General features: G+C 43.7%; 1 protein-coding gene and 1 long non-coding RNA gene across 3 annotated transcripts; one reads left to right on the forward strand and one right to left on the reverse strand.

Annotated features, from left to right (window-relative positions):
• Nucleotides 1-17,678: 17,678 nt before the first annotated feature.
• On the forward strand, nucleotides 17,679-121,527 carry TGFA (transforming growth factor alpha). Of its 2 annotated transcripts, none has more exons than XM_032291820.1 (6): nucleotides 17,679-18,003; nucleotides 54,444-54,497; nucleotides 104,971-105,091; nucleotides 113,267-113,416; nucleotides 115,549-115,658; nucleotides 117,944-121,527. In XM_032291820.1, exons 1-6 carry the CDS (start codon nucleotides 17,964-17,966, stop codon nucleotides 117,949-117,951), a joined length of 483 nt encoding a protein of 160 aa, XP_032147711.1. In that variant the 5' UTR covers nucleotides 17,679-17,963; the 3' UTR covers nucleotides 117,952-121,527. The 2 variants fall into 2 exon arrangements, with proteins under 2 accessions (XP_032147711.1, XP_032147712.1); XM_032291821.1 differs by having other exon boundaries at nucleotides 17,682-18,003; nucleotides 104,974-105,091.
• LOC116560464 lies at nucleotides 30,683-33,073 on the reverse strand. The gene is made up of 3 exons (XR_004272976.1): nucleotides 32,787-33,073; nucleotides 32,075-32,077; nucleotides 30,683-30,776 (listed from the first exon to the last, which is right to left on the reverse strand). It is a non-coding gene; the product is annotated as an uncharacterized LOC116560464 (long non-coding RNA).
• Nucleotides 121,528-135,180: the final 13,653 nt, after the last annotated feature.

Genomic DNA, 135,180 nt, shown 5'->3' on the forward strand with positions numbered 1-135,180 from the left:
GGCCAGAAAGGAGAGAGATGACGCAGCCCAGAGCAAGGAAGCAGCAGGAGATTGTAAAGTGAGCATTGAGCCCAACAAACAGCTGCTGCCCCGAAGCATGAATCTCCACATCAATTACTAACTTTACTCACTCTGGTTTTCTGACAGTTTCTCAGAGCAGTCACTTCTGCTCTCAACATCACTCATCTGCCTGTGGGGGAATAAGTGCTTGTTTTCATTGGAACTCAGAAAATGGGATATATAAAGAAATGACTTAAGTTTAGGGAATTTTCTTCGTGTGATGTTGGCTATATCTTAAAATCTGTTGGCTCACAGTGGGTACTCAAATAATGTTTTCTTCACTGTCATTTTGTTATAACGTTGATGAGAAAAAAAATCAATTCCTGGCTGGGGCTACTGTCTGAGTGGAGTCTGCACACTTTCTCCAGGCTCTCCAGTTCCTTCCCACATCCCAAAGACGTTCATGTCAGGTTCCTTGTTGTGTCTACAGGGCCTCAGTGGGTGAGTGCAGGTGTATGCATGAGCGCCTTACGGTGGCTGGGGTCCTGTCCAGGTCTGGTTCCCGCCTGGTGCTCTGAGCTGCCAGGATAGGTTCCAGCCACCCCTGCCCCACTGAACTAGAATAAGTGGGTAAATAATAATCTTACTTGTTTTTATTCATCTTTCTTAACTGTAAATATCGCTCACACTTATTTCAATGTTTAATACTAGAAGTGTTTTGGTCTTTATTCAGAAGTTTGGTGATGTTTTTGTAACCAGAAATATGCCGTGAGAACTTAACTCTTGTTTATATCAGTTAGCCTATGGTAAATTGGTTTTGTTATAAGTCATCTCTCTTAAGGTTGCAGTTTCCAAGAACCTATCAATGACATTAAATGAGAATCTACTACACTTCATCTTTCAGCATTCCTGCTGGCCAATAGAAACTTGGTATGAAAAGAAGTGGGAAGGCCCTGCCATGGTGCTTGTGATTCCATTCCTTGTGTCAGATCTTTGGAGATTCAGCTGTCAATAGCTTCCCCAAAAGGGCTGACTGAGTATATGACTCAAAGTTCTCCAGAGAAACAGAACAATAGGGGCTATGGAGATACCGAGAAAGAGATTAATTAGGAGGGCTTGGCTCCCACCATGACTGAGGCTAAGAAGTCCCAGATCTGCCATCCCAGCTAAGCCAGTGGTGTAGTTCCAGTCTAAGCCTTAAGTGCTGAGAACCAGGGAGCCACGGTTCAGTCTCAGTTCAAAGATCCAAGAACTGAGGGCCAATGGTATAAGCCCCCATTCATGTCTGGGGACCCAAGAACCAGGAATGCTATGTCCAACACCAGAAGAAGACAGATGTCTCAGCTCAATCAGAAGCAAATTTGCCCTCCCTCCACCTTTTAATATGATTCAGGCCTGTTGGGTAGGGTGATACTCACTTTTATTGATGAGGACAGATTTTTACTCTGTCTACCGATTCGAAGGCTAATCTCTTCCAGAAACACCCTCACAGATACACACAGCTACCTGGGCATCCCTTAGCCCCATCAAGTTGACATATAAGATTAACCGTCACACTGAGGAACCCTTAGGATCTGGGATACAACAAGCAAATGTCACTTTGGATATTTGCCCCGATGATGTTAGTAATGGGTTAGAGTTAACAGGGCAGAGGATGACAAAATGGATGAAAATTAGCAGGTTCCCCTTTCCCCTTTCTGTATCATTCATGTGCACATCACATCCCTGTCGGGGGCATCTCTCATCACAGATGTGCGTTCTCAGTCTCACAGTACTGGAAGAGAAGGGCAGATATGGAGTGCAGAAGCCCTTCCCCAAGATTTCCATATCCACTTCCTTTTTAATTACTGATAATATGGGAGTTACCCAACAATAAGCCAGTACCAGAAAATTATTGTCCTGGCAAACTACTTTTCTAGTCCTATACACACACCAGGTTAGCCCCATCTTCCTGGACTGGGCAAATGCTGTAACCGCCTATTCTGTGTGTGGTGACAACAGTTGCAAGTCGCAGCAGTGATGGCAGCCACTGTGCATCGAGGGGTTTGCATGTGCCAGGCTGACTTACACCGTTTCACACACATCATCACATTTGATCTTCATAATGACTCTGTGTGCTGGGTATTATCATATCCCCCATTTTACAGGTAAGGAAATTGGCAATCAGAAACGTTCAAAAAGTTGTTCTTAGCCATTAGTGCTGGAGCTAAGATTTGGGTCCAAACATCACAAAAGTCCACGCACTTTCCACCTTGCCACCGTGGTATTCAAGGTCTTATTTCCTATAGTCTCAGGCACAGTCTTTCAATGTGGGACCACCTACACTTTTATGATTCAAAGACCTCTATGTCTGATAAAAACCCCTATGCCTTGGCAGGTCTAATTGAGGCAGGTTTTGAATGAGCATCTAAAAAGAAATGAGTATTTTGAAGTGTGGGAGGTTGGATGAAAGAGAGGAAGAGTGTTTCCATAGTTATGTGAGTACTTCCAGCCTAGAATGAGCTTATTGCAAAAGATCAAAAGTCACTTGGCCCAGCTGACCAAGGAATTGGGAATGCCCCACTTCTTCAGAAATGAATGGACAATTCAGAGGCCCAGTCAGTCACTGCTACTTCTTAAGCTTTAAGCCATAAATCTAAAAAACATAGTAAACAAGGGAAGCTCTTTAAGACTCCTTCAGCAATCTAGTCTGATTGATTTTATTCATGGAAGATGCCAAAAAAAATCGCTGACTTACTACAACTTGTTTTTTTGTAAGAAACTGAAAAGAGGAAAACCTCAAATGTTGTTGCTGTCCTTCACTTCTAATCCAAAGTAAACAGGGGACTTCGGTCCTTTGTGTTGGACAGTGGAATACACAGGGCCCTTGTTCCAGGAATGAGCAGTATCGGCCCATCACAGGCCCGGTTCACACTGAGGCGCCTGTGTTCAGGCAGTGAGATTGGCCCAGACAGCCTCTGATTCCAGCCTGCCCTGGTGCAGCCGTGCAAACAGTTGATGTTCATACTTCACTCTCCACGACCCCCTCATCATCTCTACCCACAAAGGAAGAGAAACTCTCCTAACTCTTATTCCCTATAGCTCTGTAACCAACCAAACCATTCTCACTGCCTTTCCTTCTGAAGGAAATTAATGTTTCTTATTACAAAAGTGAAATATATTCATTGTGGATAATTTAAATTAAAAAAAGCTCTGCTGACAAGTGGTGGTGTAAAAAAAGAAAAGAAAAGCAGAGAAGAATAGACAAAGAATCACCGTAGTATTGAAACATTTTGCTGTATCTGTAGCTTTCTGTCTGTTTCTCTATGTATGTAAATAACATATTTATGGGAGAGGGACAAAAATTGTACATTTTTAGGAATATATTATAAATAGTCATCAAAATAAATTTCTATTGAATTAAAGAGCTAAAAATGTAAAATGTAAATATCCTAGAATAAGTATAGATGAATACTTACTGCAGATGTTATTAACCTGGGATGCATCATAAACTTCGGAGAGTCTTTAACACTTATAATAATATGTGCAATTTGGTATAGAGGGACATGGATATAAATATAAATATATATGGGAGTAGCAGGCAAAACAGTTCATAGTTTTCATCAGATTCTGAAGGTGTAGGTAACCCAAACAATCAATAATTCCTATTAACTTGGCTTGAGTGTTGGGGGAGAATGCCCAGTGTTGGAAACAGCCTACCACATAGCTAGTAGAAATGATTTTTTAATTTATTTTATTGCGTTTTAGGTTTTGGGGTACATGTGAAGAACATGCAAGATTGTTGCATAGATACATACATGGCAATGTGGTTTGCTGTGTCCAGCCCCATTACCTATATCTGGCATTTCTCCCCATGTTATCCCTCCCCAACTCCCCACCCCCCACTGTCCCTTCCCTAGTTCCCCCCACCCACAGACCTCAGTATGTGATGCTTCCATCCTGTGTCCATGTGTTCTCATTGTTCAACACCCACCTATGAGTGAGAACATGCAGTGTTTGATTTTCTGTTCTTATGTCAGTTTGCTGAGAATGATGGTTTCCAGGTTCATCCATGTCCCTACAAAGGACACAAACTCATCATTTTTGATGGCTGCATAGTATTCCATGGTGTATATGTGTCACATTTTCCCTGTCCAGTCTATCATCAATGGGCATTTGGGTTGGTTCCAAGTCTTTGCTATTGTAAACAGTGCTGCAGTGAACATTCATGTGCACATGTCCTTATAATAGACATAATCCTTTGGATATATACCCAGTAATGGGATTGCTGGGTCAAATGGAATTTCTATTTCTATGTCCTTGAGGAATCGCCACACTGTCTTCCACAATGGTTGAACTAATTTACACTCCCACCAACAGTGTAAAATTGTTCCTATTTCTCCACATCCTCTCCAGCATCTGTTGTCTCCAGATTTTTTAATGATTGCCATTCTAACTGGCGTGAGATGGTATCTCAATGTTTTGATTTGCATTTCTTTAATGACCAGTGATGATGAGCATTTTTTCATATGTTTGTTGACCTCATGTATGTCTTCTTTTGTAAAGTGTCTATTCATATACTTTGCCCACTTTTGAATGGGCTTGTTTTTTTCTTGTAAATCTGTTTTAGTTCTTTGTAAATTCTGGATATCAGCCCTTGTCAGATGGGTAGATTGCAAACATTTTTTCCCATTCTGTTGGTTGCCGATTCACTCTAATGACTGTTTCTTTTGCTGTGCAGAAGCTGTGGAGTTTGATTAGGTCCCATTTGTTTATTTTGGCTTTTGTTGCCAATGCTTTCGGTGTTTTGGTCATGAAGTCCTTGCCTGTGCCTATGTCCTGAATGATTTTGCCTAGATTTTCTTCTAGAGTTTTTATGGTGCTGGATCTTAGGTTTAAGTCTTTAATCCATCTGGAGTTAATTTTAGTGTAAGGTGTCAGGAAGGGGTCCAGTTTCTGCTTTCTGCACATGGCTAGCCAGTTTTCCCAACACCATTTATTAAACAGGGAATCCTTTCCCCATTGCTTGTTTTTGTGAGGTTTGTCAAAGATCAGATGGTTGTAGATGTGTGGCATTGCCTCTGAGGCCTCTGTTCTGTTCCATTGGTCTATATATCTGTTTTGGTCCCAGTACCATGCTGTTTTGATTACTGTAGCCTTGTAGTATAGTTTGAAGTCAGGTAGTGTGATGTCTCCAGCTTTGTTCTTTTTGCTTAGAATTAACTTGGCTATGCGGGCTCTCTTTTGGTTCCATATGAAGTTTAGGGTGTTATTTTCCAGTTCTGTGAAGAAGGTCATTGGTAGCTTGATGGGGATAGCATTGAATCTATAAATTACTTTGGGCAGTATGGCCATTTTCACCATATTGATTCTTTCTAACCATGAACATGGAATGTTTCTCTATCTGTTTGTGTCCTCTCTTATTTCATTGAGCAGTGGTTTGTAGTTCTCTTTGAAGAGGTCCTTTACATTCTTTGTTAGTTGTATTCCTAGGTATTTTATTCTCTTTGTAGCAATTGTGAATGGCAGTTTGTTCTTGATTTGGCTCTCTTTAAGTCTGTTATTGGTGTATAGGAATGCTTGTAATTTTTGCGCATTGATTTTGTATCCTGAGACTTTGCTGAAGTTGCTCACCAGCTTGAGGAGATTTTAGGCTGAGACGATGGGGTCTTCTAAATATACAATCATGTCATCTGCAAATAGAGACAATTCAACTTCCTCTTTCCTAATTGAATACCCTTTATTTCTGTTTCTTGCCTGATTGCTCTGGCTAGAACTTCTAATACTATATTGAATAGGAGTGGTGAGAGAGGGTATCCTTGTCTAGTGCCGGATTTCAAAGGGAATGCTTCCAGTTTTTGCCCATTCAGTATGATATTGGCTGTGAGTTTGTCTAAAATCACTTTTATTATTTTGAGATACATTCTGTCAATACCTAGTTTACTGACAGTTTTTAGCATAAAGAGCTGTTGAATTTTGTCTAAGGCCTTCTCTGCATCTATTGAGATGATCATGTGGCTTTTGTCTTTGGTTCTGTTTTTGTGGTGGATTACGTTTATAGACTTGTGTATGTTGAACCAGCCTTGCATCCCTGGAATGAAGCCTACTTGATCATGATGGATAAGCTTTTTGATGTGCTGTTGCAGTCGGTTTGCCAGTATTTTATTGAAGATTTTTGCATGTATGCTCATCGTGGATATTGGCCTGAAGTTTTCTTTTCTTGTTGAGACTCTGCCAGGTTTTGGTAATGTTAATTGGTAAAACTTTTCTGTAGGGAAGTGTGTGTTTGTGTGTGTGTGTGTGTGTGTGTGTGTGTGTGATAAAATAGCCATAAGAACACATTATAAAGTTAAACTAATGCAAAACAGTGTGAAGTAGTACGAGGGAGCAGAGATAGACAAATAATTAATACAGAATATAAATCCTGGGAGGGTGTAACCAAGAATATTAAAGAATTTGCCATATGCTAAAAGTCTTCTTTCAAATAATACCTTATTTGAAGGGGGGAAAGAATGGATAAAGGTACTCAGTATCAAGAAACCTTAAGATTCTTCACCACCAAATCAAATTGTATGGAAAATGTAGTATTATTTAAATAAAAGAAATAATCTATTTCTGGTTAACAAAGACGTTTTCTAGCCACTTAAAATTACATTTTAAGATGTAATTATTTATATTAATGAAACCTATCTGAATTACTAGAACAAACTACTTGGTTATAGTGTATTGTTTTTAATAACATTTTAGTTTTGATTTGCTAGCATTTTATTTACCTTTTTTCATCTAAGAGTTTAAGTCAGATCAGTCTTTTGTTTTCTTTTTTGCTTTTTGTTTTTGCTAATTTAGTTAGTTTGGGGTATCAGGATTACTTTAGTTTCAAAAACTGAATTGGAACCATTTTCATTCTTTTTTAATGTTCTGGAATATTTTAAACAGCAAGAATATTAAATTTCTTGAGGGAAAAGAAATCCATGGTATAATTCTATGGAACAGGCCTTTTTTTATAGAGAAATTATTTAACAACATTTCCCTTTCTTCTTTGATTATTAGTCTTTTCAAGTTTTCTAGTTCTTGAGTCAATTTAGCAATTATATTTTCCTGGAAAATTTATTAATTTTAATAAAATTTTGAAATTCATTAACATAAAATTATACATTTTCTTATAACTAAAATATCTTTTCTATGCCACTTCCCATTCCCAGCACTGCACATTTTAAATGTTCTCACTACTTTTCATTAGTCGTGTCAGGGTTTTATTATTTTCAAAATGCTTTTGCATTTCTTTTCCAATTTTTAAATTCACTCATGTATGCTTTAATTGTATCCCCATATTTTTGCCTTCCTTAAATTTACATTATTGCTTTTTCCTTCCCATTTCAGTTACACTGTTACTTTAGTGGTTCTGTTTCTTGATAGTAAAAGAAAATTTGTATCTACAAATGTCTCTTTGCATATAACTGAATCCCAAATGTCTTAATTTTGCTTTCATAACCATTTTGTAGCATAAATTTTCTCTTTGATCCAATAAAAAAATTTTATTTCCAATTGATTGAATCTTTAAGTTGTCCTTTTGTTATTAAGTTCTAATTTAATTGTATTATAGTCAATGGCTATAACCTAAAAAGTGTTTTCTTAGAATTACTTAAGATTCTGAGGGTTGGCATATGATCTATTTTTTTTTCTTTTTTTTTTCCCATTTATTTTATTGCATTTTAGGTTTTGGGGTACATGTGAAGAACATGCAAAATTGTTGCATAGGAACACACGTGGCAGTGTGATTTGCTGCCTTCCTCCCCATCACCTACATCTGGCATTTCTCCCCTTGCTATCTCTCCCCAGCTTCCCACCCCCCACCGTCCCTCCCCTATTTCCCCCCAACTGACCCCAGTGTGTAGTGCTCCCCTCCCTGTGTCCACGTGTTCTCATTATTCAACACCCGCCTATGAGTGAGAACATGCGGTGTTTGATCTTCTGCTCTTCTGTCAGTTTGCTGAGAATGATGGTTTCCAGGTTCATCCATGTCCCTACAAAGGACACAAACTCATCGTTTTTGATGGCTGCATAATATTCCATGGTGTATATGTGCCACATTTTCCCTATCCAGTCTATCGTCGATGGGCATTTGGGTTGGTTCCAGGTCTTTGCTATTGTAAACAGTGCTGCAATGAACATTCATGTGCACGTGTCCTTATAGTAGAACGATTTGTAATCCTTTGGATATATACCCAGTAATGGGATTGCTGGGTCAAATGGAATTTCTATTTCTAGGTCCTTGAGGAATCGCCACACTGTCTTCCACAATGGTTGAACTAATTTACACTTCCACCGACAGTGTAAAAGTGTTCCTATTTCTCCACATCCTCTCCAGCATCTGTTGTCTCCAGATTTTTTAATGATTGCCATTCTAACTGGCATGAGATGGTATCTCAATGTAGTTTTGATTTGCATTTCTCTGATGACGAGTGATGATGAGCATTTTTTCATATGTTTGTTGGCCTCACGTATGTCTTCTTTTGTAAAGTGTCTGTTCATATCCTTTGCCCACTTTTGAATGGGCTTGTTAGTTTTTTTCTTGTAAATCTGTTTTAGTTCTTTGTAAATTTTGGATATCAGCCCTTTGTCAGATGGGTAAACTGCAAAAATTTTTTCCCAATCTGTTGGTTGCCGATTCACTCTAATGATTGTTTCTTTTGCTGTGCAGAAGCTGTGGAGTTTGATTAGGTCCCATTTGTCTATTTTGGCTTTTGCTGTCAATGCTTTTGGTGTTTTAGTCATGAAGTCCTTGCCTACACCTATGTCCTGAATGGTTTTGCCTAGATTTTCTTCTAGAGTTTTTATGGTGTTAGGTCTTATGTTTAAGTCTTTAATCCATCTGGAGTTAATTTTAGTGTAAGGTGTCAGGAAGGGGTCCAGTTTCTGCTTTCTGCACATGGCTAGCCAGCTTTCCCAACACCATTTATTTTTTTTTTCTTTTGAGATGGAGTTTTGCTCTTGTTGCCCAAGCTGGAGTGCAATGACACGATCTCGGCTCACTGCAACCTCTGCCTCCTGGTTCAGGCAATTCTCATGCCTTAGCCTCCCAAGAAGCTGGGATTACAGGCATGCACCACCACGTTCAGCTAATTTTTTGTATTTTTAGTAGAGACTGGGTTTCACCATGCTGGCCAGGGTGGTCTCAAACTCCTGACCGCAGGTGATCCGCCCACCTCGGCCTCCCAAAGTGCTGAGATTACAGGCGTGAGCCACCATGCTGGCCAGATCATTTCTTAAAAAATCTTCTAAAGATACTTGAAAGGAATATTTATTTACAGAGAAGAAAATTTTGATTTTTATGTATTAGTTATATTGGACAAATTATTCAAATTAATAATAACTTCACTTAATTTCTTTTCTTTTGAGGAGGCACTGACAGAAAGAGATGCTCGGGTTTGACAAAGTGTAGTCAGTACTTACTGCTGCGTAACAAGCCCTGCTAAAATTTAGTGGCTTAAAACAATGGCATGTGATTATTTCTCACAATTCTGTGGGTTGACCAGGTTCACTGTTACAGCCAAAGTCAACTGGTAGGTGGGGTGGGGGCTGGGTTCGCTAATAGCGGCTGGTTTCTGCTCTATGCGGCCCCTCATCAGCCTCTAGTAGACTGGATTGGCAGCTGCTTATGATGCAGAAACATTCCAAGACCTCAAGCCCTAAGGCACAGGAGTTTATGAAGTCTCTGCATGCATCATTCTTTACCCACATCCCATCAACCAAAGTAAGTCACATGGCCAAACCCACAGTCCATGTGGGAGGGGACTACACAAGGACAGGGGTAACGGGAAGTTTGCTTCATTGGGAGCCATTAATGTTACAGTCTACCAATATAAAGGAATTATAATTTATCTTTTAGTTTTTCTTATATTTCTAATAGTTTTATTTTATTTTATTTATTTATTTATTTATTTATTTATTTATTTATTTATTTATTTATTTTGAGGCAGTCTCTCACTCTGTTGCCCAAGCTGGAATGCAATGGCATGACCTCGGCTCACCGAAACCTCTGCCTTCTGGGTCCATGTGATTCTCCTGCCTCAGCCTCCCAAGCAGCTGGGACCACAGGTGCATACCACCACGCCCAGCAAATTTTTGTATTTTTAGTAGAGATGGGTTTCACCATGTTGGCAAAGATGGTCTCGATCTCTTGACCTCGTGATCTGCCCGCCTAGGTCTCCCAAAGTGCTAGGATTACAGGCATGAACCACCTTGCCTGGCCATACTTCTAACAGTTTTGACGAAAATGATCCTGTGTGTATATTAATTTCTTTTTTGTTATAAATTTTAGTTTTCTTCTAATTGTATCACCTCCCCAGGTTTTATTTGGTTTGCATTTACTGAGCAATCGTTTTTGCTTAATAATGGTATAAAATCACTGTTGGATGTGTTTCTTATAAGCTTCTAGTCAGAATTTGTATTTTAAAGGAGGAATTAAACCTATACATGATTAATAGGAACACAGATATATTTGTGCTTGCTTCTACCATCTGATCATATTATATATGCTAACTGGCTTTTCTGTCTTGGGATTTTACTTGTTCTTTCTTCCTGCTACATTAATATTACACACAACCTCTCTTGCTCACTCTGTTTTTCTTTTAGAAATTTGGATAAATTCTGTTTTTATTCTATTGCTAGTTACCTTTAACTTTTAAAATAAATTTTAAATTTCTCTTTCAGAGGTTAGATTTCACAGTAGCTATCAATTCTCTTCAGTGAAAGATGAGCCTGGTATGGCGGCTTACACCTGTAATTTCAGCACTTTGGGAGTCTGAGGTGGGCAGATCACCTGAGGTCAGGAATTTGAGACCAGCCTAACCAACATAGTGAAACCCCAACTCTACCAAAAATAGAAAAATAAACCGGGCATGGTGGTTCATGCCTGTAATTTCAGCTACTTGGAAGGCTGAGGTGGGAGAATCACTTGAACTCACAAGGTGGAGGTTGCAGTGAGCCGAGATCACACCATTGAACTCCAGCCTGGGTGAGATAAAGCGAGACTCCATCTCAGAAAAAAAAGGAAGGAAAGAAAACAACGAGAACATTTTTACTTCCCTTCTATGCCACCCTGTCCTCCCAGTTTCTACAATAATAATAATGGACTTTAAATTTATTATGATTTAATCCCCACTCCTAATCCATGTGCATGTTTTATTTTAAAACTGTCTTCCACAGCTCAGACATTATGGATATGTAATTATCCCACATAGAAACGTGTGAAAGAAACAGGTCTAGGACGGTTCAGCAGCTAGCTCCTCAGTGTCAAGGTGGGCATCTCTCAGATTCCGTTGGCTTCCTCCTCAGAATCACAACATGGATGCCACACTCCAGATATTTCCTCTTTAGACAACCAACTTCGAGGCAGAACGTCAAGCTACCTTGCTGCCTGCCCAAAAGCCTAACGGGAGACTCCCCCTGACATTTCATTGGCTAGATTCAGTCATGTGCCTGCCCCCATCAGCAATGGCCAAGGGATTGTCTTACCTCCTCCTGTGGGCTGAGGCACACTGCTGACCAAACAAAATTGGAATTCTGTTAGCAGGAAGGAAAGGAAAATGTCCATCCTATTGACAACCTACAGTGAGCAGTACAACATATTAAAAATCAGGGGTTAGGTTCAGCATTAAATTTTACTGCTGTCATCATTCACTGACTTTTTTTATTTTTTACATCATTGAGTTTATTTGCTTGGCTGGAATATTTTCTGTGGATTCTTTTGTTTTCCTTTGGAGTGGTACATAAATGGTTTCCTTTTTAATAGATTGTCTGAAATATGTTGGCAAGAAACAGAGTTTTGGGTCACAATCATTTCCCTTAAAAAGTCCATGGATATTGCTTTGTTGACTTTGGCAATTATGTCAAATGTCAATGTCAATTACGATTTTTTTTAACTTTGGAGGTAACCTGGTTCTTTTGCTTGAGTAGCTTCACAAAACAGAAAACCCCTCACTTGTCCACTGTTGGGTACCTAGTGCCTAACCCAGTGCCTGGAACTTAACAGGCTTGCAATGGACACGTGGAATAAAGAGATGAAAGAAAACTGTTAAGAGCCAGTGGTGCTCTGTGGAGGCCCCCAAGAGAGCAGAGTTTCACCTTCATATTGAAGAGTTTCTTTTCCCCACATGTTGGAATATTTTCTGTGGATTCCTTTATATGTAGACACATAAAGCCAGCAAGGAGCTTGTGTGGCTGCCTTCACCACTACACCCACCCCCCACAACCCAGCAATGTTTTCTCTGTGCCAAGCACCAAATGTAGGCCCCTCAGTGGGATCCCTGCTCTGTATGCACCCCAGTACCTGGGCGCTTTCTAAATGTTTCAAGAGGTTGGAGATTTGCCCCACATGAGTTTTCTATGTTATTTTATTTGAGACAGAGTCATGTTCTGTTGCCCAGGCTGGAGTGCAGAGGCACAAGCTTGGCTCACCACAATGTCCACCTTCCAGGTTCAAGAGCTTCTCCTGCCTCAGCCTCCTGGTTAGGGATTACAAGCACCTACCACAACACCTGGGTAATTTTTTTTTAAGTTTTAGCAGAGTTGGGGTTTCATTGTGTTGGCCAGGCTGGTCTTGAACTCTGACCTCAGGTGATCCACCTGCCTCGACCTCCCAAAGTGCTGCAATTACAGGCATGAGTCACCACGCCCAGCCTCTGTGGTTTGTTTTTGCCTGCAGCTCTTGTCACTACCAACTTGGGAGCATTACTGTGTCTGGGGTTGGGGGCGGGGGTCCTTCCCTGGAGAGGCTTTTCTCTGAGGTGAATTGAAGGTTGTCAAATCCTTCTCTCAAACCAGTCTCATCTGCATTAAGTCTTACAGAAATTCCTTAAAACGTCTGGCATGTGGGTGGAATTCTTCTTTCCGTTTTGAACAATGACATAGATTTTCCCCTAACATTTTCTTTTGGTTCTTCAATGGGAGTTTGGAAGCGGGGGGCGGGGGGGGGGGATGAGAAGTTCAATGTGAGGGTTTGGATGTCTGTCACAGAATGGAAGTTTATCCTTGCACCTTTCATAGTCTCTTTAAACAAGATCCACTCCACCTTATAGACCTATGGGATACATAACGCCCTCTTCCCATCACTAGTCCCTCCTGTTGGGGGACACAAGAAGTTTCTCCTCTATCAGCTCTCTGCTTTCTTTCTGAGTGCTCCATTTGTATTTTGGATTTTCTCACTTTGTCTCATCCTTTGGCTCTCTCCATTTTTTTTCACCCTTTTCCTCTGAGCTTGGAGAGAATCTCTTGAGTTTATCAGGCAGTCAGGCAGACTGACCCATCACTGAAAAATAAACTATTAAGCCACCTTTTCAGCTCTCTATAGTTGATTTCTCTTTCCTCAGTTCTTCACGTTTTCTTCCTCCTATCCATCTTTTGCTTCTGTTGATCATCCCTACCCTGTTTCCATCAACATCACTAAGTGTATTTGCCTAAGGATTTCTGGGCGTTTGATTTAGGACTTTCCCAGGGGCACTCCTGAGGACCCTGGGGCAATCTTCCCAGCCTCTAGAAGGGTATGGCTGTTTGGCTGAGACTGCTGGGGACAGTAGCAAAAACAGGAGGACAGAATAGAATGCAGAGTTCTCCTGCCTCCAAGCATGTTTAACGGAATGGCTTCACAGCGGCTGTGCTGAATCCTGTGGGTACCGCTACTGCATCCTGTCGTCTGGGAAGTTCACAAACTATATAATGACTTTCGTGTGGCAGCCACCTGGTGACCCTGATTCCTAGAGTCTCTGACTAGTGCCTTGACAGTTTCAAGGAGCTGTGTGGACCACTAGTGGAACACCAACCTGCAGACTTCAATACTGGGCTTTAGAGCCATTCTGTGAAATCCCCTCTGGAAAGGAAAGATTCAAGCTTAATTTTCGACTTCAGTGTGCATTCCAAAGCTAGCCCTGAGAGCTGGGGGATGGAAGATGTTAAGCAGAAGGTCAGACCGGTCTTTGGACAATACTGGCAATGAAAATCACCCAGATAGCTGAAAACAAAGTAAATGCCTCTTATCTCGTCTTACCTTGCCCATTACACTGGTGATGAAAACTGTAAAAATGAGCCCAGCATAAGGTTTCCTACTTTTTCCTTTGGCAAGAGATAAGGAACACACTAATAGCTGAGTCCCCAGAGGGAGCTGATATTTAGACAATAGATTTCTTTTTCAAAATCCCTTAACACATTAAAATCTTCTCATTCTCCCTAAACACAGTTCTCCAGAGTCCTTAATAAAACTTCTCTCTCTCTCTTTCTCATATACAGATGACATCTTCTCCTTTGCCCTCCCACTGTACCATTCCCCCTTCCTGTTTTCCCTCTGAGCCCAGCTGTCTGCTGCTGTCACTCAGGAAGGTCCTGCAGCCACCTGAAGCCGGCCCCAGTCACTGCTCCCTGGGGCTTGACTGTAGAAATTGTAATTCCTTCAATGCTGGGCCCATGGCTGTGCTTCCTCTCAAGAATGTCTGGGCTGTTCACTCCCCAGTATCTTGGGTAACTGCTGATCTAAAACAGTAAGCTTGGCTGGCCTGAATCATTCAGGGAAGGCTCTGGTGCTCACAGCCCCACAATTACTTCCACAAATGAATCAGGAAGGAAGGGGAGGCTGATCACAGTGAAGAAGGGAGCTCTTTAAACATACCCTCTATAATAAGCATGTAGAAGAAAGGAAAGGGAAAACTGACAGGGGGTTTTATTGGCTCTCACTAGAACATAACACAGTTCTCTTGTTTGCACAGGGAGGAGAGGCTGTGATTGGCTTCTCACAGAAGAGATTATACAGAGCTCAAGGCCAGCTGCAGCAAGTGTGTGCAAAGGCAGTCCAGGCAGATTCTTAGTGGGAAGCCCACATAACCATCAGGCTCCACATGCAGAGAAACAGGAGCTGCAGTGGCCAAACAGGACAGGTGCAGTGTCTGTAGGTAAAGGAGCACACCTGAGTCTCCACACAGTTTCAAGGGGTTACAGCTGGAATTTCACTCGGCTCAGAGAGTGAGGTGGTCCAATACAAAATGTCACACCACCCTTTGGGAAAAATGATTGCTTTGCTCTAAATTGCATTCTGTCCATTTTTTTTTCTAATTTATTTCACACCATAGGCTGAAAAACAGCTTCATAGCTCCTGATTTACCTGTGAAAATATTTCCCATAGGAAGAGGTTTGCACGTGCATGTACACCCATAAGCTCAAACAAAGGAACTGATATGAAAATGATAACATAAAGATAGTGCTAAGGAACTAAGAGAAGGGAAAGGTGTGTCCACTGAGGGAGTTTTCTTTTAAATAACAGGTAGTTTTGTTGATGTCAAACATTGTACTAGGTATGTATTTAGTACTCATATCAACTCAATGAGTTAAGCATTAGCCTTATTAAAAATGTGGAAACTGAGGCAGCATAGCATAGAAGCCAGCACATGAGGCTTGGAACCAGCTCGTTCTGCTTTCAAAATCGAGCTCTGCCCCTTGTTGGCTGTGTAATTCTGGGTAAGTTACTATATTCACTCAGCCTTGATTGTTCTCTTGTAAAACAAGATCTATCTCATAAAGTTGTTGTGAGGATTAAATGAGATATATAAAATGCAAAAGCTGGAGCATCAGCAATTTAGGATATTAGGTTTCCTCCTTGTTCTATGACTAAATGTTCAAAAATCATTTCAATTCAGTTTAGCAAAAAATGATCTTTAAGTTAAAAAAAAAATACTCAAGCCCTGATTACCTGTTTGACTTGAATGAATTGGAAGTTATGAAACTGCAGATATGGACCAGCTTTTGAAAATCTTGGAGGGGGAATTAATGATTTTCAAGCATTAGAATGTACTTTAATTTGGATACTCTTTAGTTTGCAGGAAGGCAAATTATCTCTCTTTTTCTTTCTTTTTCTTTTTTTTGAGACAGAGTCTTGCTCTGTCACCCAGGCTGGAGTGCAGTGGCACAATCTTGGCTCACTGCAACCTCCAATTCCCAGGTTCAAGCGATTCTCGCGCCTCAGCCTCCCAAGTAGCTGGGACTACAGGCACATGCTCTATGTCTGACTAATTTTTTGTATTTTTAGTAGAGCTAGGGTTTCACCATGTTGCCCAGGCTGGTCTCTAACTCCTGAGCTCAAGCAATCTACCCATCTCAGCCTCCCACAGTGCTAGGATTACAGGTGTGAGCCACTGCACCTGGCCTGCAAGTTACCTCTTGATTTAAAATATTTTCCAATCATGAAGGAAACAAGCTCCTTGGCTTGATTCTGCTACTTTCCCCCACCTCTGACTTTGGGGCTGGGGGCAGAGAAGCAGAAACTGCTGAACATGACTCTCAGCCGGCTGGGCAGCCATCCCTCAGTCACAGTGAGCTTGATGTGCATGTTCCAGGAGGAAGCAAGGAGATAGATCCATTCTCCAGTCCTGGGGAACAGGAGAAGAGTCGGGGAACCCCTGATTCCTCCCCTTCTGTAGCCAAGGCAGGCTACTTTAGGGAGGAGACAGGGAAACCACCAGAGCAGTTCAAGATCAACCTGAAGGAAGTGGGAGTCAGGGACGACCTGCTGAAGGAAGTGCATGTTTGCTTTGTACCTGCGTGGTGTGGACCAAGGAAAAGGCTTACGCTAAAAGAACAAAGTATGCTCCGACAAATAAATTATTGAAGGTATGATTTACACTGGTGCTTCCTGCCCAAATGTTGAGCCTGGTGCTTCCTTCTTGAAACTAGGCTGCTCTACTTACATGAAACAAACTGGGCAAAAGTCAATCCTGAGTGTCTGAACCTCCTGCCAAGTAAACAGCAAGAGATTCCAGGCCCAACGCTCCCCACCCCCACCTCCAAGAAAAGTGGATCTACCCGGAGCAGCTAGGTCAGAGGAGGCAGGAGAAGAGGGTCAGTGCGTGAGCTCCAGGTACCTGGAGAATATGACTCTCCCGGGTGTACTGTCACTATGGATCTTCCACTCTTCACCCAGAATGTCTTCCCTCTATCCCCTCCACCTCCCCAAATTCGAGCACTAGGGGCCACCTCAGAACCACAAATCCTGAAAGGACCACCCAGGTGACTTGGGCCCACACACCCCTCTTTTGGGGTACACTTGGTGACACGCTAGCAGGCTCTTGGCCTCAGCTGGTGGTGCTGTATAACCAGATTCGACATCGACAGAGACCCATCTTTTTATCAGCCCCAGGTACGAAGCCTGACGTTAACGATGTGGCCTGCCTGGGAGGTAAGGCGGCAGCGCTGCCAGAACTGATGAGGATGGGGCACAGGTGGGAAACCTGGTTTAACAAATTCTTCATCGATTCGGGGGAGCACTTTCCATGACCCAAGTCGGCGAAACTCGCAGGTCCCTTTCCTGGCCGGCGAAACTCGCCCCTTGCCGGGAGCGGCCCCTCGGTGCAGGTAACGGGCGCCCGGGCGGCTCCGCTCCGCCGCCTAGAGCCTGGAAGCCGCCACTGCGGCCCAGGACGCTCCGGCCGCGCGGCTGGCGCCGACTCCGCACGCTGGGAGTCCGTGGCCGCACGGCGCTGGCAATCTGGGTGGTGTCTCAAGTCAGGCGCTTCCTGCCTTTTCCCGGGCCCGGGTGCCCGGCTCGCGCCGCCAAGCTCCGGGATCCCAGGTCGCCCCGCCCAGCCCCGCCGCCCGCGCCCAGCTCAGTGCGCTCGGCGTCCCCGCCCCTTTCCCCAAACCCCCACCCTCTGTGCCCTCAGGGGGGCACCCCCGTTGGGGCGGGAGGGGGTCAGCCGTGCCCCGGTCGCCGAGTGGCGAGGAGGTGACGGTAGCCGCCTCCCTATTTCCGCCCGGCGGGCAGCGCTGCAGGGCGAGTGCCAGCAGAGAGGCGCTCTCGGTCCTCCCTCCGCCCGCCCGCGCCGGGGGCAGGCCCTTCCTCGCCAGCGCCTTTTTCCCCCGCACCGCGGCGCCGCTCCGCCACTCGGGCACCCAGGTAGGGCAGGAGGCTGCAGCGCCTGCTGCCCGCCCGCCCGCCCGCACGTACAATGGTCCCCTCGGTTGGACAGCTCGCCCTGTTCGCGCTGGGTACGTACGCCACCTGCGGCGCCCCCTGCGCCCCGCGACACCCTGCTTCCCTCGGCTCCCCGAGTTCTCGTTTCCGGGGGTTTATGAGCCCGCCTGGGAGAGGGGAGAGAGGCGAATTGTCTCAATGGGTTGGCGCCTGGGAGGGAAGGGGAGTCATTAAGGATGACAAAGAGGAGACTGTCCGGACGAGCGCCCAGGCTTCCCGGGGAAAGTGGCTGCCTGGGCCGCGCGTGAGAACGCCTGGGAAGGGGAGGAAAGCGGAGTGTGAACCGGCTTGAACTTTAATCCGCCGCGGCTGTCTGCTCAGACAAATGCCCACACCTACCTGCTTACCTGGCCGCCTCCAAGCCCGGCTCCGCCGGCGTCGCTGGCGTGTAGACCGGGCTGCCTCGGAACCGGGGCAGGCGTCCGACCCTCTGGCGGGGTCTTGCCTGCGCCCCTGTGGCGCCCCCTTGCTCACCCCCTAAGCCCCAGCGACCAGCAGAGGAGATGTTCGCGATCCGCAAAGCCGCCCTCAATCTCCTTTCAGAGCTCTTGAGTTTTGGGGTAGGTTTTGGATTTTTGTGCGGATTAATGATTCTTTTAATTAATTTCCCTGGGAGAAGTGGTTTTGGTGTCAGCCGAGGGCAGGAGTGAAACCCTAGACCTTGCGCTGCCAGTTTCCTTTGAGTTTGTTCTTGGAAATGAAGGAGGGATGAAGAAGGGGAGGGGAAGTGAAACCCCTCTCCCGGGTCGGGCCTGCGGAGCGGTGCGTTCTCCAGCGGCGAAGTTGACAGATCTGTCTGGGCGCGATGAGGGCGCAGCGCCGCGCGCCTCCGGGCCAGCTCTTCCCCCTTGTGCTGCCGGGTCTCTCTGGTGTTGAGATAGCTGATTAACAGCGCAGGTGTCCCGGTTATTGCTACAGCTTTCCGTGAAGTGTTCGCTCGATATGCCCGGAGTTTAACCCTGGATAGCACGTGGCTCGCTACCGGGTGGTTAGATTTTGTGGAAAGCCATGGAACCCCTCCCCTGAAATGCCCAGAGCCGCAGCCTCACCCAGCTCCGTGTACAACTTCAGGGGGTTCGCGGCCCCGCCTGCAACCCTGCCTGTAACCCTGCCCTGGAAACGCTGATTAAAAACCGCAGCAGAAGGGGAGGCATCCTCTAAGAGAAATACAAGGCAGCTGTGGAACCGGATGCTCCCAGCTACACCCTTACCTGAAACTCACCAGCAGGTGTCATGGGTATGGGGATATGGGAAGCTTTTCCTTCACTATTTTGAAGAATTATACCTTTTCTGTTTCCATGTATTGACTGCTGCTCTGATTTCAATTTTAGAAAAAGCAATAAAATGTTACTAATACAATGGAAGCTTCCTGGATATAATTATCCGTTGCAATATTTTTGTAAATAATAGTAGTAAGTAGTAGTAATAACAACTGACGCTATTCAGCACTTTGTGTCAGACACAGTTCCAAGTGCTTTACATTTGCTAATTCATGCAGTTTTCACACCAACCTGAGAGAAGGTATTAATATTATCCTCATTATATAGCAGAAGAAAGTAAAGCACACAGGGTCCACCGTAAGTAGTTGGACCAGGATTGTCAAAGAATGTGGAAGGAATGTGAATGTGAAATGTTACCTAACTTGTGATCATTATAGTCCCATCTCTCGGTTCTGGGACTTTGCCTTAAAGAGAGATTATGTGGAATACCCTGGAACTTGGTGTTAAATTGGGTTTCCTTTTGAATTCCTGGGATCTCAAGGCGGTTATTCGGTAAAAATTAGAGGCAGGAAATGAGGAAGATAAGCACATTTGAGTAAGTGTTGGAAAGTTGTCCCTACACCCCACACTCCCATCACAGTATACTTGCCCACGAAGACTGCATTTATTTATCATGTAATTTTTCTCCTTTGCCTGAATGTTCTTTTCAGCTTGATATTTGTTTTCTTCCTTAAGAAGATGATGTATAAACTTTAAAAGATTGATCATTATGTAAAAGCTGGCTCGCACATTTCCAAAATGTGAGCAGTTGAAAACAGTGGAGAAAAAAAAGGCAGGAGTAATTTATACCAGTGAGGACTCCTTTTTATTTATATGTCTTTAAAAGAAAAATCAGAGCCTTGAGTTCTGTACATTTACTAGAACTGCTGCCTCCCACATACAGCTTTACTTTGCACGTTTCCTCCAAAGCTGCTTTCCCCTCTGATTTTTCTTAAATAGTTGAAGGCAGTTCCAGGAGAATTCACCAGCGTTCCATTGCTACCCAAGATCTAGGAAACCTTTGTTGGGGACACTCTGAGAAGGAACTGGCTGTTAGGAGTCTCAGTTAATGTTTGGTTACTTGGAACCTCAGCATTGATTAATGTTTCCAGTAAGCAAATGTGAAGACTGTTGCCCAAATGGCAACACTGGAAACATAACCCATGTTCTTGTGGTAGCTGCCCTCCCATGTCAGGTTTCCATCACTGGCAGGCAGACCACACAGGGGCTTGGCACTTCTAGTTGCATTTCCTCCTCTGTGTTCACCAAGCAACATGTGTGATCTTGGGCAAGTTACTTAGCTTTTCTGTGCCTTGTTTTCCTCACCTCCAAAATGGGGATATTAACAGGGTTGTTGAATATATTTAATGTATGCAGAAGAGTGCCTGGTATGAACAAGAGCTTAATCTTTTCAGCATCTCCATTGTTGTTACTTTGAGCACCATAGAATTTCAGACATCATTGCAGGTTATGTGAGTTGTATAACTGGGAGAGTTTGTAGGTTCTCATTTATTTCATCTCCATGCTATTTACCATTCCTTAGAAAAATATCACCCAACCTAGAAACCTACCTAGGTAATTTCTGATGAATACTATTTGGCTGATGACAAATTCAAGCAAATGTGGAGGTTCTTTTAGACATCATGAATGCTTTAATTTTTTATGCAAAGCATTTGTATCTCCTCTCTAATATTCAGTGATCAGTTGTTTGTTGAGGTTAGCACTAGGTTCCAGCTTTCTCATCTGTAAAGTGGGAATAATAAAACTGTGTTCAGCTCACAGGCTGCCGTAAGACTCAAATGAGACGGGAAATATGGGATCTATTTGTAAACTAAAAACAAGGACTGCACACAAAATGCAATTGATTTTATGATATGAAAATAGTTTTATAATCCAGAGATAAGCTTTATTATTTTTATTGCAACTCCCATAAGTAACGACTGAATGTGGACCTAAAGAAGGATGTCACAGGACCCGAAGTAGCATTAAGGATGGGCAGAGGTGAAATAGATCACCTTCCCTGTTTAAGCCAAGACTGAGGGACCAGTACAGGAACTGAAATAAGACTTTTTTTTCTCTATTACGTGAACATGATGTCTTTCAGAGTAGACGGTGGAGGTTTTCCTAGGACACATGTTTTCCGTATTGGGCAGCTGTAATTAGGGAGTGTTCGTTTAGAACGTGGCCTGTAAAGGTGTACATGGATGTCTTAGAGGCCAAGTTTTCCATATTTGCTTTTCCAAATTTTGAGTTCCTCAGGATAAAGTGATCTTTCTGTAAATACTCAATGTCCCCTGCAAAGGGGACTTTTCTTATAGGAATAAATGATGCTTCTTGTTACTGTTACTGTGGTAACATATGAAAAATAGATGCCTTTTCCATTAGGCCTATCTAAGGACCTTTTCAAAGTGTGTCTTGAACAAGGTACTACTCTTTGCATGGCCCTCTAAAAGGGATGGGCAATGGGAAGAGGAGATTTGGTTAAGGGAAATGAAAATGGCTTGTACATCCTGAATTAGGCATCTTGTGCTTGGTGTCACACTCAAAATCTCTGTAATATCTTCTACAGCTGGCCTTAAATCAGAATTATCTGGAGGGTTGTTTAAAATGGATTGCCAGGCCCCCTCCACTGCAATTGTGATTCTGTGGGTAGGAGGTTTGCATGTCTAACAAGCTCCCAGGTGTGGCTTATATTGCTGGTGGGAAGAGGGCAGAAGGGACCCTGGGAGAACCACTGCCCTTCAGTCAGTTGCTGTTAGGGAAACTTCTGGCTGAACCAATTGCATTTTACCTAAAGTACGTTCTGACGTTTGTAAATGCCACTGTGAATTTACAAGCTATGATTAAAGGAGCGTCTAAGGCCTGTCTTGCTGACCAGGACAGAGTTGGCACTCTTGCTGAGACCTTTTAATTGTAAGGGTTCTTGTTCTTTATCCATGGAAAATGTTAATGATCCCATGTTATTAAACTTAAGCTTACCAATGCTAATCATGTCACCTTTTCCTTTTTTCCCTTTGGATTGCCAAAAGCTGGCCATTGTTTTGCTGCCATTTCAAATATTTTTAATCACCTAATTAAAAAATATGAACATAGTTCTCTGCTGAAGAGCTATATGTTTAAGATTGCACCTAGATAGAGGAAGATTGGGAAACTTTTACGGTGGCTTTTGGTTTTGTTTAGCCTTTTCTTCTCCCTATGAAATGTCAACTATAAAAATCTTTCATAGACTCAAGCCAGAACTTTAGACTACCAAAACCATCTCTTAGAGGCACATTCCCCTCAGAAGAACACTAAAAATCCAGGTAAAAACTGGGTAAAATTGTAAATTCTGTTAAAAGATTTGTTGTACTGCGTATGACTTCAGGAATAAATAGTTGCTACCTGGGCCTAGAAAAAGTTGGAAGTTTATTGAGATGGAATTGAATGTATTTTGCTGGTGCTGTAAGTCAGAGGAAGCAGATTTGTTTCACATGGAGTTGCTCCCCTAGTCAGGTGAATTCTATCCGCAGCACTTTTGGCTTTAATTTTTATTGCTGCTGTTGTTATCCCATTACCGTGAAAGGCTTTCCGTTCTCTATGCCTTCATGTTTGTACCCTTGAAGTATTCGCTGCTGGTTAGGGTTTCCTCAAGACAGAACCCCTTTATGCAACAAGCAGGCTGCCATTGCTTTGCCTGTTTTCATCTCGGAATGTGTTAACTTTTCTGGCTGGGAACCCTGGTAGCAGTGCCCTGGACTTTCTATGTTCTGGTTTGGATTAATGTTGGTTGGTGCTGAACCTGGCTCCTCTACCAGCTTGAGGGCTTCTTCCTCTTCGTCTCTGTGTTTGGCACCTCTGAGCACAGGCCAAGCCTCAGCAGGGACCAGTAAGTATTTGATAACCTCTTGGGGACTCAGTGCAGGATACTCTGAGGTACTCAGTTGGCAAACACTTGGTGGTGTTAATGTTAATCCTGGAAAATTCTTTATTATGACAATCAAGGGTGGTTGCATATAAAGTCTTGCATCACTAATGCTGGTAGTCTTCAGAATGGTGTTTTATTGTTTTTTTAAAAAAATAGGTTATAACTTAATGTCTTCACAATTGCAAAAACATTGTTCGCTAAAACACTTGGAAAATTAAGACAAGTGTAAGAGAGTGTTGTACTGACCTATAATTCCACCTCTGAAAGATAGCTGATTAACATTTTGTTTTAGAATCTGATGGATCTATTCTTTATAGTATACTATTATATAGATAGTATATGTCTATTCTTTAAAAGCATATATGAATTCCAGTGGATTCACACTGTTTAATGTACTTATTTTTGTAACTTAATCATTCATAACAGTTTTTGTTTGTTTGTTTTTGAGCTGGAGTCTCACCCTGTTGCCCAGGCTAGAGTGCAGTAGCACCATCTCGGCTCACTGCAACCTCTGCCTCCCGGGTTCAATTTTTGTGTTGTCAGTAGAAACAGGGTTTCTTCATGTTGGCTAGGCTGGTCTTGAACTCCTGACCTCAGGTAATCCACCTGCCTCAGCCTCCCAAAGTGCTGGGATTACAGGCATGAGCCACCACGCCCAGCCAACAAACATTTTTTGTGTCATTAAACATTCATGTATAACATTACTAGTGGCTGGGAAATATTCCCTTGACTACATATATTATAACGAATTTTGAAGCACTTTGACCATATAGAGTTTTCCTATTTGTCACTGTTATGAATAATCCACATTGTTGTTGGGAATATTAGCTGATACAACTTTTTTAAAAGTCAGAATAGCTACAAATTTTAAGTGGGCATAACTTCTGAGTCATCAATTCCAGTTTTTTGTATATCCTCCATAAATACATGTTGACATGTGCAAAGAAATATGTAGAAGATGGTGACTGTTGAATTGTTTGTAAGAACAAGTTGCTAGTACCACACTCCTATAATTATTTAAGGAGATTTTTAAAATACATTATTTTTCTATGTCAGTACAATGATTTACTGTGTAGCTATTTAAAAGATTTGGCCATTAAAATGTTCTCTGGCTAGGCAAGGTGGCTCACACCTGTAATCCCAGCCCTTTGGGGAGGCTGAGGCAGGCAGATCACTTGAGCCCAGGAATTCAAGACCAGCCTGGGTAACATAGTGAGACTCTACCCCTGTGGCCAGATCAAAGATGGTAGAATAGGAACAGCTCCGGTCTGCAGCTCCCAACAAGAGACTTTCCTGATCTTTGCAAAAAAAAAAATAATAGTAATAATAATAATAATTAGCAGAGTGTGGTAGCACATGCCTGTAGTCCCAGCTACTCGGGAGGCTGAGGCGAGAGTATCAATGGAGAACTCACCTGTGACCTCCAGGAGGTTGAAGCTGCAGTGAGTCATGATTGAGTCACTGCATTCCAGCCTGGCCCTGTCTCAAAAAAAAAGTTTTCACTGGGATGGAGGGAGGGAGCAAGTGTTGAAAAAGTACCTATTGGGCACCATGCTTACTCTCTGGGTAACAATAAATCATACCCCAAACCTCAGAATCTCACAACATACCCATGTAACAAACCTGCACATGTACCCCTGAATCTAAAAATAAAGCTGAACTGACATTAAAAATAAAAGTAAAATAAAATAATGAAAGCTTTTCACAATACATTAAATTTAAAAGGGCAGGTTCCAGTAGTAGACTAGTGTAGTGTAGTGTCTTGCTCTGAATTGGTTAATTTTTTTATAAGAAGCATATATTAAATTTGTAGTGCCTAAAGTCAAGGAAGATAAGTAATACAACAGACATTCTTGTACATAAATGTTTTTCACATCTTTTAATATTTAGAATAAATTTCTAGAAATTGGCCTCTTTTCTCACTTTCTTGACTCTTCCCTAACGCTGTAAGTTAGATTTAACATTTGCCAAGTTGATTGGAGAAAAATAATCTCGGCTTAGTTTTCATATTTAGTATTTGTTAGGGTCAGTAAATTTGTTGGCCATTTGTCATTTTGCTATTTGCATCTTAATGTTCAAAACATTTTTCTTATTGATTGATTATCCTTTTCTTGGAGTTTTATAGTAACACTTTATATGAAAATAATAGTAATCCTTTTTCAGTCATACATTGCAAGTATTTTCCCCCATTTATTTTTTATCTTTTACTGTTTTGTTTATAGTATTTTAACATATCTAAGGTTTTTATTTTTATGTAGCAGAAACTATACATCTTTTCCCATTAGCTTTCTACCTTTACTTATATATTTAGGAAAACCTTTTCTTATTCCAAGATACAGCCAATATTTTCTTACTTTTTTTCTTATAATTCTTTAGTGGTCTCATGTGTTATGAGATATTAAAATATTTTTAATTTTTCTAGGGTATGTTGTGAGATGCAACTCATTTTCATTTTTTGAAACAGTCAACCAGTTAGTGGTCTCAAATGCTATTTATGGAATAATCTACTTTTCCCCCTGTGGTTTGAAATTCCATTTTCATCATATGATAAATTCTGGGTGTTTTTTTTTTTAAACAACTAAAATAGTTTCTTTGTAAAATGATAAGATCTGGGACATACTGTAGCATATGAACTAAGCACACAGGACTTGGAATCTCATCAACTCTGGATTCAAATCTCAGTTCTGCCCTACTAGAAGTTTAACATGAGACACACTATGCTTTCTTCTTCTTCTTTTTAAAAGTCTCCTTCTAACTTTTTAAAATAATTTTTAATTCTTATGGGTACGTAGTAGATATATAAATTTATAGGGTACATGAGATAGTTTGATACATAGGCATCCAAAAATGTGTAATAATCATATCAGGATAAATGGAGCATCTATGACCTCAAGCATTTATCCTCAAACAATCCAATTAGACTCTTTTAGCTATTTTAAAATGTAAAATTCAATTATTATTGACTAATAATAGGAGTCCCCTGTTCTCCTATCAAATACTAGATCTTATTCTTTCTACTTTTTGCACCTTTAACCACCTCCACTCCCCCACGCCTCCCACTACCCTTTCCAGCCTCTGGTAACCAGTAATTCTACTCTGTCTCCATGAGTTCAATTGTTTTAATTTTTAGCTGTCATGAATAAGTGAGAACATGTGAAGTTTGTCTTTCTGTGCCTGGTTTATTTTCATATGCTAAATTCTTAAGTATTAGAATCTGTTTATGGAATTTCAGCTTGGTTCCATTATATTGCATTTTTACCCTTATTATGAATGTATTCACTCATTTATTCTACAAATATTTATTAAGCACCTATTCTGTGCTGGGACCACTTCTAGATGCTGGGGATTCAGCCAAGAATGAGATAGAGTTTCAGTTCTAGTGGACTTCTGTTCTAGTGTGGGAGACATTTCCTCCTGCTATCTATTCTAATTGGTATATTGCTGGTATATAAAAGCTTTTTTTTTTCATACTTATGTCTTAATGAGTTTTGTTAACTCTAATAGTCCTTCAGTTGATCCTCTTAGGTTTTCTAGGTAGATGATCATTGAAGTTTGTATAACTTGCTTCCTTCCTTTTAATATTTTAATCTCTTATTAAAGGTTCTAATATATTATTAAATATTAAATTATTAATATTTTAATCTCATATTAAATATCTTAATTCCTTATTAAATATTAAATTATTAATATTTTAATCTCATATTAAATATCTTAATTCCTTATTAAATATTAAATTATTAATATTTTAATCTCTTATAGTGCAGACTAGAGCTTTAAGGGCATAGTTTCTTAAAAGGCAGTAGATGTTCTTGTATTTTTCATGGCTTTACGGATAATGTTTGTGCATTTAACAGTTAAGTATGAAGCTGAACTTTTTAAAATATATGTACATATACACATATATCCTTTATGATGTTAAAACATATTTTTCATCATAATTTACTAAAGGAGTTGGCATTTTTGTTTTGTTAGTTTTTTTAAGCAGGAGGCGATACTGTGTGGGGTTTTTTCCCCAAATGTTGTTACAGTAATGCCATTTCTGATTTCGAGAGTAAATGACATTGTAATTTGTAGCTGAGGCTGCTAAGCAGCATCTTGATGCTTCATTAAACTTTAAAAAACTTAAAAACCCCCAGATACACTATTGTGTCCGTTAGATGCACAACCAATGCTTATGTGAGAGAATTTATTGTTGATTGTTTTTTGTTTCTTTTCTGTTGTGTTGTTAAGACCAGTACGTCTGGGTTAAAATATTAGACTCTTACAGTGAGACCATATCTTCAGCTTGGGTTCCTTAGGGGCTTTAATCTGAGTTTGAATGAGGTCAGTAAAAATTCTCCTGGGCGCTCAGAGGATAGATGTACCTTTACTCTTTTGTGTCATCTCTGGCCAGGTCTGAGGCATTCTCTTTGTCATTACTTTACTTCCAAGGGGCATCGGAGATTAACTGGCTAAACAGTTCAGGTAACATGGTCACACAAAAGTGGCTGAAGCTGATAAACAAGAGGTTTGCAATTACACACTTTCCTCCCTTCCTTATGCCAGTTCTTAGCAACTAACAAGGAAAACTCATATTTATGATACTTTTTTTGGTTGACAGAGCTTAAGATCTGTAACTTCTGCCATGGTGGCAGCCTGAGGAATTGGCATATTAATTATGGTGGACACAACCTGTCTATCTTATTTGTCACTGAGCACAGTTGGAAATTTGGGCTGGAACCCTTCTCACCTTGGGTTGGTTTCTGGGTTTTAAGTTTTGCAATGGAGGAATGCATCATCAGGCCGGTCTGCGTGCTGTACACACTCCCTGCCAGCAAATTTAAACAATGACAGATGTTTTTTGCACATAGCAGACCTCGGGTGTTATAATTAGGGTTTCAGGGGATGAATCATAGGTCCCTGAACTGGAATGAAAGCAAGCCTGGGGCCTGAGCAGTTTTTAGGAATGTGAGGTAAACTCATAGATCACCCAGATGGAGAATCCTTCTGGATTTGGACTCTCTCTGAATCCCGTCAAGCGCTCTCCTCCCCCAACAAAAGAAATCTTCAAAACAAGCACACCCCTGTGCTGGCCACAGCACCAGCCACTTCTCATTCATAGAACACATGCATCCTCTGCTGCCATCTCCCTGGGTGTGCTCTTCACCACATGCTGCTTTTCCACCAGCCTCAGTTAAATACTGCACTTCGTTTTCCCAAAATGAAGCCGAAATCAGAATCTGCAAACAGGGTGTAAAAACACCCCCAAATTGACTCACCAGAGACATCCTCTTACTAGGTTTCACTAGCAGGTGTCCTACCAGCCTTCTTTCTGGGCAAGGATACAGATATTTATATAGTCACTTTTTTCCCTTCACAACTTTGCTAGACTCTGTTTTAAAATCTGCTTTTTGCTTACAGTATATGGGGAAAATATTTCTGTGGCAAACATATATCTGTATTAATTTTTTGTGGCTACAGTGTATTCTGTTATATAACTCTGCCACTTATTAATCCATCCCTTATTGATGGAGATATAGATTGCTTTAAACTTTTAAATATTCAAACCTGAAATGAAAATTCTTGCCGCTGAGTTAGTACCAGCATTTTAGAATTATTTTCTATGGATGAATCACCAGAAATTGACCACTAGGTCAAAAGTTTCCCAGTTTTTTTTTGTCTCTTAATATATTTGACAACCTGCTCTCCAGAAAAGCTGTACACATTTATAATTCTATTGTCTATGTGTGAATGCCTATTTATTGCCGAATTTGCTCATTGTGACTATTATAATTTTCTAGACTTTGCTAATGATCTTGGCAAAATGGTATCTCATTGTTTTAATTCGTATTTCTTTGGTTTTCAGAAGATTGAATCCTGCTACATGTTTGAGTATTTAAACTTATTTTCTTGTGAGTTGCCTGTTTGTGTCCTTAGGCCATGTTTTGTGTAGGTTAGTGATTTTGTTATGGAATTGTACGCAGTTTTTAAAAATACACACTGAAAGTATTTTGTCATCTTGCCATTTAAATTTATGAGAGTTGTATTTGGGCTTATTAAAAGTGTGATTTTGTTTTTAACCTTTATGGACTAAAAATATCTGTTCATAATTCCTTTATGATATTTACTTTTGTGTAATACTTAGTCTTGGGGTAGAAAGGATTTTTTGTGACTCTTTGATCTCTAATTTCCCCTCATACCTTTATGTAGTTACCTTCAAATCTAAATTTTAGTTATTTGGGTATGTATTTTGGTGTAAGGTGTAGGATAAACATCTAACAAATAATGACCCAGTTATTCTAACATCATTCATTGAACAGTGTATTCTCCACTCACTGATTTCAAATCCCACTTTGTCAGTTGATACATTCTTAGGAGCACTTGATCTCTCTGTCGAGTTTCTGTTCTGTCCCCTTGATCCGAGGATCATGGCTATAATGAACCACTCTTATGAGATGGAATGTGTTATTGTAGCAGAAAATTAAGGCAGAAAATATTCAGAACCAGGAAGATAAAAGTGCATTACAATGGATACCCATCATTTCTAACCCTCATGATGAGACCTTGACTTCCCTCCTTCCTAGGAGGTGCTGAAGAGGATTACTTACCACATTTCTCTCCCTGGAGAGAAAGGCTGGTGGTTTACCTCATTCCCTCACTTGCCCAGAGGCTGGTGGGCACTGGGTCTCACGGCACTGAAAGGCAGGGTAAACCTGCTTATCCTCTCTCCTGTTGTTTCTGGAACTTTGTGCTCTGCAAGAATTGGGCCAGGTTATGAGGCAGGCCTGCAATCCCCCACATTCTAGTGAACTTGGAGACTGTATTTTCGTGTCCCCTTCTCAAATGGGAGTACTAGTGTTGAGTACGCCATGGCATATGTGGAAACCACAGACCACACCTGGCATGGGAACAACTAGAGAATGAAAAAGGAACTTAACTGGCAAGTCATAACATTGTTTTCTATATTAAAACAAACTCAGATATGTTAATGAATAGAATGCAAGATCGAAATATCAAAGTTGTCTGGGTGCAGTGGCTAATGCCTGTAATCCCAGCACTTTGGGAGGCCGAGGTGGGCAGATCACTTGAGGTCAGGAGTTCAAGAGCAGCCTGGCCAATATGGTGAAACCCCAACTCTACTAAAAATATAAAAATTAGCTAGGCATGGTGGCAGGTGCCTGTAATCCCAGCTACCTGGAGGCTGAGACAGGAGAACTGCTTGAACCTGGGAGGCAGAGGTTGCAGGAAAAAAAAAAAAAGAAATATCAAAGAATTATCAAAGTTAATTTTTAGGATAAAAGATAAGACTTTATGTAAATTGTGATTTTTTTTTTCTTCCATTGGATTGCTTTAGGCTGTGTTCCCAAATTAGAGGGATTGGTATGAGTTCCCTCTCTTTGCCATTTTATGGAAGTTTTGATGGAAAAGTTTGAGAAGTATAGGCAGAGCTCAGAGATATTGCAGGCCCAAATCCAGGCCACCACAATAAAGCAGATATCAAAATAAAGTGAGTTACATTACCTTTTTGGTTTTCCAGTGCATATAAAAGTTATGTTACATTATACTGTGTTCCATTAAGTGTGCAGTAGCATTATGTCTCAACAAATTACATACCTTAATTAAAAATACTTTATTGTTAAAAATGCTAACAATTATCTAAGCCTTCAGCAAAGCATAATCTTTATTGGTGGAGGATGTTGTTGGCTGCTGACTGATCAGGGTGGTGGTTGCTGAAGGTTAGGGCAGCCGGGGCAATTTCTTAAAATAAAACAATGAAATGAGCCACATTAATTGACTCTTCCTTTCATGAAAGATTTTTCTGTGACATGTGATTCTGTTTGATAGCATTCTACTCATAGTAGAATTTTCAAATTGAAGTCAGTCCTCTCAAACCCTGCCACTGCCTTACCAACTAAGTTTATGGAATATTCTAGGTCCTGTGTTGTCATTTCCACAGTGTTCACAGCATCTTCTCCAGGAGTAGATTCCTGAGGTTCACCGCATTTTCACCAGGAGTAGATTCCATCTCAGGAAACTTCTTTCTTTGTTCATCCATAAGAAATAACTCTACATCCATTCACATTTTATTGAGATTACAGTAATTCAATCACATCTTCAGGCTTTACTTCCAATTCCAGTTTTCTTGCTACTCCTGCCACACCTGTAGTGACTTCCTCCACTGAAGTCTCAAACCCCTCAAAATCAGTCTTCAAGGTTGGAAATAACTTCTTCCAAACTCCTATTAATGCTGACATTTCTACCTACTCCCATGAATTACAAATGTTCTAATGACATCTAGAATGGTGAATCATTTCCAGAAAATTTTTAGTTTGCTTTACCCAGACCCATCAGAGGAATCACAAATCTGTAGCAGCTATAGCATTACAAAATGTAGGTCTTAAGACTTGAATTTCGAAATTGCTGTTGAATCTATGGGCTCACATAGTGAATGTTGTGTTAGCAGTCATTAAAACAACTTTAGTCTCCTTGTATAGCTCCATCAGAGCTCTTGGGTGACCCAGGTGCATTGTCAATGAGCAGTAACATTTTGAAAGAAGTTATTTTTTTCCTGAGCAGTGGGCTTAAAATATTCTATAAACCATACTGTAAAGAGATATGCTGTAAACAGGCTTTGTTTCATTTGTAGAGCACAGGCAGAGTAGATTTAGCATAAGGACTTTGGAACTTTGGAATGGCAAATGAATATTAGCTTCAACCAAAAGTCACCAGCTGCATCAGCCCCTAACAAGAGAATCAGCCTGTCCTTTGAAGATTTTAAGCCAGGCATTGACTTCTCCCTAGCTACAAAAGTCCTAGATAGCATCATCTTCTAATTGAAGGCTGTTCCATTGGCATTGAAAATTTGTTGTTCAGGGTAACCACCTTCATCAGTGGTCTTGGCTAGACCTTCTGGATAACTTGCTACAGCTCCTATGTCAGCACCTGCTGCTTCACTGTGCACTTTCATGTTATGGAAAGGGCATCTTTCCTTAAACTTCTTGAACCAACCTCTGTTAGCTTCCAACTTTCTTCTGCTGCTTCTTCACCTCTCTCGGAATCGAAGAACTAGGGACTTTCTCTGAATTAGGCTTTGGTTTAAGGGCAAGTTTTGGCTGGTTTCATCTTTCCAGACCACTAAAACTTTCTCCATGTCAACCATAAGGCTATTTTGCTCTCTTATCATTTGTGTGTTCACTGAAGCACTTTTAATTTTCTCCAAGAACTTTCCCTTGGCATTCACAGCTTGGCTAATTGTTTGAGGCAAAGGCCTAGATTTTGGCCTGTTTTCTGCTTACAACATGCATACTGCACTAAGTGCAATCGTTTCTAGCTTTTGATTTAAAGTGAGAGACATGCAACTCTTCTTTTCACTTCAAAACTGAGAGGCCACTGTAGGGTTATTGATTGGCCTAGTGCTGATATTATTGTGTCTCAGGGAATAGGGAGGCCTGAGGAGAAGGAGAGAGATGGAGAAATGATTGATAAATGTATTGTGTTTTGACTGCTCCAGTGATCAGCTAAGTTTGCCATCTTCTATGGGTGTGGTTCATGGCACCCTGAAACAATTACAATAGTACATCCAAGATCACTGAGCATAGGCCACCATAACAGGTATTATAATAATAATGAATTGTGAGAATTACCAAAATGTGACACAGAGACACAAAATGGGTGCTTGCTGTTGGAAAAGTGGTGCCAATAGATGCCACAAACTTCCAATTTGTAAAAAAGGAAAATGGATCATCTGTAAAATGAAATATACCTGTGCTATCCCAGGTGGATGACTCAGATAGCACAGAGCAAAACAGTAACTAAAATGAATAACTTCATCATTCTTCTGTTTACTTTGTACTTCATTTGCTCTTCTCTTTCTAGTTTCCTAAAGTAGAAGCTTAGAGTATTGATTTTAGATGCCTCTTCTTTGGAATATATTCAGTAAGTGCTATAAATTTTCCTCTAGGCACTGCTTTTGCTGCATCCCACACATTTTGATAAGTTGTATTTTTATTTTCATTTAGTTCAAAATATTTTTAACTGCTCTTGAGTTTCCTTTCTGACCCATGTGTTGTTTAGAAGTGTGTTGTTTCCTCTCCAGTACTGGGGAATTTTTCAGCTGTCTTTCTGTTATTGATTTCTAGTTTAATTACACTGTAGTCTGAGAGCATGCATTGTATGATTTCTATTCCTTTAAATGTGGTAAGGTATATTTTATGATCCAGAATGTAGTTTCTATTGGTGAATGTTCCACAGGAGCTTGAGAAGAATGTATATTCTGCTGTTGCCAGAGCTTAACTATGTCCTTACTGAATTCTGTCTGCCGGATCTAACCATTTCTGCTAGAGGGATATTGAAGTCGCTACCTATAATGGTGGATTCTTCTATTTCTCCTGGGTGTTCTATTAGTTTCTGTCTCACGGATTTTGACACTGTTAGGCCCACATATACATTAAGGATTGCTAAGTAACTTTGTCATTCTTTAATGATTCAGAAGCTATTTCTGTGTCTCTCAGTAAAGGTCTTCTCTAATAAACTCTTTGTGCTCATGTGGTACGTGTAGTTGACTTAGTCTCCCTCATCACTTGTGAATGAGAAGTTCCAGTGAGTTCAGTTTTATTCCTGACTTAAACAGAACTCTGCTCGATTTTAACGTTAATTGTGGAGGTGGAGGGAAAGCATTACTCCAATTTCCTGGACAAACGTTCTACTAGGGTCAAGATAATGGGATTTTCTTTTAATGAGGTCATAATTTCAAATAAATTCTTTTTTGAATCTTTTATGGGTTGTAGATGATTTTGGCTGACAGACTGGCTTTGCACCAGTGAACCACTTGAAAGTTAGGGATTTATACTTAGGAAAACAACATCAACTCACTATGTAACATGAGCTTACTTTCTTGTGAAGTTTCTCTTTCCCATACTGTGCAACAGAGGGGAAAATAAACAAAACAGTCTTTTCAACTAAATTGGATTTTTTGGACTTCAGATAAAAAGCAGGGCATTTTTTTTTCATAGAGCAGAAGCATGGGAATATCTCTGCTATCATCCCGTGCAGGATATATCTAAGTGATCACACAGTAGTTGTGATTTTTGTGAACTAGGCCTAACGCAGCATTTGGTGCTGAATTCACCTGAGGTAGCTACTTTCTTTACTTAATGCTGTGTTATAGAGGCAATGAAGTGAATGACAAAACTAAGATCAGCACAGAGTGGGAGATGCTATGTATCTACATATTTATTTTGGTGATTTATTTTGTGGATTGTTCACTTTAGTAAACATCTAACTGTATATCAGATAATCTGCTGGGTCTGGTGTTATTAATGCAAAGAGACCATGACCTAGCCCTTGCCCCCAGCTCCTGAATTTCTTATAGATTGCAGCAGGAGCAGACATAGTTCTTTTATAACATGATGCAGGGTACACAGTGGACACCTTGGACACCTTCTTGCTATGACAGGGCAATGGTGCTTTCTTCTAAAAGATAATGGCCAACAGTTATAAGGATGCCTGGCTCATAGTTCTTCAAGTACCTTACATGTTGTACAAACTCCTTTAACCCACCTAGCAATCTTATCAGATATGGTATCTCCGTTTTATAGATTTAAAAACTGAACTGAGGCACAAAATTGTTAGATGACTTGCCCAAGCTCCCTCTGCCAGCAAGTAGCAGAGTGAGGATTTGAGCCCAGCACCCTTGCCTGTCATCCTAGCCACCCCCTTCCATTCTGATTCTCCATGTCAGCCATGGAAGGCTATGGATGCTGAGGTACCTGGAGTTGTTTGTGTGTGTGAGAGCACCATCACGTAGCAGTCTTGGTCTAAATGCAGCCAGACTTTCAGACAGTCACTCTCCGACGCATTTACCAGGGTAAGAGTCACTCCCACATAGGTGGCTGTCATGCTGCTTAAAAAGAAATACTGCCCTTCCCAGTGCTAGGAAATACCATAAAGAAACAAGTGTGGTAGAGTGTTTTTGCCTTTCTTCAGTCAACAGTTCAGATGTTCGGATGACCACATGAGGCATGCTATTTAACATACTTTATTATGACCAAGGAACCTCTAATAATAAATTCATTAATGGGGGCCTGTTTGCTTTTCTACCATAAATTTTTTAAAAGGTGTTGGATTTGAAGAGTGATCTGTTGATGTAGGCAGTCTGTCCCCCAGTGAGTGACACACCTGGAAGTCATGGAGCTTGTGAGCTGCAGCCGCTGGGGTACTGGCTTCACCTCCTCCTCGCCCCCTTCTACACCTCCCAGTCAACATTTCCCCCAAACAATGGCGGAAGGCAGCAGAGTCTTTAACACTTTTACTTTAACACTTTTAGTTCTTCACAGTCTAACTAAAGATAGAGGACCTGCGTGAGCACAGTTGCTAATAGCTGGCTTGCTTTCAGACTTGTCCCCACCAACTTTAGCGATGACATGTACCTACAAAAAGCACAGGCATTTCCACTGACTTGATGGAATAGCAGATGAGAACAAAAATAGCATTCGCTCTTTTACTTGTATGTAAGAACTCCATTCAGCTGGCAGCATTTTTGGGTGGCCTTTTTACCTCCAAATAGACGGACACTTCAGTATCTGGTTTGGGTCTGGATCCCCAGGTGTTAGAGCAGGGCCACAGTGTATGCATTCTACAAATGTTTGTTAAAGGTGTATTTATTTTTTCCTGTAGATAAAGAGAGTTGTACACATTAGCAAACAGTGTATTGCTAACACAAAACAACAGCTAGTGAGACAGACTTCTTTGCAATGAATGAGCTTCTGGGAAAAAAAAAATGGGGGTTTTAAACATCTTTCTCTTATTTAAAGGAGCTTATGATCTTCTTTTAGGAGAATTTCCCTTAATTTGCTTGTAATTCCAAATCATTCACATCTCTGAATCACCTGAAGCAGGTTATATCTACTGCAGTGCCCACCCCCTCTTCAACAAAAGTTGACTACTTATTAACTGTGTAAAAGCCCATCCTGCTGGTCCATGGGGAAGCAAGTGTTGATGTTTTCAGAAGCCGAGAAACTATCTCCTGAGATTTAAACACACAGACATCAGCTTCTTCTAAAAATTCTGCTGCTTTCAGACCACCGGCCCTCGTTATCTTTTCTGCAGGTTTTGTCCACATTGCACTATAGGCTTCCTTGATCTTCATCTGGGTCAGCTAATCTTTGTGACCCATGACCTAAAATTTTTCTTCCTCATTTGATTGATGTGCTTCAGTTGTAACATTCAGCAGGTGTTGGGGGCGACTGAGGGGGAAAGGTTTAACCTTTTAGAACAGAGCAGTCCCTTTGGGTCAAAATTTCTTCATCTTTTCAGCTGGTACCTCAGGACACAAGGAGCCCAAATTCCACAGAGCTGGTGAGTGATAACAAGGGAAAAACAGTTTTCTAGCAGTAAAGAAAATAAACTGCTGAGTGTGGTGGCTCACACCTATAATCCCAGCACTTTGCAAGGCTTAGGTGGGTGGATCCCTTGAGCCCAGGAGTTCGAGACCAGGCAATATGGTGAAACCCTGTCTTTAAAAAAAAAAATACAAAAATTAGCTGGGCGTGGTTGTGTGCATCTGTCGCCCCAGCTACTCGGGAAGCTGAGGTGAGAGAATCACCTGAGCCCAGGGAGGTCGAGGCTGCAGTGAGCTGTGATTGTGCCACTGCACTCCAGCCTGGGCAACAGAGTGAGGCTCTGTTTCAAAAAAAAAAAAAAGAAAAGAAAAGAAACTTGCTTAATTATTCAGAGATGTGCTTCACCTGCAACCAGGGAACAGCACTTTTTGGCTGATTTTGGCTTCTCTGTGGGAAGAACCGCCTGAAGCAGGGAGAGGGTTCTGCTCTAGCGGTGACTGTTCACAGGCCAAGGATGGGGACAGGCTGAGAGGGGATGGACAGTTTATCTGAGTTCCCAGCCTTGAGAAATGAATCACAGACGTGGGAGGGTAGGGTATGTTTTTATCCCAGCAAATAAGATATGATATGCATCTTCCCTTGAATATACTTTAAACAAGGCAGGCACCAGCTGTGCTTGTAAATAAGGAAGAGGATGGGGTTGGAAAGGGAATCCCTATCCTTGTGTGCATGCTCCTCTTCCCTGAGGTTGCCGAGGCCCCAGAGGCTGCAGACACAGCCAAGCATGCCTGCCCTCTGAGGGCTGTGATGTTATCTGACTCCAAGCGGGGCAGAGCAAAAGTGGATGAATGGCCTCCCTGCTTGGCCTTGAAGATAACATCATTAACTTTGGGAAAACTCATGTTTAGGTTCCCAGCAAGATAATTAGAAAGCACAAATGAAATCTGGATCATTCTAAGCTCTCTAGCTATGTGCTGGTTTGGGTTTTCTCTATTTTAGCTTCTTCCATAAACGGTTCCATTGTTTTCACCTGGGCTGTTTGTCACCAGATGAGCTATTTTCAGAGGTTTCAGAGGCAGAACTTTTCTGAAAATCTGGAGCTTTGTTTATATAAAAACCATTTGCTTTAAGGAGGTAGATAGATCGGTATGAATAGCTGTTGATATTTTTGTGTACTGTCTCCCTTATACTGGAGGGGAAGAATCCACTGTCATTTTGTAGTCAATACCAACGGGTGTCTCTGGAGGACCTCTTGTTCCATTGCAATAATTTTGTGTGTGTATGTGAGGTTATGGGTGTGTTTCATGTAGAGGTTTCATTTCCTACTTCATGGACCTTTTATTTCACCTTTCCTCTTGCCCTTGTGTTCAACTTCTGCAGTGATATCCAAGGGTTGAACAATATGTTTTCATTGATGACAAATAATTTACCCTTGAGTCTCTCTTCACTTCCTCTTTTCTTCCTTCCCCCTACATCCTTGACATAGCAACAGCTATTGTTTGAGCATAAAAGGGAAATATTCCATCTTCTGTGACAACTGGGATCACTTGGAGGTGGCTGTTTAGAAGAACTTGGAAGTTGCATCTGAGTTCAGCAGGAAGTAGTGCTGTGATCAATTAGTAATGTCTGCTGTGGGTTCTGAATGGAGGTGGTAATACACGCACAGTGTATGTGCATTCTTGCTTGAGATGGTAGACTCTTTGCCATGAGAATATGGAAAATAGGTGTTTCTAAGAATTAGTTGAAGATATAACCACTTATGTTGCTTATATCTCATGCCTTTTAATTTTTTTTTAATATAGTACTTGGTGCTTTAAAAGGTGTTTCATAAATCTAATACCATAGCCATGGAGAAGCACTACTGAGTTCTGTTAGACAGGACTGGCATCCCAGCAAGGCAAGGAGCCCATGAGGGTGTGGACTGACTGGTATGTCTGTCATCCTTCAGGACACACTGGGGTATTTGCCTCCTCTCAAAGTAAGAGGCAGAAAATCGCAGCTAATGTGAATGATCACACTCTGTGTGGATGTTCAGGTCTGTCAACCTTGGGCCCTTATTAAGCTATCACAGGAGTGTTCTGTCTGGCTCCTAGTCAGAAGGAACACTGCCTTCCACCTTTTCTTAGAGGGGAGGACTCCTTTCCTTGGAGGATACAGGGCATGTCTCAGTGCTCCTGCCCGAGCAGCCATCTCAGCATCATGACGCCCGCTTCAGTAGGGGTGACTATCTCTGTTAAAATCTTTCCCATAGGCCCTGTGGGGAGATATGAAGGAAAGTGAGGATCTGGGGCCTCAGGGATTGCTGCAGAGGTGGTATATTGAGGACATAGAAACCTAGAGCAGAGCACAGTCTTGGGCTGGGCATTTGTAGGTTGCACATGCTCTGGTACCTGGTCAGCAGCAAGCCTGTTTGCTTTGCTCCTCGTGGGCCTTTCACCCCTGAGCTTGCGTTGCTGTTAGGCCTGCCTGCAGGTGGTATTGCTGAGGTCTGTGCTGAGCCAGACAAGATACTATGTGAGCTTCCAGAAAGCCTTGGGCATAGCTGTTATCATCTGGAGGTTAATTTCTCCTGGGTGTTTAATGCGTGTCTCATAAGTAAACCTGGGGTTACCTGAGACCAAGCTTGTCTAACCTATGGCCCATGGGTCGCCTGTGGCCCAGGAGAGCTTTGAATTTGGCCCAACACAAATTTGTAAATTTTCTTAAAACACTGAGTTTTTTGTGTGATTTTTAAAAAATCTCACCAGCTATTGTTAGTGTATTTTATGTGTCACCAAAGACAATTATTTTTCTTCCAATGTGGCCCAGGGAAGCCAAAATTTGGACACCCCTGCCTTAGATGGAGATCTCAAGGATTTGTCTGTGAATTACCAAGGACGAAGGCTTCATTTCAGGTGGCAGCACCCTGAAGTATTAATACTTCAGGGATGGTGGAAGGGAACCTGAAAGGGCTTTAGAGAAGTGTTAAACTATCCGGACCAAGATAAGATTTACTCATGTAGATCTGACTCTCACAGGAGCTGAGCCTGCTAATGGGTGTCTCTAAGATTGTGTTCCTACGTGTTCATGTATTTGCTTTTTAAATTTTTTTGAGGGAGACACAGTCCCTATCCGAGGTGGTCAGGAAATGTTCTTAAAGACATTGATACTTGAACTGATTTTGGAGATTGAACGTGGCCTAGGACGGAGAAGGAGAAGGCAGGGGATAGTGCAGGTAGAGGCAGAGGCAAGAACGAGGCCGAAGTGTACCGCCATGTTCAGTCCCTCAGGAAGTTCTGGTGGCTCTGTTTCTGTTATGTTCTACATCTGACAACTCTCATGTCCCAGCGGCCACCCCAGTGTGACCTTCGCCTGAACTTTTGCAGCAATCTCACCCCATTCTTCCAGTTCCCACTCGTGCCTCCTTAAGGCCTCTTCTCTCCCCAGGACCCTGAGTGTCTCTTCTGACACATGCATCAGATGTTGTTGCTCCTCTGCTCAAAGTCTTCCAGGGGCTGCCCAGCTTGGAATAAAGTCCAGGCCCCTAGCGCCCCCCTCGGAGGTGTCTGCCCCATTTCCCAGCATCTCTCCAGCCTCATTTCCCAGTGTGCCCTCCCCAAGCCCCAGCAGCCGCTTGTTCTTTTCTGGGACTGGTAGGGTTCACTCCTCAGGACCTTTGCACATGCTCTTCCTCCAGATATTTCCAAGTCTGGCTCCCTCATTTCATTCAGGCCTCTGTCAGATATCACCTGTGCAGAAAAGACATCCGTGATGACTATTTATTGATCGACGCACACCCGTGATGAAAAATGCTTCAGTGTCTGTGTTATTTGTTGGAGAACTGTCATCACAGAAAGGTTCAAATGGTGTCTCCTTATTCCACATGGAAGTTACCTAGATTCCACAAGGTCGTTATAAAGTGCTGCTTTTCAGATAGGAGTCCAAGTGTTGTCTCCTGTAGTTCATGCTCTCCCTGGATGACTCTGTGGAACTGCCTGGCAGGTCTGGCTTGAAAAGAAACAATTCATTCAGCAAGGATTTGTTGAGAGCTTGTCTGTGTGTCAGGCACTGTTCTGGGCAATGAGAATACGGTGAACCAAAAACATTCCCCTCCCCCTCACCCACCCCACTTCGTCCCAAGGAGACAGAAAATAAACAGACATACATACTGTAAGGTGTCAGGTTGTGACAGTGCTGGGAACAAAGATAAAGCCAGGGATGGCAGCGAGCTGCTTGCTTCACATTTTCACCAGAGGTGGACACTGGACAATTAAAAGCCGCCTCCTCCACCCAGTGCTCTCTTGCTCCTTTCTCTCCTGAAGTGTAGGAAGGAGCAGGAAGAGGGGGCTGGAAGGGGTCTCTGTAGCTGTAGCTTCATTTTGTGATAAAAACTGTGTCTGACACCCGCTTGGGAGCCCTTACATAGCTGGAGGATCAAGAAGTTGATTAAACCACCCGTCAGGCCTCTGTCAGCTGTCACCCATTCAGAAAAGACATCCATGGTGACTATCCACACACACACACACACACCCACACACCCATCCGTGATGAAAAATGCTCCAGTGTCTGTGTAGTAACTCTTGGGTTCTGCCCTCTTGGTCACAGAACTCACTAACAATAGATTTTTTTAAATTGTATGGATAATTTATTCCCCAGCTGAGAGCCAGTGCACCTAAGACACATCACCTTTTTGTGTGAAACTACACAAGCAAGGCTAGTTGCTCTGAAACCAGGATACTAGCTTTTCTTGTTTATTTCAAAGGCTGCTCAGATTCCTGACTGTGTGCCTGTCAATCTCTCTGCTAGATGACTGCTCTGGAAGACCCCCTCCCACATCATTCTACCCTTCCCTCCCCACTGCCCCCACCCCTGCCTTTTCCATGCTTATCTCCACAGGGATGATGGTTTTCCTCAGCCTCCTCTCATCTGACATGCTCCCAGTGCGGGAGTGAGGCTTGGGGTACAGGGCGGAACAGCCTGTTGAGATCAGCTACTGACCGAAGCTGGTCATTGCTTCTCCCTTGGAGCCTCTGTGAATACATGCTACTCTGCCCCTGTTATTAACATGTGGCATTGATGTAGTATGTTTGTTACAACAAATGAGCAATTGTTGTATGTTAGTTACATACAATTATAGTATCTTTGTTACAATATTAATGTATCTAAATATTGATACATTATTAACTAAAGTTAAGACTAGTTGATTAAAGTTATGTTACTGATGTTACTAAAGTTAGATGTCCAACACTTTTCACCATAGGTGAGACTTAAGCGTGCTCCTGCCCTCTCTGTTTTCAGCAGGGTAGAATTCCTAGTGATGGCAAAGGCTGGAAGTGAGCTTTGTCTTTCTTTGCAATCAGCCAAGCCAACAGGGCAGCAGATGAAGCTGAGAGCCACGGTGCTCTGTAGAAGGCGGCTGGTCCACGACTGAGCAGTGTCTTCTCTGCATTTCCAGAAATGTCCAACTCAAGCTGCTCCTGCCATGACCTCCTTAGGAGAAGGAGGTGTGTACTTGAACCTAGGGAAACAGTGTGACTAAACAATCCCGAGTCCAGAGTGAAGTAATCCAGCTTCACAGAGCTGTAACTGTCATCAGCTGGTAACAGAATATTTTTTGAGTGGCTTTAGGTTTATAGAAAAATTGAGCAGGAGGCTCAGAGAGCTTTACCCCGCTGCCCGTTTCACCTGTTAACTTCTTGCATTGGTGTGATATGTTTGTTACAACTGATAAGTCAATTTTGGTACATTATTAACTAAGGTTAATATTATTTAACTAAAGTTAGATATAAACTAAAGTCCCTCACTTACATTAGGGTTCACTCTTGTAATTGTACATTCTATGTGTTTGGACAGATTTATAATGACACATATCCACCATTATAGGATTGTACAGAGTTGTTTCACTGCCCTAAAAATTGCCTGTGCTTACACCTGTTCCTCCCTTTCTCCCCTCTCCCAAACCCCTGGCAACTACTGAGCTTTTCACTATCTCTACAGTTTTGCCTTTTTCAGACTGTCATATAGTTAGAACCATACAATATACAGCCTTTTCAGACTGTCTTCTTTCACTTAATAATATGCATTTAATCTTTCTCCATGTCTTCCAGTGGCTTGATGGCTCGTTTATTTTCATTGCTGTATGATATACCATTGTATGAATATACCACAATTTGTTTAACCATTCACCTACCGAAGGACATTTTGGTTGCTTCCAAGTTTTCACAGTTATGACTAAAGCTACTATAAACATCTGTGTGCAGATTTTTCTTTGAAGATAAGTTTTCCACGAATTTGGGTCAATACCAAGGAGCACTATTGCTGGATTGTATAAGGGTATGTTTGGTTTTAAGAAACTGCAAAACTGTCTTCTAAAGTGTCTGGACCACTTCATCACTGGTTTTGACTCTGAACCACTTTCATTTAGACAAGTCTAATTTTTCCAGGAAATACTTCAGAAATGCACTGACTATTAATAACCTGAAACCCTTTTCTCACTTGCACTCTTACATGGGACTTAAACATGAAATGCTGCCACCTTCATTCTTCTTTCTGTGGTCTTCTGCTCTTCTCTATTTTTACTAGAACCAAACCATCCTAGCAGAAAACTTCCTCTTTTCCCTCTCCCTCCCTTTTGCTTCTCATCACTGCCCCTTCCCCAACAAAAGTTAAAGGGGAAAATGGGCTAGAGCAGGGTTGGGAGGGGAGATAGCACTCCCATTTTCCCATAGAAGAGCTATTGCATTTTCTCCGGGATTTTTGTTTTCCTTTAAAATGCTTTAAATTGACGCTGCTAAAAGGTACGTGATGTCTCTGCCCCATAGCCCTGGGGATGGCATGCCTTGTTCCTTACTAGTTTGTCTCAAGTCAGTAAATGAGATTCTGCCCATACAACTAAGTGCATTTGGGGCATTAACTGAACAGCGCTGCTACACATTACCGTAAGAACATGTATTGACCTGAGGGAGATACATTAGGGGCCCTAAAATCTGGCAGTGGACCAAGAAAAAGTCAAATGCATCACCCCCATGTGTTTCTTCCCTCTTGGGGCTCCTGAGTCTCATTGGAACCCCACGACTATAAAATACCTGGAGTAGGTTTTATGACTTGTCAGTCTCGTTACTTTATAAATAGGTTTCATGATGTATAACCTGAATGCTTTGGGTTAATACAAGGAGACAAGACAGGCACAGGCCGATGACCTGGAGAATAGAGGGAAGAGCAGACAGGGAAGAGAGCATTCCAGGTAAATGGGGGGAAGGTTGGATCATCGTGGTTTCACTGTGACCATTTGCAAGGCTCTGTTGAGTGGCCCTGTCTGCTCGTGTAACTACCAGCTTGTTCCATTTCCCGAGTTTTGGGTACATCTACCGATATACAGTTGGAAACTAAGTAACCTGTAAGTTAAAGGGACTTTCTTTGTTGGGGTCCAGAATTTCCCAACAGAGTGCACTATCAATATCTTAAGCACAACAAGGTTCTGTGCATTACAGAAATCAGAAACTTAGCATCCCTGGCTCCACAGTAAGTACCAGAAGCACCCCTTAGTCCTTGTGACAGTGAGAAAGCACCTCCCTTCACAGGTTCTCAGATGCTCCCTAAGGGGCATCTGCTATCAGCAGTAAGACCCCTGGGCTAGTGGGTGGTGTGGTCAAGGTCTCCCAGTGAAAGCGAGTGAATCTGAGCACCACCGCCTCCACTCCTGCTCTTCAGCAACTGGAGCCTGCACGTGTTGCCCAGGCCTTTCTCCCCTACTTGCCTCTTCTCCCTCCTCCTGCCCCTTGCTTCTGGGGCCCAAGGAGAAGAACTTAGAGATTCTGCCAGTTTGCAGTGTGATGTGGGTTGAGAAATGTGGAGCTACAAGAAGTAAGTGTATTTACCCCTTAACTCTTGAAAATCTGTAGTTCTGGGGATTTGTTTCCTGGACGGAACTTGCTTCTTAATTAGCTGCCCTTATCAAGTCAAATGAGCATCCCTAAGGTGTGTCCTGTGTCCAGCCTCCAAGGTGGACGGTGCGGATTAGCGATGGGACAGCGTTGTTCCTGTCCTCCATCCCCTGCTTCCAGGCTGATGCTGCATGGATCTGAGATTCTGCCAAGTCACACTGATATTTATGCTGGCCCAAACCCAAAGCCTCACAGTGCTTTCTGCAGGGTGGTTCCGGGGTGTCCAGGGTGTCGTGCAGCAGAGGGCAGGGATGAGTTTGTCATCACCACACTATTCACATGGAGGAAATGGGACAGAGTTCAAGGATTGCTTATTTTTAACTCCTCCCTGCTCATACCCTACTTCCAAGCCACTCATGTGAATGATGCCCACACATGGCCTTCACTGAGCAGAGAGGATGGGCTTGGTTTGATTTCAGTCACCAAGAGTCTAACTTTGCTGGCCCGAGGTCTACACCAGCAGAACCACTGCTCACCTGGGCCCAGAGGATGGCAATTCTAAGACATCACAGGCCAGGGAAGCTGAGATGGGCCAGTGGGCCTTCACAGATAAGGAGGGACTTGTAACATCCCCATGGCTCCTTCCAGAGGTGGTGTTTGGTTCCTGTACTTTTTGGCAGCCAGGTGCCCTCTGCTCAGCTGGTCCACAGTCCAGAGGGCCCACGGGCCTGTGGATATAGCTACCACATTATCCCCAGCCTTATCCCTAGCCCACCGCCCTCAACCCCTTGTTCCTCCCTCCCGAACTCTAGGAAAATCAAGTGTCACCCTTGCCAGGGACACCTCAAGGCCTCAAGTCACGGTGCCAGTCACCTAGAACAGGTTTTCAGTGTGCCTCCGCTTGGCACGGCTTCTCTGCAACTTCAGAACTCAGCCCTGGTAGAGCCTGTTGGTGATTCAGCAGCTGGGGAACTCCAGCCAGCCCGAGACGGCTCTGTGATACTCGCCCTGCTGCCTTGCAATTCCAGGAATTTGGATGGGGACCCTCAGCCACCCAGTGTGCTAGCAGGCCTGGGGAAGAGGAAGGTTGACTCAGTACCCAGCCCCTGCTCTAGGTCTTTGATAAGGCTTTAACTCTGTAGAAGAGACAGTTGCTTCCTCCTGGCACAAAAGGGTGTGGCATAGATCTGCACAGGTGGGAGCGAGCACAGGGCCTTCCTCGCCTCTAGCCAAGTGCTCGCTGCATCCTGGTTAATTGATTGTTGGCTGAAGATGTTTTACCTGTCTGCTGTTTGCTTTGCTTTATGGGAAAGGGTTCTCTCAGACCACCAGATCAGTAGGCAGCCTTGGTCTCTAAGGCTCTGAAGTGGGTAAAATGTTGGGGAGAATAGAGGAAGATGTCTGTATGGCAATGTGGGTGTTGCATCATAATGGCCGGGCCTTAGAAACAAAAGTGTCTCAACGGGAAGCACCTGGCTCCCCCTGCAAGGGCCTCTGTGCCTTCTTTATTGAGTTGTTTATTTTTCTGCATGCTTTTCCAGATGTCAGGAAAAGCATTTCATCTCTAGTAACATAGCTGCAAAAGGTTATATAACAACTATGTTACTTCTGTGGTATCAGTTCTGGGCACTTGTTAGGGCATGGATTCTAAAGAGTTCAAAGCATCTTGCCAATATTCCCATTTGTCTCTTGAAGTAGGGAAAGATAGTGACCAGCTCTCCTAAGGTAGTAATGGTGGGAAATGAGGTCTGGCCTGAAAGAAGGAGGAACAGGAGATACTGGTCCATATGAGTGACCCGATCTTACACCCAGCCCAGTGCTGGTGGGTGTTAGGAGATGCAGGTAGAGAGTCCTGCTTGCCAGAGTGGTCAGGGGACATCGTGGAGGACTTGGGGATTGAGCTGGACCTGGAAGGCCAGGTAGAAATGACATCAGGCAGTGAGGAGACTTTTCTACTCAGAAGAGAAGGAGTTAGTGTACGTAGGAGACCCGGACCAGGTAGACACATTAGGGTGGAAGAAAGAGCTGGAATAGGGAGCATCAGAGATACAGGAACACCACTGAGTGTGTTTGCTTCAATCATCTGGATTGTAAACCCCTTGTGGCAAGTCCTGCCTTTGCTTGACGAGCCGCAGGACACACAGCATTCACAATGAACATTCACAATGAGCATTCGTTCCCTCTATCTTAGCCTCCTTGGGATATGGCCAGGCCTCTTTAGGTTCACTGGATGGAAGTCTTTGTGTTCTCATAAAAGTTTCAAGAAAAGCCAACAAAATGAATTAAGAGTGGGAAAATGAAACATTGCAGGGTTCATCTCATCAGGTGACCTAACAACTCAGGATCAACTTAACAGGCCACTTCAGCAGACTTAACTCCAGGCTTTGGATAAGGATGACAGCTCCTTCATTCCTCAACAATTTTTCTATATTCTAGTGGAACTATTTAACATCATCACTTAGATAGAAAAACACAGATTTAACTTACCACCCAACTGAAGAATGGCACAGCTATATAATGAATTCAATGGTTTTTCAGAATTGGAAGGATTCTTTCTCATAGGAAGGGACTTTTCGTTCATTGCTCTGTGCCTAGCACCTAGAACAATGTCCTGCTAATGGTGCAGCAGGGGTTCAGTGAGCACTTGAATGCATGAATGTCAAGATTCAAGTGCTCTGTGTAGCAAACCACCACGGCACACGTCTACCTATGTAACAAACTTGCACATCCTACACATGTACCCCTGAACTTAAAAGTTGGCTGTAATCCCAGCAGTTTGGGAGGCCAAGGAGGGCATATCACTTGAGGTCAAGAGCTCAAGACCAGCCTGGCCAACGTGGTGAAACCCCATCTCTACCAAAAATATAAAAAATTAGCCAGGTGTGGTGGCATGCACCTGTATTCCAACTACTCAGGAGGCTGAGGTAGGAGAATCATTTGAACCCAGGATGTGGAGGTTGCAGTGAGCCGAGATCATGCCACTGCACTCCAGCCTGGGCAACAGAGTAAGACTCCATCTCAACAAAATTAATAAATAAAAAATAAAAGTTGGAAGTAAAAATTAAGTGCTCCCCATCTCCGCTGAAATTAGAGTGAGAATCAAGACCCAGAGCTGTGGTACAGGGATCTAGAATAGAAGTAAGAAAGGAATTCCTGAGGATCCACAGGTTTTCCCATTCCCCATCCCCATCTGTATACCCTCAATACTCACTACCCAGCTCCTCATCCAAGTCTTTGATAAGACTTTAACTCTGTTTTCAAGCTGGTGACCTTTAGAGAAATTCAGTTCACATACATGTATTAAAATCCTATATAGGTGCATTAGGCCAGGTGTGAAGATAGAGATGAATTAGCCACCGCTCCTGACCACACTAGAGAGGAGAGATAGATAAACTGTAAAACCTTATGAACTGCAAGGCAGAATAAAGTCAAGATTCCTCTGAGGAAGAAATGATTATTTCTGACATTTGAGCAAGGCTTTGAGAGGCCAATTTGATTCCCATGGATAGGGGATGGGATATGCCGACTTGAGAGAGCAGCATGATATGAATGAAAACTATCAACAGTAGCACCTACCATTTGTTGCATGTTTATTGTGTGTCACTCAAGAGACCACATTTTTCTTATGGGTCCCTTTTTTAATCTCTAAACAACCCTGTGCAGGAGTTGGATCTCTTTATCTGCTTTTACAGTGAAGGAAACTGAGGCTCAGGCAGCTAAAGTCAGCAGCCGTAAGAAGTTGGGTCAGGATCCTAGTAGCATGAGCCCAAAGCACTAAGCTGGGAGTGCCAGCTTTTGTGCAGGGAAAAGGGGCAATACTGGGCAGCTGGGGTCAGAGGACCTGACAGGAGGGCATGGGTGGAGTTTCAGTGGAAATGGGGTCTTGGACCAGCTTATACATGCTAAATCTCCGCTCAGGACTTGGGGCTGGGTTCTGTCTCTGTGCTGGGTTCTGTGAGTGGTAAGGAGCCCATGGAGAGCTTAGAGAAAAGGAGTGATTTCATTCAGCAAGGTTAGTCTCACAGTAGGAGCAAAGATTTTTTTTTTAAGCTGTTGGCAAGAAAGCCAGTCTAACAACTATTGTGATAGTGCAAGGAGAGATGATGGGGCTGGAATTGGGGCAGTGGCAGCAGGGATGCAGGGGGATGGATAGGATGGACTGTGTGGAGGCTGGCTGTGTAGGAGGGCTTGGCTTGGATACTGGGTGAAGGAGAGGGAGGGGCTGACAATGACTGCCTGGTTATCAGTCCCGCCCAGAACCAAGGAAGAGGTGGAAGACATGAGTTTCATTTTGAACACATGATTTGGGGTACAGGCTTGGGGAGAGTGGTGGAGGTTGGAGATAGTGTGTGGTCATGGAAGCAAGGGAAGCATCTATGGGATTGTAGGGTCAGTCCAGTGCCTTAGTGGGCCATAGTGATGACTTCAGCAGCCCACTCTTGTCTGCCTTTGCTGAAGTATGGAAGAGTCCATTTTTCTCTGGTAGTTGCTGTCCCATGGGACTTGGACATTTTAAGGGAAAGTCACAAGTCGCAGATTTCTCTTTTTTTCCTTAATTTGCTCACAGTAGGTAGGTGCTCAATAAATATTTGATTAGTTAACATAAGTAAATAACCACATTTTTAACATTTTTTGTTGCAGTTGTTTTGAATGGGAGTCTCGATTTGTCACCCAGGCTGGAGTGCAGTGGCACAATCTCAGCTCACTGCAACCTCCCTCCACCTCCTGGGTTCAAACAATTCTCCTGTCTCTGCCTCCCAAGTAGCTGGGATTACAGGTGTCCACCACCACACCTGGCTAATTTGTGTATTTTTAGTAGAGATGGGGTTTTGCCACATTGGCTATTTAAACCCTCAAAAAGCATGCTATTTCAAGATCAGTCCTTGGAACACCAGTAACCTGCAGCCGAGCGACCCCAGGGCCTCAAATAAAACCCTTTGTTGAAGTCCTCTTAGTGCCTTCCAAAAGGAGGAGAATCATGACCTCCTCATCATCCTGAACTTCCTGGAAGTTATGATGAAACAGGACTGAGATGAAGCGCCATCAACTGCTGTTCAGTGGGTGCTCACAGTGACTTATGAGACTCACGTACTCTATACATTTTGTTTCATTTAATCCTTGCAAGTCCCATGAAGAGCTGTTATCCTTATTTTATGGATGAGCACACCAAGGCTCAGCAAGGATACATACTAGAGCCAAGGTCTCACAGTGAAGGAGTGGCAGGGCCAGGATTTGTACCCAGGCTTGATGGCAAAGCCCCTTTCTGCTGTGGCATGACAGGCTAAAAAGTGGTAGGGGGTTGTGGTGCAGGCACCTGTGTGCCCATTTCTCTTGCCTCCCTGATCCCGAAGGTTCATTCTGAATATTTGATTTTTTGCTATTGTTAGATATGTTTAGATGGATATGGGAAATTCCTGTGAGCTTTTAGGTAATGCTGGATCATTTCCTGTGATGTCATAGTCATGAAGTATTTCCTGAGATTTATCAAGTTGGAACTTGCTGCTGTCCAGTGGAGATGCCACATGGCTCTTTTGGCCTTAATATCCTAATCAGTTTGTGGATAGTCTCAAGGGTAGGCTGTGGTACACACATCCTACCAGCCTTGTTTGTAGGGCCTTCCCTTTTTTTCTTCTTAATCAGTTCTTGCCCTGAAGCCAGCATCCTCACCTGGCTGTCAACCTCTTGGATTTAAAAGTATTGATGAAATCATACAATGTGGTAATTTTTGCTATGCAGTTAAAATCCTGCCATGCTTGCAAACAAAATTTAAATGTTGGGATATAAAATTCATAAGGGAAGATGCCATGAACTTATACCCACTGGCCCTGGGTTCTTTGTGGCCCATTTCTTTATATGTTTGTGCCCACATGGGAGCCTCTGCAGACCTCTCCCTGAGCAGCGGGATTCCCACCCTCTACGTACCATGCTCTACTTCCTGTTCCCCAGGACCCGCCAGCTCTAAGAATGGTAGGGGAGGAAGGGGAACACCTGCTGCCCTCTGAATGCCACATTTCCTTCTGCCCTGCCCTCTAGCACAACGCCTATCCTCCTGCCCTGAGTGTGTTCTTCATCCAAAGGCCTTTCCTCACCACCTCTTCTGAACCCAGAGCAGCCTTCAGCCAAAGGACCTGCTGCAGCTCTTCATCCTACCACATCCCCCGAAAACAAACTCACCCTCCACCCATTCATGCAGGTGAAAGGTAGAGCTCGATATTCTAGATCCACGCAGTGGAGTAGGTAGGGACCTGAAAGCAAATACCAGCCCCAGTGGAGGCCAGAGCGGGACATGGTTCACTCTGCTGGGGTGGCCAGGGGCCAGAGGATGCTCCTCCCAGCTCCAGGCACCATAGCTGAGTGACCACAGGAGAGGTGGTCACCAGGCCAATGGGTGGTTGAAGATGAAGGATGTCCGTCACTGAAGGCACAGCCTGGGTATCTGTGCAGAATTGCTAGTCTTGTGCCTGAGCGAGGTGCCCAAGTGAGGGCTGGAGTGGGGGCGTCCTGCTCTGGAGCCCAGGGGAGAGGGGTATCCAGCCTTTCTCAAGAGCATATCCCATTGGCAGTCAGCACATAGGTTTCGGGATGGCTCCACTTCTGGGAATTCATGAGCTAAATCAGTGAGCCTCCCTTTTATCTTGCTTCCTTCGGGGCAGGCCAGGTCCCACTGTATTTTGAGGAGCACAGGATCAGCCTTTCACGAGGGTTTTCTTCCGTTGCATGTGGTTTTCCCCCTGATACCACTCCCTTCTTTTCTTTTTTCTTTTTGAAGTCCACAGTCTTGGGATTCCCCTTTTTGGAGCTATTTAAACAGAAATGGGATGCCAGCAGGAGTGGCCTAGAGGGGATTCCAGCCTCCCTGTCCTGAGGGCCTGCGGCAGGCAAGCGCCAGCTTTGAAACTCAGGAGGAGCCTGTGGCTATGGGCCACCAGGCCTGTACACTGCGTGTCTCCCTGACTCACTGCATGTGGCCACGGTCCCTGTGGCCGTGCTCCCCCCATCCTTCCTTTGTTTCAGATGACCCCTGGAGCCTGCAAGGCCACGTGTTTCTGGAAGGTCCTAACACAGCCCGGCTTTCTTAGTACAGTCGTATGGCCGGAGGCGTGGGCAGCTGGTGAGCCTGGATTCTCATACCTTTGCCCCTCAGTAGACCATGCTCATGGCAGGGAGATTGGAGGCAGTGGGAGAATACCCAAAAGGCAATGGGTGGCTCTCAGGAAGAGAGGGATCAAGGCTCAGCTGCTGGGCCTGCAGGGTCTGTTGTTTGGACTCACTTGGGGTTTGTAACTGCTGAATACACACCTGTGTCACAATCGGCTACGGTCAGAAGGACTGTGGTGTGGTCTGGTAATTAGACACTGTCTTGTGCATGGGGGTTGGACACACTGGAGTTTGAATGTGGCTGCAGAAGCTTGGGAAAATTTCTCGACCTCTCTAAGCCTCAGTTTCTTCGTCTATATGATTGGGCATTTCTACCAGCTGGACCAAAAGGCTGGGAGACACCTATGTCATGAGTCGTTATGAGGACTAAGTAAGAGAACACATGCAAGACCTTAGCGCTGGGCCTGGGACTTGTTCATGCCCAGTAAGGAGTGCACATCTACCTGCAGAGTGAGAGGCCTTAGCCCTGTCCTCCTGTCCAGGGTTCTCTTAGGCTCACCACCTAATGAAGACAAAGCAGAGGCTCGCTGCTCATCGCAGGGCTTCAGCCGATGCTGGGCATGATCTAGATTGCAGAGTGAAGCCCAGGGCATCAAAAAGTTGATTTCCGTGAGAACATGAGGATATAGAAAGGACCTATTCTTCTCGTGCAGCTCAAATTATGAATAAAAAACCCAGTGTCTTTCATCTGTGGAATACCATGGTTTTGCAAACTTTAATTCATTCCCAAAACACCTCTGTGAGTTTGGCAGCTGCAAGCCCACAGGTGAGGAACAGAAGGTGAAGTAACTTGCCCCAAGGCTGGGAGTGGGCCCGCATTGCACACCTTCATCTTCTTGGAGCAGTGCTGCTCATCAGTGCCTTGTCCTGGATTCAGTTGTACAGTGTTTGCTTTCTTGTCTGGGTTTCGCTTAAGCAGGGGCCGCCATGGAGCCCAGGAACCGTGCTGACTGGGTTCGCCCTGACTGACAGGATATGGGGCAGGAACAGGGCATGAAGATAATTCATTAGTTCAGGGGCAGCTTGTGACAGGCCAGCCACGCTTCCCCTCAGAGTATGCAAAGCACCCCCAATGTCATCTTTGGACACTAACTATTATGGGTCACTGGCTGACTTTAGCCCAGAGTGGTTTGTGGCAGTGCCAACAAAGTCAGAGCAGCTTCGAGAACCACTGACTTTTCCCAGCTTGAATGGGGATGCCTTGTTTTAACACTTGTGAGTGGGTGACAGAGGAGCCCTGGGAGCCTTGCTTCCAAAAATAGCATCTATTGGCCAGCAGGAAGGAATTGCACAGGGAAGATGTGTGATTTTGCTGATTTTCTCTCCCCATCCCCCTGCCCTACCTCCAGCTCCAGCCCAAACATCTGGCTCAGGATTCCGTAAAAGTCTTTGGGAGGTCCATGCCAGACCTCTAGTAAAAACAGTCTAAAGTACTTACGTTTCTCGTTTCAGAGGTTGAAAGGGAGCATGATTGCTCTGTCTATTCCAAGTGTGTTTTTTCCTTTGAGAGCCAGGAGTTCTGTGTGTACACCCTCAGTGAAAAGGGGCAATGAGCCCTCACAGCCTGCAGAGGAGGGGGCTTCATCCATCCTGTGACAGACAGAACTTTGCTTGTTTCCTGTGCGGACTTGATTCATCTGCCTTCTGGGCTAACCTGTCAGAGGCCCAGCCCCTCGGCATGGCGACTGTGGCATCTTTTTGCATTTCAGTTTTGGGAAGTCATTCTAGTGTGGCTCATGCTGATTGCATAACTCAGAAGAGGTTCCTTCTTCATTGGAAGGTTGCTGCTGTTTCCAGAAACCTTGAGTACTGTAATCTGAGGGCACAGAAAGGTCGTCGGTTGGCAGGGCTGGCTTTATGGGCATGCAAGCTGTGTCGTTGCACAGGACCCTGTGCTCACAAGGGTCCTGAGCTTGAGGTTTAACATTCTGCAGTTGCAGTCTTGAAATTTGTGTAGTTTTATCTTTGAATTTGTGTCTTATAGGTGAAGTTCATTAGGACAATAGAGTGTGCGCAGGGGTGGGGCTTAGAGCCTTGGTTCCCATGGTCCTGCCTATTACTATCTCCCTGCCTCCCCTAGGTTTTCTTGCTCCTGCCGTGCTCTGCCCCTGGTGGGACCTGGACACAAAAAGGGTTGGGGTTAAGTGCATGGCGTCTCAGGATAGGGCATGGTGGCAGCTGTCCCCATCCTGGAGGGGGAGCTCCATGGCATCTTCAGTGGGCAACTAGAGAGGGGTGAGCTGCTTGACTCCCCCGATCCAGGTCCCTAGTACACCCTGGCAGGGAGGAGGCAACACCCTTAAGGGGCCACCTATCCATCTTGGGGTGGGACAGCCAGTTCCTGGAAAGAAGAGATACCTGACTAGACCCCTCAACCCCCAGCTGGGTCACAGCACATTGGTCCAGCTGCTGGCTGGAAGGAAAGCCCAGAGGCAGTAGGTCCTTTGCACCCTTGCACACTCTGTCCCTGGGGGGCACCTATGAGGGGCTGCACTCACCTGCGGGTATCCTCACACTCAAAGGACAGCAATGATGTAAATAGCAAGCAAACATGATGACGTGAACAACAGGGTGAATGTCACTGAAATGTACAATTAAAATGGTTAAAATGGTAAATTTTATGTTATGTATATTTTCCCACCATAAAAAAAAAGTAAGGTGTTAAGAAAAAACAAAAGCCAAAACCACCATGACAGATGGAGAGAGAGGCTGGGAGAAGTGGAAGGCTCTCCGTTTCAGAGCTTCCGTGGGCACTTTCTTCCCGCTTTTTAACAAGGGGTCCCATGTGCTTATTCTGCACTGATACCCACAAATGATGTCGCAGAGCCTGTCTACAGGCCACTCTGTAAACTACCAAGGCTTTGCCTGTCACAGGGCCTGCCCTCTAAGCCTCCGAGGACATCACTTGCCAAGCAGACTCTGACCTTTTCCCTCTTTTCCTCCACCCAACAGGTATCGTGTTGGCCGCGTGCCAGGCCTTGGAGAACAGCACGTCCCCCCTGAGCGGTGAGTGCAGCTGCCCTGCCTGTGTGGATGGCATGTGGGAAGGGAGTGGGCCTGCGGCTGTGTGGAGCCTGGCTCCTGCCCACCCAGCACACGCCTGTCCCAGAGCCCTCTCTGCCCCCTCCTCAGGGGTGAGGTGGCGCCCACTGGAAGGTTTGAACGGCAGGCCCAAGGGGGGCTGTTCCTGGCACCATCAGGGGCCTCCTCTCCGTGTCTCTCCTCAGCTGTTCAGACAATTCCTGTGGGCAAGTGTGCCGGAACAGGGCCTGCAGGAGCTGGGGGCCAGCCACGTTTTCCCTGCTCCGGTGATAGTCCACCGGAAGTAGAACCCAAATTATTCCTGAACCCCCATTTACTTTTCTGCCTGGTGACCTTTGTTTAGTTATTTTCTGGTTTGCATTTTGATACTTGTAGTTTAAAAAAAAAAAAGGCTTTTTTTTTTTTTTTAATTTTAAGATCCTAGATCAAAATAGTGGAGAGGTTGGGACCAGTGGGAGGCAGACCACAGCGGTGTCAGCCCTGCGGGGATGCAACCTCTGTCGGATTTGCATGCTGCTTTTGGTCTTTGTCCATGTGTGTTCATATTTTTATACGGTTAGTCTTGGTGAGGAAACAATGTGGATTCCTGCTCTTTAAGCTCAAATGTTGGGGCTGTCCGTTGTTCCATGTTGCTGCAGTCTTGAAATCTGCTCTCTTACAATGTCAGGCTGTCCCACTAAAGTGAGCATGCGTGATTTCATGAAACATTCCCCATTAGATATTTATGGTATCCCTAGTTTCTTAAGTTATGACACGACCTCTTCATGCCTAGAAGCTTTTTCCTCCTCTTGGATTCCGTCCTCAGAATGCATCTCCGGAAGCAGGAATAAATACAGATTTATGACTCTTGATACAAATGCCAGACAGCTTTCCGAGTGAAGGGTGCCGATTTTTACCAGCAGTGTGTGAGCGCGCCAGTCCCACCACTCCATGGTTAGCATGGAGTGTGTCTCACTAACTTCTGCTCCCATCTGTCACTGCACTAGCCTCCTGCTGTGTCTCCATAGTTATTTCAGGGAGGTTCCGGTGGGAGGGGTTGGGTTTCTTATCTACTCATAAATTTTCTAGGCAGCCACACTGTGTCCCTGGTACCTTGCTGTTCTCCAGGCCTTTCCCTCCAAACCCACTGGAGGCGACACTCCTAGTCCCACTGGGTGCCACTGCTGCTGCAGCCCCACCAGCCCGCCTTGCTACTGTTATCCTTGATGCACCTGAAGGTGCCTCAGACACTTGGTTGTCCATGACGACACAGAAGAAAATGCTTCTCCCACTCTATGTCGTGCTTTGTTGGGGCTGGAGGTGGAAGGGTGTGAGTGTGTCCATACAAAGCAGTGCTTCTGGAGTCCAGGGTCTACCAGGATTCCCATAAAGCAGTTCTTTCACTTTGTAATTGCCTCCCATCCACAAAGGGCTCAGTTACGAACATATAGGGAAGAAAAAGAGGATAGCTTAGTAACTCCATCATGCAGATTTCAGAATTGACCCAACCCCCTTTCTAGAATGCACTTGCCCCAAGGTTCACCTTCAGCCCCTCCTACAGATAGACCTCTGGTGACTTGCCCAAACTCTGGAAAGTACTGGCACTGCAGCAACACTTACACACTGGGTATCATTTGAGAGAACCTGGGTACTGGGCCAGTTGGGGGTTACCACTTTGATACTTGTCACTTATCTCCAGGCATCTCCATAGGCCAAGAAGCCTCCTGTGTTTTCCTCACCCTCCCTGCACTCTTTTAAGCCTAACTAAGTGGAACTGAAGTATAAAGGTCTTGAGATTCAGCCAGAAGAGGGAGATGGAAGCCTGTTCCCCAGGCCTCTATCCCTAGTTTCCCGGCTCTCTGGTGGAGCCTTCCTCCTGCTCCTCCTTCCCACTCGAAGACCAGGCAGGCCAACAGCCAAGTTCTCCACTGAGTCAGGTGACAGGTTGCGATGATGGCAAGTGCTGCCACTGCCGTCATGGAGAAGCGGGTACTCTTGGTCATTTGACCCCTCCTCCAAGTCTCCGTCCGTTCTGACAGAGATGTCGCCCTTGAGCCTGTTCCCCAAGAGCCTGGCATAGCTCCTGCCTAGGCCTTTTGGGGTTCCCCAGGCCTTGCTGGGCAGGTGTGGGCAGACCTGATACATTTGTCCAGAAGGGGACTATGCTTTTTGCAGTTGTGAACAACTCGGCTCCCCCTTTCCTTCCTGAGCTTCTTTCTATGAGAATGTCTCTGAGGTTTACTTCCCCTGATTGTGGAGTGTGGTCAGAAAATAGCAGTTGAACCCCTGCTGTGTTGCATATTACTCTGTAACCATCTCGGTGCCACTCTGGGGGCTGAGGTAGTGAGAGCAGAGGCAGTGCCACACCTTCTAAAGACCAGAGAGCGTCAAGCCCCCCGGGTTGGCTGGCAGTCTGCAGGGGAGGGAGGTAGCCACCCGTCTGCCCTCTCTGTTGCTCTCTGTATGATGGGTCACTGAGCTATAGAACTGGCACCCCAGGGCCTTAGAAGTTTAATGAAATTGCTCTTTCCAATTTTACTTACTCTCTGCCCTACCCCATGAGACCCAGACATGAATCTGGGCCAGGAGAAAAGTCCAGTGGTGATGACCGTGTTACAGTCACGCCTTCAAAGTCTGGGGCTTTATGACTAAATCAGGCTTATGCTTAACTCTCTGTCCTTTAGGGTGACTGTCCTGTCTCCTGGAGGACTACTCAGGCCCTGATAGGCCTTCCCACCCCTTCCCACCCGCTGTCTTCACCACACAGGGCTGAGATCCTGTGGTGGGCGCAGCTCAAACTGGGGACCAACCTCCACCAGCCACACTCACTGCTGGTCATTGAAGCAAGTGGGTGTGTGTGCGCGCACGCGCCCATGTACTCATGGCTAATTTAATAAGTAAAACTCTGTTAACATTGTAACATTGTATTAGAGAAATCTTCATCCACAGAAGAAGAGATGGTGAAATCAGTTCCTGTATATCCAACAATTAGCATCATTCTGTCATTTTTCTTTGATCTATTCCCTCATCTTTCTAATGTTTCCCTTTGCTGGGGTATTTTAAAGCAAAGCCCACTTCACTCGTAACACTTTAGTACACATACCTAACAGATAAAGGCTTTTAAAACATCACCGCAATTCCATTACTGCACCAGCAAGGGCAATGATGATTCCTTTTTGTTAGATCCTCAGATATAGAAGGTAGATGATGCTGTATCTAATTTTGCGGTACTTTTTTCTAATTTGCGTTCACTTTCACGTCTTTGTATCTTGCTTTCTACTTAGATTTCTTTTCAGGTGAACACTGTTTTCATAAAATGTATTCATGTCTCTGCTGGGTGACTTTCACATCTGAGTGCCTCTAACTCCCAATGCTCTGGATGTTGGTGGGCTCCTTTATTCAATCCCAGAATCAATCCAGAAACAAATCATCCAGAAAAATGTAAATGGCGTGAAGCCATCCCTACCAATTAGGTGTGAAAATGGGTAATTTTAGAACAGAAGCTGTAAGGACTTTACCCATGATGTAAATTTGCAGGTCTTCTCACTTTCAGAGTTGATGGGAATGAGAAATAATGATGGATGTAAGATAGGTTTTGATACATTCCTGAGTGGCAGCACTAGAGCATAGGGCAACAGGAATACTCAGGGTGAAGCCCTCATGCTTTAATGGAACATTGTGGAGAGAAAATTGCAAACTCCATGCGCTAATCAAGGGTGTCAGATGGGCTCAAAAGAACATGGGGCTTATCCCATGTGGCTTTCTTGTGCATTTTTTTTTTTCTTTTTAGAAATGAGACCTTGCTATGTTGCCCAGGCTGGTCTCAAATTCCTGGGCTCCAGCAGTCCTCCCACTTTGGCCTCCCAAAGTGCTGGGATTCCAGGCATAAGCCACCATACCTGGCCTTTCTTGTGTATTTTGAAAAGGAAAGTTCTGTGTTCTTATTACTCGATTGTTGCTCTTGGCCTTTCTTCTTGACATTTCGTTGGTTTCTTCCTTTCTCTTAGATCCCCAAATATGGAGAACAGATGATGCCAGAGTCATAGGAAGCTGGCATTGTCATTAGTAAACGCTTCTCAGACAATTTGAGTGAGACAACAGAGGGATGTGGTGCCTGAGGCTGGAGGTCAGGGATCATGGGTTTTGGGCCATTTGGTCTCAGTTTTTTCACATCCCTGGACAAGTTGGTTTTCTGGTTCCTGTTTGGATTTGTTTCCTCCTCTATTGGACTTGAATCAGAAATGGCCCGTGAGATTTTTCACATGACCACACTGATGGATTGGTAGAGATGACTTGGAGAGCCAGGGTGGGAAGGGTTATAAGGCTGACTGTAGCTTTTAGGAAGTACTGCACTGATCCATTGGTCATAGGTCCAAGATAGGGAAGTGGGAATGTCACTGACATGTATTTGATTTTCTTGGAACTAGATGCTTTTTCACATTCAGGTTCAAAGATTCTAGTTGCTGGAACTATACAAAGGAGCAGGCTTTCTCTGCCTTGCCCTCAAGGAGCCTACCGTGCAGGTGAGAAAAGACAGCATGGGAACCGGTGGTGAATGTGTCACAATGATACATGCAACCTTGGCTGACTGCTTAGTGCATGATTTAGAAAATAATTGCCATGGGAGTGAAATCAATAGCATGGTTTGGGATGGAATATTTTTATCAGGTTGGTTGTCAATTTGTAAAGCACACAGAGAAACATTAGCTGGAGGCAGGACAAGGGTGGCAGCACCTGTAGTTTAGCACACCTGTCACGCCCTCTCAAGGAAGGAGTTATGACCTATGTTCAAAAGACACTTTTAAATGCCCCTTAAAAGGGACAGAATGCACCCTAGCTAAGAAGTCGTTGGGTGGCTACTTGCTTAACCCTGAGAAATGTTGCACTGTTCCCAGGCTGCCCATCTGGTTCTTATATTTTCATGAGACTCACTCTGATGACCAAGGGGGTGTGGTGAGGACATTACTCAGGCACCTGGGAGCCAGCCTCCAGGCTTCCATCTGCTAGCTGCCTTGCATGAGCTGGGTACTCAGGGCGGCACTTTAAATCTCTGAACTTCTGCTCCTTCCTCTGGCCTGTGTCTAGGGACACCCACCTGGAATCAAGGCGTGTTTGAAGGCTTGCTTAATTTAGTGTCTGGGAGACTTTTCAGAGGTGATCGTGAAAGAACATGGAAATTTACAGCGTGGTTATTCATGGGGAATGTCACCATTATCAGCTGTCTTAGGGAGATGGTGATCAGATCTCAGTGGTGACTCTGGGCTTAAATATGTTGAGGTGGCAAGTTTGAGCTGGGGGTACACAGAGGGAAGGCAGATGAGATTAGAAGGGAAAAGTCTTTGAAGCCTTTACTTGTTTGGAAAACAGGTAGAACGTGTGTCAGCCAGCAAGCAAGCGATCTGGTTATTGCTCATCTCACCTAACAAAAGCTTTTCAGAACTGCACACTGCTTCCCCGTTCCATTGTCTAGAATTTTCCCACGTGGAGCTGAAGTCATTCTAAAATTAGAAGGCTCATGTGTTCTACATGGCTCACCTGCTCCAAATATGTGTCTATAACACAAGACACTTGGTATGTCTTAGTTTGGGGATAAAACCACATATACCTATTTGTGCTTACTTTAAAGAATGCTTAGAAGAGCATTAGGAGGGAATAAGGGATTCTTCCTTTCGCCTCCAAGATGTATCCTTGTCATCCACATTCTCATTTCACCTTCCACTTTTGCAAAGGAAATTGTGCTGGGTCAGTACCTTTTGAGCAAAGTCTGCTCAGGGTAGTAGACAGAACACGGATATGAAGTCAAGAATCGTAATTCTGACTCACTGGCTGCAAGACCTTAATAGAGCTTTTAAATCTTCTTGAACCTCAGTTCTCCCATCAATAAAATGAAGGAGTGGAATGAAGTCGGTGTCTTTTCACACTGAGTTACAGAATCACTTTATGGGTCACAACCACTGTTTTTAAAAGTGGAATTGAAAAGTTTAGAGAATTTCAGAGTGCATTACGTGCAGGAAGGACAAGTACCATCTCGTGACTCTTGTTTTAGTTATTGATAGATTCATATATTGACATTCTGCATCACTCTACTTGCATGACTTACATCCATATTGCTTCTTCTATAACTTCCAGATTTTATTTATTCATAAATAAGAGATGAGACACTTGCAGAGTAAGCACCATAAATCTCTAGACCTATAACATCCCCGTTACCCCTCCCTAGTCTTTATAGTTGCCTTATCCACTCCTAATTTGACAGCAGTTCATCTTTATTTTTCCAAAACTCTCTACTTATAGAAACAACAGCTCTTTCCTTATGCACAGATATTTCATTGATTTACATAATATGTAATTAAGTTACATAAGTACAATAGTGAGTACAGTGACATATTGGGAACAAATGCAAATGGCCTCTTGGTAAATACGCAGCCTAACTGTTGAGAACAAAAATAGGCTGATAAACCAGAGTAGCTAACTGAGCTTTTGCATGCTGATGGCATTGGTCTAGATACTTTAGTAAAGAAATGGAGAGTATGGGATTGGGTAAATCCGGGGTTTGGTTTAAGTAAAGCTCAGTTAATAGAGCATCTACCATCTTTGAAAGAGGCAAAGCAGGCCGGGTGCGGTGGCTCACACTTGTAATCCAAGCACTTTGGGAGTCCAAGGCAGGCAGATAACGAGGTCAAGAGATGGAGATCATCCTGGCCAACATGGTGAAACGCCATCTGTACTAAAAATACAAAATTAGCTGGGTGTGGTGGCACGTACCTGTAGTCCCAGCTACTTGGGAGGCTGAGACAGGAGAATCGCTTGAACCTGTGAGGCAGAGGTTGCAATGAGCCAAGATTGCACCACTGTACTCCAGCCTGGTGACAGAGTGAGATTCCATCTCAGGAAAAAAGAAAGAGGCAAGGCAAATGACAAAACTAATGGATGTGGATATGGGCACAACATTCTGAGAAATGGCTTAACATTAATAGTGAACCAAATTCCTTAGTATTAGTAAATGAAAACTTAAAAATTGTCTATGCCCTGTGACTCAACTATTGCACTTAGGGATCTATTTCACAGAACAATCAGATATTAGATTATTATCCAGTAGAGTGAAAAGTAGCCAGTGTCAACAAGAGGGAAACAGTTATGGAACAGGTAGATAGATAGGCTACTATACAGCCCTTCAAAATCATGTTGATGCGGAATGTTTAAGGATGTGGGAAAATGCACATGACATATACATAGAAAAAGTAGTATATAAAACTGAATGATGTAACTCAAACTTATAAGCTATACACATGGATGCAAAAAAACGGGGCATCTGGTGTTCACATTAATGATCTCTGGTTAACAATATTGTATGTGAATTTCATTTGCATTGTGTATTCCTGTTTTTCCAGTATCTAAAAAGAAAGAAAAGGCAGTGGCTGCCCTGCAGGTCTGTTGGCCAGTGTGCGCTGAGTGCAGGCTACCTTGGCCTTGCAGTCCAGTGACTGCAGCTGTCTCCGAGGCTTGGGCAGTACTGCTGTTTCTAGAGCATGGGGAAACAGCGGTGCCTTGCATGCGGGCCACCCATTTTTGGAGCTTGGCTCCCAGGCCTCACTGGCCTGCACAGTAGCCCTCACAGGACCTTGCTATCTGGATGAGTTGGCCCCAGCAATTGCCACTTTAACGCAGGGATCTGGGAATGCTCATCCACACTCTTCTTCAGTACCCGTGACTCCTAAATCTTGATCCACTTCACAGAAATTTCAAGTACTTAATAATTCTAGGTTTCAACAGAGGCTGGGCCTTTCTGGGCACCCAGGTCTATGGTCAGTCTCTCAAATGTGAAGACTCTGAAACCATTCAGTCCAAGTTCAAACTCCACCTCTGCCACTTACTAGCTGTGAGACCTTGGGTGAGATACTTAACCTCTCTGTGCCTGGCTTCCTTATCTGTAGAAAGGGAATAATAGTAGTACCTATCAGGGTTGATGTGACAAGAGTTGACTGTACAGAAAGCACTTGGAACTGTTTGTATACCCAGCAGCGACTCTAAGCGTTAGCTGCTGCTGCTGCTATTACTACCCTTACTATCGTTACTGGTGATGCGTATGGTGTGAAGCAAAACTGTATCTTTATGGTTACTTTTTACCACCTGGGGTTAAGTCCTGTGGTAGTGGTCTTACATGTCAGTGTGCATAACAGTCATCCTGCTGACTGTGCTAAAATGTAGATTCCTGGGCCCTTGCAGTGTGCGATCCAGAAATCTGCATTTTTAGTCATCAACCACATTTTGTTAGAGCTCGATGGGAAGACGAGGCTGAGTGGTACCTGTCCTTGCAGGCTGAGACGCTCTCACCTGAAGGGGACAGCACTTTCCCATCCCCCGAGATCTCACTCTACCTCAGCCAGACAGTGCTGCTCGCTGGGAGTCTGTGAAATATGTGTGTCCCAGGACTGACTTTCTAGTATTCACCCCGGACTTTGGGAAAGAAAAGTCAGAAACCTCAGAACTTGGGCCACCTCAAACCTCAAACATCTTCTCTCTCATTGGCTTTACTGTGATGAAATGATGAACACGTTGGCTTTCTGGTAAAACATCAGCTCTGTTTTCTGGCTGTGCAAACCCAAACTCCTGGCTTCTGAGTTTGGTGATAGAGTGAGCATCTTGTTATTTACTGATGAAGAGACCTGCAGCTATTTTAATCCAGCCAGGCTCAGATGTCCCTACTAGCAGGCTCTGCCACTGTTTGCTTATGGATTTGTTCAGAATCTCCCTCCTTCGTTTGCTGTCTTGAAAGTTAGGGCCCAATTCCCTTATCGGAATGTGTAATGGAAAGTGAGTTCACACATCTGGCCATTTTATCACCAGGTTGCGTTGACTAACGTTGACTAAAATGTTTCTTAAATACCAAAACACAGGAGAAAATGGATTAGATGAAGTAGAATGGAGGGCCTCAGTGCTATTTACAGTGAAGCCTGGGGTTCAAAAGGAGAAAGCTGGTTTTTTGTTTTGTTTTTCCTTCCTAGTTGTCACTTAGCAGCCTCAGGGTAATCCCTCTTTTTGGGTCCTTTTTCGTTTTGATGTTTGGAGGCTTGGATTTAATGAACATCTCTCCCCACCTTGCACAGTGGGTCCAGAAAGGTATTTTTAAGATCTTGAAACTGAAACATCTCAGTTATTGCTATGAAATTTGCCACAAATGAGTCTTTCTGGTGCTCCTATGTATAAAAAATAGAAATATAATTAATCACCTAACAGTCCATGGGAGCCTCTATAAAATTCAGTTTCTAGCAGGCTTTCTACATGATATCCTGTTAAATAAACATCCCAGCACAGTGAAAGGCTCTAGAAACCTAGGTGTACACCTGACCGAGTGATAACCACATTGTAGTTGCCATTGCGGGCAATTTCCCAAGGATTCAGCTCTTCCCAACCTTTTTCAGACTAAGAATCCATTTTTAACATCAGAATTGTGTGAGACCCCACAGAGAGTAGTTGTGCCTTTACTATCAACCTAAATTATATTAAATGAATTAATAAATATAACCAAAAGCTGCTATGAGAACTCAATGACACTTTAAAATGAATTTGTATTTTATGAATCACAATAGAATTTACATAGTAATATGAACTAACACTTACAGAGTATATACTGGGTGCTTTTCCATTTAGCTTGATTTAGTTTCTACAACAACTCTAAGAAGGTACTACTATTAGCTCCATTTTACAGATGGCAAAATTGAGGCAAAGAGAAGTTAAGTAACTTGTCCAAGGTCACCTAGTTAGAAAGTGGCAGAGCTGGGATTTAAACCCAGGTAACTGGCTGCAGAATTCTAAGCACCTCACCACTATGCTCTAAAAACATACAGATACACATACATCTCACTCAGACCCACAGATGTTATTTGAGGGGAGATTTACAAATACTTTGCATTAAATAACTGTGTGACTCTCTTTCTTCCTCTTCTCCAAGACAAATTGGAAACCACTTTCTTGGGTTTTTAATCCTTCATTTCATGAAAATTTAGACATATACCTTAATGCCAGGTATGTGTGTGTATAACTACATGTGTGAATGTGCAGATGTGTACATATATACATACGCACATGTGAGTATATGCATGTATGTATATATAAGCTTTTTTTATCTTATCACAAAACTATGGAATCTTTTACATATATATGTGTATATATAAATATGTATTTGTTTTGTTTTGTGTTTGTTTTTGATATAGAGTCTTGCTCTGTCACCCAGGCTGGAGTGCAGTGGCGCTATCTCAGCTCACTGTAACTTCTGCCTCCTAGGCTCAAGTAATCCTCCCAACTCAGCCCCCCAAGTAGCTGGGACTACAGGCACATGCCACCACACAGGCTACTTTTTGTGGGGTTTTTTTTAGAGGTGATTTTTTGCCATGTTGCTCAGGCTGGTCTCAAACTCCTGAGCTCAAGTGATCCACCTGCCTCGGCCTCCCGAGGTTGGGAGTACAGGCATGAGCCACTGCGCCCAGCCTGTATACATTTTCTTCTATTCAGCAAACACTGACTTGTTTACTGTGATGGACTTTGTTCTGCAGTGTCTAGGTTCTTATTATTGTAAATGTTTTTGCACAAATCTGGCCACAAAGATTCCTAAAAGAATCTTTTCGTGGATTGACTTAAGATGACTGTGTCAGTAGGCTTATGAAGCACAGGGGATTAAACCTATCAGACTCCAAAGTCACAAAGTCGGTGGGAATGAAAACATAGTCTTCCCTCTCCTTAGCTTGATTCCAGGCACAGAGCTTGCCATCTGGTAGCCACCTTTGGTGTATGTCCAAGGATGAGGCCTCTAGGTCAGAACAAATGCTTCGCTTGATTTCCACTTCTCATTAACATGTGAGGATATCATGCCTTTTTATTATTTATATTTGGCTTGATAAAAAGTTACCTAAAAATAAAAACCATAAGTATTTGATGATACAGAGGTTAAAGTCAGGAGCAAGATGACCTAGATTTAAATATTAACTATGTCCCTTGGGTTAAGCGAGTGTCTTAACCACTCTGTGCCTCAGTCCCCCATCTGTAATGTGGAGATAACAGCAGAACCTACCTCACAGGGTCTTCATGAGAATGAAATGAGAGATTATATGTAAAGCACTTAGAGCAGGGCCAGGCTTACACAGGACACAGATACTAAGTCCTATGTAAGTATTTGTTATAATTCTTTTCATTTAGATTTACAAAGATAGAAAGCAATAACATACAAGTAAGAAATGGCATCTGAAATACCAAGATGGCCTGAGCCAATTGGTGGCAGGGACATGATTTGAGTTTAAAGTCATAAGGGCCATGACAGCATGACAGGGTCAATCGCATAACTCAACACTAAGGTGTTATTTTCGACACTTAAAGAACATATCAGCCAGGTGTGGTGGCTCACGCTTGTAATCCCAGCCCTTTGGGAGACCAAGGCAGAGGATCACTTGAGGTCAGGAGTTCAAAACCAGCCTGGACAACATAGTGAAACCCCGTCTCCACTAAAAATACAAAAATTAGCCAGGCATGGTGGCTCGCACCTGTAATCCCAGCTACTCGGGAGGCTGAGGCTTGAGAACCGCTTGAACCTGGGAAGCAGAGATTGCAGGGAGCCAGATCATGCCATTGCACTCCAGCTTGGGTGACAGAGCAAGACTCTATCTCAAAAACAAAAACAAAATAAACAAAAAACAGATCAAAGGAAGCCACACTTCGGCTGTTGGGAAGTAGGGTCACGGAACGCACTATTCCAGTAGATGCCAAAACACCGAGCTTTACTTTCAGAATCATGGCACCACAGCTGAGAAAACACAGCCCTGAGGTAGTTTCCTTTACTTACGCGAGACGTGGACAGTTTTGCACTATTCTGAGCAACAAGATTCAGGAGGAACATTGAGAAATTGGAGGGAACCACCAGGGCTGCTGTGTGAAAAACCTGAAGGCCAGAAAGGTAGAAAGGACCTTTTGCTTGAGGAAGTCATTTTCTCACATGCTCACTTGCTTCATGGAAGCCCTTTTCACACTGTTCTTTAAAATACAAACAGGTTGCTCTCCTTTGGTGTGAAAGGTTCAGGGAGCGGTGATGATCACAGGTAGAGACTATTCATAGCACTTTATGTGGGAAAAGTTAGCGCCTAATTTCCCTTTTGATGCTAATGCTGTAAGAATCTAGGTGGGAGTACAGGTTAGAAATGTATAAAGATGGAAAATAATTAGATCGTTAAATGGAGAGTATACCTAATTGAGGAACTAGAGCTGTTTGCGATTAAATTCTTAACCATCTGGGGGACAACATGGAAGAAAATCATACCTGCTCAGAAAAAAAAAAGAAAGTTCTTTGTACCCTGGAGAAAGAGGATATTATTATACTGAAGGGCTCTTTGGCCCAATTTAAGTTGACTTTCTCTCTTTCTTGTTTAAGCATTTTTGTGAGTGAGCGGGAGAGTTTACTGCGGAGGGCTGTGCTGGGCGTCAGAGATGGACCAAGGACAGTCAGTGCCCTTGGGCTCTTCTCAGTGGTGAAGGCAGCGAATAGAACTGCAAAGTTTTGCCTGAATTAAATTACTGCCTGCCAGAGTTGTGAACACAATACTGTTAGGAAGGAGGCAGGCTGTCCTCTCCTGAGGGCACTGAAGAAGCTTCCCTGGAAGAGCAAACCAAAAAAAAATTGTAAGCAAAGAATACTTAAAAAAATTTTTTGACAACCATGTGGTGTACGTGTGCCCATATATGTATACATTGGGGAATGGCTACATCAAGCTAATTAACATATGCATGATTTCACATACTTAAGACCCTCATCTCATAACAAATACAAACATCAACTCAAAATGGATGAAGACTTAAAAGTAAAATCTGAAACTGTGAAACTACTAGAAGAAAACAGGGGAAGAGCTGCATAACAGTAGTCTCTGGAAAATTTTTTCTTGGGAGATACTTCCAAAAGCACAGGCAACAAAAATAAAACAGAGAAAAGGATTATACCAAATTAAAATGCCTCTGCACAGCCAAGGAAACAATCAGCAGTGTGAAGAGACAACGTATGGAACAGGAGAAAATATTTGCAAACCATACATCTGATGAGGGGGCTTATATGGAAGCCTACACAAGGCCACAGGCTTATATGGAAGCTTACACAGGAGTCCCTATCTAAGGAACTCAAATGGCTCACAGCAAGGGTGCCCAGGGTCGGCTGTTCTAGAAGCAGAGAGCCCCTTTAACTTAGGATACAGTGGAGGCAGCTCCAGACAGTCTGTTTTACCGCACTGGGGGAAGGAGCTGAGTTGGGCAGTTCTTCCTCCCTACTGGTCACATTTCAAGTTAAAATGATCAACCTTGGTAAAGAGGGTTGGTACTACAGGGCTATTCAAATAGTTGCTCTTGGAAAAAAATATTGACTCATTAAGCCACAGGAGTTCTCCAAAAGTACATTTTGCCATTAAGACTACAAGTTAACTTTTTTTTTTTAACTTGGCTTGAGTAGTATAACTTTGTGACTGGATATAGTCCCTGAACCAGGATGTCTGGAGAGAGGGCTTTGCTGATACCAATATTTTAAAATATCAGTGTATTTTTATTGGTGTTCAAAGACTGATGTTATTAAAAATCTGGCCCAGAGAGGATTCTCAGTTAATATTTTTGTTTTTAAGTAAGAGAGTTCCTGATGCCCACGCCACTTGCATGTGGTACCTCCTTGAAGAGGTTGTCCTGAGAAGCCTTTGGCAGCTCTGTCTAGAACTGCGCTGTCCAATATGGCAGCCACGTGCAGCTGTGGAGTGCTCAACACCTGGCTAGTTCCAACAGAGATGTGTTGGAAATAGATACCACATACCATATTGTGAAGACCTAGTGCATCAAAACTGAATATCTTATCAATAAATGTTCGCATTGCTTATGTATTGAAATAACACTATTTTGACCTTATTTACCTAAATTAAATACATTATTCAAATCAATTTCATCTTTTTATCCTAAAGGTGGCTACTAGGCATATAGAATTACTTTTGCGGCTTACATTATTTCACAGTTTTAGAACCATGTAACACATTTGTTTTCACTCACATCCTTTCCTTCAGTCCTGGGTTTCTCCCTAAACGCCAGCCCAGGGTCATCTTTCCTCAATCGCACTTCAATACTGTGCCGCAGCCAGCTGTTGAGTGCTTTCTCCTGTCCCTGTACTTGTGAAAATGCTCTGCAAAGCAATGAGCCCCGAGTGCAGGGTCTGACACAATAGATCCAAAATAAACGTTGAGTAAATAAATGAATACTAGCTCTCTGCAGCTCACCAATTTCTTTATAAAGAAGCAAAGTACAGAAAGTTAACATGGCATGGGGCTTACTTCTAAAAGTGCAGGCCACAGGCTGTTGGCTTAAGAATCACCCAGGATGCTTGTAAAAATTAGAGTTTACTTTAGACTAAGAGGTCAGTCAGGAGATGTTAGGTTATACTGCAGTGACAAAATTTCACTGGCTTACCAGCAGGTTTAACTCTCAGTCATTCAGTGTCCACTGTGGGCCCTGGGACACTCCCCAGGAAAACTGATAGTTCAGGTTAGACCTCCATATCAGCAAATGGGATCCATCAACAAGCTGAGTGCTCCCACCTAGATATGTGTCACTTGTCAATCCTCACATTTCATTCTCTGAAATAACTCATATGGCCATACCTAACTCCAAGGAGACGGGGAAGGTCTCTGTGTACCTAGTAGTAGAGGTGAGTGTATATCGGTAAGCAATGGGAATGTCTGCTTCACAGGCCAAATGCAAATCTCTGAGGTGGGGCCTGGAGATCTGCATTTTTAACTCCCCTGGTAATTCCTATTCACTGTAAGTTTGAGGACCATTAAGTAGAGCAAGAGTTCTCAAGTATGACTGCACGTTAGAATTACCTGGGAGTTGTTTTTTTTGTTGTTTGTTTGTTTGTTTGATTTGGTTTTTTGTTTTTTTGTTTTATTCTGGAGACTAAGTTTTGCTCTGGTTGTCCAGGCTGGGATGCAATGGCACAATCGTGGCTCACAGCAACCTCCACCTCCCTGGTTCAAGCGATTCTCCTGCCTCAGCCTCCTGAGTAGCTGGGATTACAGGTGTATACCACCACACCTGGCCAATTTGTGTATTTTTAGGAGAGACAGGGTTTCTCCATGTTGGTCAAGCTGTTCTCAAACTCCTGACCTCAGGTGATCTGCTTGCCTCGGCCTCCCAAGGTGCTGGGATTATAGGCGTGAGGCACCACACTCAGCCTTACCTGGGGAGTTTTGAAAAAAAAAAAAAACTAGTATCCCGGCCCCACCCCAGAGATTCTAATTTACAGGGCCTGGGGATGGCATCCAGATATCAGTATTCTTTAAAACCTCCCCCAGGGATTCTCGTATGAGACCAGGGTTGAAAACCACAGGTATAGGGAAAAAAGAGGGAAGGACTCTTGAATCCTGACTCAAACACAGAATGAATCTGGTTTTGCATGTACGTTGATGGCAGTAAAGATCAAATAAATGTAAAAGCATTTGTCCACTATAATACAGAACAAATACTGGCCATTATACACTGGCAGGTGTGGACTTTTATGCAAACTAGACCTGTGCAAGTTGTCATATATGCATGACATGATCTCACTGCCATACACAAAATTAGGAGAGGAGGGGCAGTATCCACCACACATTTGTACCTGCCAGCTTTTATAGCCAGTCAATGGGTGGTCCCTTCTGCTTCCCCTCCGCTCCGCTTATCTGAATAACAAAAGGGATGAAGAAAAGAAAAAAACTCATTCCATGTCTTGGTTTTTTTTCTCTCCAGCCTGTTCCAAAACCCTTAGCCCAGGCCCTGTTCCCCTTATTCTCTGTTCAACCTGAAACTGGTGCCTCACACCTCTGGTCCTCTGCAACTTCATCTCCTCCTCTTTCTGGAGCCTGTTTCCCACCTGTCACCCTAGTCCCATGCCAGGAAAGGCAGGGCTGTGGGGGGGGCCCCATGCCTGCTGGCTGATGGCTTGAACAGCATACGGAATCCATATTGTCGGAAAATGTGTGCCCAATGTTATCCATGGTGGTATTGTTGAGAATGGCACGTTCAGCAGCATTCTGTTGGAGAGGTGAGGTATGCAATAGGCAAGACCAGCTTTTGTGAGATGGTCAAGCTCTTTCACCCACTTTTTATAATATTCCGTTTCTTGTAGATTCTGAGTTCTCACCAAATGATTTGCAAACAAGCTCTTGGAATGCTACTGTTATGTAAACTGGAAATTGTACCAACGGTCAGTTTTATTTGGTTATAAAAATACCACATTGGCTTTCTTCCATTGGCAGAGCTAAGAGTTAATACTGAAATAAGCTGTTTTTAATTATTTTTCCTCTTGTGTCTAACAATTTTCAAGGCAGATTAATGCAAGAGTACCTCAAGTAAATAACTGGAACACCTTTTATAAAAATACAGATTTGTGCATTTGAGGTGAATTAGCTTTAAAAAAATATGAAAAGAATTGCTCAGCCTGGACAGCTATGATATAGTTCTGTAAAATGATTCTTACTGGTCAGTCTGACATGGCTAAGGTTCTCAGCAGTGGAAGTTTTATGTCAAGCAGCAGATCACAGGCCACCGCCTTTTCAAAAGCTGGAGGCTACTTTCTCTTGTCCTACCCACCAGCCTGAACCCTCCTTTCCATAGCTGGTTCTTAATCAGAAGTTAGCAGGGCTGGGATGCAATGTGCCCAAAGGAGAAGATGCTCAAGGAGCTCAGCTCCTTATAGGCAGGGACCAATGGTGCAGGCTTTTCTTATTTCAGTGCCTCCCATATAATAGGTGCAGGAAGTGCTTTTCATTATTTTGTGCATGGCATTAGGTCTGGTTGTGGACATTGGAGATTCACTGAATTGAACAAAAATGCTTAGCAATCTTAAAATGAGCCTCCTAAGTTAAGATCTATGTCATATACTTTGTTGCAAAGGAAATAGTTAAAAATGTGTGTAAGCTTCTGGTTTAAACAGCAAACCCAGTACTGCATCCCTCATATCAACAGCTACAAGAACAGCCACCATAGTAACATACTCTCAGAGTAAAGTCCAAGCGTTCCCTTGCCTTGCAAGGCCCTGCTGGGGGCAACACCCATTCCGTCTCCATCTGTAGCTCATACCTCTTTCCTCCTTACTTTCTATGCCCCAGCTCCCTGGCCTCCTTTCTTTTTCCCAGATGTATCAGATCCTTCTCTAACTTCTAGCCTTTGCACTTGCCTTCCTTCTCCCTGGAATGCTCTTGCCCCAGTTTTTCCAGTGACTAACTCATTCATGTCCTTTGGGTCTCAGATGTGCCTCACCATTTCAGAGAAGTCTTCCCTGTATGGTGATTCTGGAAGTAGCTCTTCGTCACATCTCCGTGCATTTCCTTCATAGCACGCAGGGCTGTCTGCAATGATTTCGTTTGTTTATTTACTTATTATTTGCCGGCCTCCTCCATTAGACTTAAGTTCCTTGAGGGCAGTGACTTTGTCTGTCTAGTTAATTAATGGATCCCCAGTGCCCAGCACAGTGCCTGACACATACAAGACACTTGATATTTTGTTGAGTGAGTAAATGAATGAAGGAAGTAAAGAAGGAACACTATGCACCATACCAAGTGCACCCATTTCACCTTTGTAACATTCTCTATTGATTCATGGGGAAACTGAGCCCCAGAGAGTTTCAGTGACTTGCCCAAGGTCAGAATTATAAGTCACAAAGAGCCAAGATTTGATCTCAGGTTTACCTGCCTACAAAGGCAGAGTCGGGTTTGACGTTATGGTTCAATTGAAGCTTTTGCCTCTTTCTGTATCTTCATAGGTATATTAGCAGGAAGTATTCTGTTTTTTCCTGTGGCTCACAGTGTTTTGTCCATGGCCTTTGAAATAGGTCCTTTCCTGCTGTTTTCTGCAAAAGAACTTGGTGGTAACAAGAAAGGGTTCTGGTGGAAGCATATTTTGGAGGGAGCTGTGGAGATTTGCTTGAGCATGAAGATTATGAATGACTCTTATTTGAGAAGCAATATGTGTCTTAAAGTCTCATTTTTAGAAAATAATACAAAATAGTTTATGGCAGCAACTAGAAAGCAGTGCCCAAGCTTCAGATGACAGTGACAATGCTCTGGTAACACCACGTCCTTCCCTGCCGTCTCAGGACCTGCAGGCGCACACAGTGTGGCAGCAGCTTTGCAGTGTTGCTGAGAGCTCCACCACAGCCAGGCTGCCCCGTGCTCAGGAACCTCTGGTTGGAAAAGAGATAAATTGCTATTTCTACAAATTATTTAAGTATGTATCAAGTAAACACACACAAACCACCACAAATGGCTATGAAATCTTAAAAGTAGCCAGTAGTGTACAATTAAGAAAACAGTCAGTAGTTTTCCTATAAACTATCAATAACCAATTAAAAATATACTGAGCAGGAGGGAGGAATTGGGAATTATTATGCTATTCAAAAGGCAGAACATTCCAGTTATGCAAGATGAAAACGTTTATTGATCTGCTGTATAACATTGTGCTTATAGTTAATGATTTAATATTATATACTTTAAAGAATCCCCCTCAAATAAAAATAATCATAGTAACTATAAAAAAATATACTGGAGAGAATCAGCTTCAAAATAGTTATAAAATATAGACTATAGACCAAGTAGGGATAATCTTTAGAAGATGTGTCAGAATCTATTTGAAGAATACCATAAAACTTTCCTTTTAAGGTAATTTATTTGACTAAGAGAGAGACCTGTGCCCCTGGGAAAGTAAAAGGTTATAAAACTGTTCTTTCCATTGTTACTTTAGACACCCAAGGCAGTGCTAGTTACTCTTTCCACAGGATTTGGATGAATAAGGGGGAACTTAACTAAATGATTCTAAAGTTCACCTTTAAGGCACAAGAAAATGCTGATGTAAAATGTGGAGGGATTTACACCTCCAAATATTAATAAACATTAAAACACTGAAATAATTAAAACATTGAAACACTGGGACAAGAATAGACACATTCATGAGCCAGCATGGCAAGCTCCAAAAGAAACCCAGCTATGCATAAGTTGACATGTGACAGTAGTGGCATTTCACTTCCGTGGGGAAGGAGCAGATCATGTCGCAAATGATTCTGAGATGGTAGGTTAAACATTTAAAAAGAATCTAGATCTAAAAACATAATGACATTCTAAAATAAGTTGTAAGTGATGGAAATACTTTTTAAATGGAAGCATAAAATGTCTCCAAAGAAATAAGTGGATATTTATATAGCTTACACAAAAGGACTAATCAGAACACTAAAGACAGAAACCACAAAGAAAAATAGATACATAAAAATTATAATTTTCTGAACCTCTCCTGAAAACCACTGTAATAAAATCCATAGGCAATATTTGCTAGTGTTTGAATCCTAAAGAGGATTTATATCCTTAATATGTAAACTACACTGGCACACCAATAACAACAATTTTAACACATCAGTAAGAGAATAAGCAAATTATTGGAATATGCAAGTCACTAAAAAAAACTGCATATAGCCAATAGACATGGAAAAGATGTCCTGCCTTACTAGTCATCAAAGAGATGCAAATTAATAAGATAGCATTTTCATTGCTCAAATTAGTGAAGATAAAAATAAGCGCTGGCACACAAAGCAGATAAGGTTGGAGACTTGTTGGGTGTATAAATTGTACAGCGTTTATGAGAGCCATTTGATAATACTTATAAGGCTGAAAAATAAGCCCTGCTTGTCTGTTGGCCCAGAAATAACACCTAAAAATTTATCCTAAGGAAATAAGCATGGGTGAATTTGTGCCAAAATTTAGCTTAGTGTTCACTGCAGCCAGATACTTATCAGGAAAACGCCAAGCACTGAGATTATAAGAGATGCTGGGGAAGGGTTCTCATTGTGTTGGAATGGATGAGCAGGGCCTGTGTCAATGTTATTGGACCACAGAGAACATCTTGTGCTCAAGTCACCGGCAGAGGCTTGAATGAGCATACATGTAATTGGCAATGATGCATTTGGTGGTTTATTGTTGGGGTGTTTTTTCTCCCCATTTTGATGAAGGTTTTTCAAGTTTGTATCTTTCAAGTTACTTTGGATTTGGGGCCAAATTTCTCATTTACAGTTTTGCCATGGCACACCTACTTACGTTTGTGTGGACATAGAGATTTGCTTGAATTTCTGACTTGTATTGGCCCTTGGCTTATAATTGTATGAACAAAAAGTGCAGATTTCCTCTTCCTACTTCTCTAACTTGTTTTGCATTTTAGAAGGGACATGAAACAGGAAAAACATTTTTTCTACAGACAACAAACAGATGATTGAACAAACAGAAGGAGCTTCTTTTTATTTGGTGCAAAAGGCTGAATTGTGGTCCCTCAAAGATGTCTACCTCATACCTCCAGAAACTCTGTTACCTTACATGGCAAAAGGGACTTTGTAGATGGGGTTAAGGACCTTGAAATGGGAAGAGTATCTTGAATTATCTGGGTGGGCCCAGGGTAATCACAGGACCCTTATAAGAGGATGGGAAGAGGGTCACAAACAGAAGAGAAGATGTGATGAGGGAAGCAGAGATTGGAGTGGTGCAGCCTCAAATCAAAGGATCCAAGCAGATTCTAGAAGGTGGAAAAGATGAAACATTCTCCCCTACAATCTCCAGAGGGAACCAGCCCTCATAGTGATGGCACCTTGAGTTGAGCCCCATAAGACTCATTTCAGACTTCTGACATCCAGAACTATGAGATATGTGTGGGTAATTTAAGTCACTAAATTTGTGGTCATCTGTTATAGCAACAATGGTGCATTTAGAAAAGGAGAAAAAAATCAGATTTGTACTAATGTAGAGCATATGCACGAGTTGGTCCTGAGTGGGAAGTTCAGAGGCCTAGATTCAAGTCCCAGCCTTAGGAAGTCACCTCTCTAGAGCTCCTTTCCTTCATCACTAAGATTCCCTTCTTGCTCTGAAGATCAGTTCCTCCTTAAGCATTTGTTTACCAGCATTAGATACGTCATTGTTATGGCACTGGTGAGTGTGGGTGAGGCTGCTGAGTAGATTTTAGTTTATTTGTTTTGAAAGCTGGCTACACTGTTGTTAGCATTTTCCTTTTTGGGGTGTGTGCTTGGGTGAGTAGTGTGTTCTCATATAGGGGATTCTAGAAAATTTCAGAGGGTACTATGGAGGCAAACAAAGGCATATAAAGAGGTTAGAAGCCGTCAGAACCAAAACAAATTGGAAGTAGAGGCTTCACAGAGTCTCCCATAGTGGTCCTAGGTCTTTCTACAAAGATGTCCTAGAAGATCCCTCCTACCCAGACTTCTACGCCAAATCACTGCAAAATTTTGCACATACAGAATGAGAAGTTTGAAGCTATAGTGTCACATCAAGGCCATGCAGTGGAACGGCCCTGGTTTCCCTGGTCACTTGTCCAGAAGGGAAGGTGGGCCTCCTGAGTCTCCTCACATGCTCTCTGACCCACAGAAAGCCACAGTCAGTGCTGCTGAAGGAAGCTGAAATGTTAACGGTGAGAGTTACTGCTTGATACTGCAGGGCGTATGGTATATTCAATAACTTGGTACATGGAGCATTTGGGTTTTATCATATACATTCTTTCATCTGTATATAAGCACAGGAACCATAATCAATATTCATTACCATTTGAGTTTAATATATTAAAGATAAATATATACATATATTTTTTATATTTGTATATGTGCCTATAGGGAATGAGGGCTACATTTAAAATTTTTTTTAATGAGAACAAGTTTTAAAATGAGAATGAATTAGGCCGGGCATGGTGGCTTACGCCTGTAATCCCAGCTCTTTGAGAGGCTGAGGTGAGCAGATCACAAGGTCAAGAGATTGAGACCATCCTGGCCAACATGGTGAAACCCCATCTCTACCGAAAATACAAAAATTTGCTGGGTGTGGTAGCATGCACCTGTAGTTCCAGCTACTCGGGAGGCTGAAGCAAGAGAATCACTTGAACCCAGGAGGCGGAGGTTGCAGTGAGCCAAGATCACACCACTGCACTCCAGCTTGGTGACAGAACAAGACTCCGTCTCAAAAAAAAAAAAGAGAGAGAGAGAGAATGAATTAATCTTATAACCATTGAACACAAATTGCTATAGAATTTAGCATTCATACTAAATGTAAAGTTCATTTTTTATGGGGGAATAAAATGAAAGGCACCTTTGTTTTTCAGAGCACATTTGAAGTCGTTCTGACTTGTTAACCCAACATGAGGAAAGGTTGTGAAATGGAACCTGGGTTTTGAAGTTAAAGATGAGAATATGGAAAACCCCTACTTTACACAAATTCAGCTCAATAATCAAAAGGGATATCCAGAAACATCAAGGTGAACAAAGTCCTGTACAGTGAGAGAAGAAAGCAGCTGCCTGGGCTTTGAATCACCAGACAGTCCTGGGATCCTGACATGGCCCTGGTGCCAAGCAGCAGAGCATCTTCAGACAAGTCACTTAACCTCTTGGTTCTGTTTCTTTGTCTATGAAATGAGAAAATAATGCTTGCTTGCCTGACGATAGTGAGAAGTGGGGCATGCAGCCACTCATCTTATCCACACTGGACCTCAAGGGACCGCAGTCCAGCTGAGAAGATGCCAGGGCCATGCTCGATTGACCATGAGCCAAGCCAGAGCCCATTAATTCCTGCTCTAGAATCCTCTCCCCTGGGCTCCACCTTCACCAGGTGTGGAGAAGGAAATGCCACTTCAAGTACCTGTTAAGGTGCAATTATAAGCTATAGGGTAGCTCAAATCAATATAGGACAAGCTTCCCCTCTCTCCTTCCCTTCCCAACCCCTAGCTGTGTCAGGTCCCAAAGTTTTATCTATATTCTTGCCTTCCCCCATTTCTTCCCTTCTTGATACTTTTTCCTCTCCATGTATCACCATAAACTGGAGTGTGGGTACCAACCTCATGCAGGTCTAAGATCCTGTGAACATAAGGCATGACTTGCTCATGGTTTTTCTTTTCTGCAGCATCTAGCCAAGTTTTCCTCCACAGGGAAAGAGCTAAGTTAATATTTAGTAAGAAATAAAAAATGTAGAATTGAAGGTCGCACCTACAAGAAGCTGGAGATGTGCCATTGTGCAGCTCATTTACTGGGCTTTATGCACTCCTACGCTGTGATATGTGGAGTACTGCCCCAGGACTTCCCAAGGGATGAGGGTAGGAAACACAGAGCCATGGAATCCTGCACGGGGTAGGGAAGCCATATGGGAGCCTTTCCTTAGGGGGCCGGAGGACAGCAGAAAGTGTCTTTCTGTCCTGGGGGACCCCATTCCAACCCCATCCCTGACACTACATACCAGGCTGCTGAATAGCCTGAAAGAAGCACCATCCCGAACCTCCACTCATTATCCTCAGACCCAATCTCAGCAAATTTGCTGGGTTTCTGGTGGGGCCGTGGGAGCTGACAGTGCCTTCTTTATAGGAGTTCAATTAAAAGTGGATGGGTAGGTGGGTGCGTGAGCTCTGTGCTGCCCCTGGGCTTGGACTACAGAATGCTGTCAGTTTTTCTGCTGTCAATTTCCACTGAATATGGTCATATCCTATATAAAACCTGATCTGATTGGGGAAACCTGAACCAAGAATCACTTTCTATTTTCCTGAGTCAATTTTATGAATGGCTTGAATTTAATGGAAAAGCACTAATTGGTCCACAGACATAGCTACGCTTTGTTTTTGTTAGCGAACCTCAGGACCAGATAAACAAAAAAAAAAGCACGGGAAGCACCATAAGCTGAGACTTGTCTTTGGAGCTGACGTCCTGCCTAGGTGGCTGGAACGTTAGGGCAGATGTCTTTTTATAATTCACCTATGAGCTGAAAGCAAAAGAAGGCAGGAAGTTAGAGAGAGACCAATTCATACCCCCTTGATTATTTACTCAACATGATGCTGAAAGACATTTGTGTTTTTTGGAAGTTCTATCCCCTGGCAGTGAAATAAAACCTCCTTTCTAAGCGGGAAAGATTGATGTCCAACTACATTAAAGGAGTGTGTGAGTAAAAGGAAACTCTGTATTCTAGAAGTGAACACAAGAACTTCCACTGTGCTTATGTAACTGTAGTGCAGAGCGCATTATCAGACTGAAATTTCCAGTGCTAAAGGAAAATTGTGCTAAGGCTGAAGCACAAAAATGTTCCCATTTGCCATGATTTGAGAAATTACTATATGAGGAAGTTTTGTTTTAATTGGTCACAAGGTGGCAAGAAGATGGGAGAGAATGTTATCTTTTATCTTCTCTGAATAGTGCAATTCATTATGATTTTCTCAAGTACACCTTTTATTGACACTATATGGTAAAGACATCAGATTTGTGGCGATATGTTCAATTTATTTGCAGTTAATATAGTTGTTTATAAACTTGCTATGACTCTATTGATATCCGGGAAGGGATTTCTCATTGTTTCTTTTAATCTATTTATATGTATACTAGAAAAGTGGTTCTCAAACTTTGCTATATATTAGAATCACCTGAAGAGTTTTTTTTTTTTTAAATCCCATTGTCCTGGCTGCACCCCATAACAATTAAATCATTATCTCTGGGTGTGGGGGTGGAGCCTGGCATGGTACTTTTCCAAGGTGATTGCAATGCATATGGAAGGTTGAGAGGCAGTAAACCAGAGCCACATGTCTCAGCCTACAATGTACGGAAGACTCTCCTGGGGGCCTGGTTAAAATGCAGATTCGGATTCAGCGGCTCAGGGGTGAGGCCTGACGCTCTGCGTTTCCAACAAGCTACCGGGTAACAGCAGTTCCACTTGTCTGTGGACTACACTTCGAGCAGCAAGATCCTAGACTATAAAAGAGAACATATAGCTACACACTAGATTGTAGTCACAGTGAATATGAAATGCCGCACAGGTTCTCACTTGTCCCTTGACTGCTTTGTAAACAAACAGCAATCCACCACAGCCTTTATCCTCCTTTTCCTGTGAGGATTTTTGTTTTCTGTTTGTAAGCACTAAAGGAAAAGCCCCTGTCTCCGACACTGCCTGATGATTTTCCTGTCCCTGACAACATCAGTGACCCCTGAGTTGGAGGCTGGGATGCCCCCGCCTTGAATGGGTGGCGACCGTGTGGTTCTCTGCCCAGCAGCTCACCGTTGTGGGAACATTCCCCAGGCAGCCCAGAACATCCTGGTCTCGTGCTTCATCTGGTGGGGAAGAGAGATCTTAGTAAACACTGTGTGGGAGGAGGAATGAAATAGGGAGAGAATGAGGTTAAGGAATGGGTGTGTGAAACGCCAGGTTGAGCGAAGCCAGGGTGCCTCTGAGCAGCATTCCAACACCCACCTTTCTCTAACAGCTGGTGGGAGAAGGCGCTCACCTGCCCAGGGAGCCTCTGTCTGTGGCGACAGAGCCAGGCACCTTCTCCCCAGGAGCAGACAGGCAGCACAGGCCACCAGGATGCGTGCACACAAGTGCTTAAAGAGGCCCTGCCTCCCTGGCATGGCTCTGCGTACATGGCCTGTCTGAGCCTCACTCTGGGGCCTGGAACAAGGGGGCAACTCCTACCCATGCCTGTCACACCCAGCCCTTGACAAAAAGTCTCCTTCCGTGTACCAGGAAAGATGATCTAACTCTGTACCTCCCATGCCTTCTCAGCTCCTAGGAGGCTCTAAGTTAAGACCAAGACCCCTGAGTCAATTTAACTGGAGTCTTTGATTATCCTTTGAACCAGAAAATCTTAGAACTAGGCCCTCTGTGTTTCGAATGAATGGATTCTGTAGAACCGCCACCCCAGATGGAGCTCAAACAAGCATAAAAACTTGCACAGGCTCCGTTTTCCTGCATCACTACTCTGTAGTCAAGAGTCCACCTCAATTCCTACTTTCTGGTCACATCAGATCTCATCTGCCACCCCCACACCCCACCACCCTGCCTCTGCACCTCTGCGCACACGTTCTGCATTGGGAGACTGAGTCCACGTATTTGCTGTGTCTTTCCAGATCTCACATTCAAGCTCACTGTCTCCAGGTTTTCTCACATTAAACTAGCTACATTTCAACAAGCACCCCTTTATTCCTGATTCCTTCAGCACCTAACCATTCCATTAATAATGGACATAACATTTGAATTCCCACAGGGCTCCTCAAAGGACTCTCCCATCCTCTGTCTCTTTTTTGATAGAATAAGAATTTTAATCTAAAAGGAATCTTGGCTGTGTAGACCAAATCGCTTGTTTTACAGAGAAGTAAACTGAGACCCAGGGATGGGAAGGACTTGGCCAAAGTCTTCCAGTGTGAGCATGACAGAGCTGCCACTGGCACCCGTGCTGCCAACTCGGAATCTTTTGTGACATCTTTCCAGCCCTGGCACACCCTTCCAGCCTCCAATGTGTGGTATTATATATAGTAGGGTTTAGTGGCTGGAGGCCTTTTCTTTTTCTGTCGGGGATAGTTAAAAGTAAGCTGAAGGGTGTTACACAGAAATAATAAATCCAGAGGTGGTGGTTGTATGCAGGGCTTCCAGGGAACTTTACTGCAGAGTGCACCACAGAAATGCGAGTAAACGGAGAAGCATAGCACCTTTGTGACTAGGAAAACTTCTGGTTGTAAATGAGCGAGTTATCTCTAACTTAATGTTTAATTATAACATCAGTCCCCTAAAGGTTTGAATATGGGGAAAAGAATTTATAAATGATTCTAATGGTCATCTAGAAAAACAAACGGCAGGATAGTCAAAATGTTTTCGAAAAGATGAGGGGTAAGGGCAAGGCGAGATGACAAATTTATACTGGCAGATATTAAACATATCACAAGTTACAGTAAATAAATGCTTTGGTGCTGGTACAGAAATAGAATCTCAATGGAACTAAGTAGAAAGACTGAAAGTTAATACTTAGCATATGATAAAGGTAACATTTCAAATCAATAAGGAGATGAATTATTCAACAAATGGAGTTAGGATAATTGGTCGGCTGTTTAGAAAATAATAAAATACACATGCACTAAAATATAGATGGTTTAGAATTAAATATAAACAACAAAATAATAGAAGGAAGCATAGGTAAATATTTATATAATCTTAAAAAGGGGGCTGGGTGCAGTGGCTCATGACTGTAATCCCAGCACTTTGAGAGGCCAAGGCGGGTGGATCATGAGGTCATGAGATCGAGACCATCCTGGCCAACATGGTGAAACCCTGTCTGTACTAAAAATACAAAAATTAGCTGAGCATGTGGCACGCACCTGCAGTCCCAGCTACTCAGGAGGCTGAGGCAGGAGAATAGCTTGAACCCAGCAGATGGAGGCTGAGTGAGCTGAGATCACACCACTGCACTCCAGCCTGATGACTGAGTGAGACTCTGTGTAAAAAAAAATTTATAAAATAAAGGGACAGCCTCTAATAATGTCAGGGTGACTTCTGCATAAACAAAAGGAAGACACAAACCACAGATTATTTGTAAAACAGGATCAGAGTTCTTATTAATATTTTATAGAGCACTTTCGAATAAGAAAGAATGTATCACTAGAAAATTAGGCAAAAGATATAAACAGCTAATTAACCAAAGTTGAAATACAAGCGTTAATAATTATATGAAAAAAATCTACGTCAAGAAAATGCAATTAACATAAGAGATTCCCATATAGCTCCATGAAATTGACAAAAGGGGAGATGAAAAATATCTAGTATTGGAGCAGTTATGAAAAAACACTCATCTCCTCAGGGGAGTGTAAGTTGTTACAAATTTCCTGGAATGCAGCTTGACAGTGTGTCTCAGAAAAGTGAGCATTCCTTTTCGAAACTAATTCTACTCTCAGAAAAAATAACCATAAATGTGCATAAACAAAGGTCTACATAGAAGGATATTCAGTTTCATATAATACTTCATAATAGTGAGATATTGAGAAACTATCACAATGCCCAATAAGAGGAGATTGGTTTAATAATATATATTAGATGAAAACTTCATCAAAGATTACCATGTCCATATTTAGCATCCCTAATCCCAAAACCTGAAATCTAAAATGCTCCAAAATCTGAACCTCTTTGAGCACCACCATGATACCACAAATGGAAAATTCTGTACCTGACCTCATGTGGTCACAGTCAGATTGCAGTGAAAACTTTATTTCATTCACAAAATTATCTACAATGTTGTACAAAATTACCTTCAAGATATGTGTATAAGGCATATATGAAACAAATTAATTTTATGTTTACAGTTGGGTTCCATCTCCAAGATATCTCATATCTCATATATGTATATACTGTACAAATACTCAAAATTTGAAAAAATCCAAAACACTTCTGTTCCCAGGCATTTTGGATAAAGAATACTTAACCTGTAGCATAATACTTATTGAGTTGGGGAAATGTTTATGAGTACTATCATTTTATTCCCTGTTAGGCACACAGGAGAACACAAAGACAATGTGTATTCCAAAGTTTTAATAGTGGCTATCTGTGAATGACTTTGTATGCTTTGGGTTTATTCTTTGTACTTTTCTGTTCTCTCAAGTTTTCTCTCTTAAACATGTTTTGCTTTTGCAATTTCAAAAGTGATTAAAAACAAGAACTAGGCAGATGTGGTGGTTCACACCTGTAATTCCAGCACTTTAGGGGGCCATGGTAGGCAGATTGCTTGAGCTCAGGAGTTTAAGACCAGTCTGGGAAACATATAAAACCCCTCTCTACAGAAAACATGAGAATTAGCCTGGGGTGGTGGCGTGCATCTACAGTCCCAGCTACTTGGGAGACAGAGGTGGAAGGATGGCTTGAGCCCAGGAGGCCATGTTTGCCTCACTGCACTCCAGCCTAGGCAACAAAGTGACACCCTGTCTCAAAAAAAAAAGATGACAACAACAAACAAAAAAAAAAAAACCACAAGAAATGAATAAAGGCGGGGGTGAAATTGTAAGGATCTTGTTGGAATTTGCCTAGATATTTTTAAGAGACAGCTTAGGTGTTTGTGGTTGAGGTCTTATACAACCAAGAGAAGTATACCTTAGAGGTACTCAGACATGGATGAAAGGAGGCAAAATATCCTGCCTTTGTTCTCTGTGCCCTTCGTCCCTTAAAGGCCACTGTTGAATAGGTCAGAATATTCATTGTTTCACCATCTAAGACTACAGAGGTCATTTTTGCCACATTGGCTATAGGCAAAATATAGACCTCCACCTGCAAGAAGAGTGTCACAAGTGGTAGGTGAGAGAAGGTCCACTCCAGTGGGCAGTAGAAAGCGATGACTTCCTAATGTAGCAGGCTAGGCAAAATATGTTCAGGGCATTGTACTTAAGATATATACTTTGTGAGCTTTTGCCTTTCAAATACCATCAGCTTGGCACCTGGGAGTGTAAAAGAGTCCTCAGTTCCAGGAGGAGACAATATGATTGTGAATTGTGACTTCCAGCTGAAGGATACAGTGTTGCCCCTGATGTAGCCATTAGTAAGTATCCAGTCTTTCTTGACTGCTCATCTGAGACTTGATGGAGAAGGGCCAACACAGATAGCCACCAGAGTGGGGTGGTTGCCTGCATAAACATAATATATAAATATAATTTCAGCTATGATGTCTTCATAGCATACAAAGGCAGAGAAGTAAGTAAGCACATGTTTGGCAAAAAAGCCACTGAACTGATCGGTATCCCCAAGACGAAATTGCAAGGAGAGAAAAAAGACTCAAAATGGTCAAGCCAGAAGCTATGGAAGGGTAGCAGGGTGGTCTGAAAACTAAGCAGTGCTCGGTTCCTTTGGATTGATTCTCAGTCCTCAGAGGTGATACTGGATTTATTTTTTAATTTCACAAAACATTAAAAAGGACTGTGAAGGTATGTGTATCAATTTAGGAAAGGTGAGCTTGAGTGAAGAAGGAAGAGCGGGAAGGCTACAGATACAGAACACGGCATCGTTATAAACAATACTTAACCACCTTGACTAACTATAGACTTACAGCTCGCTTCGGGGGCAGTGAATAGATGAAACTTGACATTTTAATTCAGTTTCTGCCTGCGGGCTTGTTGAAGAAATGTTTTTGGAAAACTGAAGTAAATGAATGGTTGCAGTGAGTTGAATGGGTGATCCCATGATCCTGTGGGCATTAGAGAGTTGGTGAGAAGGAATAGCATTATAGGAAGTCAGTGGAAAAACAGACTTTGTTCCAAATACATCAGCTAGGGTTCTTTGGTTGCAGCAATCAATTCCAACTAACTTCAACAAAAGCAACCTTGTTGGAAGGCTGTTGGGAGCACACAGAATCTGTAGGAAAGCTGGAGAATCACACTTGGAAAAGAACAGTTAACCCAGATGACTCCAGGAAGCCAGGAATCAGGAATGCCAGATTCCATCTCAGAACAGAAATTGTGCTCGACGTGCCCAGTTATAATGCATGAATTCCGTCAGCATTATCTTTTTGTCTGTCTTATCAAGATTCATATTTTAGGTAGAGAGGATAGAAGGGCAGGTAGCACATCTGATCATGGTATAAGCCAGTGTAAACCTGTAGTGGAAGAGGTAATTCCCAAAAAAAAAAAAAAAAAAAAAAAAACCTGAGTGCTCTTACGAAGTAGAGAAATGTTTGCCTGGCAGCCCCAAATAAATAAATGAGCTCAGTAATAACAGGGACAGTTGTTTCAAGAAAAAATAAAGGGGATATCAAAAGTTATATCATCATAGATCAATTCTGTGGATAGATGGTTTATCTAAGAAATTAATATTGTCTGGATCCTGATGACAAAGTAGTCATAAGGATAGAATGTTGTTTGACAGCAAACTTCAGATGGGTACATTTTCTGGAAATCTCAGCATACCACAAATGGAACACCTGAAAAATTCTTTACATGCCTGTTGGTTATGTATTACTCAGAAGAGAAAGAAGACAACAGAGACACCTGCTTCTGTGAATGCAGTCTTGACCAGAAAGGGTAACAAGTTGGTATCTACATGTGCTATGCTAAGGTTTATAGCAGTGAGAGAAGGAAACTCTAGGCATAGTTCAACTTCAGGCAATCAGAGTGTCCAAAAATTCAGGAAAAATACCAGATGTGATCCCACAAGCATGATTCTGAAAGGGAATATGGCCAGGCCAGTTGAGAGGCTCATAGAGTTCTGAGTTTGTAGCTGGAGGGTACATGAGAAAGTAAAGGGGAGAGAGACTGTAAAGAACCCGAGTGTGGCTGCAGAAGGAATTCTCTAATACATATTCTAGTAAGTTATGCAAGAACATCAAAAGAAGGACATGCCCAACAGGTGACAAAGGATAGAATGGAAGGGCACTTTGCTGAGTGAACAAGCATGTTGATGCCTCCTAGGTGGCAGGTGTTTATGAGAATGTCAGAAAAACTGAAGGACAGAAGGAACTAGAGTTGCCCACGTGGCTATTGGCCACACACAAAACCAGTGGCTTTCTAAAGCTGTCTTTGGGAACAGATATGTAAAAAAGGAAGGAATAAGTCCAACTCTTGTAGCAGGTAGAAAAGGTTAGTGCAGAACCAGGAAAACACTATTACTGACATAATTTTGCTTTTATATTTTCTGTCAAAAGGAATAAAACAAACATGGTAAAAATGAAATAGAAGGTTGGGTGAGGATCTTAGTAAAAGACCACTTAATACTACAGATGAATTTACTCTTCAAGGGTACGGATGAATTTTATCTCAATGTACTGAGAAATCTGTAGCAAAAATCACTCCATCCCTGTTGGTGATTTTTAAGAAATAGCAGCAAATGTAAAAATTTCTCAGAGAATGGAGAAAGATAAATACGTTTCTGACTTACAAGACATAAAAATGCCTGAAGATTGTTTAGAATGTAGATGATAAAACTTGACACTCCTAGGAAAACATTAGACCAATTTATGACAGCAAATAGAGAATGAAAACCTAGGCCCTTGAGCAAATCCATCAAAATGAGTCACAGCAGATTAACTTTACTTCGTTTTTAGCATAGTAAGACTAATGAGGGAAGCGCCACCAGGATAAAGCTGTATGAAAGAATACAAGTTGAGTTCAGCAAGGCACGTAACAAAATCAAAGTATTCAGTTGGACAAAATGGAGAAATATGAGTTACAAGAGTTCAGAGTTAGCTAGTTGGTGAGTTGGAACAATGCCAGTGACCTCTTTAAATGAAGAGATCCCCAAGCATACCTGGCATGGGTTCACCTATGAGTTTTTGGGAAGGGCAGGATGTTTTTAGGTCATCTTCAGAAAACATTTGTTGATGTAGTCATATTAACTGAGAAGGGGGCTCCTGGGAGTGCCAGCAGGCTTTATCCTTCTTTCCTGTGGAGAATTTTATCAACAAATCAAAGGAAGACATGTAAGGCAAAGTTTACAAAATTTAGAGATGACACAGTGCCCAGAATGATAGCTGAAGTATTGGATGGCAGAAAAAAGACTCGAGAGGAAAAAAAAAGTTTTGAGCCAAAACAGTGGATCACAGCCAATCAACCAAGTTAAATTGAACAGTGACACATTTATAATAACAGTAATTAGGTTAAGAATAATGATTTAATTTAGGAAGATATGAGGCCAAATTTGACAGTCGTTGAAGTGGAGAAACACCCAGAAGCCTTAGTTGACCACAAGCTTGTATAATCCAACAGCATTCCAGGACTACTAGCAAAATTGATGGAGAATTAAATTATATCAATCTAGAAATCAGGTCATGGGAGATAGTTTTCCTACTGTACTCTGTTCCTGTAACCCAGAGCTTCAGAGCTAGGGCTCTGAGGTCACACTGCCTGTTTTTAGACTTCCCTTCTGCCTCTTCCTAGCCCTACATCTTTAGGTGAGGCTTTTAACCTCTCTAAACCTGTATCCCTCATCTGTAAAATGGATAGAATAATACAGCCTATATCACAGGGCTTTTACAAGAATTAGCTTAGGTAGTATAAAACTCTTAGCACAAAGGCCAATATCCAAAGTATTTGGTAAATGTATTTTGTGGCTATTGTTGTCGTCATTACCCTATAGTAGGCTATTTTAAGAAAGGCACTAAAAAAGAATCAGAACTTTACCTGAGGTAAGAGGTTTGCAGGCTTTCTTCCTTAAAGAATACTTACATAAATTTGAAGTGTGTGTTATTTATTGCTATATAACAAATTAAAATTTAGCAGCTTAAAGCAATAAACTATTATCTCACACAGGGTGTGAGAGGAATTCAGAAGTGGCTTTGATGGGAGGTTCCGGGTCAGGGTCTCTCATTGCGGTTGCTGTCAAGATGGCAGCTGAGGCTACAATGTCATCTGAAGGCTTGAGTGGGGTTGAAGAATGACTCTCTTACAGCTGTTGGTGGGAGGCCTCGGTCTTTCCCATGGACTTCTCCATGTGTGTCCCAATGACATAGCAACTAGCTTCCCCCAGAGTGAGCAATCCAAGAAAGAGAGAGACAAAGAGAACAAGGCAGAAGTTATAGTGCCTTTTATGACCTAGTCTCTGAAGTCACATCTCATTCTATTCCACTGGTCACACAGACCAACACTGAGACAGTATGGGAGGAGACTTCACAAAGTTGTGGATACCAGGAGGTATAGATAATTGGGAGCTATCTTGGATGCTAGATGTCAAGGGGAGTTTGGAACCACAAAGACCCAGAGGTTTGGTGGCTGACTACAGAATTGGGAAAGGACTGCTGTATAGAAAGGGAGACTTATTCTGTGTGGCTTCCAAGGATGGAATTCAAAACATTACACGGAAGTTTCTGGGAGGCAGATTTCAATGTGGTTTAAGGAAGAACCTCCTAACAATAATCTGCCCCAAATAGAATGCCAATACTAAGGCAGCGCATTCTATTTGGGGCAGTAGTACTTAGTACTACCTTAGAGACTGAGCCCCTGAGTACTGGAAGAGTAGAGCACAGGCTGGGTGCCCCCACCTAGGGACACCATATGCAGGGCCCTGACTGGGAGAAAGTTAGCTGTGAGTACCTCTAATTCTTTGATATTTCACTTCTGGGTTAGAGAGAATTTTGTGAAATGAGACCCTTAGGGCTTCATTTCTTTTAATTTTGAGGAAAAACAAATTTTTCATGGAACTATGAGGTCTTTGCTTCTGAATCAGAATGGATTGGAGAAACTATTGGAAGGTAAAATGACCCTGGTGTTTCTGAAATCCCCAAACGCTTCTTCTTTTAAGAGCAGAGTTCCAAGTTGTTTGGTTTACACTTTGCCCTTGGGGATTTAAACCAGGAATTCCCACCTTTTTTATGAGGCAGAGCCTTTAGATCATGGAAGGAATATTGGCAGGAATATTGGAATACGGCAGGAATATTGGCATTGAGTTTTCCTCACTGGGAATCCTGGCACACCTTGGAGAGAGGGAGGGGGGTGCAGCTCTGGGGGATATTGTCTGGGGAAGACTCAAATATCCACCAATGGAAATCAGTCCATTCTTTGAGTATCCAAAAATACGAGCTGATGCTTTGCTGGGGATTCCCATAGGGAGAACTGAGAATGCACTTGTTTTTAAAGTAGCCTCCTGGAAAAACTTTTTAAATGGTTGGTCAGGGTGGTGAGGCATTGTTATATTGGTCACCATGTGGGCACATAATGTAGAAAATGTCCATAAGAAAAGGGTTTCTGGGGAAATTAAAGGAACACTAGAACATACCACATTTACTCCTCCCTTTGCCCAGTCTACCCTTGGACACTCATTGAAATGATCAGTGAAATATGAAACTATTTCTAAATGCATATCAGTACTAGAAATTCTGAAGAATTTCTGCCAGTGAACATGCTTCGGTGGCAGCCCTCTTACCCCAGTCCAACAACCACTCCTCTGGAAGTCAGGATTGTCAGCAGCAGAATCATCCAAATAGCCCAACCTTGGAAAACCAAGGCATCAGGGTGAGGGCAGGCCATCTGGATCCTGTCAGCACCTCAATAAAGGACACAGTCAAAGCCACAATAAGTGACAAACTCAGGCATCTCACTCTTGGCATGGCACGACTGTCTGGAAAACACTGGGGAAAAGAGAAAACTCTTTGCTGCGTACGTTGTCTCCTGCTTCTACCAAATAGGTTTCTTAGGTATTTGAAGGTATTACAATTAAACTTCCCCTTTTCTGTCTTTATCTGGGCCCACAATATTGACTACGGCCATTGTCTCTGATGGAACCCACCTTAACTCCCCATCATGCTACATGAAAGCAGTTTGTTCTCTGTAAAGATGATGATGCAAGACATTGCTGGCCACAAGAAAGGATTTCATCATATGAGAAGAGTTCTTGAGGAATTTCAACGAATGCCTCTATTCCTAAGAAATGGGTAAAAATATTGAATAATCTAATTTATGTCTTCAAGACTGAAGCTGACATTTCATCTATGAAACAAGAAACAGCTGCAAAGAGATGACAGACTATGGTAACCAATTTTAAATCTACAATGCACTAATAAGCAGATTAGCTTTCACAATAAATCAAATCAGTAATTTTTTTTTTAATGGGCTGGGAAATTTCTCCCAAAATTCAGGACTCAAAGACAAAAATAATGAGGAAAAAAAGGAAAAAAGAACCAGGTGATCCAATATACAGATAATTCCAAAAGGAAAAAAGAAAACAAACTAAGTCTGATACAATCATCAAAGATCATTAAAGAGAACTTTCTTCAGCTGAAAAAGATTTGTCCTTAAGATTGAAAGCATTAACTTCAGTGTAATTTAACCAGTTCTCATCGCAAAGAAAAGGTGAACATAAAAACAGGTTACAAAGGAATATAGTAAAGTAAAGTATAGTATAAAGGAGTATAGTAAAGGAATATAGTAAATCTAGCTTCAGTTTTTCCATCAACTATATGCCAGAAGTCAGTAGTGGGAGGCCAATGGGATCCACAGCTCATGACCCAAGTTGTCATTCATATGCAAAGCCACATACATAATTGGAACATAGACAGATGTTCTCAGACATATACTATTTCATTATGTGGGTATACCTCTCACATGCCCTCCCCGGAAAAAAAATGTCCAAAGAGCCTCTTCAGCTAGATAACAGCTGTATCAAGACAAAAAACCCCAAATAGGGAGGATATAATTTTTTTTAAAACAGTGATAATGTATCCAAGTAACTGTTGTCAATTTAGTTATACTAGTACAGATGTCAAAATTAATTATTGAAATAGAAGTTATATATAAAATAATGAGGAAATGAAATCAGATGACAGTAATAAAAACTGGTAACTGGGAAGAAAAAAAGGAAGTAAGTATGCTAATTTTTTAGCTAATGACAGATCAGATTTCATTCTTCACATTGATAATTGAGAAAATAAACTCAATTTTTTAAAAATTTAAACATCAACACATTAAAAAGAGCATGTATATTATAAATCACCACAAAAGGGGAAAGAAGTCAAAGAAACATGATCTTTTATACAAAAGGCAAAAAAGACAAACTACTAAAAATAAGCATTTGTAAAATGTTTTCTAAAAACAGGTTATTTCTTTCTCAGTAATAAGACAGCAAGTCATTTTCTTAGGATGTTTGTATTTCCAAAATTTATACAATGAACATGCATAACTTTTTAAATAACAAATTATAAAATCCCTTGTGGGGGCTATTATAAAAAGTTACTTGACGTGTAACATATTACCAGTAAAACTAAAGAATGGGTGGATGAGAAGTTCCCAGTGATAATAAGATATGATCAAGATCTGGGCCAGGATGGTTGTGCATTTTTTTTCCAGTGGTATTGATTTAAGATTTTGCAGCTGGTAAGATACATGATCACGGCCATTTGGAGAACCATGGGGAACCCATCTTCTATGTCAAGAAGATTGATGTTATAGTAGGGACCATGCTGTCCTGCCTTGATGGTTTCTGCCCAGAGGGTTTTGAGAATGCAGTAAATTTACATCAGCTGTACATCATTTCTGTTAAAACAGCTGTGCCCTGCCTGCTGTCAATTGTGGTTGTACCACTTTATATTTTGTTTTATAGAGTTGCAGAAGCAGTCTTTGCTTCTTCCACACTTTGTTCAGTTACAAAGCTGATCTCATTCCTCACCCCAAAAGACTGTTACTACCCCTGGAGAGGTTTGTGACGGTTGACCTGATCCTTCCAGCACGAAAAACGGACAGAACAGATCTTAAGCTGAGGACCAGGGTTTCAAAGTGGAGCCTCCAAGTCAGGGCCAGATTGAATTCAGATTGCAAGCGCAGGGCATGTTGGTGTTTGGGTGGTTGTTCCCAGAAAAGACAATGAGAGAAAGACAGGATAGGATATAATTTATTGTGAGGTTTCACCCCATATTAGAAATTCTCTAACCAACTCCCAAACAATGTTTCAGGCTTCAGGCTTAGCATTACAGTAACACTCCCTGCTATAACATATAAACCCTGAATGTTATTTCCTGCTCATGTCAAAGGCTCTACAGGTTTTCCTGGCACTGCAGATTTCTTGCCATGTGCATAATCAAGGACCCAGGCTCCTTCCATCCTGTGGCTACTGTCTCCTCCATGTCCTTGCAGGAGCCTCTCTATTCAGACAACAGCTGGGAAAAGACAAAGGGAGCTCACACAGGTCGGTTCTTACAGTCTAAGCCTGGAAGAGGAGCTTACCTCTGCTCAGATCCATTGGCCATATCCTGGTCACGTAGTCACACCTAACTGCAAGGGAGGCTGGGAAATGTAGTTTGTATTCTCAGGAGAGAAAGGACTCCAGATTTAGGGAAACTCCTGAGAGTCTCTGTCGCATACTTTATCTTTTGTGTATTCCCTGCCTCCTTCAGAGAGCAGATTCCCAGATGAACTCTTTCAACTAAAAGGAAAAAAAAGTGACATAAGTATAGTGGTTGGAAATGAAATGGATCATATAGGCTGTGCTCTTCTGGGGTTTTGTTGTTGTTTGCAGTGGGAGTGTTTGAGGTTTCTGTCCCTAGAGACCAAGCCTGAGGTCATCTCTTACCAAACATCTTTCTTCTGAGCATCGTGTCTTCTCTAAATGATTATTTTGTCTCCTTCCTCCTTATTCCTTTTTAATGATAAAACATGAGAAAGTAACATGATTTTTGTCGTGCAGATTAAATCTAGATTCCTCAAGGCCAGGCTTCTATAACACTACAATTCTATCTGGGAATAAAACATTACAAATACAAACTGGTTACACTTTTAACTGTGTTTATAATGTTGTGGGGTTTTAATTTTAAATAATGGTTGTGTTCAAACTCTAAAATGTTCACTTCATGAAATTTGAAAATGTATAAAAGAAAATAATTGCCCATAATCCCACCACTCTATTAACACCTTGGCTTCTTTCCTCTTGAATATAATCTTGACTGAAAGGCTTTTATCTAAGGACAACCAAAATCATCTGTAAAAAACTCAGAGGGAAGAGGAAAGAGAGTCACATTTTTGTCATGGGACATAGCCCCAACTACAAATTCACTTCTATGTTTTTAAGACTGTTGAGCTTTGCCTTAAATTTACCTCTGTATTGTTCAGTTTCTTTGCTTAAAATGTGGAGTATCCTTCTTCCTCCCACACTACATCTGCAAACTGCAGATGAAAAGGGCACCTGTCAAAAGTTCTGAGGACATAAAATGTTCTAGAAAAGCAATCATCCCAATAGTGCTTATATGTGCTCAGTGTAGACAGTTTAAAGGGATTATGGTTCAAAGACTCAACAAGAGGAAGCATTTTTTTCTTAAGGGTGGATTGAGAGTTTCCTGCCAACCACTTTACCTAACAATTTTTATATTTATAAGGAGAATAGAGAGGCACACAAAGACTGCAAAGCAGGTAGCCCTGGGCTCTAACGGGGCTGCTCGTTCAACAAAGCCAGACCAGTATTCTCCACCCAGCAGGACTGGGCTCCGGTTCCCAGAGCCATTCACATTCTCGTTCAAAGCCGGCTGATGAGAGACAAACATAGATCCCCTTGTTTACTTTGTGAATGGAACTTGGAAGTAAAGTATTTTCAAAATGCTAGTTGACACCATTTGGATGTAATTACAATAAGGGGCTTTCTGGTTTGAAGATAGGAAAGAAGGAAATGATTTGTCTCTTTGAAATCAAATTATTACATATTAAAAGAAAAGGGGGAGGCTTTGCTTCCAGTCCTCAAAGCAAAATAATTACCTGTAATTTTCTTAATTTTTTTTTTCTTAAAATTACTAAGGCCAAGGTAGGAATAGAAGAAGCAACCTGGGAGCTGGAGAATGGGGTCATGAAGAGGAAGAGGAGCTTAGGGGGAGAGAGTGTGATCTTCATCCAGTACATTTCCCATCTATTTCCATTGCATTTTAACAAATAATGAATGTAGAATGATGATTGGCAGGCTGCTTGTGGAGTCTAACACCTGCCTCTCTCCTCCTTATGCCCTTTGGGGGAGGTGGTGCTGTTCCCAGGGGGAGGTGGGGGTACAGGTAAGTGGCCAAGCTGAAATATGTATGTCGTGCATCTTTAGATGGATAGGGTCTGGTTTTAGCCCACACTTAACATGATTCCACTGAGGTTTTGTTTTAATTTCCTAAACCCTCTTTGCTAATTAAAGCCACTTGCCTTGGGACTCTTAGCCCTTTTAATTCTAAAATACCCCTAAATTTTCCTGGTAATTCCTGATTTGTTTATTTTCCAAATGAGTCATTTTGTGTACGTGGAAGATGCCCATAAGGATTTCTTAACCCTCAGCTCTCTCACACACATCCACACACACACACACATCCACACATGCACACACATCCACGCATGCCTTCTGAAGTGACAGTGTGCTGTATTCAAAAGGGTGAGAGCTTTAGAGAAAACCAACCATGAGTTCTGGTCTCAGCTCTGCTGTTTGCTGACTCCGCGGCATTGAACAACCGTAACCCCTGTCTGTTCCACTTTCCTCATCTATAAGATGAGATGGTGAGGACTTCCTTGCAATATTTTTGTGGGGATTAATAGAATTCTCTCTATAAAATGCTGGGCATAGCACTTGCAGTTAGTAGACAATCTAATAGTAGCTGCTACTAATAATGATATCATCATCATCATCATATTATTAGTAGTAGCAGCTACTAATGCAAGTCCAACCTCAGAAAATTCTACATTGGGTGAAAAACTCTAAGCCCAGGTACTTTAGATGGACTGGAAAGCTGGCAAAATACTTCTGTGTTCATGTTATCTGATTTTCTTCTCCTTGTTGGAAAAGAAAAAGGTACCAAAATTATGCAAACTCTGCTTTTGCCTTCAAAATAAGCATGATGTACTTCACTGGGGCTTCTCTGATTGTATCTGTTTTCCCAGTACACACACACATACAGACACACACACGGCTGCTATGTTATCAATAACCAGTGTCTTTGTAGGAAAGTAGAAACTAAATTGTCTGCTTCTTTACCAGTATCTTTGTTTGAATTTGGTTCCATCCCATCTGATACCCCTTGGGTTTTTCCCAAAGGGAGAAATGATCAGAGGGAATTAAAATGGCTCAGATGTTCCCTTAGGTTTCCCCCACAGCATCTTGTTCAAAGCTGCAAAAGCAATTCAGAAGTCCATCTTAGGCCTGCTCTGGGCTCCTGGACAAGAGCATTGTGTAGCCCAGAGGTTCCTGCCCTGATGGGGGACATGCTTTGTGGAAGGCCTGATAGCATCTCATGTACCAGCCACCACCCTACTTCCAGCAACTCCTCACTTAACCATCATCCCTGGACCTGTAGAAATCTCTTTTGCATCTATATTTTCAACCACTGCTCCCTTGTGAGAATAATAAGTTCCATATTTATAATTCCCCATTCCTCCCCCAGATAAAGTAATACTTTCTCTTGTTTCTCCTAAAAGTGCCCCTTTCTGATTACTAGAAGATGTTCACAGTGAAGTGTTCTGCTTCCTCACTGCCAGTGTGATTTGTGGGTTGGGATCATGTGCCTTCTCAGCATTTGTCTTTCTGGACTTGAATAGCGTCTTAATTTTCTATAGCTCTTCAGTCTCTCAATATCAGAGAACACGGAGATAAAATTTCAGTTCTAATGCATTCCAGCTACATGTCCATTGACAAGGTTATCTAAGCTTCAGTTTTGTTTTCTTATCTTAAAGATGAATAATGTTAACCCCACAGGATGATTTTGATGTTTAGTGAGATCATATGGAGGCCCTGCCCTTCAGTGGGGATGGAGGGGTGGGTAGGATCCAAAGTCAGCATATGATCAGGGAAAGGTAAAAATCAAATGGGGTCAAAATTGGTCAATATTGGAAAAGATCACTGAAGAATTAGTACATTTTTCAGGGATTATGTTATAGGAAAAATATGCTATCTTTTAAGCATAGGAGTTCTCTGAGTAAATTGAGAATCTGGGGTTGGGGATGGTAGTAAGAAAAATGGCCCTGCCCCACCCCACCCAGCTGAACAAGTGGAACAGCAAGAGAGCTGTAGCACTAAGGTTACCTTTCTCTCTCTCACTGCTTAACTACAATGAAGGCCCCTTGTCTCTTAAATGATGGTACTGCAAGGCTAAACTCTGTTTTCAAACGGTTTTGTATCCATCATTTAAAAGATATTCAGTGTTCTTGGGTTTAATAATGAATGAGTTGCATAATTATATTTAATCTCCACCATCCCACAAAGACAGCAAAATTGAGTGCCCCTCATTAGTTGGTAACACTTGGGATCAATTTCCTACTGTAAATGTGATGGCGATTCCTTTTCCGTAACTCGGCTGACATCCACTGCTCATTTGAAAATTCTGTCTTTGTTCTGCCCGCACACACAGCCACAGGAAATGCCCTATCGATCAGCTTCCTTGATGGGGCGTTGCTCTCTCTGCAAAGGTCAGTAGCCTTGCCACACTAGATACTGACAGTGCCCTTCCTCTTTGGGATCATTCATAAAAATAAAGAATTATTCTCACCTCCCCCACATGCCCCTGCTCACCAGGTCTCTCTGGACAGGCACTGGGTTCTAGACCATTTATTTCTCTAAGCTCTGGCTTAGCAGTTCTACCACCCGAGTGTAAGCCTCCCCATCAGCCTCCTTCAACTCTACAGCTGGCTCTGCAGGTTCAAGCATCACCTCCCGAGCTTGGAGTTCCACCTGTCTAAACTGGGCCTGCTGCCATCCTGAAGCCAGCCTCCGATCCCAGAAGTGAGGCCAGAGCCTTGGATGACTCCAGCCTGGCCTCAGGGTGGAATAGAGGCCTTGATACTGGGGTGTATCAGATTTATACCCCCTCACTTTCCCTGGTAGATACTGCTGACTTCTATCTTTTACTAAATTAATCTACTGCCTTTTCTCCTAGACATCCAAAAAGCATTAGTCGGCTTTGCCATTGTAGTATCTGAAGACAAAATATTTAGTCCCAGGTCAGAAGCTTTGGCTGATAGTTCCTACTAAAAAGCCAGACGTCATGATTAAGTTGTCAGAAAGTTAGCCATGATATCTGAGGAAGTTATGAAATGCCTATAAATGATGTAAGCTCTGCAGCGGGCAAACGTGTTCACAACTTTTGACATCTGGGGAAGAGAGTTAAGAGCCACGAGCTCAGCCGGCTCCCACTGACCAGCGCAGCATGAAGTCCAATTAGGGCTGCTTTTAAAGGGGGTGATTGTGCTGAGTGGTGTGGACGCCGCTCCCAGGGGAGCAGGGCTGCTGGAAGGAGCTGTCCAGATGGCTGTCTCCCAGCCTCCTCTGAACCACGGAGACCCCTCCTGTGAATTGGATGGGGGATTTCCTTGCCCCTCGATTGCTATTCCAGACCCTCTTCCTGTGAGTGGGGTTGGACTCCAGTTCCTATTAGTGGGTCTGTGGTCTCTGGGCAAAGCTTTCACAGCTTCCCCAGAGAGCAGTGGTGTCTGCAAGATGTGCGTTTGGTTAACATGCTGGAGGGGCCTCTCATAAATTTCATGGCAACAGGAACTGAGTGGCTTTGAAACTCCAGCTGCTGGTGTTCTCGGTATGAGGTCTGTTCCGAAAACTGGAACATTTGCTTTTCCTATCATCAGCCCCGAGTGCTACTCAGACTTGGTGTCTGGAGGTGGCCGGCCAGAGCTCTGGGGGCCACGACCAGTCCTCTGCCCTCAGCTGGTACATTTTGGGGAGACTTTCTTTGAACATTTCCTGCTGGCCTTTGCCACCTTCCTTTTCTAAGTGATTTTTTTTTTTTTTAAATTTTAAGTCTCTAGTCCTTTCCTTCCCTCACTCACTATTTTCATGAATTTTCAGGAAAAAAGAGTGGGAGTGGGAGAGTGAAGGGAGGTAGAGAAAAAAATAGGGAGAGAGAGAAAAGCAGGAAGAAAAAAAGGCAGACTCAGATTGAGAGAGAGGCTGAGAGAATCATTCTTAGGAAAGATACCAGGAATTTGGGATTTCCTTGTAATGCTCATTTTTATAAAATAACTAGAAGCAGTTTTGCCCCCCAAGGAGGAGATGGTGCTCTAAGTTATGGAGCAAACTCTTGTCCATCAACAACGTTATCTAAGCTTCAGTTTCATTTTCTTATCTAAAAAATAGAGACTATTTAGGTTAAGGCAGGCCGCCTACCCTGCCTCAACTTGGGGGATGATGTAAGGAAAGCCCCTGGTACCCCCGTCCCTGCCTTCCGCCACCTTCACCAAAGTGCCGTTCTTATTTATTTATTTATTTATTAAACTTCTAAGCCTTTATTGCATATTAATAAAACAAATCTTTGCATATACAGCAATGTAAAACTTCTAAAAATATTAAATTCCTAATAACTAGGGACAATTGGTATGAAGAAGGGATGATGAGCACTGGTACAGAACACTCTGCACCAACACACAGAATTCACTGTTGTGCAAATGACCAATAGTAAAAATTTTAAAGATGGCACAATCCTAGCAGGCAATCTTTCTTTTGTTTACCAGATACAACATTTAACAGTTATTTAAATGTAATCCTGAAGCAGCCTGCAAATCTTACCTTTTGCTTTTAGTTCTGTCAGTGTGGTCCCTATCTTTGTGGTCCCTATCCCTGTCCTTTTCTCCTTCTCTATGTTTACTTTTCTCTCGTTCTTTGTCCTTCTCATAGTCTTCACTTTTAGGTTTATCTGGCTTCTTGTCTACATTCCTACTATCTCTGCTTGCTTTGCCATCTGCTCCTCGATCACCATGTGATAACCGTGCCCTCTCTTTATCTTTGTGCCCTTCCTCCCTGCTTTTTCTGTCTCTGTCTTTGTCTTGGCGTCTGTCTCTGCGTCTATGCCTTTCAGATTCTTGCTCCCATTCCATTTCATGTCGCTCTCTTTTCAAGTGGTGTGAATCACTATAAAATCTCTGGTGTTCCCCTTTACCCCTATTAAATGGCCTGTCCAGTTGCTGCTGGTCTTGCCTACCCCAAGGGTCACTATGGCGCCTTTCTGGTCTCCGAATGTCTTTAACCTGGTAAAAATTCTGCAGCCCTATATACCTTGATGCTTGTGAGAGAGGACCCATCATACGCTGTGGCTGACCTGGGAGATGAACAACAGGTGGCCAGGGAACCATGGGATTTTGAGCAAAGCCAAAGCCTGGAGGGGGAAGTAACGGAGGTGGCAAATGTGGTGGAAATCCAAACATGCTTTGTGGGGGAAAATTAGGAGGCCCTGGAAATGGAAATCCAGATGGGCTAGACTTGAGATGTTGAAGGTTGGGCTGCTGTGGCCTCATGGGTGAAAAGTTTGTACTTGTTCTGGGGCTGGTGCTTCTGGAAGTAAAGGTGATGCTTTTAGAAGGAAATTCTGATGGACATGTGTTTCCAACTTCAAAATGAGATGTCACTGCTGCTGATCCTCTTCTAAATGGGTGCACAGTTTCAATATTTTGCATTAAAACATCTTCCTGTAAGGGTTTTGCTTGTTCTGCCTGAGAAGTCTGTATGTTTTCTACTGTTGGTGAGTTTTATGCAACTTTTAAATTATCACTCTGCTGAACACATGAGTTTTTCTCTACAGAACACAACTTTTCCTCTATATTGATTTGTTCTGTTAAGTGCTGCTTGTTGTGCGATAGGCCAGGCAGGATGTGTTTTTCTCCATTCCGGCAACTATCTCCGTCTTTGCTTTCTGAAGCAGTTAGGGGCTGACTTCGTCCAGCTGCCTGCCTAGGATCCCTTTTCAGGTTGAAAAGTGCCTTTCATAGGAATAGCCTTGTCTGCCTGGGCTGACCCTGCTGTGGTACTGGGGGTGTTCTTTGCTGAGTCTGGGAGGATCTAAAACAAACACCTTTAGAGGCCCCCAAATGAGAACAGTTACTCCTCCCTCACTGGTTGCAGATGGCTTTAGCAAAGCACATCAGCCCATAAGGCTTGCACAGCACCCTTGGAACACATAAGGCCCGATGCCACCCCTCCCACAGCTGGCTCACCCCAAAGGTGCACAGGAAGAGCAGGGCGGCCACAGTGTGGCTCACCTTTGGGACTGCGGTTTGACCCACTCCTCCCTGTCCACTTACTTCTCAAGTTTGAACCACATCCCCTATTCGAAAACCCATGACAAGCTCCAAAGCTGCCCAGCATGCCGGTGGAAGCAGGACCCATCCTGCACATGGTGCACATTGAACTTCTCCAGGACAGCACCCTGTGCAAAGAGCCTTGAACTTGAATTAAATGCTTGTTTTTAGGATATTTGGTTATATGCAGTGGGGGGAGGCATGAGGGGAATGCACATAACAGAATAGAAAGAGTAAGCTTAGATGCGTGCTTGTGTGCAGTGTGTACTTACATGGTTCTCTCTACATGGTGGATTACAGACGAGTTTTATTCTCTAATATGGTATTGATTATATATTGATTTATTTTAGTTTCCTAAAATGTATCACTTTTGTAATTAGAAAATGTCTTGAAACATTTGAAAAAGTTTCAAGAGTGAATGTATCATGAGTGTAGTTAGGAAAAGTTTTTTTTTTTTTTAAATAATGTTTTAATGATAATCCACTAGCATCAAGCTCCCTCCATCCCCTCTGTGCCCCTTGGGCTAAGGCAGATAGGTGGAATTAAAGAGGACAAGAAGCTTGCACGCTAAGCCTCAGGCTCCTCGTTTCTACTCTGGTCTCTGAATACACAGAGTGAGACCACCACGTGTCATCTGCCATCACTGTTACTGTTTTGTTGTGTGGAATTTCTTCACAACTTGGACTCTTCTGGCTTCTTAGTGAGCTGTGTGAAGTGAAGGAACTGACGTTTTACACTAGCAGATGCTTCTTTGGGAAATTATTCTGGATGTCATCCGCCTTAGCACATGAAGTCTCCTTCAAAAACACCTGCAGAAGAGAAGTTGCTCTCTGACCATTACTCTCCAACCATAGGCTTAGGGAAAGCCGAGCCTGTCCTGCTTGTGCAGAACAGGCATATATGTTCCTAGCTAATGAACCTTATACATGCTTGCTTAGACTGCCAGGAGGCATAGCGTTGGATTTGTCACTTAGCTGTGGCATGTGCATGTGATTTTCTGCTGTCTTGGTGTATTAACCTGGTGCCTGTTTTGTTCATTGCTGCTCCTTACCCTTACTTTCCTTTGTCCCAATCTCTCCTTCCCTCTCTTACTTCCTGCATGTTTCTATCCCTCCCTCCCTCCCCTCTTCTCTCTCATCTCTCTCTTAACCCCGTCTCTCTCCACTCTGTCTCCCTGTCTCTTTCCCTCCTTCTTCCCTTTTATGCCCCTCTCCCTCTGTCCCTCTCCTTCTCTTTCTCCCACACACACTTATTTCTTGTTTGCATTACCTTTTTATGGCACCTATTTTTATAACACTTCCTAGTGTCAGTTATAAGAAGAGGCAAAGGTATCCATCAATAGGGGTGAAATGAGACCATAGCAGAGTCCACCCTTCTCCAATCAAGTTTTGGAGATCAGTGTTCCAAAAAGACAGATTCCGAGTTTTCTCTTTCTTTGAGTGTATTTCTACTGAACTAATACTTTATCAGGAAGAACCTCAGCAGATTTAAGGCTTTAGAATTGCACAGAAGTTTGAAGAGCTGGAAGATAATCAGCTCCAAAAAGGACCCCGGCCTTTCCACTTTTCCAAGAGCCCATTTATCCTTTGCTTCTGTGTGACACAAGCCTGTGTCTCAAACATTAAGGTGCATCAGAATCACCTGCAGGGGGCCAGGTGTATAATCCCAGCACTTTGGGAGGCCAAGGCAGGTGGATCACTTGAGCCCAGGAGTTCAAGACCAGCCTGGGCAATGTGGTAAAACTCTGTCTCAACTAAGATACAAAAATTAGCTGGATGTAGTGGTATGTACCTGTTAATCCCAGCTACTCTAGAGGCTGAGGTGTGAGGATTGCTTGAGCCTAGGAGGTCAAGGCTGCCGTGAGCCATGAATGTGCTACTGCACTCCAGCCTGAATGACAAAGTGAGACCCTAACAATAACAAAAAAATCACCTGCAGGGCAGACATTACAGTATAGCAATTCTATGTCAATAGGCCTGACTTTAAAAAATCACTTGGCAAGCTTGTCCCACAGATTGCTGAGCCCCACCCCAGAGATCCTGATTCAGTAGGTCTGGGCTGGGTAGGGGTAGCAGGCAGACTAGGGGAATGTGAAGCTGTCTGTCCACAGTTCACACTTGGAGGAACCCAGCTCAAAGCCCTGACAAGGAACTTTCGCTAGCCACTTGGAGGCGGTGGTTTAAACGGCCATTTGTGGAGCCTGTCAAAAGCCTTTTTAAACATGTACATTAAATTAGATCCACTAGCCCAGCAGTCCCCAACCTTTTTGGCACCAGGAACTAGTTGCATGGAATTTTTCCACAGACTTGGGAGGGGTGCTGGTTTCAGGATGATTCAAGCACATTACATTTACTGTGTACTTTATTCTTATTACATTGTAATATATAATGAAATAATTATACAAGTCACCATAATGTAGAATCTCTGGGATCCCTGAGCTGGTTTCTCCGCACTAGACAGTCCCATTTGGGAGACAGTAACAGATAATCAGATATTAGATTCTCATGAGAAGCATGCAGCCTAGATCCCTCACATGCACAGTTCACAACAGGTTTCCTGCTCCTGTGAGAATCTAATGCCCCTGCTAATCTGACAGGAGGCAGAGCTCAGGTGGTAATGTGAGCAGTGGGGAGCAGCTGTAAGTACAGGTGAAGCTTTGCTGCCTTGCCCACCTGCATTGGCCTCTAGAGTCTAGCCCTTTCATCTCTCTACATTTGCTCCTTGACAAGTTCAGTGAGCACAGGGAAGCCAGTTATGCAAACTACAGCAGACCCTTCCTGTCTCACTTCTATATCCAGCATCCACTGTTAGCCAGTGAATGGGCCGGTTCCTCAGCCACTCAGGCTAAGCACATGCAGGTGACTGTAACCAGCACAGGCAACTGGACCCAACAGTCCTGCAGACTCCTGCTCAAAGGAGGGTCCCCAGCAGCCCCAGGTTGATATCTCCACCTGGCTTTGGGCTTCTCTGCTTGTCCTCATGTGTGAAAGACAGTAACTGTCATTAAAGGCTAAAGGGGACACTTGGACTTTTAGTTACGCCTCACTGAATGTGTGGGGGGATTACATACTGGAGCGGTTTTACCACATGTGGTTATTCACTCATATCTTGGGATTGTCAGTGATGACAGTAGGAGAGCTAACAGCTGAGTGTCGTACCAGACAATCTCGAGTACAGAACTTAACAAGCATTACCTCATTCAACCACAGAGCCACCAGCGAGATAGGGTACCTCCTATCTTGTTACTGCAGGACTAGGAAAGGCCAGCTGCTTCATCCAGGTGGCAGAGGCAGGACTCAAACCCATGTCTCTGACTCCAAAGCCCATGCTCTTAAGCACTACACAGTATGTCTCCTTCAATGTCAAGGATTCTGTTGTATTTTTAGCCTCTGCTTTTCCCCTGGAATTATGGGATTTCTAAAATGATGACACTTCTAGAAGCAGCTCATGAATAGAAAAATAGCAACAGGAGTTTAATATTTAGTGATGGTCTAAAACCCCCCAAGATATGAAATGTTCTGTCCTTTCTCAGAGAGTAAGAGCTCCAGGAACATGGGTTTTTTTCCCCCAAAAATCTAAATAGGAAAGACTCACTGTGGAAATACCCTCTTAATACAAGCATTAAGAGGACCTGTTGAAAGAAACCGCGGAGTCTGCATCCATGGAGGTAAAATAGCTACATACTGGGCCTCAAATTTACTTTGGACAAAATGGGAGTGGAATAAAATAAGTCCAAAGTGCTGCCTGGTCAGCAGGTCTGTTGTGCATCATGGTGCTCCTGAATTGGTTGGCTATTTTTATTCCTGTCTGAAACTCAAGGATGGAAAACCCTGAGAGGTTTGGCGACCACCCCAAGCTCTTGAGAGTCATGGTACCAGGACTCTGAGTGGGACCCATCTCAGCCCCGACTCTGCCCTTTTTACTCTCTCCCCATTACGGGAAAGAGAAAAGAATTTCCCAACGCTGACTGTGCTGCTCTCACATGGGTTTCTTACTCTAAGTAATCTTTTCTATTTTTATTATTAAAGTTCCAGGGTGCGTGTTCAGGATGTGCAGGTCTGTTGTGTAGGTAAACGTGTGCCATGGTGGTTTCTTCCACCTAACAACCCATCACCTAGATATTAAGCCCAGCATGCATTTGCTCTTTTCCCCAATGCTCTCCCCCACTCCCTCCCCCAACAGGCCCCAGTGAGTGTTGTTCCCCTCCCTGTGTCCATGTGTTCTTATTGTTCAGCTCCCACTTATGAGTGAGAACATGCAGTGTTCGGTTTTCTGTTCCTGCATTAGTTTGCTGAGGATGATGGCTTCCAGCTTCATCCATGTCCCTGAAAGGATATGATCTCATTCCTTTCTATGGCTGCATAGTATTCCATGCTGTATATGTATCACATTTTATCTTGTCTGTCATTGATGAGTATTTGGGTTGATTCCACATGTTTGCTATTGTGAATAGGCCTGCCATGAACATACACATGTGTGTATCTTTATAATAGAATGATTTATATTCCTTTGGGTATATATCCAGTAATGGGGCTTTAAGTAATCTTTATAGCCTTATCACTCCTAATCCTACCAAGAGAAGCCCTGCTATCATCTTACTGTGTATCATTCCCAGACTTCATGTCTGATTTCTATTTGTGGTGGTGGTTTTTTTTTTTTTTAAGGAGGATCATATTATACAAACCATACTGGAAACCCATTTACTTTACTTACAATATATCATAAGCACCTTTTTGCATCACTAACTCTTCTGCCTCTCCATCAATTTAATGGTTACAGAATACTCCTTTGTACCTTTCTGCTGTTCTCTTGCTTTCAAAACAGATTTTTACAAAAGCTATCTGAAAAAAAAAGTCACTGTCAATTTGCAAAAGTGAAATTAGGTAGCTTTTGGGTTAAAATAGTAAAATTGTTCTGTTATCTTTGAATTACATTAATGGGGGGAGGAATTGTTTTGCTGTCTACAAAAACAAAAAGCTGGAAAGCACACTATGCAGAGGAGCTCTAGGCCCGTCCTAGGCTTCAGGAAGTGAGAGCTGAGGAGGGGGTGCCCCAGGTGGGAACCCAAAGTCCCAGCCATCACGGGCTCCGCTTTCTTGACTGGTAGGGTGGGAGTTGCGGGGTATACATGTCAACTGTTCCTGGAACTGAGCCCCGCATCTTTCCTCTCCCCAGCAGACCCGCCCATGGCCGCAGCAGTGGTGTCCCATTTTAATGACTGCCCAGATTCCCACACTCAGTTCTGCTTCCATGGAACCTGCAGGTTTTTGGTGCAAGAGGACAAGCCAGCATGTGTGTAAGTATCCCTTGTTCTCCTTGAGGTCTGGGGCTGGAGTCAGTCTAACATCTGATTAAAAGAGCATTTACCTCCATAAGACTTGCCAGAGGCCCCTGAGACCCTTGGAGCCAGATGTGTTAGAGGATTAGAAGTGTGGACTGAGGGACACCTTTTTCAAAACCAGCTGGCTAAAAATCCAGGTTCCAGGGCCCCAGGCCAGAGCCACTGAAGTAGAACCCCCAGAAGTTCAAGTCTGGGTCTCTGCATTTTTAACAAGTATTTCAGATCACTCATAGGTTTAGCAAAGTCTGAAAATTCTTGGATTCAAATTATTTCATGACTTAGAATTTCTGGAGCACAAGGCAGTGGGATGGATACCTTTGAGTGGCTAAATCCTCTAAGATGTGGTCTCTGCCCTCCAGCATCTTCACATTCCAGCTCATAAAACAAGCCAGAAGCACAGGTGAAGGGCTAGTGTACATAAATGGTAACACAACCAGAAATAGCTTAGAAATAAAGATGCAGGCCATGTATGGTGGTCTCCACACCTGGCTGAGCATCATCCTCCCAGAGACGGGGCTTCTCTGACCTACAGAATCAGAATCTCCAGGATTGGGACCTAGGAATCACCTTAGTTAAGAGCTGTGGTGATTGCCACAGCCAGCCAGGTTGGGGAAGAAAGTCACTCGAAGAAAGCTTCCCAGAGCAGGTGTCAGGGTGGGACCAGTTGGGAAAAGCAGAGAGGTTGTTCCAGGCCTCACGTGCTCGGGGGACCTGCTATTGCAGATCAGTGTGGCTACACCAGGGAGACAGGGAGGAGACCAGTTAGAGACAAATTGGGGGCCAGAGCCTATTGAAAGTTGTCTTTATTCTTTAGGCAATAGAAGCCACGTGAGTTTCAGAAAGACATATTCAAAGACAATTAGTCTGTCTATAATAGAATACTATTAGGTGGACCTATATTGAAACTTGGCACTATTTTATTTGGAGCTGGATAGTTGTGTTGTGGATGCTGACCTATGTACTGAAGGATGTCAGCAGTATCCCTGGCTTCTACCTACTAGATGTCAGTAGCATCACTGTCCCTGGCCATGACAGTCAAAAAATATCTCCAGACATTGTCAAATGTCCTCTGCGGGGCAAAATTGCCCCCAAGTTAAGAGTCATGGATCCATATGAAATTGCCATTTTTATAGGTCAAAAATGGTTTTGGATCAGCAATTTCATACTAATTGTTAATAACAACTAGCATCTATTAGGGTTTTGGCTTCATGCCAGGTACTGTTTGAAGCACAGTCCATGTGCTAACTCGTTTAATCATACTGATCCCATGAAGAAGAAAGAGAGGCTATACCCAGCTTGCATAGCAGGGCTTGGATTCAAACTGGCCTCTGTCTCCTGAAGCTGAGTTCTTAGCTATGATGCTTAAAGCCATCAGATGCATCAGCCCAGGAGCCTGGGGACCAGGATCACCTGCTGCAGTAGGCGGTGTGGCCAGGGCTTTCCTCTGCCTGAGGTGCAGCTGTGTGAGCCTGGGCAGGCCCCTCAGCATGCCCCTGAGCCTCACCTGAAGAGGACGGAGGAGAAGCACACTGGCCACACTCCTCCTGAGAACACCGCAGGGCTAAGAAACTCCCCCAGATGACAGTCCTCGCCTCCGTACCCTGTTAATACAAAGCACGATGATGATGATGATGGACACTGTCATTATTCATGATTATCATTCTTATTAACAATAATTAACATACTAGAGGCCCCTGGAGGACTGATGGGGTTGTTTTCATAGTGGCCTGGTCACTGTGGAAAAACACTGGCCCTGAAGGAAGTTTGGCCTCTTGACCCAAACATCAGGAAGCTTCCCTGTACAACAGGGAGAAGGCACACTCCCGCCAGCCATGTCCTGTGCTCAGCCCAGAATCAAGCACACACAGCCCCGTTCACTGTGCTGTGAGCTGAGGGAATCCTCTTTGGAGAGAAAGCACAGGACTTTACCAAGTTCTGACCCAAAGTGAGTCAGCAGCTCAGTTTTTCTTTCTCAGGCGCTCTCCCCACCAGATCAGGGCTGGTGCAAACTTACTAAGAGCCGGCAGCCAGGAGAGCCAAGCCACAACCATCTGTGTGACTGAGGAGCACCCCCTCTTCAGCTGTGGGAAGCCTTCTGAAAGCTGGGCTGGGTGGCTGCTCTCCTGTTCCCCTCTGTCCCAAGCCCTGCTTTTGGCCCAAGGGAGATTTTATAATTGTCCATCATATTCACTCCCCCTTACACTTTAGTGATGAGGATAACTGGCCATCTTTCTGCATTCACATCATACACGTTACTATTAATAGTAAGTGCTCAATAAAAGCTGGGGTTTGGAGAAGGTAAGCAACTTGCCCAGAGTCCCAGAGCTAGTCACTGGCAGAGGTGGGGTTCAGTCCCATCATTCCAGCACACCCAGAGGGTACTGTGCCTCCGCTTGGCAAAATTCACCTCAAACTACTCAGCTATTTGTTTCCAGGAAAGGTGCGGCATCTTCCCCCTGCAAATTAACCCTTCTCCTGAGAAAGGTCAGGGTCATCCCCAAGCTCAGTCCTCTGACTACAGACTGTTAAAAAGTTTTTCCTATGGGTCAAATGCGGGGCTGCAGAGACAGCTGAGACATACTTGCATCTGGAAAAGCTGACTGTCTTGGGGGAGGCCCATCCATGCAAGCAATTACACCTCTTTACCTCAGTTTCTCCCTGGATCTTGATGGCCCAGGGGCAGTATTCAGTCGACAGACATGCTTTATATGGCAATAGATAATGAGCCACACCGTTCTTAGGTGGCTTTAATCGGTTGTCCACATTTTAGAAAGTCAGATTTCACATTTCCATGCAGATGCATGGCTCCTCTTGAATAAGCAGAATGGCAACACAGGGCCTGAACTTCCAACACAGCCCCTCAGCTGGGACTCACTCAGGTGTGCCGCCCCAGACAGGCTCGCCCTCTCCAGCCCTTCATTCACTCCCTCTCCCCACAATGCCCGACAGCAACGTGAAACATGGGTCCCTGATCACCTGTTGCCCCTGCTGGTGCAGGAGGACCGCTGCTCTGCTTACACCAGCTCACTTAGCTCCCTTTTCCATCCGCGGGACCCCTGGGGGCTTGCCTATGTTCAGCCCCAGGACAGGGTGCTCTGCAGGACCCTCTGATGGCACTCCTTACCCCCCAATGGCTTGTAAGCTCTGGGAAAACAGGACCACACCTTATCCCTTTTTGTATTTACAGTACCCCAAAGAATGTTCTAATTAATGAATTCCCACTAGACCAGAAACTCTTGAGTGCATGCAGAGAAACCAGAACATTCTGTCCTTGTTCCTGTGACTCGCCCAGCCCTGGGAAGCTGACACACACATTCTGGTCAATAAAACTGACGTACCCTGAGGTTGAGCCCCATCTATCATGGCCTCATATAGCAAACTCACAGGGAGCCAGGACTCCGTAAGTCTTAAATTCTGTCTTCCATATGAACAATAGTCTTTAGGTTTCCAGAGAACCTAAAATGACATCTCATGCTATAAAATGAAGGGAAAAAAAAAGTTAAAACAAATAACTAGTCAGAGACTGCCAAAGGTGGTGAAAACTACCCTTAGATGTTTATGATTCAGGTAAACCCTAGATGGTATTTTACAGCTCCCTTTAATAAATCCCCTAGCTCCCAACCACATCAGAAAACTAATGGGAAGAGAATTTGCAAAGACAGTAAAGCTATAGAAATGCAAGGTTAGGGCTCTCAACACTTTTTCCCTGGGGCAGATTCCTCACACCATTGGTCTGCTGCCTGCAGAAGCCTTCAAACAAAGGAAAACGGTTGAAGGAAGCCACCCAGGTGACAAGTTTACCCCTGGCAACCAGTTTGAAGTTTCTCACCTGTCCCAAATGATCCTTGGTGACCCAACTCCCGACAACTTTCCCACAGCAAAGTATGAAAGCAAATTCTTGTCTGCCAAGGGAAACATTCCACCTGGCCCCAGCCACAGAACATTCCAGTGGAATCTGAACAGAGTTAAACACCCAAAGAGACCTGACCACCATCAGTGCAAAACCTGCTGCCCATGTGACCAAGGTGGTGCCTCCCAAGAGATTAGGAGTGGGGAAAGATTTCCCCTTTTGTAGATCTATCAGCAGGTGGTGGGGGCAGGGTTAGGAAGGATGACATCACTCCCATCCACAGGTCTGGAGAAAGTGCAGGTCCTCCCTCTCTCTTCCTACTGGAAGCCAGAGTGGGGGTCCCACACCAGGCAGGAGGACACCGCAGTTAAAGGCATGGATTGGAGGTCAGGCAGACCTGAGGTAAAGTCCCGCCGAGTCTCTCATACAAGTGACTTGGCCTCTTAAACCTGTTTCTTTGTGCACAAAATGAGGATACTAACACTTCCTAGAATTGTAACGGGGACCCAGTGATGATAATGTATATGGAGCAATTGCTGCCTATGACAAAAGCCACTGGGCTCCTAAGCAGTTAGACTACTTAATTAAAATTTAGTTCTGAGTCTCACTAGCCACACTTTAAGGAAGCAACGCCTCAGCCAGGCGTGGTGGCTCACGCCTATAATCCCACCACTTTGGGAGGCTGAGGCAGGTGGATCACCTGAGGTCAGGAGTTCAAGACCAGCCTGGCCAACACAGTAAAACCCTGTCTCTACTAAAAATACAAAAATTAGCTGGGCATGGTGGCACACGCCTGTAATCCCAACTACTTGGGAGGCTGAGGCAGGAGAATTGCTTGAACCCAGGAGGCAGAGGTTGCTGTGAGCCAAAATCATGCCGTTGCATTCCAGCCTGGGTGACAAGAGTAAGACTCTGTCTTTAAAAAAAAAAAAAAAGATGCAATATCTCGAGGTAGCTAGTAGCTACTGTATTCAGTCACCCAGATATAGACTCTGTCATGATCATGGAAAGTTCTACTAGACAGCACTGGAGAACATTCAAGCACAGTTCCCAGCACAGCATATGCTATGTTTGCGAATGTGGCCGCCATTGGCACCATCACTTCAGCCAGTGGATGTTGTGTGAGGCCCTGCTGGAAGGAGTATGAAAGCGGGGCTGAGCTTACTCCAGCCCTCTCTTCCCCAGGCCCTAGAGCACAGAGGTTATAGGACTTGGTGAATCTGGTTCTTGAAAGGCGGAGAATGGGTGAGCCCAATACACATGCTCTTGGTCCTAGTGCACCCACTGCCTCATAGTCCTGTGGAATGTGCAGCCAGGTAGAAACCAGCACCTACCTGAGGCCAAGGAGGGAACAGCAGCCAGGCGAGGTGACTCTTCCCACTCCTGTGACTTGTGCCTAAAATAATCAGCATAATTAAGCCTAATATTAGAAGCTTCGGACGTTTTTTTAAGTATATCACCAAACCTTTCTCTTTTTCTGTTATAAAAAGCAACTGAGAAGCATTCCCATTATTACAATTAGGAAGAGAAAGGGTTGCCCTCCCCCGCCCACTGCAATCACCTGGGAGCTTTAGAAATCTTGATGCCCAGGACTGACTCCCAGAGATTCAGATTTAGTTGATCTAAAGGTATGGCCTGGACATCAGGATTTTTGAAAGCATTAACCCAGAAAGGTAGCCCTACTGGGTGAGATTGTTAGTTCCCAAACCTCTAGAAGCTTTTGTTTCTTCAGCTGTAAAACAGGGTAAATAATAGCGATGGCCTCACCTGTCAGTTGCAATTGTTGGGATTAAATGATTCAGGTAGTTTAGCCTAGTGCTTGCAGCAAATGTTATGTGTTGTAATTACCACTTGGCTGCCACTATTTTATTTAAATGAAATTTACTGGGGTCTCCAGTATTGATATGTTAAATCATAGTGTTTTTAGAACCAAATAATAGGTGAGGTGCTAGAATCCCTCTTTCCCAGGGCCTGCTGGTTAGGGTAGAAACATTTCAAGCTGTGTGAAATTGCCTTGGGTTGCTCGCCTTCCTATGCCATAAGCATTTCACAAAAGACTCTTCAAATCCTCATTATGCTACCCTTCCCCAGAAGAAAGAACGACTAACCCTAACCCTACCCCTTCTGCAGAGAAGTCCCATTGGCTTGGCTACAACTCCTGCTTACAAATCTGATAATCCACTCTAAAGCCCAGGCGCCCTGGCCCCATTCTGTTCAGTGGCTCACCAGAGGTTTCTGTAGAGCTAAGCTCTGCCCTGCAAGAGCACGGAGGCTGGGGCCAGAAGTGAGGCTGGTCAGAAAAGAGCAGTCAGAAAGGTGGGCATAGTCCTGGGGGGTTCAAGGAGAGGTTAGGGAGATCCAAGTGAGCTATGGAAAAATGGATGGATGGGTGACAAAAATGAATGAGTCTGTAAATTACATCTTTCTGGAGAATGGAGTCCTTGGGATGGAGCCTGAGGAGAGTGAGGAATGATATTCCAGGTGGAGAAGGTAGCCAGCATTGGGATGCGCAATGGAGGGTAGTTGTTCATTCATTCTGTAGGTGTGTCCCGAGTGCCCACATGCTGGGAACTGTGCTAGGTGCAGCGGGTGGATTTAACGCTGGGCTGGGGGTGGGGGGTGGCAACAACTTGGATGGGCTGGAACCGGAACCTAGGTGGGTGGGAGATAAAGTAGAGGGGTGGATTAGGGCCCTGTGGGAGAGAGGGCTAGCTATCACTAGAGGAAACACACCACTCAGGGACCCTATCTGGAAGGTTGGGGAGCCATCTAGGTGCAGGGTGAAAACTTGAGCTAGACGGAGGGACCCTTTGCAGGGTTTTCTTGAGACATGCACGGACGGCTTAGATTTATGCACTGCCTAAGCCTGTTGCTTGTCCACTCTCTGCCTCCCCTTCATAGGAAAGGGCCAGTGCCTGCAGGGAGAGTCAGTGAAGACCTATTTCTTTAACATTAAAATGCTTAAATTTTTATTAAGTTGGGCAAAATCTATGCTACAGGTTAAATATAGCATGTGTATTCTGTGGCTCCAAGCACCCTGTGTTATCCGGGGTCAGCCAGCCCAGGAGCACAGGACTGGGGGAATCGCAAATGTAATGCCCCTGGCACCAGCCCAGCATGACGGCAGGCACATTAGGACCTTAACCCCTCTCAGGGAGTGGTCTTCAAAGGCCTTCTAATCTAAAAGTGAAGGTTAGAGGCTAAGTAATCAAAAGATAAACTCTTTTTAAAAGTTTAGCTATCACTGCCATGTCTGGGGGAAAAACAAAACTAAACTTTAAATCTAGCACGTGATACGGGGTTGCTCCGCTAAGAAGTCCCCAGTGGGAAGGAGGCCACCCCACAGGCAAAGGAGGTGGGAATCTTACATTTCTATTGACAATAAGAATGTTACAGCATACAAAAGGACCAACGTCTAAGCTAATTATGTCTTATTGAGAAGCATCACATGCTTAGGGGATTAGTGGCTCAGGGGATGCCTTTAAAAGAAAATGACCATCCCATCCTTATGGCCAGGACACATCCTGAAGCACTTTTGGGACCCACCTGTGCATTGCAGGGGGCTGTGACTGAAAGGTTAATGCTAAAGAACCTCTGAATGGCAGCAGTACCAGGAATTACATCACCTGGTGTTGGCGCCACACTTTCCAGGCTACATGCACATTCGAACATGACCTTGCTTGTGCCTTTACTAAGCCTGGTGTAAAGGTGGGCCAGGTATTAAAGGACAGGAGGACATCAGGGTTCACAGGAGAGTGGTGACTTCTCCAGTCCTACCACGACCAGGTAGTGGTGCTGGGTAACCTGGTAAATACTTGAAGAACTAATTAAACTTGATGAAGATAAAAAAGCAAACCACAGCCTATGCCTCCACTGGTTTCAGGTGTTTTCTCATCAGAAATTCTGAAAATTCGCACTTGGTTTAAAAATAACCTGGATTTTTTGTGAACTGCCAGAATGAAGTCTGTGTCACGAAGACGTTTGCTGCCTTGACTCCTCCAGGATTTGGCACGGTCGCAATAGTCATGGGTTGCTTCAGCGGTAGTTTGCGTCCTCAGATAAGGATTAGATTCCCCTTCCTTCTCCAAGCAAGTGGTGGTGCCTGTGGCCAGAAATAGGAGGCATTTTGCTAACACCTTTGCCTCCAATTGCAAAAGCTGGCAGGGTCCCTTTGGGCTTTACCTGAAGGCTCTGGGTCCCTCCGGGCAAACCCTCCCTGGAGAGCTAGGGGAACAAGACCTTCTGTCAGGAGAGTGCACTAACCTTCCTTTCTTCCCCAGCTGCCATTCTGGGTATGTCGGTGCACGCTGTGAGCATGCGGATCTCCTGGCTGTGGTGGCCGCCAGCCAGAAGAAGCAGGCCATCACCGCCTTGGTGGTGGTCTCCATGGTGGCCCTTGCTGTCCTAATCATCACATGTGTGCTGATACAGTGAGTACTTGCTGCCCCTAAGGGCAGGTCTCCTGCACCCCTTAGAGCCTCTCCTACCAGGGACATCTACAGTATGTCCAGATAACAAGGCCACCTCAGCACAGCTTACTGCTGTGATGTCTGAGTGGTGTCAGCAAAGCTAAATGCTACTTTGACGACTGTTGGCATGACATGGGACATCTGAAACCCATGCCCCTGGTTCTGGTAACAACGGGGCACCCCTTAGAGCCCCAGCTTGTTGACAGTAGGCACAGCCTGCTCACATCCTTCTCCTGGACCAAGGCAGCATTGAGTGGTGAGGGATGAGGTCTCAGCTGGGCCGGCCTTTCCTGCCTCCCCAAGCAGTATCCACTCTGCTTCCAGGGACTTTGGAAAACACATTTGCTGGGAGAAGACAAAGAGCTCTGGTTCAGACTGGGCACAGCCCAGGCTCTGCCACTCCAGAGGACCCTCTTTGAGGAGCCGGAGCCAGCTAGTGGGCTGCCAGCCTTGCTTCTCATGGCCAGTAGCTGTGTGTGTTCCCCCATCCCATAGTCCTGTTTCCGTGGCCAGGAGAGTCACGGGGGGTTAGGAACAAGGCTGGGGGCCCACATGGGCCTCCCCAGAGAGACCTAAGAGCGAATTTTGCCAGATTCTGTGGAAACAGGAACGATCTAGATGCCTAGACAGCATCTCTCATTTCCAGGGAGGCAGCCAGTCCCAACTCTCCTGTGGCGCTTCCCAGCCTTGGTCTCCCTACCAGAGACCAAGTTCAGAATCCATGAGCCAGAGACTATGCTCTCACTCCTGCCAGGCTGCTGACTTCCGGGGCTTAGGGCCCTCCTGAGTGGCAGGGTCCAAGCTGGGACCGGCTTGTCCCATGCTGGAGGCATCTAGAGGCCTTGATCCCATTGCCCTGGGCCGCTCCTGCCCGGGAAGTGACGAGGACAAGCCCACCTGGCAGGCTGTGAGAAAGCAGGCATCGACGGATCTGGAACCAAGGCCTTCACAGCCCCTGGCATGGGATGTGTGTTCCCAGCCCAGACTCTAACTCAGGAGGGCCTTGGGCCCAGGCACACCGTTCTGGGCTCTCGGTTTTCACTTGTGACAAAAGCAGGTTGGGCAGGAAGGTCTCAGGGCCTCCTCCTTAGCTCTGCTGTCCAAAGCTTCAGGGGCTCCAGGAACCTTCCCAGCTTCTCACTGCAGGACAGTATCAAGACAGGGGCTGGGAGAGGAATCGTGAAATGCCACCAGATACTGAGAGAGAAGCCCAGCAACAGGCTTGTTTCTTCATCTCTGCCACCTGGCTCACCTTAGTCAGGAAATTTCTCCTAACTTCAGCCCTTGCCCGGGGACACATAAAGTATACATGCATTAAGGTTGGAATGAGTGGAAACGAAGGTCTCCGTGCTATCCCAAGGGAAACAGCTGGCAGTGTCTGTGGGTAACTTCTCTCTTACTCAGTGCTTTCTTTCTATTCTTCTTTTGGGGCTTTTTTTCATGTAAACTCTGAAAACTCTCCATTCCTGCCCACAGAGGGAGGCAGGAGCCTTTATAACCTGATGCCTCAGGACTCCAGGTAACAGGTTTACAGAGAGGGTGGATGTTCCAAAGCTAGAGAACATTAGTCCTGAAAGGAGGATTCAAAGCCACTGAGATCCATGACTCATTCTTCCATGTTTTTCCATGGCCAATTCAGCCATCCAAGTTCCCTGTTCTGCTACTGGCAATACCAGATGAATAACCACCTCCTCAACCCTCACAGCCCTGCCAGCTGGAAGTGGCCACTTTATCCCAGTCCTTTGTCCCAGTTTTGAGGCCATTACTATACCTGTAGAGTTACCCACCTTGTTCTTTATCAAGAAAACCGAGTGCAGGACCAGTCCCTTCTGACAGCTGGGGAAGCTGGAGCCAGGTCAGCTTGCAGAAATGGAGTGAATACTTTAGGGCAGTCAACTGATGCTTTTGTTGTTGGCCGGCATCTGCCCCAAAAAACCACTAACCTACTGTGCCCTCAGCCCCCTACAGTGCTGGTCCCTCTAGAAGCCCCCATGGGGAGCTGGTTTAGAGCTGGAGCTGCCCACAGGCCCATTGGACAGATGCTGTGCCACCCCGGCCTGCCTGCCCAGACTGGGTCTGTTGTGTCTTTGCAGCTGCTGCCAGGTCCGAAAACACTGTGAGTGGTGCCGGGCCCTCATCTGCCGGCATGAGAAGCCCAGTGCCCTCCTGAAAGGAAGGACTGCTTGCTGCCACTCAGAAACGGGTAAGGAGCCTCTTCTCTGGTGGGAGACACTATGGGGTGGAGAAAAGACTACCTTCTCCAAGTCAGGGCAGAAGTTCCTGGACTATGGAGCAGAGAGAGGGGAGAAAAGAGAGACTGTTTTATTCTACCAAGTCAGGATTGGTTTATTCATAGGTGCCTTTTACTTAGTAGGGAGCCCTTATATCCTGGCTGGTGGCTGTGGGACCTTTGACAAGTTACTCAACCTCTCAGAGGCTCAGTTTGTTTTTGAGATGGTGTCTTACTCTGTTGCCCAGGCTGGAGTGCAGTGCTGCAAACTCGGCTCACTGGTTCCCAGGTTCAAGCAATTCTTCTGCCTCCCAAGTAGCTGGGATTACAGGCGCCTGCCACCATACCCAGCTAATTTTTGTACTTTTAGTAGAAATGGGGTTTCACCATATTGGCCAGGTTGGTCTCAAGCTCCTGACCTTAGATGACCCACCTCAACCTCCCAAAGTGCTGGTATTATATGCGTGAGCCACCATGCCCAGCCTAGCCTCAGTTTTCTTATTCTTAAAAAGATGCTGTGCAAATTGGAAGATACTGATATAAAATACCTAGTGTATCCCCCAAATTGACGGCACTCAAGAGATGTTCATTCTCTTTCCCTTGAGAAGGTCACTTCCCCTTTTTTAGCTGTAAAATGAGGAATTTGGCCTATGCAAGGTCGCCAAGGACCTTCAAACCCTTAGGTCCTGTGAGCGTCATTAAGTTTACCTCGTTTCCTGGATATTTTCGCCAATATCCATGGAGATTGGACATTAGGACGTGGGCCCAGCTTGCACCTCAGGAGCCCTCCTCGTAGCATCTCTGGTTCTGGGCTCATGGAGGTAAAGAGTTGCTTCATCCAAACAAGGCCAGAAAAGTCTCACATCGGCCAGCTTTTCAGGGATGCTATTTTAATGAGAGCTCATCATAAAGTTCTTCTTGAGGACATAGTGGGTCAGGAGACAGTCATTAAAGTGAATCAACCCAGAGGTGTCCTTCTCTGGTCAACAGTTGGCATTCAGAAGCTCCAGGGTCCATGGTAGAGGGTAGGGAGGAAGGCTGCTGGGAGGCTGGACACACGTGTGTTCATTAGAGCTCGTGGTCATCTGGAGGGAGCTGAAGGCCCAAGAATACCACACGTCTGTTCTTCCTCTCAATAACCATGGTAATTGTGTGCAGTAAATGAGCACACAGAGGCTGTGCTGGAGCAGCACTCGAGATTTAGGAGCCACAGCTCTTGAGGATGCAAATCCTTTCAGCCTTGCAGTGGCCTTAAGAGGAGGATGGTTCATGAGTGACATGGGTAAACTGAGTCTGCTGACAGCCTGCTTGGATCCCACTAGGAGTCAGTTGGGGAGTGAGGATGAGAACCAGGGTCTCTGAAGCCCTGTCTCAACATCTTCTTTCAACTACCTTGGGCTAATCCATTGCGCTAATGGATTATTTTTGAGCTTATTTTTTCTTTTAGCACCAATAGAAAAATTTTTTTAAGTCTTTTAAAAAAATTTGTAATAGATTTTGTAGCATTTGTCTGAACCTCAACCAAGTCATTTGGGGTGGAGTAAGTTTCTTGTTAATGTCCCTTCTTCTCTACCCACATTTGAGAAGTTCTAATCCTGGGGATGGGTCAGACCTTTAGATATTGCAACTGGAGCTGAAGTCCCTCTCCCTGAGACGGCGCATATCACAACCTGGTGCATATCACAAACTGGCCAGGTCTACTGGGCCTAAGGGATGGGTGAACCAGGGGTGCTCCCCTGTGAACACCTCCAGAGGAACCGTGGCAGGGACCTAGAAAGATGTCCAGGCTAAGCTGAACTCAGGAACTGAGCCCTGCTGCCCCACCACCACAGACAGTGAGGATACCCTCAGGGCCCAGCCATTTTGAAAAGTAAATGGGTCCATTCTTGTATGGCCTCAGGGGAAGCCTTTCTGCCACCAGAGCCACCCACCAAGCCACCCCCTACAGGGGAAGTGACCACAGGCCAGATTGAAATGAAGCCCTCACAACAGGGTGCATCCCCCCGCCCCCCAATCTGCCTTCCTTCTGCTACTTCTTACTTTTGATCAGCCTTTCTAGCTTCCTTTGGCACTGAAAGCACAATGTCAGAGGTTGCGGTCTCCAACACTGAACCAGCAGAATTTGGACTCGGGCCTAACTGCCTGAGAGAACTTGGTGACATTGGCAGTGCCATCTCCAAGTCTCTTTCTTAAGCTTATTTTCCCAAGGTGGCCAGGGTGTGGCCCGCAGTGCTTAACCTGTTTTTCCTTCCTGCCAGTGGTCTGAAGAGCCCAGAGGAGGAGCTTGGCCAGGTGGACTGTGGCAGATCAGTAAAGAAAGGCTTCTTCAGGAGAGCAACGCCAGAGACGCCTGCACATGCCGCAGACCTTCCTCCTTGGCTGCAATCACCCACACAGCCTTTTTGTCTTTTGTGGGCCTTCAAAACTGTCAAGAACTCTGTCTGCTCGGGGTTGTTCAGTGTGACCTAAAGAAGAAATTGGTGGACCACAATTTCAGGACTGGTTAAAAAAAGAACTGCAAAGCGACGGACTCCTGCTCACCTGGGTGAGCTGTGTGCCTCAGTTGGTGTCTGAGTCCAGAGGTGTAGTTGTCTTCTGCCAGGCGTGGATTCCAGGCTGCATGTTTCTTTTTAATGGCCCACCTCTCCACAACAGAATTCTGCCCAACACAGGGGATTTCTGTGGTTGTTATCGTTTTCTGCCATCGCTCACTGGGGAAGAAAGTGGAAGGAGGGAAACTGCTTAATGTCACGTGAAGACCCCAGCTTGAAGAGAAGCTGTATTCTGTAACCACGAGACCCTCAACCAGCCCAATATCTTCCATGGACCCATGACATTGAAGACTGTCCCAAGCTATCACCACCTTTGGAGATGTCTTATTTATTAGATGGATAATGGTTTTATTTTTAATGTCTTAAGTTGATGTAAAAAGCATAAAACCCCTTCAGAGTTCTACATTAATGATGTATGTGTTGCTGACTGAAAAGCTATACTGATTGATTAGAAATGTCTGGCCTCTTCGAGACAGCTAAGGCTTGGGAAAAGCCAGCCAGGGTTGCGAAGATGGAAGCAGAGGCTGGGTTACTGGTAGGAACAAAGGTAGGGTTCAGAGGTGGTGCCATTGAAGCCACCAAGCCAGTAAATGTTCCCAGTACATTCTGAGAGAAAACGTAGCAAATCCCTCAGCAAGGATCTGTCCCTTCTGCTGGGGAGAGAGGAAGAGAGTACACGCATGTCTACACAGGATAAACCCAATACATACCATACTGCTCAGTGCTTAAACGGGTTCACTTCCTAGCGAGCGCTCCGAGAGAATGTTTAGAAATAAAGCATTAGCCACGAGCCGTGGGCATTTCAGGCCAAATGCGTAAAAGGGGGACCAGTCACTTATTTTCCATTTTGTTGCTTGGTTGGTTTGTTTCTTCATTTTAAAAGGAGAAATTTAACTTTGCTATTTATTTTCAAGCACTAGGAAAACTGCTCCAGTAATTGTTTTTCTTCCATTCAGGATGCCGTTTTTATTAACAAAAACTCTAACAAGTCATCTCTACCATGTGGGTCTTGCTTTCCACTCAAGAGACGGAGCAATTGTCCCCTGGGTATCTGTGTCCATCTGACTCTTGGGGCCTGCTTGTGGGAAGCAGTGGGTCCCTTCAAATACATAGGGATGATGGTAGCTAATCCCTAGGAATTTTTATTAAAATTTGGAAACAGAGTAACAAATAATATATAAACTCCTTAGGTGAGGAAACTCTACTAATATTTGAAAAGTGAAAGATTTCTACCTACTAACTCTTAAGTGCTCTAGCTTATTACGTCATGAAAGGGACATTGACAATATGTCAATTGGCTTGAAATTTTCAGAGAGTTTTGTCCTCCCCCCTAATCCTTCTTTGATCTGGAAGAACCATTTCTATGAATTTATTTTTTTAATAATTCAGACAATTCTATGACCCATGTCTTCACTTTGGCACTCTTATTTAACAATGCCACACCTGAAGCACTAAATGCAGACCTCAGATCTGTTCAGAGCTGACCCCCTAGCAATGTCATTGACACGGCTCCCGGTTTTTTAATTATTAAAAGAGGTTCAAGTTTGCCTTCCTTGAGCCAGTCCCACAGCAGCAGATATGTGCTGCTTGACTATCGCATCCTGCTTAGAGAACAATTAATGGACACTGGTTTTTAGACCCCTGTCAATCACCAGTTAGCATGCAAGAGACTTTGCAGAGGTGTGAGAAGATGAGGCTGAACAGATGATGGATGCAGAGGTTCCCTGCAAAAACTTGAGATTTAGTGTCTGTGAATGCTCTGGTTCCTAGGTCCAGCAAGTCACACTTACCAGTGCCCTCATGCTTATGCCTATAACACACATGCAAAGGCCTCCAAGTACGCCTCCCTAGAAGTGCCTTCCAAGTCAGTCTTTTGGAAACCAGTAGGTCTGAAAAAGAGGCTGCATAAAGGCAGGCCTGGTTGGAACATCATCCATGCCCCAGGATAGGAGAGCGTGGCTTATTTGGTGATTTTCTTCTAGAAATCAAATGACTGATAAGCATTGGATCCCTCTACCATTTAATGGCAGTGGTAGTCTTTGGTTAGCTATAAAAATGCTCCCTTCTCAGGTTAAAAATGCATCTTCTAATCCATCTCAGCAAGGTTTCCTGTGTTTCCTTGCCCTTTAGAAAATGAACTGTTCACTACAATTAGAGAATCATTTAACATCCTGACCTGGTAAGCTGCCACACACCTGGCAGTGGGGAGCATCACTGTTTCCAATGGCTCAGAAGACAATGAAAAGCCCCCATTTAAAAAAATAACATTTTTTAAAAGGCCTCCAGTATTCTTATGGAGCCTGGATTTTCCCACTGCTTTGCAGGCTGTGACTTTTTTTAAGCATCTGGCAGGAAATGTTTTTTTCCACGTGGAAAGATAGATAGCAGCCAACCCTGATCTGGAAGACAGGGCCCCAGCTGGACACACATGGAACCGAGCCAGGGATGAGCTGGCTACTGTGTCACTGCAGGAGAGGTGGGCAGAATGGCCCTGGAGTCCTTTCTCTTGAGAAAGGAGGAAAAGGTGGGATTGACCCTCACCCACCCGCACTGGTAAAGGAGGAGAATTTATGCTTCTGGAGCTTCTCAAGGGATTGTGTTTTGCAGGTACAGAAAACTGCCTGTTATCTTCAAGCCAGGTTTTCCAGGGCACATGGGCCACCAGTTGCTTTTTCAGTCAATTTGGCAGGGATGGACTCGTGAGGCTCTAACACTGCTCAGGAGACCCCTGCCCTCTAGTTAGTTCTGGGCTTTGATCTCTCCCAACCTGCCCAGTCACAGAGGGAGGAATGACTCAAATGCCCAAAACCAAGAGGATGTTGCAGAAGTAAGACAAATGTGTCTGTTTTTTAATGTTCTAACATAAGACCTGTTCTCTCTAGTATTGACTTACCAGGCTTTCTGAAAGATCTAGCGGTTCACAGCCCAGAGAGAGGGCACTGAAAAAGCAACTCCTCTTCTTAGTCTTAATAATTTACTAAAATGGTCAACTTTTCATTATTATAATAAACCTGATGCTTTTTTTAGAACTCCTTACTCTGACTTCTGTATATGTTGCACTGAAAAAGTTAATATTTAATGTTTTAATTTATTTTGTGTGGTAAGTTAATTTTGATTTCTGTAATGTGCTAATGTGATTAGCAGTTCTTTTCCTTAATATCTGAATTATACTTAAAGAGTAGTGAGCAATATAAGATGCAGCTGTGTTTTTCAGTAATGTGCATTGTTATTCAGTTGTACTGTACCTTACTTGGAAGGATGAAGGAATGAATCTTTTTTTCCTAAATCAAGACTGGAGTGTTTCTTTAATGAGATTCAGATATTGCTGAAGGAAACGAAGACTTTTCCCTGCAAATGTGAATGATGAGAAAAATTAGATGATCTTTTGCAAAGTGTGGAAGTCCTGTAATTAACCATAGTTGATTCCTGTCTCCTTGAAGAATTCAAGATCTCTGAAGCTCTTCCCAATATATAAGTACTTAGGGCCAGGCGTGGTGGCTCATGCCTGTAGTCCCAGCACTTTGGGAAGAGGACGCAGGTGGATCATGAGGTCCGGAGATCAAGACCATCCTGGCCAACATGGTGAAACACCATCTTTACTAAAATACAAAAAGAAAAAAAAAAAAAAATGAGCCAGGTATGACGGAGGCTGAGGCAGGGAAATCACTTGAACCTGGGAGGCAGAGGTTGCAGTGAGCCAAGATTGCACCACTGCGCTCCAGCCTGGCAACAGAGCAAGACTCCGTCTCAAAAAAAAAAAAAAAAAGTACTTAGACTATGTGTCCAATAATTCTAATTGATGTGGTGGAAAATATATACAATCTCTGCCACTGCAGGAATTGAAATCTGGTCAAGACAACAGACTGATATGCTGAAAATAATTCTGGACTATTTCTAGACAATACAAGTAAGCCATGAAATTACAAGCTGGAGAGTACATGGTAACAGCTGTGGTTCTCAAAGCATGGTTCCAGACCTGCAGCATTGGCATAACCTGCAAACTTGTTAGGAATGCAAATCTTTGGGCTCCAGCCCAGACCTGCTCTACTGCATGGGTGCTCCACGCTCTCTCTGCACTCTGGATAATTCTAATACATGCTCAAAATTTTTACGCATTTTTTCATTTTGTAGAAAGACAGGGTCTCCCTATGTTGTCCAGGCTGGTTTCAAACTCCTGGGCCCAAGTGATCCTCCACCTTGGCCTCAGTTCTGAGATCATAGGCGTGAGCCACTGCACTTGGCTGGTGCTCAAATTTGAGAACCGCTGCACTATAGGACTCAGTGAAGGGACAACTTAAGTGTTGAGCTACAGGTTTATGGGAAAGCATTGAAAACGTTTTGCAGAAGTGAAACAACACAACTTACCTCTTGGAGTTCAAATAGCCTTGAATGAAGGGCTGCATTTATTCAGTCTTCTCTGCTTAGACTAGTTGAAGAAAAAAAATAGATTCGTCCATCTCCCACCATACCCCCAACCATCCCAGGCTCACCCACCCCCGTTCCCCACCACCCAGTCTCTAATGATAAGGAAGTGTTCTAAAACTGTCAACCAGGTCTTACAAGCCCATAATAAGGCCTCTGCAGTTCTAACCCAAGTGTGGGATTCACATGTGCAACATATAAAGAGCTCGTGAAGTGGAGGGTGAAATCGTTGCTGCATAGTATAAAATCCTGGTCCCCAAAGAAGGTTCTGCTCTTTGTAGGGAGAGAACAAGCATGTGGAGCTTGCTGTCCAGACCCCAGAGGGCTTAGGATTGGCCTAACTTACAGAAAGATGGAAACTCAAGCAATTCTTCACCCCAAGCTCCCTGGCCTGGCATCTGGCCCTCAATAAAGTCTTTCCACACCTCTTAAGAGAGAGTGGGGAGACTCACTACCCATGCCTGGTCTTCTTCCTCATGACCCTAATTCAGTCTTCAGGGACATCTCCAGGCCTTCCTCCTAACCAGTGGGATTTTTCACTAGTCCCCATTTTTTCACCTCCTTCCCAATTTCTAAGCCATCCACCTGCCAAGGCTGCCTGCCTGCCTGCCAGAACCAAGGTCCGGTGACTGCCCCTTGTCCTAGTCAGGTGCACTGGATTGCCTGTGGTAGGGAGGACCCATCCCAAGAAAAAGCACCAACCAACTTTGAATCAAGCCAGACCTTTCCTCATCCAGGTGACTTGAAGTTGACAACCTGAAAGCCATGTTCTGGATGCTTTGGGTCCAACTTTTTGGATCCTGTTGGCCCAAACTTCAGACCCATTTTTCCTGGTTGCCCTGACTTACATCTGGCTCTGTTTAGAGACATTTGAGTATAACCCTTGCCTTGCTTCCTCTCTAGCTCAGAGCTTCACTACCAGCACCTTTTTCCCCGTCTCCTGAAACCCCTCTTCCGCAACTGCTTTCTGCAGGACTTGCTACTTCCGGCAGGCTCTGAGGTTTCTGCCACAGCTTTTCACCTCCAGAAGTCAAAAGTGAATTGCCCATAGTCACAGAAGCTGTCTGGCAACGCCTGTTTCACAGGGTGGTGTCTGTCACCCAAAATCAATAAGGAATTTGAATATATGGGGATGGACCTTAGGCATCACTTTAAAATCTTTCCAGGTGATTCCAATCCAAACCCTACTCCCCTCTCAAATACATCAGGCCCCAGGGAGAAGGTGGCATGGCAGAAGTGTGATGCCTGGAGCTAAGAGTACCCAGTGCTCATGCAGGGCACCCCACCCTGGCCCAACCTCAAGGAGATTCCTTAATATCCAGCAGATGTTCACCGCTAGGGGACAGAGGCTTGGGCTTCCTCTCAAATGGGATCACCTAAGGCAAAGAAGTGAAAAATCTCCTGTGGGTACTCCTGTAAGGAGTGCCTTATGGCTGGTGCTTGAGGTCATAGGTCATGTACAAGTGGGCCCTGGCTTTTTTTTTTTTTTTTTTTTTTTTTTTTAGGGAGGGTCTCACTCTGCCACCTAGGCTGGAGCACAGTGGCACGATCTCAGCTCACTGCAACTTCTGCCTCCCAGGTTCATGCAATTCTCCTGCCTCAGCCTTCTGAGTAGCTGGGACTACAGGTGCCAGCCACCACACCCGGCTAATTTTTGTATTTTTAGTAGAGACGGGGTCTCACCATGTTGGCCAGGCTGGTCTCTAACTCTTGACCTCAAGTGACCCAACTGCCTTGGCCTCCCAAGGCAGTGGCTTCTTAGAAGCCAAATTTTACACTTGGGAATGAAAGAAAGTTGGGCATTTATGCTGAAAGGGAAGGAGAGAAGGTGGGAAAGGGAGACCACTTTCCAGGACATTTGCTCCAATGGAAGCCTCAGGCTTGTGTGTCTGCACAGGTGCCTGGGACCAGAGTCCATAAGGACCTCCATCCCAAGACCTGCAGGGGAGTCCTCAAGAAGGGAGGTGAAATTGAGAGCTGGGCAGGAGGATATCTCCACTAACCTGGGGCTGGACCTTCAGCTGCTGGTCCTGCACATTGCGGGAAGGGATTCTGGACATGTGACATCCCAGGAGAACTGGGCTGTGAGGAGCCAGCATCACTTAAACCCTGTCCTACCAGATTAGAGCAAACAGCCACGCCCCTCCCCTGCAGCATGACACTCCCACCAGCCCTTGTGAAAGGAGCCCCCTAACCAGAGTACAGAGGTCCAGAGCCCCTGTGGTGGGAGGAGGCTGAGGCAAAGGCCCGGGATGTCATTACAGCCCTCCTTCTTGCTGGCTATGTCACCCTGGGGTGTTACTGGTTCCCTCTGAGCCTCCTGTGCCTGTCTGATTAATTCTCACTGATTTAGCTCAGAGTTGTGAGCTAAATCTCATAAGTATAGCCTGATTCTTGGAATAAAAAAACCTGGTGTGATCCTAAATGCTATCAATATGTTGTCCAGCTCAAGGGAGGCCCCGCTCCCCATGTCCCCAAAAGACCTTCAATTCAAGGTAAAAGAAACTGGGAGGTGGGGGGCTGCTCATGAGAAATATTGTCATACATCCAGTGACAAATGGGACCACATTCAGGGGGTGAGGATCTCAGGACATCACTTTTAGAAGTGGTTAGTGACCCAGAGAAGTGGGGATGACTGTCTTCAGACATAAAGAGGTTTGGTCTGACCGCAAGGGGCAGGGACAGGAGACAGGTCAATTTTGTTTCAGTAGAAGCTTCTTTTTCATTGTCAGAGCCACCTGCTGGCTTTGGCTGTCCTCTGGGCAACTGTGCCCCCTAACTCCAAAGTGATCACAGAGAAGTGGGTGCCAGCCAGGGCAGAGAGGATCCCTTGGTGAACTAGAGCATGAGCCAGAAGACCTAGGGCATCTGACCACGGTCCCCTACCTATGAGTCCATGGATTACCCCTATTTAGCTCCAAGCCTCCACCTCCCACTGCACCCTTCTGGAATAATCTTTGTGAGCCTAGACTTAAGCTCTGTCCTCCTAGGGTTTCTCAGTGATGGAGGGAGATCTCAGGCCCTGCTCAGTCCCCTTAACTCCCATCTCCTAACATCAGAACCATCCTCAGGATGGTCCCCACACAGGGACCACATCCCAAGTGACTCTCAGGAGAGGGCTTTCTCTGGCGCTTTCCACTCCTTAGGTGCCTACGTGTGCCGGTCGTTTGCCACTCCCAGATCCATTCTTCCTGCGTCTCTGCCTTGTGCCCAGAAGCTGACCCCTGTGAACTCCCTCCCTAGGGTTCTCTTGTCCTCTGGCTTCCAGTTCAGCCAGTGGAAGTCACTGGCAGGAGACCAGAGTGGGAGTAGGAGGAGAGACAAGGGGGTTTGTCATCCTTGCTCCCTCCCTGCTCCAATGCGGCATCCCTGGCAGCAACTGTGTCCCCAAGGTTAGGCTCCTACTTCCCAGCCCCACTCACCAGGCTTCAGGACACTACATCCTCCACCTGCCCCTTCAGTCCGGGGGTGGTAATGCCTTCCCATAGTTGCCTGTTTAACTCTGCCAATCTTCCCCGTCCTCTCTCTTTAATACCCGATGATGCTTACCCAGAGGCTGAAAAGTCAACGCCTCCTGGAGTGAAGTGGGCCATCTGAATTAGTGCAGTTGCTTGATGAAAGCATGAACGGCCACGAATGTGTCTGACTCCAGGGCTGCGGTGGACACGGTGATGTGCTGGCGGGCACCAACCCCTGCTGAAGGGGGAGGTCACTTCTCAGTCCCAGTCTAGAGTGAATCTCCAGCAGGAAGGTCAGTTTTGCTATTTTTTCCCCCAAGAGAAACAGAAAATCTGGATCTTTTCATAAAATATCCTAAGGGTGAAGTTTAGAAACCACTCTGTGGGCCCAGCACAATCTGTCAGAGGCCACCATTCATTAGCAGCCACCACTCTTAAACTGTCTGCCTGTCTCAGGCTCTGCCAGGCCCCTCACGCCTCTCTACCTTTATAGTTCTCTTTGATGGAAAAGACTTTTTCTATGTCTTTGCCAATAGCAGGCTCACACATACCTCACCTTCTTCTGAAGCCTTCCTGGAGCATGAAAAGATAATGCCCCCACCCCAAGGCCCCTTGCATACTTGTGTTAGAATACACATCTCATGCTGCTGGACTTCTCCTCACTCCTCTGTGAGCTATGTTATGCCTCTGGCCATTCTGTGCCCCAGGTCTTGAACTCTTCAAGGTAAGGAATCTCCGGGATCTTCATAGCCCTAGCACTTAGCGCAATGCCTGAGGCATGGTAGGTAACATGGTAACATTCTGTGGAAAAAATCATCAGGGATGTGAGGCTTTAGGTGGACCATCATAGGTCTCTGGAGGCAGGGGAGCAATGTCATACGCGATCCTGGGTCTTGTGGGGCTGCATTATTTGTAGGTTGTGTTGGCTGCTACATTTGGACCCCTCAAAGGTCAAGCAGGTCTTTGCGACCCTCTGGTTTCCCATCTACCATGAGGAGCTTTGTTCCTGGGTAAAAATACATTGTAAGTTTGGACCCATGACTTACCAAGAATTCTGTCGCAGCATATGTGGATTTGACAAACATTTTTAACCACACCCATTCTACCCTCTGTGTTAGTCTCATGCAGAAGAGTTAACTTTTTGGAGAATGGTCACAATTTCATAGCTCTTTTTATCTGCTGACAGTCTACATCCCAGCAACCTTCTCATGGGAAGCAGCCTGACCTGACCCCTGAGCTCAAACCAGAGAGAAGGAACCTGCACACGAAGTCAAAGGAGAAGAGAAATATGGGAGGGGTTTCTCAGAAAGCTTTCATCTACACGATTTTCTTCTTGTGATTGGTTTCTATGAAGTCTAATCTGCTCCCTTGAGAGGCCTCTGATCCAAACAGGCAATGATGTGAATATAATCTGTATCAGCCGAAACAGAACATCTATTTAGTGTTAGGAATACGCAGTACAATGAGTGTAAGAGTGACCCAGCAACTGACTTTGCTACAGAATTCTGTCCCTCCTCTATAATACAAAATTTTTCAATCTGCTTCCCCCAAGAACCCTGAGATAATAACTTGGGGTCAGATCTTTTATTTTGGCGGCAATTTCAGGAAGCAGGAGTGAGAGACTAAGAAGAGTGAAACAGAGAATGAGGAAAAGCCAGCAATAGGAAATTAACAGTGAGCTGGCTACCAATATGTAGAAATGGGGCTCAATCCTACTGCACACCCACTGAGGAAATATGTAGAATGCCACCTCTGAATTGAACCTCTGAAGGTCAGAAGGTTGGCTGGGCATTAACTATTGACTTCCATCACCCAATGGTGAGAGTTGCCATAGGCTCATTAATCCTCCACCCCCACCACACACACACACACACACACACATACAGAGCACAGATTTTAGGGGCCTGATACGTGACACTGATAGTGAGCATGGGAAGCTTTTCCAAAGCTGCAACTGAAATTAGGTGGTCTGGGGGCACATGATGTGGCAAAAACAGCATCTGCTACAATCATTACTTTTTAACAAAATTGTAATAATCCACTTTTTCATGAAATATGGATTCTTTCCTCATAACCAAAAGTTCTTTTGGAGATGGAGATATTCTGATGTCATAGAACACTGACTCAAGCAATGGCCATTTGGCATTCTGCCAAATGTGGACTCTATGTGCCTCTAACACCTTCCAAGATGTTGGCTAGAGATTCTCCCTTCTTCCAAGATAGGCTATTCCTTTGTTCCAGACCCAGTTACAGGCCCTGACAACCCTGAGGGGTCAATGCATTGGTCACACAAGTCACAGGTCTCTGGTTAGTCCATGAATTCCTTTGAAAGAGAATTCCTGTGGCAGAAAAAAATGGGGCTGAGGGAATGGAGCCATCAATGGTGGGCCATGAGCAAGCACGTGGCTAAGCTGAGGAAGCCATTTTGCAAAAGGAAACAATGAGGCAGATTCACAGAGAAAAAGAGCATGTCTAATAGGAAGTGAGAAAGTCACACCCATTCCCAAGCACTTCCCCATTCTTGTTCTTGTGACACCTGGCTCACAGCAAGCTCTGCTCTATTGAGCCCTGAGCCTTTACAACAATCCTCTTTTCAGCCCAGGGCAGTGGCTCATGCCTGTAATCCCAGCGCTTCAGGAGGCCAAGGCAGGCAGACTACTTGAGGTTAGGGGTTCAAGACCAGCCTGGCCAATGTAGTGAAACCCCATCTCCACTAAAAATATAAAAATTAGCCAGGCATGATGGTGCATACTTGTAATCCCAGCTACTTGGGAGGCTGAGGCCTAAGAATTGCCTGAACCCGGGAGGCAGAAGTTGCAATGAGCCAAGACCGTGCCACCTCACTCCAGCCTGGGTGACAGAGCAAGACTGTCTCAAAAAACAAACAGACAAAAAAGAATCTTCTTTTCAGCTGAGCCAACTTGAATACATTTTTATTTCCTAAAACCAAGAGAGTCTGGACTAGAACAAATGCCTCTTCAGTATCTCTTAAGATAATCATATGGGTTCCCCAGTATTATTTGTAAGCCAACACATTATATCAGTATTAAATTATATGAAAATTAACTTATATTAACATTAAACCTTGCTCTTCTGGAAAATTGTTTCTCACTGCCCAACCTAACCCTTCTATGACTGGTTCCTTTTCCTTTAGGCCTCAGTTAAATGTCACCTCAGAAGATTCCTACATGTAAGTCCACTCCACCCACCATGACCACCCCTTCTACTCTAGTTATTCTCCACTCAGTAGAATGTTCACTTCCTTCATTGCACTTACCACAATTTATATTATGTGTGTATCTTTTACTAGATTAGTATGTCTCCTCCACTAGATAGTAAGCTTCATGAGGATAGGAATGTCTGTCTGTCTTCCTCACCACTGAATATTCGACATCAAGCTCAATACTTGACACATAGCAGACAACCAAATTGGATGGATGGATGAATAAATGCATGGACAGATGGATGGATGTCTAAATTCCTGGATAAATTGGATGGATAAATTTACCACATAGTATATCATTCCTTAGAAATATTGCAAGATTCGGCCGGGCGCGGTGGCTCAAGCCTGTAATCCCAGCACTTTGGGAGGCCGAGGCGGGTGGATCACGAGGTCAAGAGATCGAGACCATCCTGGTCAACATGGTGAAACCCCGTCTCTACTAAAAATACAAAAAATTAGCTGGGCATGGTGGTGTGTGCCTGTAATCCCAGCTACTCAGGGGGCTGAGGCAGGAGAATTGCCTGAACCCGGGAGGCGGAGGTTGCGGTGAGCCGAGATCGCGCCATTGCACTCCAGCCTGGGTAACAAGAGCGAAACTCCGTCTCAAAAAAAAAAAAGAAATATTGCAAGATTCTACTTACTGGTATTTTCTTAAGAACCTTTGCACCTAAATTCCACATCCACTGAAAATACCTTAATAAAGGCATTTTGCAGCCAAACAAAAGGGGAAATAATTCAGCAGAAAAACCTACACACTACAAGTTATACTAAATGGTGCTCTTCAGGCAGGAACATGATCTCACATGAGATAACAAAGGAATAAACATTGTCAGAAGGAATCACTGTAAACGGACCAGGCTCTCACCTGTAATCCCAGCACTTTGGGGGGCCAAGGCAGGTAGATAACCTGAGGTCAGGAGTTCAAGACCAGCCTGGTTTATATGGTGAAACCCCATCTCTACTAAAAATACAAAAATTAGCCGGGTGTACTGGCAGGTGCCTGTAAGTCTCAGCTACTCGGGAGGCTGAAACAGGAGAATTGCTTGCACCCAGGAGACAGAGTTTGCAGTGAGCAAAGATCACACCACTGCTCTCCGGCCTGGGTGACAGAGTGAGACTCTGTCTCAAAAAAATAATAACCATAAATGAATACAAAGCAATAAAAACAATAATGTCTTGTGGGATATAAAAATATTTAAAGAACTAAAATACTCAACAGCAATAACATATATACTAGGAAAGGGGCACAGGCAAACAGAGTTAAAGTGTTCAACGACCTCTTCCATTGCACAGAAAGTCTATTAATTTTTATTAGATCTTAATAATTCAAGAATGCATGTTGTAATCTCTAAGATAACTATTAAAATACAAGTAAAATAATGTATAACCAATAATCTAAAAAGGGGGAGTGGGAAAAGAAGAAGAACTTGATTAAACCAATATAAAGCAAGAAAGGAGAGGAAAAGAAACAAAAAATGGGACAAACGAAATATTTAGACCCAACTAAATTGGTAGCTACATTAAATGTAAATAAACTAAACATTCCAATCAAAACTCAAACACTGGATTTGAAAAAAAAAAAAAAAACCTAACTGTGTACTGCTTATAAGAAATGAACCTGAAAATTATGGACCCAGAAAAATTAAAGTTAAAAAGATAGAAAAAAATGACTATAAAAATGCCACCTAAAAGAAATCTAGTGTAGCTATATTCACATAAGATAAAGTAGACTTTAAGACATTTCATGATAAAAGGTTAAATTCACCAGGAAGACATAAAAATACATAAAAATCTGTATGTGCATACCTAATAGCATAAGGTATTCAAAACATATAAAGCAAAAATGAACGGAGTTTGGAGTCTCTCTAATAGGGAAGATACTGTTTAGAAAGCAGAAAAACATTTATACCCATGGACATTTAATTTCCAGGGACAAAACTGGAAGGGAGATAAAGGGAACCAACTTCTTGGGCCCACCCTGAAAGTAGACAAAAGTCTACTATGCTCAGAGAAAGTATTAATATTTACAATCAATGAATGGTGCTTCTGTGGCTTTCCTCCTAGTCTTTGAAGCAAAAGAGAACATGTTAAAGACCCTATGACAAATCTGACCCAGATATTTTCCCAGCCCTCCTCCCAAATGCAGTCTGAAATCTTCTGGTTCTTTCTTGATAATCTGTGTGAGAAAGTCAGGGATACCAAATTACTTCTCTGTGATTCTGTTCAACATTGTACTAGAGGTTCTAGCCAGGGCAATTAAGAAAGAAAAATAAATAAAAAGAATCCATATTGGAAAGGATCTTTATTCATATAATAGATTACAGATCTTATATATAGGAAACCCTAAGGAATCCATCTAAATATATATCAGAACTAATAAATGAGTTCAGCAAGATTACAGGATACAAGATTAACACATGTATTCTTGTGGGAGCCAATATTTGACATCCTTAAAAAAAAGAATTTTCAACCCAGAATTTCATATCCAGCCAAACTAAACTTCCTAAGTAAAGGAGAAATAAAATCCTTTATAGACAAGTAACTGCTAAGAGATTTTGTAACCACCAGGCCTGCCTTACCAGAGCTCCTGAAGGAAGCACTAAACATGGAAAGGAACAACCAGTACCAGCCACTGCAAAAACATACCAAATTGTAAAGACTATCAACACTATGAAGACCTGCATCAACTAATGGGCAAAATAGCCAGCAAGCATCAAAATGGCAGGCTCAAATTCACACATAACATTAACCTTAAATGTAAATGGGCTAAATGCCCCAATCAAAAGACACAGACTGGCAAATTGGATAAATAGTCAAGAACAATCAGTGTGCTGTATTCAAGAGGCCCATTTCATGTGCAAAGGCACCCATAGGCTCAAAATAAAGGCATGAAGGAAAATTTACCAAACAAATGGAGAGCAAGAAAAAAGCAGGAGTTGCAACCCTAGTCTCTGATAAAACAGATTTTAAACCAACAAAGATCAAAAGAAACAAAGAAGGGCATTACATAATGGTAAAGGGATCAATGCAACAAGAGGAGCTAACTATCCTAAATATATATGCACCCAGTACAGGAGCACCCAGATACATAAAAACAAGTTTTTTTTTTTTTTTTTTGAGACGGAGTTTTGCTCTTGTTACCCAGGCTGGAGTGCAATGGCACGATCTCGGCTCACCGCAACCTCCGCCTCCTGGGTTCAGGCAATTCTCCTGCCTCAGCCTCCTGAGTAGCTGGGATTACAGGCACGTGCCACCATGCCCAGCTAATGTTTTGTATTTTTAGTAGAGACGGGGTTTCACCATGTTGACCAGGATGGTCTCGATCTCTTGATCTCGTGATCCACCCGCCTCAGCCTCCCAAAGTGCTGGGATTATAGGCGTGAGCCACCGCGCCCGGCAAAAGCAAGTTCTTAATGACCTACAAAGAGACTTAGACTCCCACACAATAATAGTGGGAGACTTTAACATCCCACTGTCAATACTAGACAAATCAACAAAACAGAACATTAACAAAGATATCCAGCACTTGAACTCAGATCAGGACCAAGCAGACCTAATAGACATCTACAGAACTCTCCACCCAAAATCCACAGAATATACATTCTTTTCAGCACCACATCATACTTACTCTAAAATTGACCACATAATTGGAAGTAAATCACTCCTCAGCAAATGCAAAAGAATGGAAATCACAACAAACAGTCTCTCAGACCACAGTGCAATGAAATTAGGACTCGGGATTAAGAAACTCACTCAAAACTGTACAACTGCATGTAAACAGAACAACCTGCTCCTGAATGACTACTGGATAAAAAAATGAAATGAAGACAATAATAAAGATCTTCTTCAAAACCAATGAGAACAAAGACACAACATACCAGAATCTCTGGGACACATTTAAAGCAGTTTCTAGAGGGAAATTTACAACACTAAATGCTCACATGAGAAGCAAGGAAAGATCTAAAATCAACACCCTAACATCATGATTAAAATAACTAGCAGAGCAAGATCAAACAAATTCAAAAGCTGGCAGAAGACAAGAAATAACCAAGATCAGAGCAGAACTGAAGGAGATAGACACACACACACACACAAACAAACCTTAAAAAATTAATAAATCCAGGAGGTGGTTTTTTGAAAAGATCAACAAAATAGATAGACCATTAGCCAAACTAATAAAAAAAAAAAAGAGAGAGAAGAATCAAATAGATGCAATAAAAAATGATAAATGGAATATCACCAATTATCCCACAGAAATACACACTACCATAAGAGATTACTACAAACACCTCTATGCAAATAAACCATTAAATCCAGAAGAAATTGATAAATTCCTGGATACTTACACCCTCCAAAAACTAAACCAGGAAGAAGGTGAATCCCTGAATAAACCAATAACAATGTCTGAAATTGAGGCAGCAATTAATAGCCTACCAGCTAAAAAAAGTCCAGGACCAGATGAGTTCACAGCCAGATTCTACTAGAGGTCCAAGAAGGAGCTGGTACCATTCCTTCTGAAACTATTCCAAACAATACAAAAAGAGGGAATCCTCCCTAACTCATTTTATGAGACCAACATCATCCTGATACCAAAACCTGGCAGAGACGCAACTAAAAAAGAAAATTTCAGGCCAATATCCCTGATGAACATTGATGTCAACATCCTCAATAAAATACTGGTGAACTGAATCCAACAGCACATCAAAAAGCTTATCCATCACAATCAAGTCAGCTTCATCCCTGGGATGCAAGGCTGGTTCAATATACGCAAATCTATAAACACAATCCATCACAAACAGAACCAAAGACAAAAACTACAGGATAATCTCAATAGATGCAGAGAAGTCCTTAGACAAAATTCAACAGCTCTTTATGCTAAAAACTCTCAATAAACTAGTTATCGACAGAACATATCTCAAAATAATAAGAGCTATTTATGACAAACCCACAGCCAATATCATACTGAATGGGCAAAAACTGGAAGCATTCCCTTTAAAACTGGCACTAGACAAGGGTGCCCTCTCTCACCACTCCTATTCAACATAGTATTGGAAGTTCTGGCCAGGGTGATAAAGCAAGAAAAAGAAATAAAGGGTATTCAATCAGGAAAAGAGGAAGTCAAATTGCCTCTATTTGCAGACGACATGATTATATTTAGAAGACCCCATCGTCTCAGCCAAAAATCTCCTCAAGCTGATAAGCAACTTCAGCAAAGTCTCAGAATACAAAATCAATGTGCAAAAATCACAAGCATTCCTATACACCAATAACAGACAAACAAAGAGTCAAATCATGAGTGAACTCCCATTCACAATTGCTACAAAGAGAATAAAATATCTAGGAATACAACTAACAAGGGACATGAAGGACCTCTTCATGGAGAACTACAAACCACTGCTCAGTGAAATAAGAGAGGACACAAGCAGATGGAGAAACATTCCATGCTCATGGTTAGGAAGAATTAGTATCATGAAAATGGCCATACTGCCCAAAGTAATTTATAGATTCAATGCTATCCCTGTCAAGCTACCACTGACCTTCTTCACGGAACTGGAAAAAACCACCTTAAACTTCATATGGAACCAAAAAAGAGCCCACATAGCCAAGACACTCCTAAGCATCATGCTGGAAGCAACACGCTGCCTGACGTCAAACTATACTACAAGGCTACAGTAATCAAAACAGCATGGTACTGGTACCAAAATAGAGATATAGACCAATGGAACAGAACAGAGGCCTTGAAAGTAATACCACATATCTATAAGCATCTGATCTTTGACAAACTTGACGAAAACAAGCAATGGGGAAAGGATTCCCTATTTTTTTTTTTTTTTTTTTTT

Source organism: Sapajus apella, unplaced genomic scaffold, assembly GCF_009761245.1.
Source record: "Sapajus apella isolate SASKATOON/1434 unplaced genomic scaffold, GSC_monkey_1.0 scaffold26, whole genome shotgun sequence".
In the NCBI taxonomy this organism is placed as follows: Eukaryota; Metazoa; Chordata; class Mammalia; order Primates; family Cebidae; genus Sapajus; species Sapajus apella.

Bases quoted from the DNA above. Each gene is read 5' to 3' on its own strand.
- TGFA (XM_032291820.1), top strand. From the start codon at position 17,964: ATGGTCCCCTCGGTTGGACAGCTCGCCCTGTTCGCGCTGG. The intron at 54,498-104,970 runs GTGAGTGCAGCT...TCCTCTCCCCAG, and splicing joins CAGCACGTCCCCCCTGAGCG to CAGACCCGCCCATGGCCGCA. The intron at 113,417-115,548 runs GTGAGTACTTGC...GTGTCTTTGCAG, and splicing joins ATCACATGTGTGCTGATACA to CTGCTGCCAGGTCCGAAAAC.